Source organism: Mytilus californianus, unplaced genomic scaffold (assembly GCF_021869535.1).
Source record: "Mytilus californianus isolate M0D057914Y unplaced genomic scaffold, xbMytCali1.0.p SCAF_75, whole genome shotgun sequence".
Classification (NCBI taxonomy): domain Eukaryota; kingdom Metazoa; phylum Mollusca; class Bivalvia; order Mytilida; family Mytilidae; genus Mytilus; species Mytilus californianus.
The window spans coordinates 138,364-282,542 of record NW_026262729.1 but is presented as its reverse complement, the minus strand read 5'-3'; the positions used below and the strand labels follow the sequence as shown (position 1 = coordinate 282,542).

The following is a 144,179-nucleotide window of genomic DNA, read 5'->3' as shown; positions in this document are numbered from 1 at the left end:
TGCATTTACAAATCAATTAAGATTTCGAAATAAGGGAAAATTAGTATTTAATTGAAAAAAGATGAAGATGTCAAGAAAAAAATGAAAAATTATTAGTCGAATTAACACAGAAAACACCATGGCGAAAAAGAGACACTACGAAAAGATTGACAACAGACCACAAAACACAACACATAAAACAAAAAAATGATTAACACGTTCCCTACAAAAACAGTTAGCTAACTAAAAAGTAAGCATGAGTAGTTCCTGTTCTACTAGTGCCACCTCTCGGATAACAAACTATTTTGTGAGTAAGAAAATCGGTGATCATTTGCATTCCATGATGTCACAATCGAAGAAAAGAGGACGAGATTGTGGCTACAAGTGGAATATATCCTTGGTCATATGTCACACAGATATTCTATTACGATCAACCAACTCCTGATGATTTTCAGATAAAAAACGAAGCATCTCCATAATTCAAAAAGCAGGTATATGCTTAAAGAACTGTTTACCTGCTGTTTTAATTTTTATGTACAGGATTGCAAATGCCATTTTAAATGACTTAAAGCCGGACAATTTCGTCAGCGTTCCATTAGTAGAAAGTACGAACAAGACTGGTAAGTTTTGTAATTTGCAATAACATACCTGGATCTAACATCGTTTCACAATCTCTACCATTCAAATATTAACATTAAAATGCACCCAAAAAATGCGCATTTTGGAATGTGGCTTTTTTTATTTCTTACTACAAATTTATTGTGCTTTATAAAGAAAGAAATATATGTTTTATAGATGATATTTGAAAAAATGTTTATTTATTCATACCGTTGGCTACGTAAAGGGATTATTTTGTTTACATTTACACATCCCTTTTTTTTGTCAATGCAAAAAAAAAAAGGTGTTTATTTCAAAAAGTCCTAACTCGAATAATTCAGCACTCCACTACCGTTAATGGAGTGGTCGTACTGAGCGGAATATAACGACTTGATTATTAAGGTTAACAAAAGTCACACAAAAAAAATCAATCCGTGTTTGTTTCTGTTTATTTGAAAGACGCTTAGACTTATACACGAATTTGTTCCTACATTAGCAACACGACGGGTGCCACATGTGGAAACGGATCTGCTTACCCTTCCGGAGCATCTGAGATCACCCCCGGTTTTTGGTGGGGTTCGTGTTGCTCAGTCTTTAGATTTTCTATGTTGCGTTTTGTTTGTCTGTTGGTCCTTCTCTTTTTTTGAAATGGCGTTGTCAGGTTATTTTCGACTAATGAGTTTGAATGTCCCTTTGGTATCTCTCGCCTCTTTTTTACAATGATGTTAAAGTAAATGTTCGGACTTGAGCGTTCAAGATGAAGATAAATCCAGAAAGCTCTTTGAACGCATGCAATATTTTTATAGTGCTATTTTCATTTAGGCTGTAACATGATTACTTTGTATACTGTAGAATTCTATACAAAAGAAAACGGAAATGGAACACTTATTATTAAAAGGTAAAATTCATATTTCGATATATTAAAGTATATATGTGAATATATTATTTACTTTTCCAGTTTATCACGTTGATAAGTTTTTACAACTGCTGAGTGATTGCCACTGCTTTAGGACGTGTTAAGTGTATCATCAGACAAGTAGTCGTCTCTCCTTTGGTTTACAGTGCTCTTCAACTTCATAGTTAATTTGGCGTCCCAATGCTTTTACTTCGAGCTTACTGGTGGATCTACAGATCTACAGAGGACGAAACGCTCGTCTAGCGTATTAAACTATTAATTTGGTATATTTCATATTTTACACTCCATGAATGGATGCATGTACTAATGGATGCTACGTTCAAAAAGTCTTCCCTAGCCTAGTAATCAGCACCTCTGTGTTCACTTTGAATACTATTGATGCAGTCAATTTGAAGAATTGAGACTTTCTATATGAAAAGTTACACTACTAGTGCTTATTTAATTTAGATTGTGTGAATTTATTTGTACATAAATATCGTAGTTCTGCCTAAAGACCTAAGCATGTTATTTTATGCAATGAAATTATTTCTAGGCAAAATGATATTGTTGCTGCAGAAATCATTGCGGGAATAAACGATTCTAGCACCAATTCGTCTGTGGAGAATGCAAGGGGTAAGATAATGAATCATAACTGTGTGTATTTTATATCGCTTAAAATTTATCAAGAATATTTGCTTACAAAAGGGGACATACTCAACATCAAATTATTATTTTTTATTATTATTATTTTTCGGCTTTCTACACCAACGCCTTAAGAGGTTCATTTAATTTCCAAAGGACTAACAAACCTTCAATAAGACCTTTTTTTTTGTATTACAGCTCTTCTATAAAAGCATGCAAAGCAAACCTTTGATCAACTTGCTTGCTATGTTTGTTTGGATGTTTGTACACAAAAGGTAGGTAGTCTGTTTCAGTCTGTTTACTATATACTGGAATTTGATTGGACAATAAACATTAACTTCATTGCATGTCAATTTTTATTGTCTAATCAAATTCCAGTATATACAAAACAGACTGAAACTCCGCCTACCTATTGTTTGCAAACATCCAAGCAAACATAGCAAGCAAGTTGATCAAAGGTTTGCTTTGCATGCTTTTATAGAAGAGCTGTAATTGTTTATTTTGAAAGAAAAATCCACAGGATAGAAATGTTCCCTTTACTGGAATCTTCAGAAATATGTATTGGTCCCATCATGAATTTTTTTTATAAATCTATGTCAAAAACTAATAAAAAATGAAAACAACACATTATAAATTTCATGCGTCCGAAGCGCTTTTCTGGATTTACTTTCATCAGGAACGCGCAAAGTCAAATATTTGAAAGCCACGGATGTATAAGAACCGAAACATTTGAAGAGCTATATGACAAAAAAGAACCTAAAAAATAGTCAAATCCATGATGCATCTAAGGTCAACTTTGTCTGAGGGAGTTGAAACCTTAGTTTCTTTATAATTTAAACATTTGTAAACGGACAATTTTAGAAAGGATTGTTATAAATCATTTCAGTACCGAAGTACTGACTACTGAGTTGATGATACCCTCGGGGCTGATAGTCAACCAGCAGAGGGGCCGACCCAGTGCTGTAAAAATTGAAAACAACACGTTATAAATTTCATGCGTCCCAAGCGCTTTTCTCGGATGTCAAGTTGGTTCAGTATTCAACATTCAACATTCTATTTCTTTTTTTTTTGTTAATCATTTTTGTTTTTTTTTAATTTTTTAATTTTTTTTGTTTTTTTTGTTTTTTTTTATTTTTTTATTTTTTTTGTTTTTTTGGGTTTTTTTTTTAATTCTTTTTCAACATTCAACATTCGTTTTTCAACTTCGTACTTTATTTGGCCTTTTCAACTTTTTTTGATTCGAGCGTCAAGTATGAGTCTTTTGTAGAAGAAACGCGCGTCTGGCGAAAATATAAAATTTCAATCCTGGTATCTATGATGAGTTTATTTTAACATTCAACTTTCGATTTCAACTTTCAGCATTCCAAACAAATTTTCATTTTTTTTTTTTTTTTTTTTTTTCAACATTCGAATGAAAACGAATGCTGAATGTTGAAATCGAATGTTGAAAAAAAATTAGAAAATTAAATAATTAAAAAAATTAAAAACATTTTTTGACTGTTGAATGTTGAAATCGAATGTTGAAAACGAATGTTGAATGTGGAAAACGAATGTTGAATGTTGAAAACGAATTAAAAAAAAAAAAATTGAAAAAAAATGTTTAACAAACATCAATAGTCCAATGTCACGTGGGATGGTTTCAACCAATCAGATGTTTTTAATGTACAGTGGAATAAAATAGATGAGTACACTTACATTCATAGAATAGCATAAACTTTTGAATCATAAAGAAAAGATAAAATCAACACGAAGTTACCAAGACGTTGATCGCTTACAATGTACATTTAATACCTTTAAAATATTTACATGAATGAATATTATATTGTAGAAACAGAAATAACTTTCGAATATGGAAGCTTTAAAATTGGAAGGTAAAGTACATGTAATGTTCAATTCGTAGATAAACCACATTTTTTTTATTAAATCAAAATGCTTACAATTTTTAGGATTTGAGAAAAAAAACAATTTTGTTGGTAAAGATTTGATTTATTTAGTCTCATAATAATCGGTCATATATTACTTTTTCGCGTTTCTTTTTATATGTTTTGTGTGTGCGTTGTTGATGTTGCTTCATATGCAACGACGCGCCTTTCCTTTAACAATAAACTGCAATAAAGATACTTTGCAATGTAAAATCATTACCGATATTTTACAAATAGGCGTAGAACAATTTAATTCTTTCTACGAATACGACGAAAAAGTGGTGTCCTTCGTTAAATTAACGCAATTCAAACTTTGAATGGAACCTAAATATACATATCACAGAGTACAGAGGAGAGGACAAAGATTTACTAAGCAAATACCAAATTTCTTAGCATAATATAGGCAAGGAAGACGATATTTACAGTTATCCCATGAATCACTAGGAGATTCAACCAATACATGAATATACAGGAGGAAGGGTGTTTTGCCTATACCAAGTCAGGAATATGGCGTCACAGTTGTTATTCACTCGTTCCGTTGTTTGATAAAGTTTGATTTTGTCAATTTTTAAGGACTTCCACTTTTAAATTTGACTTTGAGTTCGGTATATTTGTTTTACTGTTGAGTGTTCAAGCACTTGTGTTTCAAGGTTTAGTCTACACGCCTTTGAACACTTCAAGAATTTAAGCTCCAAGCCATGGATTTTAGCGTAATTCCAAGGAGCCTTATTGGCCTGAAAATAGATGAATACCTTATATCAGTTATTACCGCTAACTTATGGATAAATTATAATAAATTCTTCACTTTTACAGGATTATTATCACTTGTGTTGCAACACCAGTGTCTATGGTGGTGTTAATAGTCATCATAGTCTTTACCGTTGCATATATAAGAAGGAAATATAGAGGTAGATATAAACAGCTTATTTCCATAATTACAATACGAACAATTGCTGATTACAAATTTCGTCTTTAAGAATACACTTCTACGAAAATGATATTTGAAATGTTGAATGGTTTATTATGATTATACGGAGATGTGAATTATACGTCAATAAGACAGCATCACAACCATCAATGAATTAAAATCAGATACCCGGAGGCCTATCGTCTTCAACAATAGACGAGAGTCTATACTGTATGTAATATTCTAAATAGCCTTGATTTCTACACAATATGAACGGCATATGTGTGGTTCAATGTACATCTACAGACATCGAGCAACTGGTATGAAAGGCAGTCTCAATCTTACAAAGAGGCTTCTTGCTAAAAGACCAATAACAATTCAAATGCGTATTAAAATTCCTTCCTTTCCATAGCTGACATCAACCAACCATGCAAAACCCAACTCATGTAAAAACTTAAGAAAATATTTACACTCCAGAAAAAGTAAATATCACTACAAAAACTATGATGAGTATACAGTTTTCAAATAAAAAAATCCACGAATGGGATTAGTATAGTGATATTTCTCTAGTACAAAGTTATGCTTTCCTTATTTCAGATAATCCTGGCAACCCTGCTCCGATTCCTGACGAAGAAATGACTCTAGTCAAATTTCCAGACAGATTAAGAAATGATTCCGGGATATCAATGTCGGCCAACCCTGCTCCGATTCCTGACGAAAAAATGACTAGAGTCAAGTTTCCAGACAGATTAAGCAATGATTCCGGGATATCCATATCATCTAATTTAGAGAATAATATTCTGATGAATGAGCAAGAACAAGACCAATTTTCTTCTCGAGTAAAACAATTTGCATTTGTTTCACCTATCCCACGAGATCAAGGTAAATCATATATTTATGTTTGATTTCTTCATTAATAAGAGTATTATAAAAAAAATTCAAGAGATATATAAAAAGGTTGTTCCTTTAATATGTGTTCCTGTCATAGTGCATTTGCGCTAAGACTGCGTAAAAATTCATCAAAGATAATAGGGTTACAATTTGTTACGCCAGACTACTGCAATCTAGTCTTTTAAACCCGCTGCATTTGTTTTCACCTGTCCTAAGTCAGGAACCTGTTTCAGTGGTTGTCGTTTGTTGATATGGTTCTTAAGTGTTTCTCGTTTCTCGTTTTATATATAGATTAGACCGTTGGTTTACCTGTTTGAATTGTTTTACACTTGTCATGTTGGGGCCCTTTATAGCTTGCTGTTCGGTGTGAGCCAAGGCTCTGTGTTGAAGGCCGTACTTTGACCTATAATTGTTTACTTTTTACACATTGTGATTTGGATGGAGAGTTGTCTCATTGGCACTCATACCACATCTTCTTATTTCCATTTCCTCTTTTTGCATTCCTATCTCTTTGGTTGTTGCAAGGATTTGAATAGTGAGAGACTATACAAATCCTTGATTGTTGGAATATACAATGCCATGTGGTAGCCTATCATTAGAGGGTCCGTATCAAAGACATAGATCAATTCCTGTATAAATGATCGAAAATTTGCGAGACCTTCTGAGAATCTTGTTTTCAAGGATATCTGAATGGCCCATAGAAGCTACCAAAGCGCACCAGTATATAGGTGTTAACCCTTCAGTTCACAAAAAAAGTTGTATAATGTGCGATATCGTAATGATCAATGACAAACAATATGTATCCCTATAGTACAATACATGTACATACTAATTAAACTTTTAATAATCAATTTGGGACTAATAACACCAGCAAAAACTTTTTCTGTTTTTTACAATTCTTTTATTATAGCTGGCCAAGAAGGAAGTGCGATTGAACCATCTACAGTAGAAACATGTTCTAATGGAACTCGTCGCCTTGCAATATCAGCTTCCTCTCGGGAGTACAGCATGGATTTAACTTAACAAGTAGTTAATATTTAGATAAAAATTTGAACTATTCACCCATTCACCTTCCTCGTTAATATCAGGCAAAATATTTGTAAAATAAAAAAACAGCATACTTTGACATCACAATTAGAGCCCTCAGTTTCAGTCTTGTGGAATTTATATTAAAATAAAACAGCAATGACAACATTAAGCAATTAGTATTTGTAAACCGCATAATGATTTACTAAAGAGCAAAGAACTATTTTGTTGTGATGATATCTTTCCATTATTTTCATTTGGATTTTCGTTTTTTTTTCGAATTGAATATTTTGACTGATTCCTATAAACCAGTGTATGTGTAGATGTGTAAATGGTCACGTCTTTTTTCCTGTTAAATTAGTTACAGTAGCATTCAAACTCCATCTTTAATGTCATACTTTTTTCTTTATAAATGTTTTTCTTTTACATTTGCAGCTTTTTGTATATTTCTTCAAAATTATTAAATATAGTGAATTACAGAAATGAATAACGGAAAAGACTACACTGGGGCATTTTAAAGGAAGAAAAACTGATGAGATATTGCAGATATCTTATCCAAACATTTCTAAGAAAAACTCTTCAAAAGTGATTTGAAAGAAAACCTTTTTTTAAATTCGTGTTCACAAATACGAAAAAATAGAAAGTTAATTAACAAACCCAAAAAAGAAGGAACAAACTGGTTTAAGGTTTTTAATCATTCGTTATAAATTTTGTATACCTTTTTTGTACTATATAAGATGAGATGATTTTTAATGATAGAAAGGGTATGTGTGTGTGTGTTCTTTTTGTGAATAACAATCATTAACAAATATAACACGAACTGTTGATCTACTGTCAAACTGCTTGACCATATCTTTGCATATTTTGCGACTTTTTCATCTGTTTTACATATTTTGTTAATACTATTGTCTCAGATTCTTAATTTATAATATTCATTTTTACACCAAGATGTCGTTAAATGAAATTGGATACCCTCTATTTATCATGCTTTTCAATAACATATGATCAAATCGCTGAAAGACCCCTCCTTAATGATTGAAAACTATCATTCTGAATTGCCAATAATATCTTGGTGTAAAGTAGATACACTTATTCGGGCTGACGCCCTAAAGGTGTATCTAAAACTTACATAGAAGTGTTATCATTTATCAGCAAAAAGTGTAGGTATGGCTAAAAGATGTCGAATCTGTATCTAAGGTGGTACATATACTGTATTCCTGAAAGATGTCGAATCTGTATCTAAGGTGGTACATACGCTGTATGGAAAAAAGATGTCGAATCTGTATTTAAGGTGGTACATATGCTGTATTCCTAAAAGATGTCGAATCTGTATCTAAGTAGGTACATACGCTGTATTCCTTAAAGATGTCGAATCTGTATTAAAGGTGGTACATACCGTGTATTCCTAAAAGATGTCGAATCTGTATTTAAGGTGGTACATACGCTGTATTCCTAAAAGATGTCGAATCTGTATCTAAGTAGGTACATACGCTGTATTCCTAAAAGATGTCGAATCTGTATTTAAGGTGGTACATATGCTGTATTCCTAAAAGATGTCGAATCTGTATTTAAGGTGGTACATACGCTGTATTCCTAAAAGATGTCGAATCTGTATTTAAGGTGGTACATATGCTGTATTCCTAAAAGATGTCGAATCTGTATTAAAGGTGGTACATACGCTGTATTCCTAAAAGATGTCGAATCTGTATTTAAGGTGGTACATATGCTGTATTCCTAAAAGATATCGAATCTGTATCTAAGTAGGTACATACGCTGTATTCCTAAAAGATGTCGAATCTGTATTCAAGGTGGTACATACGCTGTATTCCTAAAAGATATCGAATCTGTATCTAAGTAGGTACATACGCTGTATTCCTAAAAGATGTCGAATCTGTATTCAAGGTGGTACATATGCTGTATTCCTAAAAGATGTCGAATCTGTATTTAAGGTGGTACATATCGTGTATTCCTAAAAGATGTCAAATCTGTATTAAAGGTGGTACATACGCTGTATTCCTAAAAGATGTCGAATCTGTATTAAAGGTGGTACATACGCTGTATTCCTAAAAGATGTCGAATCTGTATCTAAGTAGGTACATATGCTGTATTCCTAAAAGATGTCGAATCTGTATTTAAGGTGGGACATACCGTGTATTCGTAAAAGATGTCGAATCTGTATTAAAGGTGGTACATACGCTGTATTCCTAAAAGATATCGAATCTGTATCTAAGTAGGTACATACGCTGTATTCCTAAAAGATGTCGAATCTGTATCCAAGTAGGTACATACGCTGTATTCCTAAAAGATGTCGAATCTGTATTTAAGGTGGTACATACGCTGTATTCCTAAAAGATGTCGAATCTGTATTTAAGGTGGTACATACCGTGTATTCCTAAAAGATGTCGAATCTGTATTAAAGGTGGTACATACGCTGTATTCCTAAAAGATGTCGAATCTGTATTAAAGGTGGTATATACGCTGTATTCCTAAAAGATGTCGAATCTGTATCTAAGTAGGTACATATGCTGTATTCCTAAAAGATGTCGAATCTGTATTTAAGGTGGTACATAAACTGTATTCCTAAAAGATATCGAATCTGTATCTAAGTAGGTACATACGCTGTATTCCTAAAAGATGTCGAATCTGTATTTAAGGTGGTACATAAACTGTATTCCTAAAAGATATCGAATCTGTATTAAGGGTGGTACATACGCTGTATTCCTAAAAGATGTCGAATCTGTATCTAAGTAGGTACATACGCTGTATTCCTTAAAGATGTCGAATCTGTATCTAAGTAGGTACATATGCTGTATTCCTAAAAGATGTCGAATCTGTATTTAAGGTGGTACATAAACTGTATTCCTAAAAGATATCGAATCTGTATCTAAGTAGGTACATACGCTGTATTCCTAAAAGATGTCGAATCTGTATTTAAGGTGGTACATAAACTGTATTCCTAAAAGATATCGAATCTGTATTAAGGGTGGTACATACGCTGTATTCCTAAAAGATGTCGAATCTGTATCTAAGTAGGTACATACGCTGTATTCCTTAAAGATGTCGAATCTGTATCTAAGGTGGTACATACGCTGTTTTCCTAAAACATGTCGAATCTGTATTAAAGGTGGTACATACGCTGTATTACTTAAATATGTCGAATCTGTATCTAAGGTGGTACATACGCTGTATTCCTAAAAGATGTCGAATCTGTATTAAAGGTGGTACATACGCTGTATTCCTAAAAGATGTCGAATCTGTATCTAAGTAGGTACATACGCTGTATTCCTAAAAGATGTCGAATCTGTATTAAAGGTGGTACATACGCTGTATTCCTAAAAGATGTCGAATCTGTATTTAAGGTGGTACATATGATGTATTCCTAAAAGATGTCGAATCTGTATTTAAGGTGGTACATACGCTGTATTCCTACAAGATGTCGAATCTGTATCTAAGTAGGTACATACGCTGTATTCCTTAAAGATGTCGAATCTGTATTCAAGGTGGTACATATGCTGTATTCCTAAAAGATGTCGAATCTGTATTTAAGGTGGTACATACCGTGTATTCGTAAAAGATGTCGAATCTGTATTAAAGGTGGTACATACGCTGTATTCCTAAAAGATATCGAATCTGTATTAAAGGTGGTACATACGCTGTATTCCTAAAAGATGTCGAATCTGTATCTAAGTAGGTACATACGCTGTATTCCTTAAAGATGTCGAATCTGTATTTAAGGTGGTACATACGCTGTATTACTAAAAGATGTCGAATCTGTATTTAAGGTGGTAGATACCGTGTATTCCTAAAAGATGTCGAATCTGTATTAAAGGTGGTACATACGCTTTATTCCTTAAAGATGTCGAATCTGTATTAAAGGTGGTACATACGCTGTATTCATAAAAGATGTCGAATCTGTATTCAAGGTGGTACATATGCTGTATTCCTAAAAGATGTCGAATCTGTATTTAAGGTGGTTCATACCGTGTATTCCTAAAAGATGTCGAATCTGTATTAAAGGTGGTACATACGCTGTATTCCTAAAAGATGTCGAATCTGTATTAAAGGTGGTACATACGCTGTATTCCTAAAAGATGTCGAATCTGTATTAAAGGTGGTACATACGCTGTATTCCTAAAAGATGTCGAATCTGTATCTAAGTAGGTACATATGCTGTATTCCTAAAAGATGTCGAATCTGTATTTAAGGTGGTACATACCGTGTATTCGTAAAAGATGTCGAATCTGTATTAAAGGTGGTACATACGCTGTATTCCTAAAAGATATCGAATCTGTATTAAAGGTGGTACATACGCTGTATTCCTAAAAGATGTCGAATCTGTATCTAAGTAGGTACATACGCTGTATTCCTTAAAGATGTCGAATCTGTATTTAAGGTGGTACATACGCTGTATTCCTAAAAGATGTCGAATCTGTATCTAAGTAGGTACATACGCTGTATTCCTAAAAGATGTCGAATCTGTATTTAAGGTGGTACATATGCTGTATTCCTAAAGATGTCGAATCTGTATTAAAGGTGGTACATACGCTGTATTCCTAAAAGATGTCGAATCTGTATTCAAGGTGGTACATATGCTGTATTCCTAAAAGATGTCGAATCTGTATTTAAGGTGGTACATACCGTGTATTCCTAAAAGATGTCGAATCTGTTTTAAAGGTGTTACATACGCTGTATTCCTAAAAGATGTCGAATCTGTATTAAAGATGGTACATACGCTGTATTCCTAAAATATGTCGAATCTGTATCTAAGTAGGTACATACGCTGTATTCCTAAAAGATGTCGAATCTGTATTTAAGGTGGTACATACGCTGTATTCCTAAAAGATGTCGAATCTGTATTAAAGGTGGTACATACGCTGTATTACTAAAATATGTCGAATCTGTATTTAAGGTGGTACATACGCTGTATTCCTAAAAGATATCGAATCTGTATTAAAGGTGGTACATACGCTGTATTCCTAAAAGATATCGAATCTGTATCTAAGTAGGTACATACGCTGTATTCCTAAAAGATGTCGAATCTGTATTTAAGGTGGTACATACGCTGTATTCCTAAAAGATCTCGAACCTGTATTAAAGGTGGTACATATGATGTATTCATAAAAGATGTCGAATCTGTATTTAAGATGGTACATACGCTGTATTGCTGAAAGATGTCGAATCTGTATTAAAGGTGGTACATACGCTGTATTTCTAAAAGATGTCGAATCTGTATTTAAGTAGGTACATATGCTGTATTCCTAAAAGATGTCGAATCTGTATTAAAGGTGGTACATATGCTGTATTCCTAAAAGATGTCGAATCTGTATTCAAGGTGGTACATACGCTGTATTTCTAAAAGATGTCGAATCTGTATTTAAGTAGGTACATATGCTGTATTCCTAAAAGATGTCGAATCTGTATTAAAGGTGGTACATATGCTGTATTCCTAAAAGATGTCGAATCTGTATTTAAGGTGGTACATACGCTGTATTCCTAAAAGATCTCGAACCTGTATTAAAGGTGGTACATATGATGTATTCATAAAAGATGTCGAATCTGTATTTAAGATGGTACATACGCTGTATTGCTGAAAGATGTCGAATCTGTATTAAAGGTGGTACATACGCTGTATTTCTAAAAGATGTCGAATCTGTATTTAAGTAGGTACATATGCTGTATTCCTAAAAGATGTCGAATCTGTATTAAAGGTGGTACATATGCTGTATTCCTAAAAGATGTCGAATCTGTATTCAAGGTGGTACATACGCTGTATTTCTAAAAGATGTCGAATCTGTATTTAAGTAGGTACATATGCTGTATTCCTTAAAGATGTCGAATCTGTATTCAAGGTGGTACATACGCTGTATTTCTAAAAGATGTCGAATCTGTATTTAAGTAGGTACATATGCTGTATTCCTAAAAGATGTCGAATCTGTATTAAAGGTGGTACATATGCTGTATTCCTAAAAGATGTCGAATCTGTATTCAAGGTGGTACATACGCTGTATTTCTAAAAGATGTCGAATCTGTATTCAAGGTGGTACATACGCTGTATTCCTAAAAGATGTCGAATCTGTATTCAAGGTGGTACATACGCTGTATTTCTAAAAGATGTCGAATCTGTATTTAAGTAGGTACATATGCTGTATTCCTTAAAGATGTCGAATCTGTATTCAAGGTGGTACATACGCTGTATTTCTAAAAGATGTCGAATCTGTATCTAAGTAGGTACATACGCTGTATTCCTTAAAGATGTCGAATCTGTATTTAAGTAGGTACATATGCTGTATTCCTAAAAGATGTCGAATCTGTATTAAAGGTGGTACATATGCTGTATTCCTAAAAGATGTCGAATCTGTATTCAAGGTGGTACATACGCTGTATTTCTAAAAGATGTCGAATCTGTATTTAAGTAGGTACATATGCTGTATTCCTAAAAGATGTCGAATCTGTATTTAAGTAGGTACATACGCTGTATTCCTAAAAGATGTCGAATCTGTATTTAAGGTGGTACATATGCTGTATTCCTAAAAGATGTCGAATCTGTATTAAAGGTGGTACATATGCTGTATTCCTAAAAGATGTCGAATCTGTATTAAAGGTGGTACATATGCTGTATTCCTAAAAGATCTCGAACCTGTATTAAAGGTGGTACATATGATGTATTCATAAAAGATGTCGAATCTGTATTTAAGATGGTACATACGCTGTATTGCTGAAAGATGTCGAATCTGTATTAAAGGTGGTACATACGCTGTATTTCTAAAAGATGTCGAATCTGTATTTAAGTAGGTACATATGCTGTATTCCTAAAAGATGTCGAATCTGTATTAAAGGTGGTACATACGCTGTATTCCTACAAGATGTCGAATCTGTATCTAAGTAGGTACATATGCTGTATTCCTAAAAGATGTCGAATCTGTATTAAAGGTGGTACATATGCTGTATTCCTAAAAGATGTCGAATCTGTATTCAAGGTGGTATATACGCTGTATTCCTAAAAGATGTCGAATCTGTATTTAAATAGGTACATACGCTCCTCAGATATGAGAGGATTACAGCTGATTTACATAGACGTAATAAATAGATAATTTATCTGTTCTCTTGTTAAATAAAATTTACAGTTTTGATAAAACAGGAAAAGTGTCATTATCTGAAATTTTCCAGATGCAGTTACACTTTTAGAAGATGTTTTGTAGTTATTGTTTTGCAATGAAGTTTTAATTGCGTCTATTTTTCTGTCATCAAATTGAAACCTTTATATCATTGCTTTTGTATGACAATATGAATCTCTGTACTATCTTGTCTTTTCCTGGTTTATTTGCCAAAATCTGAACTTTCTGCTGATAAATGATATCACTTCTATGTAAATGGTGAATGATTCCCAAAAGATGTAATAATGTATTTAAATATGTACAATAAGATTTTGATTTTCAGTCCCCTACCGACGAAGTCGAAGGGGACTTTAGGTTTGCACTCTGTCCGTCTGTCCGTCCGTCCGTCTGTCCATCCGTCAGTCCGGCAAATCAGTTTTCCACACTTTTTTTCTTCGTTCTTGAAGATATTGATTTGATATTTGGTATATAGTTTTGCCATGACAAGTTATAGATCAAGTTCGAATTTTGTTCCGGTCGGATGATTTAGTCCAGAGTTATGGACCATAACTGTATTATGTTAAACCATATTTCTGTACAAAGGAAGATAACTCATTTTTTATAAGACATTCTTTGGTAAATTATTTGAAGAATTTTTTGGCAGGTTTGTTTGTTATTTTGTATAAACTAATTTTCTGAATGCTATATATATAGAAAAAAAATTATGAAGTGAAATCCTTTAATTAGATGATAATCTATTTTTATTAATGTATATATTACATTATATTGTGTAGATAAAAATTGTTGACATTTTATAGATAAGTTACAAATCTATATTAGTTTGTGACAAATAAAAGAAAAAATATTTGGAACTATTAATTATATTTGATTATAATTTGAAAATAGATATACACTGTATTACATCATATCTAATTTTAGAGAACTATTAATCATATCTAATGTTAAAGTGTTTTCCACACTTTTTTTCATCATGCTTGAAGATATTGATTGATAATTGGTATATAGTTTTATCATGACAAGTTATACAGATCAAGTTCGAAATTTTGTTTCGGTCTGATAATTTTGTGCAGAGTTATGGTCCTTGGACTTGAAACATTCACTCATTTAATCAGTTTTCCACACTGTTTTTGGTCATGCTTGAAGATATTGACTTGATATTTTCTTTTTGTTTACACCATGACAACTTATAGAACAAGTTAGCTTTTTGTTCCAGTATAACGAATTTTTATACGGTAGGGGACTATGTATTGCCGTGCAATACTCTCAGAATGCTTGTTATTAATGTATCTCTTATTTATTGAGTTGTTTCACATATGTAGTAACTTAGTTCAACTGCTTTCGATATATTTTTTAACGGATTAAGATGTTTTGTTTTAATATTTTTTAGATTCTGATAATTTGAACTATTTTATAGCTAAAAAAACTGTTATGTTAGAAAATTGCTTTAATTTTGAGGATGTATACTTGTAATTATTTTGAATATTTTAATTCTTTATTATCTGTATCTGTTTAGTCAACTAACATAACAATAAAATTGTAAATCTAAAATTTCAGACATTTTATCATTGTTTGCCTAATACATGTGATGGTTGACTGGTAAAGGGCCTAGGCCTGCTACGTGATTACGTGCTGTCTTGTTTAAATGAGATTGTTTTTGTCCTTTATATAATATTCGTTAATCAATTAATTCATGATGGTCTGGCGGGGGTCCTTCATTTCTTTACTCTTTATATTTTTATTCCATTTTTATCCTTTAAAACCCCATTATTCTCTATTCTTTATATTTTTTGGCCTATTTTTCTCTATTCTTTATTGTTTTCGCCCTTCATTCTGCAGGCAATCTAGAGTTCAGATACTTAAAATTGTATAGACACATTTTATATTGCTCTGAAACCCTATGGAAGTCTTTTGTTTCCTTTTGTTTTGTTTCGTTCGGTTGTTATGTCATTGGCATATACTCCTTATATTTGAATGTATGAATTGGAAACAAGAATTTATTTATTAGGCTGTTGAAGCCATAGACAGGTAAGCAAATCTTATTTTTACCACAGATAAAAAAAAGAGGAAAAGACAGTTCCCAAAACGTATAAAGGACAGAAAAAATAAAACCTTCACAACTACGAATAATGAATAAAAGAAGGAATAGGGCATATGTCAATGGGACAGAAACCCAAGGACACAAAATTTCCCAAAAGTCATACATGATATTTTGTTTCACAGAACAATTTGTTTCAAATTTTCATTGCTTCATAAAAATGATGTTATAAGAGATATTATGAAAATTCATTCTCCCACTATACTTCATTAGTTTTCCGCACAGTTATATAACGTCTTCAAACATAGACAATTACATGAAATATATTGAGGTATCGGCTGGATAATTTTGCAATGTAATTCATCGTATTTTGGAAAACCAAACAAAATTTATTGCAAAAGCAACGTTGAAATCGCAATCTAACGTATATGCACAATTTCTTATATATATACAAACTACTTTAAGACGAGTAACAATGAGTGTGCATTATAAAACATGTAGACACCGGCAGAATAATTGCCACTGTCTGAATAAATTGCAAAATAAGTGATAGGGAGTGGATGTACATGGTACAACATTCTCAAGCAACACTGTACAGTTAAATACTAGTAACCATGATGTCCTTTTGTTGTATCTCAATGTTTTTGGACAATCTAATTAAAATTTATATCTATATTAACTCGCGTGCTCGTACATAACTCAAATGAGTAAAACGAAATCAGAGAACTATATTTAAATTAGAATGTGTTTTTAGTAAAATTGAGAATGGAAAATGGGAATGTGTCAAAGAGACAACAACCCGACCAAAGAGCAGAAAACAGCCGAAGGCCACCAATGGGTCTTCAACACAGCGAGACAATCCCGCACCCGGAGGCGGGCTTCAGCTGGCCCCTAAACCAAAATGTGTACTAGTTCAGTTAAAATGGACGTCACACTAAACTCCGAAACATATAAATGAACTAAAATAAAAAAAAACATACAAGACTAACAAAGGACAGAGGCTCCTGACTTGGGACTGGCGTAAAAATGCGGCGGGATAAACATGTTTTGTGAGATCTCAACCCTCCCCCTATACCTCTAATCAATGTAGCATAAACAAACACACAGCAATACGCACATTAAAACTCATTTTAAAAGAAGTCCGAGTCCGATGTCAGAATAAGTAACAGAAGAAACAACGCAATTTAAGGAATTCAATTTTCAATAGTCTCTGTGCATTTGAGGAACTCTGTGTATTAGAAGAATTCCATTTTAGATAGACTCTGTGCACTTGAAGAATTCCATTTTAGATAGACTCTGTGAATTTGAATTTTCGAAAATCTCTGTGAATTTAAGGAATTCCATTTTTGATAGTCTGTGTGAATTTGAGGAATTCAATTTTCGAAAGTCGAGCTTGTTCTAAAGACAAATTTATATTGTTGAAGATCATATGCTGAACTCGAGATGTCTTTGTTTTTTTTGTGTTACTGGGTTTCTGTCTAATTGACGTATACCCTATTTCTCTTGTAACTTATATTAACATATAATTTTATATATACGTATATTAAAAGGTCAGAAATAGATTTTGATTTTCATTGTATGTAAAATATCAGTTAAATGCCTTTTAGACGCATTTATACTTTTATCATCTTTGAGATTTGATTAAAATGTTTAAGGGGGGTTTTCATGGAGTAAATTATTATTCCGTAACACAATTTATTTATGGTTTAATACATGAAAAACAAAATTTTGTTTTCAACAATAGCTTTATTATACGCCTTTGCTTATAATTGGCAGCAATCAGTTACCAACCACATAAAAAGGTGTAGTTTAAATTCAAATGTAACGGAAGTTACACGTGGAGCACAACGCTAACCCTTCCTGCTCACCTGATATCACCCCAGTTTTTAATAGGGCTCGTGTTGTTTAGTCTTTTGTTTTCTATGTTGTGTTTTGTATACTGTTGCTTGTATGTGGGTCGTTTTTCGTTTTTCACCAAGGCATTGCCAGTTGGACTATCCTTTTGGTATCTTTCGCTTCTCTTTTACTCTTTTACATAGCATAAATCTTATCACTTAACAATATATGAAACGGCAAGTGGTAATCAGAATTTTTAAGCAAAAACTTAAAGACGGCACGTGGTAATCAGAATTCTTTAACGAAAACTTATAGACGGCACGTGGTAATCAGATTCTGAAAAGTGATAATCAGAATTTTTGAACAGCGGTATACTACTTTTGCCTTTATTTGAACGATAAATTAAAAGACGGCAATTGATAATCAGAATTCTTAAAACGATAAATTAGAAGAGGGTAACTAACTGATAATCAGAATTCTTAAGTCTTCAAAGAGTAAGAAGGGGCAACACCTTGACAAAAAGAAATAAAATAAAACAGTAGAAAAGATACAAAACCACAAAACACCATACCACAAGCAAGGGTTCCGACTTTTCTGTTGTGTTTCTAGTTTATTTTCGGGCTAGTTTTAAGGTGGTACCTAACACTACAGGGAGATAACTCTGTAAAAATCAGCTAAACGTTTTAATTACGTTGTATTGTTAAGGAAATATTAAGCTTCTCAATGATCAAAATTAGTGTTTGTCAAACTGCTATATAACCAACGAAATTTTTCTGATAAAGTGGTTGGTTCAAATTTTTTGAAATTTTTATATTTTTGTCAAAGGGTCAAAGTAGACATTTTGTCAAAATTTTATGAAAATTAAACGAGCCAAATTAATATTAGTCAAGGTGTTGGGTACCACCTTAAATTTTTTTCAAATTTCAAAACCTTCTCAATTGATAAGAAAGAACAAGACCTAAAACTAGTAACTTTTACACTAACTATCCGAAATGAAGAACTTCGACATGCATAGACGAAGAGTAAAGGAAAATTTAATTGTCATTAATTGTCTGTCAAATAAATACATTCTATTTAAAAAAAGGTAAGATAATTATGAAGATTTGATAATAATACGTGTGTCTAGTTTTTTTTTAGTGGATAGCAATCAAAACGGATTTTTATGAATTATTATGAACCCATAACGACGAAAGTTTTTCAGAGGCAAACCTGTATGATAAATGATAAATGATAAGAATAAAGGAGAGGCGAATGATACCAAAGGGACATTCAAACTCATAAGACGAAAACAAACTGACGAAGTCATTACAAAAAACTAAAATCGAAAAAAAGACAAACAGCAGTATACAAAACACAACATACATAACATAACATATACCGAGAAATACGAACCCCACTAAAAATAGGGGTGATCGCAGGTGATCCGGAAGGGTAAGCAGATCCTGCTCTACGCTGTGGCTCTAGTCGCGTTGCTCATGTAAGTACAAACCAGGTGTAAAGTTTAATTTGGTAGGTAATTCAAAATGGAAAGGGGGCGGGATTGTGGTTACGGCAATTGGAACATACCCATCGTGATCTGTGAAACAGATGTTCTATAACGGTCAACCAACTCGTAAAAGTAATAAAAGTAGTGTTAACCTTTCAGATGAAGTTCCTTGAATGCGATGGATATTTTAAATCAAAGCACATGTCGTACTAGTCGATGTTGTCATGGCCATCGTCTTCTAACTGCAAAATGTATATGTATATAGGACGTCTCGCTCTGCTCTTTATTTATATTGACTGACATTTTAGTCTTGAATTCCTGGGTGTATCTATAGGTTGACATAGGGCTTTGAACTATCTTTAATAATTGCAAGTAGGTTGACATAGAGATTTGAACTATCTTTTATAATTGCTTATACTCTTGGATCGGTGCTTTGTGTCTTTTATCATTTTCTTAATTATTGTTTTAATACTTAGTGCTAAACATGATAAGTGTACTTTAACTCCTATGTCTACGGTTTGGACAGGGTTTAGCACTTACAAACATATTTTACCCCGCCCATTCTTTATGGATATAAAATAAGGAGATGTGATATGATTGCAATGGGAAAACTATCCACCAGAGACCAAATGTCGTAGATGTTAGCAACTATAGGTCACCATAAAGGCTTCAAAAATGAACAAACACATTACTGCATAGAAAGCTATAAAAGGCCCCGGCATAACAAAATGTAAAACAATTCAAACTAGAAAACCATCGGCTTGAATTTATTCATGTTCAAAACAAACAAAAAACCATATATGATATACAGCAACCACTGAATTACAGGCTCCTGACTTCGGACAAGCACTTAGCGGGCGCACATCTACCTCCTTACCCGAGACAGTGTTGTAACAGCAGAACATATAAAAACAAATCATAAAAATCGGTTGAAAGGCTTGATTCATCAGATCGACAACTTGTTATTCTCGGTACAACAATGGCGTGCAGGGCAGTAAGTAAGTAAGTAAGTAAGTAAGTACAACAATGTATTTATATTAAGAAGGGTCCTAATCGATGACAAAATCCTGATTCCCTCTAAAATGTATTCTACAGATTCGGTGATATAAGGATTTAAGATCTTCTAGCATGTCTTGTACCATAATACGTTTATGGCATTTTGAATGGATGAATTATAACTGGATGAACTATAGGAATAAAAGAACAGGTCGGTGGAAACAGGACTGGAGAACTGTTGAATCCCATTGGAATGCAGACTTTTTGTCGAAAACCATGTCCAAAAACGTTACAAATGTGTGATAATAAAATAAATCACGCATCATGTAGTTTCATAGTTCTAACCTCTTGTTTCAGTAGTTTTTAGCTCACCTGGCCCAAAGGGACAATTGAGATTTTCTCATCACTTGGCGTCCGTCGTCCGTCGTCCGTCGTCTGTCAATTTTGACAAAAATCTTCTCCTCTGAAACTACTTGGCAAAATTTAACCAAACTTGGCCACAATCATCATTGAGATATCTAGTTTAAAAAATGTGTCCGATGACCCCGCCTTCCAACCAAGATGGCCAACATGGCTTAAATTAGAACATAGGGGTAAAATGCAAGTTTTGTCTATTATTTTGAAAACGGGTTGAAATAGAGAAAATCTGACTATGACAAAAATGTTCAGAATGTTGAGCTCTACCAATTGTTTATGTACGTCAAAACTGTCAGACGACTTCTTATAGGAGTTATTGCCCTTAAATGACAAAGTTTACCATTTTTAATATTTCCCTTTTATCTTGAAAACTATAATAGATAGAGAGAAACTTTAAAACGCAAAAATGATCAGCAAGACAAGTTCTACAAATAAGTCAAATGATCGAAATCGTCAGTCGATTCCTTATTAGAGGAGTTATTACCCTTTTGTGACGATTTTTACAATTTTTTAGGGTTATTGCCTTGCGTCTTAAAAATCATAATGAATAGATAGAAACTTAAATTAACAAAAATGATCAGCAAGACAAGATCTACAATTAAGACAATTGCCCTTTAATAGCGATGTTTACCTCTTTTTTTTCCGTGTTTCCTTAAATGATAAAAACCATAATGGATAAATAGACACTTTAAATCACAAAAATGATCAACAAGGCAAGATCTACTAACAAGTCAAATGTTGCCAATATAGTTAATAGACTGTCACTCTTTATAGAAGTGACTGCCATTAAATGAGGATTTTTTTACCCTGTTTTGTGTTTTGAGCAAAAACTAAAGAAGATAGAGAGAAACTAAACAGACTAAATGATTTGAAACAATATAAGATCAACAAAACAGATTTTTGTCATGAATTCTATTCTCGTCCACAATGTTGGAGTGTGTCCTTTGTTGAATATGCAAAAAGACCAAGGTGAGCGACACAGGCTCTTTAGAGCCTCTAGTTATACAAAGTATAATGTGTCCGTTCCTGAAACAAGACATTTGTATCTACGTCGGTCATAATTATGAAACAAAGTTGGACCAATCCTTTTATTCTATCTTTTAGTCAATAATGAGGAATACACATGTAAAGGGTAGAAAAATTAAATGTTTGGAACCAGCTTCACTCTATATTGTTGATTACATTTTATCTCTCTTTAATCATCCATCTCCTTTTTTTCGTGATACAAACTGTGGTCAGGCAGTTGCCTCTTCGAGGTTGCCTCACTGCCTTAATGGAAGCTACGCCACTGATGCCACACAGTTAAACATTTCTTAACAGTTCATTAAAATAATGGTCATGGTAAATTCTAATTTATTTAACGCATGATGCCTTGACCTGACATGACCTGTCATGACCTGATTGAACTTTAGATTACATGTATACATATGGTAGCCTGCATGTGTAGATGTTTGTGAAACTTAAATTGTTACGGCCAAAAATCACCTTTAAATTGTAGCCAACAAAAGACACAAATCAATAATAAAATTTAACAAGATTTATTATACAATTTTACAAGAAATATTATACAAACTGAAATGTCAACTTAACTGTTAAAGTATATGTCCGATCCTTAGTCTTTTCATATATCCGGAACTATTCTCTTAAGGTCCATGTGGACCCTATGGCTAAAATGGCTGCGTTTTCACCTCAAAATTTACTCTGAGTACAGACAAACATGTGCATCTGAAAAAGTTTTAAGGCATAGCATGCCCTAGATAAATAAAATTCAAATGCACTGTTTGTTTTAGAAAATTTAAAACCTAACTGGATTTTGCAGTGCACTTTTTTTCTTCCCTGCAGAAGGTGATAAAATTAACAAACAGTTCAGTTTCACTTGGTATGGTCCACTCAGGTACACGGTTTAAATCACCAAGGGGGGGGGGGTGAAATTACACTGTAAATAAATTAAAAATTTGGGTCTTGAATTTGAAAGTTAAGTAGTGATTTGGTCCAGCTAAAAAAAGGTTAAACATTAGTAATTCGGAAGCTGTCAAAAGAATTCAAGACCCCCTTAACATACAATTGTCCATATTTTGAGTTAGAGCTGATGAAGTTTTCTATAATTTTGTTATAATTTGTCCCAAAAGTAGTACACCATACTGTATAAATATTTGCGAGAAAGCACAGGTAGATGAAGTATCCAGAACACATAGCTGATCAGATTTCCAGCTCTTCATTACCCATTCTGAAGTTTTCCCAAGAAAAACACAAGGTATTAATAGTTCAAGTCTGTAAAAGGTCTATTATTGCACAGAATTTTTCATTTCAAGGGACAAACCTGTTATCGTGGATTTATTTTCTGATGTTCTTGTGTTCTTGATTTATGATATTCCTTATATATTTAAATTTATGCGAGAGGACATTTTAATGATTAATATTTATCTGATAATCTTATTGATTTTTTCTTTTTTTATTGTTGAATTGTGAAACTTGTATGACTTAATAAGAAATTGAAAAACAAAATTATACCAAAACTTACAATAAATGCTTTTTGACAATTCATTTCCTCCGAGGAAGACATTGACAGTGCCTTTAAAAACATGCCTAAATATTTTATCTGAATGTATTGTAAGGCAGCAGTTTTTTTATTTGTTGGTTATTTATATGATCCACCTGAATTGATTTTACAAACTCAGAAAGAAAAAAATTGAATGCAATCAAAGGGAAATAATTTATCAAATCATGACAGAAAAATTCCAGTAAACAATTGCAAAAAGCTTAAAAGTAACAACATTGGCTGTAAGCTTACATCTTACTGCTTGTTATAGATCATGGCCATAACTACCAATTTGAAGGAATTCTTTGCTAGATGAGAATCTTGTTACAACCATCCATTGAAAAACACTGATGTTGAATAACAACATAGACAATATAAAAAAAAAGAAGAAACATATCAACAAATATCATCATAATTATGAAAATAAGTAGATGTGGTAAGGTTGCCAATTGTTACAGCTAACCAGCAGTGACCAAATGACATCAATTAGTCACATTGGTGCTCTCATAAATTTTAAAAAAATTAAATAAATCTGAATTGAACAATTTTGATTAAAGGTTATTTCAAGCCAAGTATTAAAACATATTCATAAAAGTGAAATATTTTTATTCCAGATTTCCTTATTCAACATGAAAGGAGAAATTCTTTAAATTTATACTGGTGTAGATCTCAAAGCGAGGATCCTTTACAGACCTGAGGATTTCAGATTTTCTGTTGTCGACATTCTTGTCCTTGAGTATATCCTCGCTCGGACTTTGGAGCAAAAGATTGAGTAATTCTAGGTAATAACATATTGATTAAAACACTATTGATTTAGAAATAAAAGCTATTCATCAATGTTAAAAGGGGAGACAAAATAAATTCAATATTATTTCATGCAGAAAAAAAGGATTGCCAAACAAACGATTTTTTCAAAGCAACTTTTTGTTGGTAGTTTAACATTTTTATATTTTAAATCAACCATAAGTTTGTTGCAGGGGGCTCAGTGGTAGATGATTGGTCTCAGTAGTTCATCTAAAGAGGACTAATTGATCAATTCAGGATTTGCGGTCATAAACATATCGAGAATGATTTTCGTACTCAGACTCAGAAATCAACCAATCAAAATACTAGATTTGGTGTTTCGAGCACAAGTTTTGTACTCCCGAGTACTGAGTAAAGTTTTATGACCGAGATTCCTGAGGTTGTTTGCAAACCGAGCGGGTAGCACCTTGCCTAACTCTGATCTTAATTGGTAAGGATTGTCAGTTTTCCTGCTGATGTTTTCTGGTTTTCTGGCTTCCTCCACAAAGAAAAATGTGTCATGATATAGCTAAGGTAGCTGAATGTGGCATTAAACACCAATAAGTAATCTTTTCCGACTCGGTGTGATATTAAAGGGGGATAATGAATCTTTTCCGACTCGATGTAATATTAAAGGGGGGTTATGAATCTTTTTCCAATAGTGATCACTTTAACCAGATGTTATTTATTATTTTTTTCAGATTGATGCAATATTGTCTTTTTCAAGATATTAAACTTATGGAGAATATTCTGAATAAATTAATGGTAAGTGTTCACTTTAGTAAATTCCGTGGGTAGATTGTGGTACATTATGCATACATGACACCTGAATGAGGCAGACAACTGGATCACTATGATAGAAGCCACCATATGCTTTTTAATATTCAAATGAAACTGAGTCTATTCCAAAATACCTAGTAATTTCTTGCGATTCTGACAAGTTTGATCAGATTGATAAAAGAAAACTAATTGTATTGGACCTTTCTTGATGTATCAGAAAATAACCAATTTATGAAAGGAATATAATCTTTTATTGGTGTTCTTCATCATAACTGTTGCTGTAAGGTCTTCAGCAATACACTGAAATGCACATACTTAACACCAATGTAACACCAATGTCAAGACGACCCCTATGGTTAACTGGAGCAATATGTGATGTTTGATAATTGCCAATAAGGTGACCCTACTATTGGAGGAATCCAACTGTACTTAGTACTGTGATTACATAGATGTAGAAGGATACTTTAATGAGAAAGTAACGAGAAATTTAATTGTCCAAATTTGTTATTTTCCTTTGAAATTTTCATAATTCAATTAAATTGACTTGTAGATTTTAATTTTTAACATTTTGTATATTGTAGTGAGGAGGAACAATTGACTTGAAAGACATACTTTACATGAGAAAAAGAGAACTCATGGAACATGAAATCAGATAGATGAACTCATAGAAACTAATGGTCAGATGAAACAAGCAAAAGTCTGAAATGAACACGAGAAACTATTTCAATCTACATAACAGCTGCTTTATCACCAATTTTATGAAGTAAGGTCACCTACTGACACAACTGATGAACATAGTAAAACAATGGACATGTCAATTACAAATATTCTTGGCAATTTATATGACTTATATTTCCAAATTGTATAAATTGTATGTGGTAAAAATGGGAGAGAGAGGGGTATATGATGGTCAGAGTAAGAGAGAGAGAAAAGTATACGATGGTCAGAGTGTATTCAATATAATTATGAAATTGAATACATCTGATATTTTTATTATCTAGAGCTCTATTAAAAAAAATGTAAAAAAATAAATACAAAAAAATAGTATGAAAACAAAATTGTAAACAGAGTTCTAAATATTAACATTAAGGATGGTGTAAAAAAAAAATTTGCGTACGAAAATGGCTTTAAAGTCGCGAAAGTTGGAATGTTTAATTGGGAGTACAATTCTTTTAATTTTAGATATTTGGAGACAAAACCTTTCTTCTCCGTATATTACACTCTAACAGTGTCTTAAATTTTGCAATATTCTGATTTGGAATATCCTTGCTTATACCTCTAAGCTATCTAGAGCTCTGTAAAAAAAAAAAATATGAAAACAAAATTGTAAACAGAGTTCTACATAATAAACCTGAAAAGTTTTAAATTTTCCTTTTTCCCCCCAATATATTTATGAAATTAAATATATCTGAAATTTTATTATCTAGAGCTCTGTAATAAAAAAAAATACAAAAAAATAATATGAAAACAAAATTGTAAACAGTTTTAGATAATAAACATTAAGGGTGGTGTAAAAAGGGGGCATATTTTAAATTTTATGCCCTCGTGGAATTGGGGTCATTAAGTGTAACCATTGTATGTCCCAAAATTAGTTTCCTTTCTCTAACTTTAGTTTGCCTCAACCAAAATGTATGAAACTTGTACACAATGCTTATTACCAAAAGCACAGATCAAGTTCGAATTTGGGTTGCGTCACTTTAACCGTTCTTGAGTTGTGTCCCTTTATGCAAGCATGGGCATCATCTGTGTCCCATGGACACATTGTGCAATTATTTTCAATATATTTATGAAATTTAATACATTTGATATTTTTATTATCTAGAGCTCTGTAAAAAAAAAATAATATGAAAACAAAATTGTAAACAGAGTTCTAGATAATAAACATTAAGGGTGGTGTAAAAAAGTTGGCATATTTAGTAATTTCCTTCTGGTCAATGTAATTATATAATATTACAAAACACTTTTGATATTTTATGGTGAATGATTGGTGTTCTCAAAACGGCAAAAACCCAATTTTGATAATTTTATAAATTTGGCACCTAATTCCCATTTTCTACCTAGAAAACTTAAAAAAGTACCTTGTAAATAAAGTTCTGTAATATGTTGATATTGTCTTTGTTTTTCAGATATTTTTTTTTTGTGTAACTATTGTATTAGAATTGTATTTTTTTCCTGTGAAATATTCAATTTTTTTTTTTCTAAATAAAACAATTTTTTTTCAATATCATGTTTATATTTCTTGATTTAGTTGAATAGAAACTTTTTAGATGGTGAGATGTTGGTATGGTTGTCAGTGAGACGACATTCCATAAATACCAAAGGAAAAAGTTGTGAACAATTACTGGTTACTGTACATTCTTCATCATTAACTAAGCAAATCCCATACATGACAAAATGTGAAACAATCCAAAAGAGAAAACCAATGGCAAGATTTGTACTACAACAACAATCGAAACACAAGAGTGACAGAAAGCAACCAACTGAACAACCACTAGATTACAGGTTCCTGGCTCAGGACAGACAAATAAAATGGCATTGTTAAACATGTATGTCAACCGATCAAAGTCATATCTTTCACTTTTTCTACATTATATTTGTTTGTCGCACTTGTAAGGCCACAAAGGGTCATGTTTTGATGACTGAAAGCAGATTTTTGTCAAGCCTGCAACATGGCGATCCAAGATTCTGTTGGCATCGTCTCATTTAGATTGTCTGTAGTTAAAAGTTTTTTTGAACATCAATAGCTTTGTCGAACCATGATGGTATTTTATGAAATTTGGACAGAAGCTTTTTTATGACAAAAAGACAGTATCCACAGCAAACCTTGACCTTATCAATTGATCATTTTACTCTCGAAATTACAAAAGCGAGATATCTCAAGTTTATTTAAAAAGGGGATATGATACCAAAGGAGGAAATCAAAAACCATAAGTATTGTCAAAACAGCAATCCAATAAAATTACACAGAAAACAAAGGATTGAGCAACAAAAACCCATAAAAAACACGTGTGAACTCATTTGGTAAGAAATTCATGCTCCACCAGGATATCTGTTGTGTTAATCATGGTAAATAAAAATTATTCTGTAGTGCATTTCTTTTAAACAAAATAGGCAGGTTAAAAAAATCATAACAGTTTTTTTGTCTCGCCTGCAACAAAAGTCGAAGTATGCGAGACATAGGTATTACAATCCGGTGGCGGGGGCGTAAACTATTTGTATGAAGCTTTATATTTGAGAAGGTAGAAGACCTGGATGCTTCATACCTAGTATGCAGATACCTTATGTTTCGAAGTTTCCGTCTGTCATATGCCCATTGTCCTTGACCTCTTTTTCATGGTTCAGTGACTGCTTGAAAAAAGATATTTTGTCATGTGAATTTCTCACTTACGAGTAATAGGATGGTATATGGGTTCCTTGCAACGTCTACATGTCCATAAGACAGGGTTCACCTGACCGCGACCTCAATTCATGGATCAGTGATCAAGGTTAAAGTTACGTGCGTAAGTCCGTTTCTCAGATACTACAAGCAGCAGGTCAACTATATGTGGTGTATGGAATGATTGTAAGGGGTACATGTCAGACTGGCAGGTTTCATCTGACCTTGACCTCATTTTCATGGATCATTGGTCAATGTTAAGTTTTTGTGTTTTGGTCTGTTTTTCAAGTACTATAAGCAATAGAACAACTATATTTGGTTTATTGAATGATTGTAAGGTGTACATGTCTGTCTAGATGGTGTCATTTGACCTTGACCTCATTTTCATGGTTCATTGGTCAATGTTAAGTTTTTGTGTTTTGGTCTGTTTTTCAAATACTAATAGCAATAGGTTAACTATAATTGGTTAATGGAATGATTGTAAGGTGTACATGTCTGTCTAGACGGAGTCATCTGACCTTGACCTCATTTTTATGGTTCATTGGTCACAATGTTAAATTTTTGTGTTTTGGTCTGTTTTTCAATTAACATAAGCAATGGGTCAACTATATTTGGTGTATGGAATAATTGTAAGGTGTACATGTTTGTGTGACAGTTTTTTATCTGACCTTGATATCATTGTCATGGATCTTTATAAATGTTAGGTTTTTGTGATACTTTAAGACTTTCAACATAAAATCAATGGTCAGTAAAACAGGCGAGACATTTCAGCGTGTGCACTCTTGTTTACAGTGTAATTGCATCCCCCTACTTGCTAAGTATTTATGCACAAAACACAGAAATAAATTCAAAAGTAATACACTGTCCAAACTAGGAACCATATTTGTAGACCACCATAATCATAGGATGATAACTGTGTTCCTGGGGCCAGTTCCAATCAGTGAATTCACAATAAAAAAAGAGGACTGGATTATGGCTACACCAAGTGGAATATATCTTGTCATCTGTGACAGAAAACAGTGGACAAATTCCAAATGATGGCAATAGTCAGGAATGAATACAGAAATTATGAAAGGATGGTTGAAAAAGCATATACTGCTATATATATATTGGCTAGCGGAATGAAACCAACAAAAATTTTAGACAATTTTATGCTAAAAAAATGTATATTTTTCAATAAAAGGGGAAGGGATATGCCCTCTAGGGCCCTTCCCTGAATCCACCCAAGTTGCTCATGTCTCATTAGGTCAGGTGAGCTAAAACAAATAAGCCTAAACAAAATGGTAAAACTGTCTTGTGACAACCTAAACTACAAATTTCCTCCCTTGTGAAAAACATAAAAAATCCAAAATATATTACCCCAAAGGATACTTTTTTGTTGTTCCATAACAAAAATAAATAATAATGAGATATGGTATGATTGCTAATGAACAGAGTACAAATGACTACTTTGCCTGCTTATCGGCAGAAAAAACATAACATGATTATCTTAGCTGTCTAAAAAGCATTTTATTACAAGTAAATATAACCTTTAACAACTTGCAATATTGAAAATGTTCATTCTGATTTGGCACAAACTATTTATTCATTAGTATATAGCCAGAAAGGCATTGACAAAACTCAAAATTTATCAGTCTGAGAATTATAGTATTTGCATGCAATTACATCAAAATTAAAACGAACAATATATTACCAAATGAACAAATTTAAAAATGAAATAGCAATTACATGTACAATTATTTCTAAAAATCATGCAAAAAGTAATTTATTGTATTGAAATGAGAGTATACAAAATTCTAATATCAATAATATTTAAGATGAGTATATTTTGAAAATAATTTAAAATACTGCAACATGGACTCCTCTCACCCATTGCTAGATTGAGAAGGTAATTTGGTATAACTCATTTTCCTAACTTGCTGTACAAAAAAACAAACAAAATCAGTAAAAGACTCTTGGCAGTGGCCAAATTCATAATAATACTTATTTAAGCATCACTTTACAAAAAAAATAATTTATGGGTGTCACAAATTTTGGGGCAGGGGTAGGACTTGTCATTGACTAACTGAAATCAGGAAATTTTAATATACAGTTGACTGCATATCACATCAATTATAAATGTACATATATTTTGGCTGCATGTTAATGACAAAGTGTAGAAATTAATAAACATTGTCAAAAAAGGAGATAATTCATGAATACAACAACAATGTTTAAAAGATAAATAATAATTTTATGACTGCTTGTATGGGTTTTCTGACTGTAGAAGGCCGTATGCTAACCTATCATTCCTTTACCTTTGTTTTTTTTTTTATCTCTGATGGATAGTTGTCTCATTGGCAATCATAAAATATTTTTATAATCATTTCATTAAAATTCAATGTTTTTTTCATTGATTGCATTAAAAATTCAGTTGAGTTCTGTAACCCATCCAGACCCTCATATGTTGAAGACATAAATCAGGGTCAAAAGAAAAAAAAGACAATTGGCAATTGTATGGAACCCATATACAACAAACAACATCAACCAACTAGAAAGGATCCAGCGTAGAGCAGCGCGTTTCATCACAGGGGATCAGCAGTTTCTGCTCCACTAGAGGCACCTGTCATGGTACTTCTGTTAGAATCCATTGAAGTGTCATACTTAAGAAATAACTTAATCTTTCATCATGTAAATTTTATTGAGAAAAATGAACAAGTGCTAAACTGCTTATGAAAGAAAGGAGCTTACTTTTTTGCTGTCAATTTTGTTTATTCTGTTACAAAAAAAACCCAGGTGATTCCCTTAGTACAGAATTGATTTATTGTATAAATGTGCAAAAATACAATTTTTTGCATAAATTAAGTCAATAAAAATGATGGAAAACAAAATGGAAAATTGTTAATTTTTTTAGGATATGCACAATTCTTAGAAAATATAAATACAATGCATCATTTCATTTGATAACATGTAGAACAATCCATTGCTGTAATTTTATGCAGTTGAAATCAATAACAATTCAAAACTAAATAAGAAATAACTTAATAAAAAACATTATACAGACATGTAATAAGGCCTGTTTTCTCAGCATATGATTAACAAACAAACTAATGACTAAGATACTCTAAAATCAGCTAGCATTATGTCATGAATATGCATCATGCTTTATTTCATGAATTGATAAGTTTTGATTGAATAAAATGTTTTTGCAAGTCAAACTGAAGAAAATAAAAATGTATGCAGGTTATCTCCCTTATCATATGAAAGAAAAGTTGTATCAATTTCATAGGTTCTATAAAAAAATACAATATTATTTATATAATTCCAATCTTTTGCTGTGTTTTAAAATACTATGCTTCTTAAGTTTGAAGAAAATAAATATTAGCTCAGTAATAATTCAAACTTGATCAATGGCATTTGTCAATGAAGTTTGAATTATAATTTCTTACTGACAAAGTTATCTCAAACAAATTAAAAACCTTAAATGAGCTTTTCACTGGTTATATAAAAATATATACAGTAACAAATAAACAAAAATTCAAGCATGCAAATAAATAATAAACAAACAGTACACACAAGTCTGACACTTAAAACACAAATATAAAGCACTTTGACAGTCAATAAAATAAAAAAGATAAAATTTAAAAATTTGCTGATAAATCATGTCAGTACTGATATATACTAAAACTATCTATAATTTGTTTTTGCAATAACTAACAAGAATGTGTCCATAGTACACCGACACCCCACTTGCACTTTCATTTTCTATGTTCAGTGGACCATGAAATTGGGGTCAAAACTCTAATTTGGCATTAAAATTAGAAAGATCATATCATAGGGAACATGTGTACTAAGTTCAAGTTGATTGGACTACAACTTCATCAAAAACTACCTTGACCAAAAACCATAACCTGAAACGGGACAGACAGACTGGTTGACAGACAAACAGATACAGACCGAAAAACATAATGCCCATAAATGGGGCATAAGAAGTAACATTAGAATTATATGTACTAATGAGCTCTTTATCTGGCTTTTACATAGAAATCCAGAGGCATCCTGCATATCAAATAAAACAGGCATGAATTTTCTTCATATATTTTCTTCAAACTAAAGCAATTTTTTTAAAACAGTATTACCAGTGGCTGATCCAGGAGGAGAGCCCCCACCTTTTGATCGTCTGAAAAAATAATTATATCAGTTTATTTCAATTTATATGATTTTTTTTAGCTTTTACAGTAAACTCGTCCCAAAAAATATATTGAGTTTCATGAGGGTCTGAATGGGGTGTCCTTCATTTCTGTATTCTTTAATTTTTTAGGCCATTTTTCTCTATTCTTTATAATTTTGCCCATTATTCTCTATTCTTTATATTCTAACACCTCATTATTCTGTATTCATTATTTTTTTGGTCCTATATTTTTGGCCAATCCACACCCTCTTTTATTGAATAACGCTCCCCCTTTTCCAAAATCCTGGACCAGCCCCTGATTACTTACAAAAATACTAAAGTAGAATTAAATTGTAGTAGAAGTCATTAAAAAGAAATATTTTTTTTTTGGGGGGGAAAGGGGGGGGGGGGGGGGGTGTGGGGGTCAGATATAGTAAAACCATGATCTTGATACATTATGCCTGCAGAAAAATAAGTTAAGTCAAGGTTTCCTTTCAAACCTTACCGACCGTTACTATTTATGATGCTTTAGTGAATTTCATATTCCTAAATGTTAGCATTTGAATAAGTCACTATTAAGTGCAAACTGCTTATTTTAGAATGTTATGATAAATTAATATTTTTTTCTAGAAGGTAATATTTTGACAGTTAGTTGGTCAATTAGGTTACAAGAGTACAATTATTTGTAATGCATTTTCCATAGGGTACCAGTGGTGTTCCATATTTTATTTCTCAATGGCTTCACACACTAGATAAAAAAATGGGTAGCAATTCCTGTTACTAGAAATGTCAGCCTTGCCTAACAGTAAAAAAATATAGATGACCACACGACAGAATTTGACTTAAAATGCAGTTTTTTTCGATTAATGAAAAATGCAAATATTTAATGGCTCTGACGTCCAGAAAATGAATATATTTTCTATACTTTGTAAAAGATGAATTTGATTTTCTGGATTTTTTAAATCTAATTGGAAAAGCTTTCAATTAAAAGTAATTCCAATCCTGTATCATCCAATTAGAAGCTGAACAATATCTATTCTGAGTAAAAAACTTGACAGTAAAAGGTAAACAAATAATTGCGCTCTTGTAACCCTTATTTGTCATAGGTGAATAAAAGGGAAACAATCAAGCTTTATCTAAATGTTCATCAGATAGCCCTCTCTTCCCCCTCCCCTCCAAAAAAAACAAATAAAAAAACAAAAAACAAAAACACAAATTACAGCATTCAATTTCTTAATATTTTATACGGCTGTAAAAAAGTCTAAACATAGTTTGCATTTTTTAACACTTCTTTTTCTCTTCCATTACTTTTCTATCACCTTCCCTCTGGAAAAAGTAGAAAGCCTCTCCTAGCAAAACTGGTACAGGACGATTATCCAGATAATAGGAATGGAACTTCTCAGCGCCATCACCTCCAGATCTATATTTATCCAACTGATGATTTAATGCTTTCCAATCAACCTGTATAGCAGGGTAAAAATCCTTCAGGAATTGCATATACTTAGGGGTAGGAAATGGTATCTTGACCCTGATGACATCCATTAGATATGGATCATCCATGACACAGTTATCCATAGGAAGAGATACAGCTTTAGATATCTCTGTAATATACTCATTCTCCATCAATAAGTAGTCAATATATTTACATATTAGACCTCTATGACTGATTGATCTTACATGAGTTGGATCAACATCCACTTTTGACCCACGATCCTTTGACATAAATTTTGGATGAATCAAGACGGTCTTTGTTGGAGGTGCTGGAACAAACAGATTTTTCACAATTTCATCATAGTTTGCTACAGAATCTTGTGGTATTTGTTGTTGTCTTGAGCGTTTTCTTCTTTTTGTAGGACTGCTACCATCATCTTCAAAATTACGTTTGCCATGTTTCTGATCTAACAGAATAATATTTCTGACTTGTCTTCTACAGTCTATTGGAACATTACCTACTTCTTGAAATGGAATATTCTGACCTGACATACCTACTCCTGATACAGAATAATCAAGTGGTACACCCATAGGAAGTGGGTGAAAATTTCTATAATCTGGTGGCATTCTAGCATCATCATCAAATTCGTACGACATTCTATGCTGACTTGTATTACTCCCTGACATCCTTACTGGCATTCCTACATTTCCATATGGTGCGTTTTCTGGGCTTTGATATGACGGGTGACCTTGGTTGATTATGTTATTATTACTATCATACATAGCTATATTTTGAAAATTTCCCTCCCACTGTCCATAGGGATCATGTGATGGTTGTCTGAACATGTTTGGTTGCCATGCAGTTGATGGACTTTGTCCATACATTGCCTGAAGAGGATAGTTTCCATGGTAATTGGGTCTAGTGTACACTTCGCCTTGGTCTACAGAACTACAATAACCATATCGTGAATTAGTGACATGAGTTTCAGCACCGTTTGAATGTGGTGCATAGGATATGTTTCTGAAAGAAGCAATGTCTGTCATCAGTCTGGCAGCTGCTATAGCATCTTCATCGTGACTATCAACTGGTTGTGGAAAACCCTGATACTGCCTTGATACATGTTCTTGGTGTTTATGTAGAACTGGATCTGACTGAATACTAGGTATGATATTGTCTATAGAATGATCATCATCCTCATCAAGATTACTTTCTTCAGATTGATTTCTACATGTATTTTTTTTTGCTGAATTTGTTTTCATACATTCTTGTGATAGATTATCATCAGAAAGAGTGATCAACTGTACATCCCTATCTTTTTTCCATTTTTTACTCTCAACATTTTCAGCCTTCTCATCAGATTTAAACTCAATATTTCCTATTTTCTTACGAAGTTCAATGATTTCTTTAAAACTTCTTTTACTTCTCTGAACCTGTTCATTACAATTTTGTTTTTGTTTCCCAGCATCCTCCTCATCAGATTCTTCATCTTCGATACAAATTGTAATTGCTTTATCAAACACATCCATTACTGTATCATTGGAGGTAGTTGTTATCTTTCTATGTTTCCTTTTTAGATTTTTCGATACAGGTGTCTCTGCTTTATTTGACACATCTGATGACATATTAGACACAGGTGTCTTTGCTTTATTTGACACATCTGATGACATATTAGACATAGGTTTCTTTGCTTTATTTGACACATCTGATGACATATTAGACACAGGTGTCTTTGCTTTATTTGACACTACTGATGACATATTAGACTCAGGTGTCTTTGCTTTATTGGATGGTTCTGAAGTTTTTTTAGATTCCTGTATTTCTGGTTTTGACAAATTTTCAGATTCAGGTGTCCCTGCCTTAGTGGAAACATCTAATGACTTTTTAGATTTGAGTGCCTTTTGCAGTAGCAGTATATGTTCTGTAGTAGACACATCCAATGACTTTTCTAGTGGCAGTGTATCTTCTTTAGTGGACACATCTGATAACATTTCCGATAGCAGTATATCTTTTTTGGATATCCATGATGACTTTTCAGGTGGTATCTCTGGTGGAATAGATACATCTATTGACTTCTCTGCTGCCAGTATCTCCGTCTTTGTTATAATTTCCAAAGATTTCTTTGTGTGACTTATTGATTCCTTATTTGGCTCTACTGAAGGCTTCTGTGTCAGTAGTTGTTCTCCCTCCTTTAACACACTTAAAGACTTTTCAGTCAGAAGTACCTCTTCTTTGTCTAATTCCTCTGGCACGTTAACCTGCAAGTAAAAAGTAAAAAGTAAAAAGTAACTAAATATACAGGTGCTTTTCTATATATAAACCTAACTCTATAAAAAAAAAATGTCATACTTGAAAAAAGTCTATAAGGCTCCATCTCATATCAGATAATAATTGTAATTTCAACAGTAATAGTCCTACTTGACCTCAACTTCATGGTACCATTTGTTTTTTTGTTTTTGTTTGACTTTCTCCTTGTATTAAATAAGGAAAAAAGTTGGCAATGGCTAGAAGAGCTCCGTGAAGAGCATACTGGAGAGGAACAAAAAATATTTAAATATTAAAAGCCTATAAGGCACCATCTCATATCAGATGGAAACTACCTTTTTTACCATTTTGAGGAAAAAACTAAAAAACAGTTATAATCCTACTTGACCTTCAGTTCATGGTACTATTTGATAACTTGAAAGTTTGGAAAGTTATTCAGGTCTAATCCAAAGTAATGTTAAGTTATTATAAGGAAAAAAGATGCTTTGGATAGATACACAAAGTTTTTTTTCCATATAGGTTTTTAATTAAAGTGAGCTTAGTACGGTGACCTATAGTTGTTAATTTATGTGTCATTTGGTCTCTTGAGGAGAGTTGTCTCATTGGCAACCATATCACATCTTCTTATTTTTATATCAATAATGGTGGAGAATTGTCTCGTTGGCAATAATACCACATCTTCTTATTTTCATAATTAATAATGGTGACATAGACATAAAAGCATTCTTTTCTTTGTCATTTTTTCATGTCTTTACACTAAAACATTGGAGGTGTACTGATTGATATTTCAGTCTTGTTTAGCATGGTTTATTTATTATTGGAAATTGGGCTTCAAACTAGCTTTCAGTAACTGTGAGTACTCTTAGATTGGTACTTGCTGTCTTTTGTGTTTTTTTGCTAAGTAATTATCTGATGAGTTAAGCCCTTTTCAACTGATTTTTACAGTTTGTTCTTACATTGTGCTGTTAGCCTTTTACACTACTAATCAAGGTTTTTTGTGTGTGTGTTGTTTTTTTTTGGGGGGGGGGGGGGGTGGTTGAGGCATAACACACTAGTTTTATCCCACCACAATCTTTTAGTACCTGTCCCAAACCAGGAGCCTGTTATGAACGGTAGCTGTTTGGCATAATAGTTTTACCTTACTGGCTTACATTTAATATTTTAGCATAAATCAGGGCCGTTGGTTTCCTCTTTTGAATTGTTTCATATTTTGTCATTATGGGCCTTTAATAGCTTACTATACAGTATGGGTGTTCCTTGTTTGTTCTAATGTGTGCTGTGATAGATGTATTTTTGCCTAATAATATTTATGCTTATTGAGGAGATAAAGAATACCACCATGTTATTGTTACAATATATTTCCATAAGGACTAACTGTGCCCCTCTTATTGCAGCTTTATTCCTGACTTCTGTTATGAATCACAGTTTATGGCTTAAAATAGCCTCTATTTCTAGCTAAAACTTCAATTTCAAATGCCTATTATCACTATAGGGGCCTCATAGCAGAGTGGTCTAAGGAGTTCATCTACAGTGACCACTAGCCTGGTAACACTGAGTGAGAGTGAGTTTCAACTCCGCTTGTGACAAGGTGGGTCTTACTTTAATTTTGATTGACTATGATTGCCAGTTTTCCTCCATCTATTATAACCAACTGTGCAAGACCCTTATCATTTTAGTCATTTAAGGACAATTACTCCTTTAGGATTTTTAAATTTTACATTTTTATAGTTCTCATGAAGTGGAATTCAAGTCTTCATGACTTATAGGACTGTAAGTATGCTTTATTTTATCACTTTCCACTTTGATGACTTGACTTTGCAGTTGGTTAAAATTTCTGACCAGTTGAACAGTTTGAATTGACAAAACAAATTGCAATAGTGTCTGAATTTTTAATGAACTGCAAGCTGGAGAGAAACACTTATCATTAAGTCACATAAATTGTATATATCTGAAAAAAAAGGATCTATATGCTGAAAATATGATATTATGGCTTCCACGACAATGGAGAAGAACAATAAATGACAATCAAAAGAGGTCTCAAGACAACAAATATCAGACATTTCAATCCCTCATTTAAAAGATATTGTCTGATGTTAACAGAGAATAAGTATCAATCTCTAAAAAAAATTACAACACAACAAAATATAGCTGGCAATAAAAACTTGAGTCTGGGCCATCCACCTGCATCTTCAACAACTGCCACTTTTTTTTTGTAAAAATCATCATTAAAGGGGAATAACAGTTAACTGTCAATTTCAGTCATGTTGATGTGTTTGAAGATTTTATCCTGCTGATCATTTTTCATTTTTAAAGTTTCTATTTATCTATAATAGTTTTCTAGATAATAGACAAAAAACGCAAAAAAAAAGAAAAAATGGTAAAAATTATCATTAAAGAGCAATAACTCCAATAAAAGAGATTTCCACCCATGATGGCTTATTTGTAGATCTTGTCTTGCTGATCATTTTTGCTTTTAAAGTTTTTATCTATATATCTGTTATATTTTTCAAGATAATTGGCAAAACTGATTGATTTTGGAAATATCGTCACTAAAGGGCAATAACTTCAATAAGTAGTCAAACAACAACTTCGGTCAAACTGACTTATTTGTAGATCTTGTCTTGCTGTTCATCTTTGCTATTCAAAATTTCTATCCATCTATTATAGTTTTCAAAATAACAGACAAAAACACCAAAAATAGGGAAAATCATCGTTAAAGGGCAATAACTTTAATAAGGTGTTGTTATTTGTAGATCTTGTCTTGCTGATCACTTTTGTTACTGAATGTTTCTTGCGATCTATTATAATTTTCAAGATAATGGGCAAAAATGAAAAAATTGGTAAAATTTGTCGTTTAAGGACAATAACTCCTATAAGAAGTTGTCCGACAGTTTTGATGTCATTACACCTTAGGTAGATCTCATTATTCTGAAAATATTTGCCCTGTCAGATTTTCTCTATCTTTAAGGGTTTTCAAGATAATAGCCAAACAAAGCATTTTACCCCTAGGTTTTATTTTTAGCCATGTTGGCCATGTTGGTCTGCAGCCAGGATCATCGGACACACTTTTTAAACTAGATACCTCAATGATGATTGTGGACATGTTTGGTTCCAATCGGCCAAGTAGTGTCAGAGGAAAAGATTTTGTAAAAGTTAACAGACGCTGATGAAGGACGATGGATGCCAAGTGATGAGAAAAGGGCCAGGTGAGCTAAAAATAAGTAGAGGAAAGACAGAGCACCCCAAGGCTCCAATGAAAAATGTGAAATGACAAACAATAGTCCACATCACATAGAAAAATAAAAATTGATTAGCTAAACCAGATTCTGTAATAAGTTATCCCATGAGGCTGGAGGGTGATCTTACGCTGACACACCAAGTCCGAGTGGGATAACTATTTTACATCCCAGCACTTCTAGACTATATGAAAAAACATTTATGTTTCATAACATCTAGTTTAGAATGCCATACAATAACTATAATATACTTTCTATATTACTATATAGTATATACCCTTTATGAGCCCCGGATATAATGTTTAAATATGTTAAATTAACAGTGAGTTTGTATCCAGTTGTGCTGGAGTAGGGGTATGAATTGTGGCTTTATATGCTAAAGGTCTTGAGTTCGATTCCCCCCATAGACACTGGAAATTTAGTGGATTTTTTCTACATAATTTTGAAAGTAAGTCTTTATTCCGCTTAAATATTTCTAAGTTTTATTGTGTGTTCGACATTCCCGAAAAAAAAAGAAAGCATGCAGAACAAAGAAACTCAAGGTAGGGTGATCTGGTAGGGGTGATCTGGCTCAGATTACCCCTGTTAGAACAAAGGAGTTGGGATGTAATGATAATTAATGTACTGTAAATTCAGAAATATTTGGGTCCATTTATTACTGCAATTGTTGAGCAAAAGACACAAATGTGAGATTAATTATTGTCATTTCAGGAAACGCTGCATTCATATAATGTTATCAAAATTTAAATTTTACATACCTAGTCGAAATTATTTGTTATATAGAAATATTGCATAATTTTCTGAATTTAAAGTACATAAAATAAATTACACTGTCATATAATAATTTAATATCCAGAGTTGTCTCCCATGAATTTTTCAGTTTGTTTGTGAATTACAATACTATACATGTATATTATTTGTTTATCCCAGACCTGTTGTATGATCACCTGTCTGTTATCTTCTATAGTAAATAATGTTCTACAGTCACTCAAATTGATTTTTTTCATTCTTTTTCTACAAAATTCTTTTGAAATTATGTAGACATTAATACATGTATAAGGATATTGCATGAAAATATGGTGAATATTGTCCTGAGTAGATTTTTATATTGCACAAGCTTACAAGTGCAATATATATTCTCTATGTGAAACAATATTTACAATTATCCATGCAATAACCTTTTTATTGTATAGCAAAGCTTAAAACACTTAAAAACTCTTTGTCACTGATGACATCACTTATTTTAAGCTTTATTTGCACTGGTGCCATGAGATATATTATTGCACACTGACTTTTGGTTACAGTAAATTCAGAAATTATTGCAAGGTTATTGTTTAGGTGAAAAATGCAACAGTTTCAGGTTTGAAATAATAAAAAATTCAGTGGCGGATCCAGAAATTTTCATAAGTGGGGGCCCGCTCCAGTCATGCTTCAGTGATTCCCTATATAATCAACCAAATTTTCCCCACAAAAGGGGGACCCGGGCCCCCTGCCCACCCCCCTTAAATCTGCCTCTGAACTTGCATTTATAATTTCAGAAGTGATTTTCCTTCACAAAATGATTGCAATTGCATTAATAAGATCTCACTTTTTTTACCAGTAATTAGTGATATGCATCAAATTCTGAATTTACAGTATGTTCTGACTGAAATATGTCACTGATGTACAATAAAACTGTTTCTTCCACCACTTTTTGAGGGAAAGAGAAAACATATTTTATTTATTTGTTTTACCTCCGATTGTTCTGTCTGTGTGTCAGTTATTGGACGGATTGTTTGATCTGAATCATTGGCACCATTATCAGAAATCTGAGATGAATTCTCTTCATCTTCTGTTCCTTGTTCCTTCATTTCTGTGTTCCTGCTGTTCCGTTTTCTTAATGTTCTTGGTGTTACCTGAATAAAATTTGAAATCAGAGATGGCATTTTAATTCATATCTTATACCAGTAGTCCCATTAAATATTTCATATAAATAAAAAACTATAATTGAGCAGAGAATTAAAAAAACTAAAGTGTCAATCGTCTGTCATCAAACCATAATAGATATTGCATCAAAATAAAAAAAAAGAGGGCATAGAAAGATAAACATTTATTCAATCCTTGCAATTTTTTTTTTACTTTATTTACATTAAAAGTCAATGTTATAAAAAAGAAAGTAATGTTCCAATGTCCACAGATGCATATATTTTATATGTCCGAGAGTAATAACTGCAATATATATTTTCTTCATTCTTTATAAATTTTACAGAAATATCCTTTAAGAAATAAAGATTTAAGATAGCTTACAATGCAATTTTTACACATTAATTATCAAAAATTGCATTGTTAGATATTTCCAAGGGCCATAACACCTGTAAAAAAAAGTTTTAACAGCTCTGATTATCGAATTTTGTTTAAGACTAAACTGATACAGACTTTTGATTAAAATTTGATAAAAAACTGACATGAAACATTGCTTTTTATTTGTGCTTTGTACCAGTTTATTGAGTTAAGCCATTTGCAACTGATTTTTACAGTTTGTTCTTATGTTGTGCTGTTATACCACTGTCCAAAGTAAGGGGAGGGTTGAGCACTCACAAACATGTTTAAACAAACCATTCATTATGTGCCTATCCCAAGTCAGGAGCCTGTCTTTCAGAGGTTGTGTAGGTTCATGTCTGTCATATTTGTTGTTTCGTAAATTGCATTGTATAAATTAGGCCGTTAGTTTTCTCCTTTGAATTGTTTCACATTTTTCATGTCAGGGCCTTATTTAGTTGACTATAGGATATGGGTTTTTCTCATTGTTGAAGGCCATATGGCTGCCTATAATTGCTTTTATCTTCATCATTTGAACTGTGGTGGATAGTTTACTCATTGGCAATCATACTACAACTCCTTAGTTTTAAATCATAAAGCAGTTTTTTTATATAATTTACATTTTACAAAGGGATACAATTCTTGCAAAAATAGTTATTCAGCACTGATTTTCCAATTTACCAAACATTGCTGATATCAATCTTCGATAAATTTCCTATAAATATCACAAGGAATGTAGGCTTGAGAGCACTTAAAATGCAATTTTCTATAGAATAACATTTCCAACGTACAGACCTCCTGTAAAAAAATCATTCAGCACTGATTTTCTAACTCATTTAAGACATTGCTGTTTTAAATCTTTTATAAAAATTAAACATTGATATGATATAAAGCTTTGATATAAATTTCATAAAAGTCCTACAAGAAAAGTAGGCTTGAAAGCTCATACAATGCAACTTTGCATAATTCATTTAAAAAAGTTGATCGGCATTGATTTTCAAATTTGTCTGAGACATTGTTGATATAAACATTTGAGAAAAATTTCATAAAAATCTGACAAGAATTGTATGTGTGAAAGCCCTTACAAGACCCTATGGAGACATGGATATACAGGCGGAGCAAAAACATAAATTTTTTTTTTGGTTTGTTTTGTTGGATTACTGTTGTATAATATTATCAGCGACCTTTACTTTACATTTTTTCATTTACTGTGGGATCATTTATTTTGTGGATACCAATTTTCGTGGTTTGAGGAAATATTGTATGTTCGTGGATATTTGATTTCATGGTTTTGCCAAAATCTGCATACAAGCCTATGAAAAAATTGTGATTCGTTAAACATTTAAATTCGTAATTCAACTTTACACACGAAATCCACAAAAATTGGTATCCCACAAATAGTAATGAATCCACAAATAATAATGAATCCACAAATAATAATGAATCCACAGTAATCTGACATATATCAGCATTTGCATGTGCACAGGGCCACCAAAATGTATCATTGGTTCTGATGCCCTGACAGTGATTCAAACGTTTGAGATATATTTACCACGGGTTCATCCTCTTTCTTATTTCTGTTACTACTGTCATGTTCTGCTCTGGAGGAAGAACTATCTGTAGACTTGTGTCTTTTTCTGTTCTGTTTTACCATATTTGAAATCTTCAAAAAGTGGAAAACAGGTATAATAGTGTATGGTATTACAGATCTAAAAACAGGTATAATAGTGTATGGTATTACAGATCTAAAAACAGGTATAATAGTGTATGGTATACAGATCTAAAAACAGGTATAATAGTGTATGGTATTACAGATCTAAAAACAGGTATAATAGTATATGATATTACAGATCTAAAACATGTCAAATTAATATGAGTCTTGATGGTACATGTACTTATGTTTCAGTAAAACACAAAAAAATATAAACTAAACCTATCCTTATTTTCAAACTGTTTAATTGTTATTGGACTTTGACACACACAATGAAAAAGGTTTACTCTCAATATTACTTTCATAAAGGAATTTTTTTCAAAATTATATGGCACTGTAAATATTAAACAGAAAATTGACTTCAATAATATTTTTAATTTTCAAACTCCTGAACAAAGGCTTTATAATGATTTTTTTTATTATCTGTGTCTTGAAGACACATTAAACTGTAATTTATCTTTGAAGTAACACCATAATAGATATATTTGGAAGATTTAAATATATCAAATAGCTTTTCTACTTTTGGTTTTGCACAAAATATTTTTTGCAAGTGAGAAGATAATCACAAAAAAACTTTCTAATATTCTGTCTTTTTCTTGTGGTGTATATCATTTTTCAATGCTCCAGCACTGAGAGAAAAAGTCAGATTTTGCATAAAAGACATTTCTTCCTGACACAACAACAAAAACTTTAAAGGGTAAAATTTTAGAATTATGAAAAAAATATTCAAATACACACAGTCATGACACAAGAAGGACTAAGTAGGGTGGTAATTACCCTTAATGAATTGGATGGGTTTTTTTTCCATGTGGATAAATGTCCTTTTGCCATCATCACTATTTTCATGAAATTCAAAAAGATTGAAGTCCTATTGCTTCATACAAATTTCATGACGCGTTGTGAAACTGTAAAAGTTATGGAATTTTCATATAAAATTAAAACCCTTTTAGTTAAATTACAATAAAGATTAGATTTCTCCTATTGATCTTTACATTGTGTTAAAATTTCATAACAATTGGTCAAGACAAAGTTTGACTTTAAGCAGAGGCATGTATATATATGTCTCTGTTTTAAGTATGACGTGCAAAATCCTTTTTATGTATTTGAAACTAAATACCCTAACTTCAAAACAAATTTTATATTTCATCAAACAAAAGGAATCTTTCTGCCACCAATCTCCTTAAATTGTGTTAAATTTCAAAAGATCAGTAAATACAAATTTACTCTTTGTATGAAGAACGAGTTGATTTTGCCATTTCAATTACTTAACAAGGGAAATATCATATTTTAAGTCTATTCTACAAGAAATGATGGATTATATAGTATTCAAATAAAAAAAAAAATATTAAAAAAACAGAATTGACTAGTTGAAGCAATGATTGAAGTCACATTTACATTACACAGTGCCACCACTCTGACTGTCATATCTGCACACCTTAGAAGTATGTCATGTCAAGGTTATATATTTTTTGAATATCATGGTATGTCATTTTGGTATATTATATAAAACTTGACAGACAACTTAAACAAGCAACACGACAGGTGCCACATTACATGTGGAGCAGGATCTGCTTACTCTTCCTGAGCACATCTTAAGATTAACCATCAGTTTTTGGTGGGGTTCATGTTGCGCAGTCCAGATTTTTTGTGTTGCATTCTGTTGTTTGTGTTTTGTATGCTATTGTTTTTCTTTGGTGTATTTTTTGGGTTTTTTGCCATGGCATTGCCAGATCGTTTTCGAAATGTGTTTCAAATGTTTGAAAATCACTTTTATACCTTTGGTCTCTCTTTTACAAAACTTGACTATACAGTATGGCTGAAAATCATTTAAACTATTTGAATAAAACTACATTTCATTTCACCTATGATTTAGTGCACATTTGTTATCTTTTAACTTTAAACCTATTGTGATTTTCATTAAATTGATGTATATTTCTTAGAGGCGTCTGCAACAACAAACAACGTTGAATTGTGGGAAATATATGTTTTACTCGGTTACCTCCCATGTATTTTGCGATGCCGTCATCGACTATTTCCGTACATCAACTTTGAAGCGTTTGAGTCTTCATCTTTGTTCTCGAACATAGAAAAACAGAAAATCAACTTATTTCAGTTTCTATTGTTTTCAATTTGATAATTTGATCTTAATTTCAACTACTGTCAGGAGTATTTGAATAATCGAAATCCCACAAAAAATATTGCAGACGGACACAGACAAATTATTGCTCTAAAAAATAATACAAATAACACATACACATACTTTTGGAACTTGAATATACTAAATTTTTCGAGGTTTTTGTCTGTAAGGTGGCGAATATTTGATAATTGGGAGGGCCGGTGAACAAGACGATTTTTGCCGAAGACTGATGTAAATTTTCACATGTTTGCTACCAGTTAGTTTATTTATTTAACACTCATGATATTCAAACTCGTCCACACTCATTGAACCTGCATTTTAGGGAGTAGAATATAGAATTTCCATTCTGTCTTAGGCAAGTTTTTTTTATGTCCTGACCAGGCCAGAATGCACGGTTAATTAAGAAAAATTATCCGCAACCTATTAGAAAACCAAACCGTCGTCCCAAAGTCCGGCATGAAACGACTATAATCCTGTATTTATCACTCGCCTACTGAGGAACCACTGATACTGCGGGTGATACTATAGTGTTATTAACAAGTTTAATATCGACCGAGTAATGTATTCGCCATACTATCAACATATCACAATGTTGACTAAAATAAAGACTGTCGTACATCTAATATTCACTCTATATATCAAGGTCGGGATTAGGGGACTTCATTTCTGTATTTCTATTTTTTATGACACTTGTCTCTATTCATTCTCGTGAAAAGCTAAGAGTTAATGTTTTGGACTTATCACGAATAAAAATACAAATGTTGAAGAACTGAACTCGGATAATTATAAACCATTATAAAAGATTATCATAATTTAAAGATTTTATAAACCAAAGATTTTATAGACCATTCCAAGCTTTCAGCGCAGTTCATCTACAGGAAACTTTAAAAAAAGATCTCAAAAGAAAAGGAACGTCATCAACAGGCATTTTTGACCGCTATCCAATATACCATCATCAAGTTTCTCAGTGGCAGTCCCAATTTCCCAGACCTACATCCCGTACGGCTTTTTATTACAGGACCTGTCTATTGTATTTGTTGTTAATGTGTTTTCGTCCTGAATATCCATGAAATATTTGCAACTTGACGTTAAGCAACCAACAATCAGTCAATCAGTCATGTTCAGGACGAGAACAAATTAACAAAAGATACAATAAGTAGGTCCTGTAATAGGGGTCGACCAGGATGAAGGTCGAGAAATTTGGACTGCCACTGGAATATGAGGGTTAATTGGATAGGGACAGAAATGTAGCCTTGCAACAGGCAACCTACGGACCTCTCAAAGAGTTGTTGCAAGGGTTCTAAACGTCCAGACTCGGAGCGTGGCACTCTCTCTACACTAGGCACCGGATTAAACGTCCCCATTCTGATCGAAAATGGCTGAGAGTTCACACATCCCGCACAAACAAAACGGACGCCCCACTTTGGCAAGCGTTTTACTTTCGGTCGGAAAAAGACCAACAGTGACCATATTTCTATTCCTCAGTCACCCTTGAGGTGGCGGGAATTTGAACACTTAGGTAGTATTTGAAATAGGAATGTAATGAAACTGTGAAAAAACCGTGCATATTTTGTGAAGTGCAGTTTCAGACAGTTTCTTTATTTTCCGTGACAAGACAAATATCAATTTTCCTTCATGTACTTTTTAATGAATCCAATTGAATATACAAAGGTTTTTTCTGCTCAACTTTAGTTTTCTGTGTACTAGCTGTTTGTGAGTTATTATTAGTCTCTTTGTGTTGGTCTTTTTGACTTGGCGTTTCAACAGTGCCTTTCCGAATCGACATAAGGCTATTTTGATGGCCCCTTATATTTTTTGTATTTTATTTGATTGTTACGAGTCTAATTACAACAAATAATAAATAGCTACTTATAGTTTCATCTGATATTTATTGCTGTTAAAATGCATTATTTTCAAATTCGCGAGATAAGTAGCTTAGATAGTTATCCTCTTCTTAAAGATATATCACATTAAAATAAAATGTCTCATGGAAAGTTTACGTGGGGTAGGGGACCAATAAATTCTTTCTACAGCTTTCAGTTTTTTTTCAATGGATTATCGTATTTTATGATTGGGGAGGGATAAGTAATAAGATATTTTAACTTTGGTGCAGGAATTGATCATATGTAATTATTTGTAATAATAATTACGACCCCATTGTGACCAGTAGTAAATTGCATGTGATATTTTCCTAGATGACACTTATCTTCTAGACAATCGAAGAATTAGATATTTTTTTTAATTCTGACTTTTAAAGATGTCCCACAACGCTACAATTACTAAGCCGTAATTAATTCAGAAATAACAAACTGCGAATCAGCGTCATATATTTTTCTAATAATATTAGACAGGGGAAGAATTAAATACCATTACTTAACATGTGACAAAATTAGTGTATCGTCTAAGAAAATATTGTGCCATATCATTATAATTCAAAAGATTTAAAGATTGAAAATGATCCGATTTAGAGGCGGATCCCATCTTAATCTGCCCTCGTTCTAGACTCGGCAGGGATCCGCGGTTATAACTAAATGCCGCTCATTAGTACAGCACAAAGATTACAAAGCTCCATTCGTTTATAACAATCAAAATTTAGCGGATAATGTTAACTTGTAACATGTCTAATCGTTAAAATATAATTAGGATCTCATAAACATTTTCAGATTAGTTAAAACTGAACTGCGTAGCATGGACGAAATTTCATCTAGAAATGTGTAAATTTTGTGGATACTTTATTTTCAATTAGAAGAATCCGTAAAAATATTATATTTACAAAAAAACGTACAGTTTAGTTTTATTTGATATCCTAATTGAAGAAAAATTGGAAATATATTTTAATTATGTGCGAAAACGAACTGTCTTTGTTGAAAAACGAAATGAAACCTCAGCGTCCGAAAAGTTTAAATCTATCACCAGTCGGACAAACATGCTCAGACGATGAAGAAATTGATGTTGTTGATGGGTCTGATTCTGAAGATGACACTGCAGGTAATTTCATATTTTAAAATTTAATTTTATATCTTATTTTTAACTTTCTCCTCCTAAAAGACGACCATAGTTTTATTCTATTATTCTTCTACTTGCTGTTAAATCAATTAACAGACCCCACAACATTCAGATTGTATTGCTAAAATTTTTTTAGTAAATTTATAATATACTTGTTAAATTTTATTTTCTGGTCGGAATGCATTTATTGTTTCTTAAATATTCACTTTACTAAACATATCCAGTATATATTGCTTAAAAAGATATGTTATTCTTTGAAACACTCTTTTAAATAAAAAAAGCATTAAAACTGGTTTCTCTCTTTGAATTAAAGATATGCACTACAAATTAAATATGGAAATTTTATGTTTTTTTTACTTCAAATTTACCACATTCAGATTGAAATATCTGGAAAAATAAGTCATTTGTTTATTTCTAATATTCAAAAGTTTATATATATCCAAATTTTACGGTGAAATCTTGACTGTAAATTTTTAATATGTATACTTTTGTATGCTCAAATAAACAAATGACTTATTTTTACAAATATTTCAGTCTGATTATGGTACTTGAAGTAAACTAACATAAAATTAGTATGAGACAAGTTACTATTTAGAGATTATATGTTCTCAAACGCTTTTTTTTTGTCTTTGGCTTCAAAACTGTTGGTTCCGAGCGTACCTGATGAGTTATTCCAGAAGCAAGCACGTGCGCGCTGATATCGTTATTACATACAAATGCTTTTTAAAAACACGTGGCGTGCGTGCGGATATAAGTAAGATGCAAAAAATACAAAAATGCTTTACAGAAAAAACTTCATTTACCAAATCTAGTTTAGGAGGAGGTTTGGGTCTCTGAAGGATAATCTAACATCATGACATTTCGTGCCACCATACGTTATAATGTAATGTTTACCCTTACATTAAACAATTTGATAAAAGTTAAATGCTTATTATTTTTTTTTCTTTTATTGCTGAAATATATTTTATATCGTTAAATTCTAATATCATAAATATCATAATTTAAAGGTGACTAATATATAAGTTAGATTAAATATAAAAATAATTTACTAGTATATTACTCATTCATGTTAATCTTCAGGGTCATCTTGCAGTTAGTTTGTCCTTTATTTAGGGAAATGGGCTACCTTTGCAATTCCAAATCGCCAATTTCCATGTAACCAGTCTCTGTTATTCTGACGAAAAAACAAAATTGAATAAATATTTATTGTGTTCAATGATTTAAAAAGATTTTAAAAATGACTTTAAAGTGTGCGGACTTCTCTTGTTAAAAAAATGTGCATTTCGTTTTTTTTCTTTTTTGTGATGCACTTCTTAAAACAGATTTTTTCTTTCTTAAATTTTCTACGTATGATTTGTTCTTTAAAAACGAAGAAAAATAAACATTACTAACAATTAAGACTTAAGATATATTACAGCAAGTATGTATTTTTTGCATAACATTAAAATAACTTTAGCTAGCAGACCCAGTTTGTTTCAAAAAGATAGTATATATGAATAAAAGGAGATGTTGGATATAACAGAATTCATGAGACAGCAACACAACGACAAAAATAACCAAAAGACATCTAGAGGGTCACATACAGTTTCAACAATAGACAGGTTCCCGTATACAAATCAGAATATGCCAAGCATTAAATCGTCAAGAGTCTATAAAATGTTTTAAATAAATAAAACAGAAACAATCGAAGATCTGTCATTAGCAATTATTTGTCCAGACAGCAATAAACATTAAGATATGATATAAGACAACCCTTGACTTGTGACAGGCACATGAATGGGCTTAACTAGGGTTTTTTCCTCGATCATTGGACTGATAAAACTTACATGAAAGTTTTACAATCAAAATCAGTACAGGAAAAATCACTTAAATCTAAAATAACGGTATAATAGATAAAAATAAAACACAAAATAATAAAGAATAATGTACGGTATTGAAAATGAAAAATGCTTGTAGTTACTGAAAGCAAGCTCAAAGAAATCAACCTGATGATATGAAGTTTTTTTTACTAGTTGTTGTGATGTGCATGCTGAAACAGAAGCTTTTTCGTTACTTTTGATCTTTTATTATACATACATGTATAGAAATATAAAATGTGAAAAAGTTGTTTTTTTCTGCAGACTCTCCTGGTTTTGAATACGGGCCTGACGGTGTTTCATCTCCAAAAAAACAGAGAAGAAATAGAACCACATTCACAGCTGACCAACTCCGAGAACTTGAAGCCATCTTCCAACATACCCACTACCCAGATTGTACGCTTAGAGAGCAGATAGCTGATAAAGTTGACCTAACAGAAGCCAGAGTTCAGGTATGTCAGAGACCGCTTTTACTTTATCATGCAAGTTCAAAAGGATGAGGTAAGGTCTATCGGATGCCTTGTACTCAACACATATAAATGTAAATCGAGTGCGAAGGCAGAGTTTGGTACATGTATGTAACATCGTCAGATACAACATATGAATGTTCTCAGAGGGTACTCACAATCAGAGTACAGATATGCCACACGTATCGTACTCACAACACACAAATTTACTCTGTGAGCACAATGAAAAATTATTAGGTATTTATATATTCACAACACATGACTGTACTCCCCCGGCAAAGAGAGTTAAGAGTACAGATCTGTCAAATGCATTTTATGTTATTCGGGATCTTCACAGGGGATATGGGCTCATATTCCCTGTCTGTGTTTTATATCACCCGAGCCGTCAGGTGACTGGAATATAGAGCACTGACAGGAAATATTATCCCATATCACCTCTGCAGCCCGAATACCAATTATATTATATTGGTGTGTCCTGAACATTATTTACTATTTTTTATCTTCGTTTTTGTTCACAGGGTATATGGTTTCATATACACTGTAAGGTAACCAATCAAATTGCAGGATTCATGCAGTAGCCGGGATATTTCACTCCAGTATAATACATGTGTATATATATATATATATTAGCAGGGTTTAAGAACATCCGTTGTTCGACCTGCTAGTCAAATGCGTTTTGTTAAAATATACTTTTCACATTTTTTGTCTTTTGGAAAATGTTGTTTGTGCTGTATTTAGACCCCTCTTCCAAGAAATTTGTTTTGCATACACACGTATAAAAATTGCGGTTTTTATCCAACGCAATCATAGGTTTAAACGTTGTTTTCAATTTAGACTTGTATATATATATATATATATATAGATTCGCATACACTGCACATATAACTTTGATGTTATATAAGATCTCCTTATTACCAGGTTCTCAAATGTTACTTGACTTTTAAAAAAAGGTTATGACTTATGACTTGTTATCAAGTTGCAGTTGAAGATCCAGCTTCAGCATTGCTGCACAAAAAAATAAAATAAACTAGATGTGTCGGAACGACACGAATGGCCCCACTCGCAAAAAAGGCTTGAAGCCATTTTTAGGAGTGGAAATTTGAGAATGAAAGTCCGTATATAACTGTTATTTTCACGAAATTTTCAAAGTCCAAAGCCCGTAATTTTGGCACAAATCAGCGGAGTGGAACCAAACGTAAACTGGATCTGTGGATCATAGTAGACTCACATACTAAAACTCATATCAATATGTGAAGGCGTTTAGAAAAAAAATCCGTATAACTGTTATTTTCAAAACCAAAGCCCGTAATTTTTGCGAAAATGATCGGAGCGAAACCAAAACGTAAACTCGATCTGTAACTCATCACAGTAGACTCACATACTAAAAATCAGCTCAATATGTGAAAGTCTGTATAACTGTTCATTGCAAAATGACGGAATGACGGATAAGGGTAAAACTATATGGCCCCGACCACTTTGTGGCGGGGTCATCATAAGTAAAAATACCCGTTCTCATCGTATATGTTATTTTTGGACAAATACTCTAAAATATGTATTGTATGGGAAATGAAAGACGAAAAAATCAATCTGACGGATCTTATGGTTCTGAACATAAGTGAAATATTTGTCACTGGACGTAAAACAAGCAACAGTAAATCAATAAATTATTTTTGAATATTAAATTGAAAACTATAATAGAGGGACACAACCTGTAAATAGCAAAATGAATCGATTATAAAAGTTCTAAAATCAATGGCTTATGCAGGAAAGTGCTGCATTTACCATAGAAAGCAATGGAGCCATGATTAAGATGTTTTAAATCGTATAGGTATTTTGTTAAGTGTAAAGCAATACATATTAGTTCTGTTTTTAATTCATTAATAAGAAAATCAATGTTAATACCTATGTATAAAAAACATGAAAAATATTATTATAGTGTTTGAATGATAACTTTTTAGAATATTTTTATTCAAAGGATCGATAAGCTTACATGGATCGCATGTACGTAAATTTACGGGCTTTAAAACAACATCATGTGGAATTTTTTCATTCACCTTACAATCACTTCAGCGTTAATAACAAGTTTTTTTTTATTTGTGGTAGCCACTGAACAGTTTTTTTTATTTGTGGTAGCCACTAAACAGTTTTTTTATTTGTGGTAGCCACTAAACAGTTTTTTTATTTGTGGTAGCCACTAAACAGTTTTTTTTTTTATTTGTGGTAGCCACTAAACAGGTTTTTTATTTGTGGTAGCCACTAAACAGTTTTTTTATTTATGGTAGCCACTAAACAGTTTTTTTTATTTGTGGTAGCCACTAAACAGTTTTTTTTATTTGTGGTAGCCACTAAACAGTTTTTGTTTTGTTTTATTGGCTAGTTGATTGCTTTCTCATTAATGTATACTAAAAAATTTCTTTCTTTCACATCAAAAATTCAGTTTTATTTTTAAATCGTTAAGAAAAAGAAGCAGGTGACCAATATATGAAACCAAATAATTTTCTGGACATTTTGGACAAACGACCATTCAATTATATCTAATTAGTTGTAATTGAGACGAACTAATAAGCTATAATTGTAGGGAATATTCACGGTATCAACATCTGTAGGAAGAAAATTCTAGGAGACATTCAGTATGGTTAATTGATTAAAGAGGCTTAATTTCACTAAGGATACAAATAGCCAAGGGGATGGTAGATCATTTATTTGTACTTTTTACGATTTTGCAGAAGAAATAACTATGACAGGCAAAGCAATTGATTTGTAATAATATGTACCGGTAGTATGAGTTAGACGATTAAGAGAGATATACCAGTTTTTTAAAGATATACCAATGAAATTTATTTAGTGACACTTCAATATGAGAATTTCCAAAAGTATTTGAATAAACGGAGAAGCGAAATATACTCCAGTGAGAGACAGCAACCAAACATTAAATTTTACATACCAATAAAACAGAAAAGACATTCAGATGTCTACATGCGGTCTTCAAAAATACATTACATATAATTTTTACGGTAATATTGTTTAAAAAGCACGTACATTTAAACACCATCTAATGGTCAACATATATACAGTCTTCAACAATAGATAGGTGTCTATAAAATATGTCAAGCTCTAAGTCGTTCCGAGTCTAAAATAGTTAAGGAATGACTGTAATATTTTTTCTGTTTATGAAGAAATAACATCAAAAATGTGGTGCACACTGAATAACTCGCGTAGCGGGTTATTTAAAAGTGTGCACCACATTTTTTATGTTATTTCGAATAGACAGAAAAAAAATTAAAGTCATTCCTTATAATTTAATTCTAAAAAGGAGTAAATCATGATAAAAAAGTTGATGACGTCGCGGTCACATGACAAAATTATGTCTTTGAGCTGATAGACAAAACACTTTCAGCCAATCAGAAGACGTGTTACATCCAAAATTAAATTATTTGTGAGTAAATAAAACAGAATCTATCAAAGATGTACCATCAACACCAAATTCAACGAATAAAATAAACATGTAAGGTTTGACATAAGACCGCCTTTCACAAGGTTTATGGCCTGGGACAGACACGTGAATATTAGCAAGATTTTTGAATTCACACAAGAAACTACAATAAAAATTAGTATAATGCAGGAAAAGCACTTAACTTTAAAATAATGGTGTAATAAACAAACCTAAACGAAAGAAAACAACGCTGTTTCTGATACTGTTCGCAGCTATCAAAAGCAAGCTCAAATCATTTAACCTGCTAATAAGAAATCATGTCGTCCTGCACTCTCATATCGGTGACTGTACAAGATTTCATACATCAACATCAATAGATATACAGTACAGGAAGACATGTTCTTGTTTAATATTATACCAAAAACAAACGATACCGATTTCGATGCAGAACAAGAAAAGAAACATTGCATCCCAAAAATACTAAAGCAAAAAAAATAAAATAAAAGATTTGATAGACGAGTCCTAAACTTGTCAACTTTATAAAAGATATAACCGAAAAGAGCAGACTGCGAAATATATTTTGTTTAAATCCCTGCAAGTGGAATCATACTTCCACAATAAATCTCTATATTTGTGTTAGCATTTAGTAACTTTAAGTCATTGAAGCTTGTTCTTAGTTTTTTTCAATCGATATATTTTTGCCGGATGAATTTATATATTAATCATATTAATACAATAAAATGTGTGAATGTGTTATGGGTATTCACTGATTTGCATAAGTAACTCTAAGATGGTTAGCAACTGATACTAGTTTATTCAGAAATCATTATTCAAATTTTGTATTCAGCATTGTTTTATATACTAAATAAATGTGCAAAATAGTAAAATAATATATAACCATTCGCCGCGTGAATATAATGATTTTAGTTTTTGATTGTTTGTATACACGATGGTTATGTATTTTGTAAAATGTACAGTTTTACAAAAGGGCTATGTTAGCACCGGTGTTGATGTGGATACCTGTTTTAACTATTTAGGTTGATCACTGACGTTTACCAACCATCATCTCCTTTATCTCATACATGACGTACAAGTTCTTGGCAATACAATGGTGTATCTTTTTTTGCGAATTTTTCACGGTTTCAATAAAACCTTATTAAAGTTGGAAAATTTAATTTGATGGCACATATATATTTCAAAATGTCATTTCTCTAATGTAGTTAATTTGAAAGAAACGTTAAATGTTACTTAAACCGATTTAATCAGCTTAAACCATCGAAAACATAAAACCCAATAAACTCGTTTTTAGAAATTTTCTTCAAATTTCAGAATTTTATTATTGTCGTTTTTAAGCGGATTAGTTACAATTCCCATTGTCATCGCATCTTGTTTGTTATATTTCAATCAGAGGAAATAATTGCTACAAATGATCACAACTGTTGACAAATAATAAAAGCTGTCGGATTCTAAACATGTTTTGTCCGCAATTGGTTTCCCGCTGTGTCGGTAGTCCGATGATGAAAATGCAAGCTGTCTTTCCCGAAGCCATTGCTATGATCAACTAATTAGTGGCCGATTATCGCGTCAAGTGGCCATGATCTAATAGACCAGTACTATTAAAATTTAATGCTATTCTTCTCCTTAAGTCCACGCAACTATCTATCAATGTTCATAGGATTTTTTTTCAATAAATAATTTAATCCTGGTACAATGTTAACAAGACTGATATAAACATTCCTTTTATCAAGGAATTTTAAGAAACTGGGCAAATTAATCTGTTTTGAATACAAAACCATCCGGTACATTAAGTGTTAAATCTTATTCGGTGCCTCTTTCGCTCCCTTATGTGGTGAATGTTTAAATGTTAAAATATGACGAGATAGCGTCACATGAGTGACTGGTGTTAACAATTCACTTCTTCTGAAAATCATTTCAAAACGAACAAATAGACTTAAACACTATGCAAATGAAACGAGTCATATCCCTTCTGGGCAAGACGAACTGGTCCATTTCTAAGAATATAACTGTTTAAAAGTGCACCCTCTATCGATAATGTTCTCGAGGAGTAGAGCGTATAGTCAGTAGAATAAAACGACTGGACTAGATAATTCGGGTTACCAAGAGCGTTTATGGTAATTGTTTATTGCTTTATATACAAATGTTTTAAGATTAAAAACTGTTTTTGTTAAAATGTTTTGAAGAATATGGCCATCAACTACATAAAAATAATCAGAAAATATTTGGCTGTTTTACAATCCCGTACTTTGCAGCCGGAACCAAGTATCTACTTCATAAAATCTGGAAAAACTTGAATTGCATTATAATGTTAGTCAAACTGATGCTTTCGGAATTGACAATTGATCATACGGTATCTAAAAAATGTTTATGTTTACTCTTTGTTTTATAACCAAAATCTAAATTTTATGTTTCTATCGATGAAGTTATAATGTGCTCTAAAAGGCAAGATTCTGATACGATTCCATTCATGTTGTTCTTGATGATAAGTAAAACAGTAGATTGGATACTGCACTATAAACATGCATAAATATAGCAGGCTGTTTTGACTCTTTTCAATAACAATAAAAAGTTAAAAAAAAATATAAATTATTTTTGTTACGGAAGTATGAGTTTAAAAGCCAATAAAGATCTTAAAAATAGCCGTAGCAAAACCTAAATCAAACAATCCCAAGCAGCGTAGCATTTGAGGAAAATGGTCATGGATATCGATAAAAACACTTGTGCTTTGTATTCATTTAAAATACCAGGAACTTATCTTCTTGGGTAGTGCAAATACATGTCAATACCTCAGCAGACGGTATGGCACGTGCACTATTGAAGTATTTGATTTTATATTAGTTTTCAGTTTCTGACACACGCTATTGGATCTCTATGATAGATTAAGAACAATTAATCAGGTACTATAATGTTAATCGCGAAAAAAATAAGAACCGTAGTATAATAAGATTATGTTTCACACATTCATAATAGTAACGAGCTTAATAAAATGCTAATTAGCCAAATCTATTGGATTAAAGAAATAAGACAGTATATTTGAATTGTTGCCATAAACATATATATCTGTATAACATATAACATGAACTGCTGCATTAAAGCAATTACCAAATCTTGATCATTTCTGCAATGAAAGAGGATTGGATCAGACACAAAAAATCAACTAAATTTCGACAAACTTTGGTGGATAGTTGTCTCATTGGCAATCATACCTCATCTCCTTATTTTTATATTACTAATTTTTATCCAAGACTATAATTCGTAATTTTTTATTATGTCGCTCAGAGAATATGCACAAGACTCACCTAACCTGAAACTATAGTAGAATGTCGCGATAGTGTTTGTCAATTGACACCAAAATATAAAAAAAAATAAACACGAATCGCCAAAAACTAAAACAAAAAACAAAAAACAAACAAACAAACCAAAACAGCAAAGCAAAGCAATTTTTTAATTGCAAATTACAATTCTTTCATTAAACAAACCCGTTAGTGACCTTTTGACTGACAATAACATCACTACAAAGTACAGTTCTATTTCAGATTCTACATGTCTCGACATTTACTTAAACTTGTGGAAGATAATGAGTATTATCGGATTTTATTTTTAATACTCTAATCTTATACATACGTTTTATAAGGGTTAAGATTTGTAACATTTAAAATATATGGACTTAGGAACTGGACGGCTATTTCCCTATAGTAATAAGATTTACAAAATAGTGCAATGTATTAATTCAAAAATTACTTTATGAATTAAATTTTAATTCTACATAATTTATAAATTTAATCTGTAATTTTGAAAAGTAATTCACCAATTATTATAGGATCAGAACGTTAAAAGGATAATTAGCCTTTCTAAAAAGCTTACATTAGAATTCACGTAATCACATGTTTTGGTATTTCTAGCTCTAGGGTCAACTCGATTCTCAATCAGTCGATGTCTGGCTGTGGTATTGAGGAAAATTCCGAAAAATCTACATCATTCAAAATGTGTAATTATAGTGAGTACAGAACAAGGTCACAGTTAAAAGATATTGGGCATATCATAATCTTGATTATTCATAAAAAAAAATACATAAAAAGTAACCAAGTTCACCGTTCTCTTGATTTCTCTGAAACAGGACCGGTAAGATATCCATGAATAATTTATTACTGCTTGATTAACGTCCAGTGGCAGTTATTTTCTGCGTATTCTAGAAAAAATATCTGAGACATGCATGAATTTGTCAACGGCAACCGTATTTCGAAGATGAAAATTTAAATGTAAAATTGGAGAGGAAAGTGTGGTACATTTTTACCCTGTCTTTACACCATGTTTTCTCCATAACATTTTCTGTAAAGATTAGGAAGATAATTTTAGCATGGTATAAATCTATGATTATAACTACATTGTAAATGTACATCTTTTTACAGGTGTGGTTTCAAAACAGAAGAGCAAAATGGAGAAAACAGGAAAAGAACATAGTACGCATGTTCGACGTCTGGCGTCATAGACTTGATCATTACCCAATGGTTCCTCATCCTTTTGGTCTTGGACCATCAGCTTTTTCAACGGTGCGATCTACAATGTTCCCATGGGCACCCCGACTTCCGATGGCCTTTCCTCCAGTCCTTCCATTTGCAGGAATGATCAACCCATACAAAGGTGTGTAAAACATTGATCTGATGTATGCAACGTATACGGCAAAATTTTACCGAACTACCTTTTCTTTTGTTGATTTATGTGCCAACAAATATGTCGCTGGCATCCAACGTTTATTTTTCTTTTGATTCAAACGAGAAATCAACGAATATTCAATGGGAAATTTTATAAAAGTTTTGCAAATAAAAAGACTCCATATAATTGATTATTTGAATTTTCAAAGCAAGTTGCCATTCTGTAGCAGTTGATAAGTTTAACAAAGACTTATGAAAGATTCTTATATAGATTTCATAGATATTTGTAGAAATATTGTTGTATTATCAAAATCTGTATTTAGGGTTTCGTCAATTGATACAACAGAATAATAAAACTTGTAGAGAGACCATACACCATAAAAATAATTGTTCTGAAAGTATAACTTAAGCAGTATTTATGCCGAATTATTATTTTTCTCTCCCAAAGTATCAAACTCCTCCTGCAACCCCACCAAAATAATGATACTAAAAATAGCCAGGGCTTCTCCCTAAATCAAATCCTGATCTAGCATTTAATCATATCTAAAAATGTAAATTGAAAAATTCTGTTTCAAAGCAATAATGTCAGACAGGAAATCGAATTGTGACACCCGCATACCAACATTTCAATTATTCAAGAACGGGAGGAGGTGTGGAATTGATAACACATACTCGCCCAAAATTTGTCAACCTTTTTATACCTGAATTTAACTCAGCCTGCTAGAAATTAATCTAAAGAATTTCACTTTTTCAGCTGTTGATATTCCACCTCTGCCACCAAAGTTAGGAACTGACCAGTCTCCAATGAGTCATTATGGTACCTATGCCAGAGACTATTTGCAACGAATTACAAGAGAGGCAAATGAAAAATATGAAAAAGAATTAGCAGGTCGTCGAAATAACTCACCTTTACCCCTTGTAAGATATCATTCGACTTCATCGAAGTCGTCGACAATATCATCTTCGCCATCGTCAGAATCAACTACAGTAAGGCGTTCGTCTTCACGATGAAAACATTTTTGTTTTTGTTTTTTTTAACTGAAAACGCGAAAACGATTGCTTCAGTTTCCGTCCCTTTGAAAATATTCTAATTATGTTAAATATTGCACAGAAAACAAGTTTTACAATCTATTCAACAGCTAAATATTGGTAAAATAGTTTAGCGTGTTGAGTTCAGGATGAAACCACCATAGCAATATAAAGCAACACATTTATAGGGGCGGAAACTATCAACATTACATATCAAACTAGCAATACATCAACCACGTTTAGTGTTCAAATGCTTAAAGCTACAGCAAAAACATTTTAACGTAAAATCATTAATCAATGCATTCCGCGGTCAACAGTTACCCTTTCCGTGAAACCATGACATTTAAGGATGTATTCTTCTGACGTTTTAGTCTCGTTGAAATCTCGTTCCGGGATTTTTTCCAAAACATGTGATACAAGTGGAAAATATCAATGTACTTAAAAAAGATTTTAATTAAACTTAACTCTGGGAAAAAATTGTGCATTTAAAATAAGTAGTTTTTGAGTAATAAAATTTGAAAATTTTATTACCAATCAAGTCAGTCTCATTAGCCAAAATTTGAGAAAATGGGTGAGGGGTACAAGAAATGATTTTACCAAACACATGTACATCCCATATCAATTTTTCCTATCAAATTTCTTAGATATGTATTTTTTCAATCATTTATAACAAAGAAGTTGAAATTATATGCTTTTTGTTCTAAAAATAGAGAAACAACCCAAATTTACAAAATTGTTAGCATGGTAAATTTGACTCGAAAAAGCAACCAAATTTTATAAAACTTTCTTATATTAACACCTACCTACAGTCTTTTTTAAGTTAAATTTATTCAGATTGGTCTACTTCATCTTTATTGAAAGTATGAAAAAAAGTTTAATTGTGAAACTGTTAACTTTTTCATGATAATAGCCCCAAAATGGGTAAAAATTTATGAAAAATGGGAAAATCATCAGAATTGGGTACTTTCAAATGGCCGAAGCAAGAAAAGAAGTGCACCACCATATGAGTTTTTCTTCACCAATTATTCTTTTTCAGTCAAATAAACCAAAAAATCAGGTTTAGAAAAAAAGTTTAATTCTAGAAATTTTTGGATCCTCAGAGGTGTACATCCCTAATCGTTCTTTTTCCGTAGCTACTTATATCATTCCGATATTGCACTTTTTATCGAATTGCATCTTTGTACTTTTCATTCAAGTAAGTTTAGTAGTCTCTGTAATCTTCAATATAAATTTACAAATGTAGGCTCACTTCTTCTGAGTATTTCAGGATTCATTACATGAATAAAATATGACTTCCACAACTATCACTGTACAACCTTTACATGGGATTATTGTTAATAGAAATAAGCTTTAAGTAAAAAACCACACATGCACTTCTGATATAAAATCTAAAAATATATCCCTTTATGGATATCCGTTTCGTAGTAGACAATCATAAATCACTTAATGAGATATACAGTCAACATCTACATGATTTCTTCTTTTTCCTTGTAGTTTGTTTTTTTCAATAGTTTATACATGTACCCTTACCAATGAACATTGTAGCACAAACGCCTACATTTGGGTTCTATACAATTCTGTAGCTCTATACACGCCTTTGCATTTGCGAATACTTAAAAAAAAGCAATTAGATCTGTCATAAGTTGTAGAATGTCAAATTGTTCATCTTTCATTAAGTGAGATTGTGAACTTTTAGGGATATTTTCAAACGAAGTTTTAATCATTACGACGACAATCTGATATTAACAGGTGTAGACAATCTGATATTAACAGGTGTAGACAATCTTATATTAACAGGTGTATATAGTTTACGAGTACCAATGATTTTATAAAATTGTAACATTCTGTTTTATCTATTGTAAAATGCCAAGTGTAGTGAATGTACTACTTTATATATATCATATATTGCACATAAAATGTTAAACATTTTGGAACTAATTAACTTGTTGCCATTAATGTTGAAAATTAGAACAAGAACAGACAAAATGCAAAAAGTAGTATTTCTTGTATTCATTTATTATTTTATGGGGTTACAAAGCTCATATGATTTTTTGTTATCTTTTTTACTGACATTTATTATGTACTATGAGTGCTTCATATTCAGTGTTTTATTGTAAATATAGATGTTAACTATATATACATGTAATTGTTTGATGTTGATTAATAAATAAGTTTAAAACAAAGATGGTCGATCTGATTTTTTTTCCAATTACATTCACCATCTTGTAACTTGCAACGTCATGTTTGCACCACGTGACTTGATATTATGATGTATCATTTGGACAAACAAATTGGTAGGATCCATTCATTAAGTAATTAGAACCTTGACCGTTATGGAATACCTGTTTCACAGAAACGTTCCAATTATCGCAACCACAATCCCATCCTCCTTTTCCCAAATGTGACCTACCGAATTAGACCAGGTTTACAATGAGGGTCGGTTGTGAACAAAACTTAACGACAAAAGATATTATTTCAGCTTCTCAATGATGAACTTTCCATTTGTATGTAGCAACATTCCAGTAGCCCCTGAATATGGAGTATACATCTCTCTGCTGATACGATATTCCTGGGCTTGCGTTTCCTATCATGAATTTTTTGATAGAGGGTTGCTGCTCACAAGGTTCAGCTATCAAACCAAGAGTTCCAAGTGTTGAAGTTGAAATCATCCATTCAAAAATTTTACGGACGCCATCACGAGTTGGTTAATGTTATTGAATCATCTGTTTCACAGATGAAGACGAGTATGTTCCAATCGTCATAACTACAATCCGGTCCTCTTTCCCCCGAATGTGACCTACCAAATTAGACTTATCATCGGATTTGTACTTTCATGAGCAACACGACGGGGCCACATGTGGACAAGATCTGCTTACTCTTCCGAAGCACTTGAGATCACTCCCGGTTTTTGTTGGGGTTCGTGTTGCTCAGTATTTAGTTTTCTATGTTGTGTTTTGTATACTGTTGTTTGTCTGTTGGTCTTTTTCGTTTTTTTTGCCACGACATTGTCAGTTTGTTTTCGACACGAGTTTGAATATCCCTTTGGTATCTTTCGCCTCTGTTTTATATATTGATGACCAAGTAACAATATACTTCTGTAAACTGAATATTAGCGTTATGGTTTTCAAGCAAATAGACTTTCTGCATATTTACAATGAAAACGCGTTTCAAACAAAGGTAAATGGGACCTTCCCCCCTGAATTGTAATTTTTAGTGGTAGATAGTACTGTCGAAATAAAATTGAGAATGGAAATGGGGAATGTGTCAAAGAGACAACAACCCGACCATAGAACAGACAACAGCAGAAGGTCACCAACAGGTCTTCAATGCAGCGATAAATTCCCGCACCCGGAGGCGTCCTTCAGCTGGCCCCTAAACAAATATATATACTAGTTCAGTGATAATGAACGCCATACTAAACTCCCAATTGTACACAAGAAACTAAAATCAAAAATAATACAAGACTAACAAAGGCTAGAGGCTCCTGACTTGGGACAGGCGCAAAAATGCGGCGGGGTTAAACATGTTTATGAGATCTCAACCCTCCCCCTATACCTCTAGCAAAATCTATCGATTCGAACATACATTTTCCTTTGAGAAGGTGGTACATATGCTAATAGTTCTAAAATAAACTTATATTGGTATATTAAGGTGGTACCTAACACTACAGGGAGATAACTCTGTAAAAATCAACTTAACGTTTTAATCACGTTGTATTGTTAAGGAAATATTAAGCTTCTCAATGATCAAAATTAGTGTTTGTCAAACTGCTATATAACCAGTGAAATTTTTCTGATAAAGTGATTGGTTCAAATTATTTGATTTTTTTTTATTTTTGTCAAAGGGTCAAAGTAAACATTTTGTCAAAATTTTAGGAAAATTAAACGAGCCAAATTAATATTAGTCAAGGTGTTGGGTACCACCTTAAGAACATGGAATACAATGAAAAACATGGACAGAATTATAAGGAACTTTATCACGGTGACTTATAGATGCAGATCCAGTATTTTGAAAAGGAGGGGGGGGGGACTAAGCAGCGTTTGGAGTGGAACATGTATGATGTCATTGCATTAACCATATAGGTAGCACCACAAAAAGGGGGGGACTTAGGTTGTCTTATGAAATGTTTTGTGCTGGTGGGTTGTTTACAGTGTATCAGAACGGCAATTGAAACCATTATGTTGAAATTCTTTTTCACCAATACCTTATACAGGTCAAGACCACTACCATTTACGAAAAAGACAAATATCGCATAAATGTCAGGACGATAACATGTTAATATGATCTATTCTCTTTTGTACAAGACCAACACGATGAGCTAGATTTTCAACGTGCTAGTTCACAAGGTAACTGTCCGCAGGGAGACACGCCATCCTACCTGGACAAACTATTAAGACCCCAAACAGATAATTCTTGGATAATACTCATCAAAGTTGTGTGCTTAAAGGAGAAGCAGCAAATGCATTTTTTTTTTAAATATTTGGTTTAACCCAATCAGGGGTTGAGCTATAACGACTTGGGACAGGCATATTAACATAACTAGTGACACTAATTTTTAGGAAAGTTAGATATCTTGAAAAATTCGGGAATCTAAATCGCTCATCTGGTTTTTAATTGCCTATAGTATCCGGATGCCCAAGAAATCCTAAGTAGCCATGTTTTATGTGCCTTCGTGGACATAATCAACAGTTCTTAAAGCAATGATGAGTCTTCATTAAAATGTCTCTGAAGTTTGGTTGCAATTGGGTCATCACATTATTTTTCAGAAATTTTTATTTCAAAGTCCAGTGACATTTTCTTTTTCAGTATAGGTAGTGGCTTAGTCATAGTAATGACAGTCATGTAGGTCAACATGACATGCAAGCATATCTAAAATATTTTTTACATAAGGTTATCCGAGGAAGATGTTTTTGCAAGACTGTTCAGATTGACACAGCGGTTTCAGAGATTTTTACAGGTTGGTTCGCACAAAGTCCATTATAGTGGAGATTTTTATAGTTTGGTTCGCACAAGATCCATTACGGGGGCCATATTGAGTGAGCAGCAGGATCACATGATTTATTACTGATAGAAAAGATTTATTACTCATAGAAAAAAACAACTTGAAAACTGTTTTTCTAAAAAGTTATGACATATCGGATTATGTTTTGAAAATTACATACATTTGATATGTGTTAAAGTTATAGTAATCTTAATCTAAGGATGGTTGTCAACTTTCCTCCAAATTCGAATTAAAGTTCCAGAGAAGATTTTTGAAAACGCCGCACCATTCCCAAAGCTAAGTATATAAACAAACATATTCGGTGATGGACATATTTGACGAGTTGGGGCATTGGGCGTATCTCTGCATGACAAACATTTAAAGACCAATTTTACCTAAAACGTATTCAAATTAGATCTTATTGATCATTCAGATGTTTATTTTTTCAGATTTTTTAAAATAAAACTTCTATTTTTTAGCAGCAGCAGGAGTATCGACTGTTATTCTGAATAGGCTTTATTCGGGACCATTTATCAAAAACTGCATTACTTCAAGTAAATTTTTAATTGTTTGCATTTGCCAAACATTTTCTATGAATAAATAACACCGAGCTTTATATGTATATATAGCAGGTGCTAACCCAACAACTAGAAATATTGTGTCAACGTTAAGTGTAAACCAAGTGGTTTCAGAGATTTTTCCAACTATCTGTGTTTTTTCCAACTATATATGATTTTCCAACTATATATGTTTTTTCCTGATATATCTGAACGTAAACCAAAGATCCCCGTTGGCGACCATATTGTTCAAGTGAACTCATCAGCTACTTTTAAAATGAAATTCACATCATAACTATTTCAGCAAAAAATATCCCTTAGTCTTTTGTTTGTCTTATGGAGTATGATGTCCCTTTTTTTTTTTTATCACAAAGCTACATTTTATGTTTGTAATGAAGGCCATCTGTAAATTAAGTCTCGTGACCAGTTTCCGGAAAATATCGTCTAACGAGTATTTCACAATATCTCGTTTATCTTTTCTAATAAATCGAGTACACCTTGTCAGTTTTGTGAATGATAGAACAAGTCTCGAATACATACCGTAGAGGTGAGACTCGAGTTAGCTTTTCATATAAATGTCAACCAACTACAATTACGTCCAAACCATTCTGATACCCACTGATATATTTATGACACTATCACCGGATGTTGACTTGCATGAACAGCACGACTTGTTTTACCGGTGGAGCAGAATCTGCTTACGCTTTTATAGCACCTGACTCGGTTCGCCCCAATTTTTATGGGGTTGGGTGTTGCTTAAACCATGGAAGTAATATTACTTCCATGCTTAAACTATGGTTTTCTATGTAATGTTCGTTATTGTCCTTTCGTCGTTTTTCGTTTTGGTCGTAGTTGTGTACGTCTTATTGTACTTTTTGATTCCGCCTTTTGTATACGTATCTTCCCTCTCGTTTTCAAATAGATAGAATCGTGTTAATTTTATGTGAGATTCGTACTTTTTTCCTTTTATTTTTGACAGATGAAAATATCAAAACTGAAATTAAATAAAAACATCAAGCAAATCTGTTTTGTCAAATATTTTACCATGCTGTTTTGTTTATTTAAATACGTTAAGTACACATCAACTCACCGACAAATCACTGAAAATTATAATTTACAAAACTTAACTAACGGTTAACAAATGAAACAAAGGTAAGATAAGTCTACTGTTATTTAATCTTTAGTACCAAAAATCTGCGTTATTATGCAAATATCTCTCGTAATGAAATGATAACTGAAATAAAGAGAGCATGCGCAGTTGGGGTAATTTGTATTGATGAATTCAAGTTCAACAGGCGACGTTTCATCTCCGTAGATTTTGATTTTTCAGAATTTCGTTCAACATCAACAACGTTCAGTGCTGATGTTTTGTGAACAAGTGGATTAGCCGAAATCTGTGCTGGTTTTCCATTACTTTTGTCCTTATTAGCAGATAATAAAATTTTGGTTTCTGGTGCCTCTTTTTGATCTGACGATGTAATTGACTCTCTTGAATTAATGCCTTTTGCGTCTTGGTGTAGTGTACCCGTTTCTGTAGATGGCATCCGGTTTTTCGGGACTAAGTTGTCTTTGTTCATATTGTTGTCTGTGTTCGATTTTATTTTTGATTCAGTAGGAATTCCTGTAATTACGTCGTCTGCTACAATTGGAGGTACGGAATTTTCAGACGATTCAGAAACAGTTACTATTTGTGTAGATACAGATTCAATAACTCGATTAATTTTAGACATTTCTCCAAGAGGTATTTCAAAATCCTCATCACCCTCAACCTGGAAAACATCAGACGTTCCTACATAAGAGTTTGACGTATCATCCTTTAATTTCCCTACATCTGTTTCTTTTCCATTTCCTGTAATTAGAGATATAAAACAATGTTAAAGTATCACAGACAACTAAACATAATAGAAAGACTTTTACAAATTGCATGGAACTAATTTACAGTTCTAAGCTACGTTTTTTGTTAGAATTGTATTTTACCTAAGAGTTTAGTAATTAAATATCTCTGATTTATACCTAGATATATAGACATTAATGTCATTTTGATTCAAAGTTCGTAAAATTATTTTGCACTTCTATTAACATTAAATCAAGAAATGAAATGACATAATTTGCACTATAATGGTTGTAAATGTATTTGAATGTTTACTTTTACTTAGATTGTCATAACTTCCAAAATAAAATATTTATTAACGAAGAAAGATTGTAATTCTAGTGCCACAGTAATAACAAAAATGTAAGGTACTGTATAAAAGGATAAAAATTGAAAAATCATTGGTATGCAATAAATTCTTAAAAAAACGTACAAAATAAAAATAAGAAGATGAGATATGATTGCCAATGAGACAACTATCCACCAAAGTTCAAATAAAGTGGATGTAAGCAATTATATTCAACCGTACGACCTTCAACAATGAGAAACTAGAGGATCTCAAGAGCCTGTACGTGTAGCTCACCTGTATCTACTGTGGTTTTGGAAATCATGTAAAATAAGGTGAAAATCATAATAAATACTAGTAGTATTAGATACCCCAATAATGATTGAGACCAAGTTTGGTTTAATTTGTCCCAGTAGTTAAATTAAAAGCAGGTCATCCCATTGTAGTCTTACAAAAGTTACTGAAGACCCTATGTTATATTTTTAGCCATGGCGGCCATCTTGGTTGATGAGCGGGATTATCGGATATATTTTTTAAACTAGATAGATACCCTAAGGATGATTTAGGCCAAGTTTGGTTTAATTTGGCGCAGTAGTTTCAGAGGAGAAGATTTTTGTAAAAGATTACAAAAATTTAAGAAAAATTGTGAAAAAATTGACTTTAAAGGGCAATAACTCCTTATGGGGCCAATTGACAATTTTAGTCATGCTGACTTATTTTTTTATCTTACTTTGCTGAACAATTTTGCTGTTTACAGTTTATCTCTATCTATTATAATATCCAAGATAATAAACAAAAGCTGCAAAATTTCCTTAAAATTACCAATTCAAGGGCAGCACTCAAACAAGAGGCTGTCTGATGCATCTGAAAATTTCAGAGCAGATAGATCTTGACCTGATGAACATTTTTACCAGCGTCAAATTTGCTATATTTGCTTTAGTTTCAGAGATATAAGCCAAAAACTGCATTTTACCCCCATGCTTTATTTTTAGCCATGGCGGCCATCTTGGTTGATGGGTAGGGTCATCGGATACATTTTTTAAACTAGATACCATAAGGATGATTTAGGCTAAGTTTGGTTTAATTTGGCCCAGTATTTTTAGAGGAGAAGATTTTTGTAAAAGTTTACGGACGTCGACGGACGCCAAGTGATGAGAAAAGCTCACTTGGCCCTTTTGGGCTAGGTGAGCTAAAAAAAAAACCATACCGTATAGTCGGCTATAACACTTGATATGAATTGTAGGTCATGGTGACTCAAATATAATTAAAACATGTTTTACTGTACAAGGGTGTATTAAAGTTGTTTTAAAACTAACATCAATGTACAGACATGATTTTATAACATAATTTTCTTAAATTACCCATTGATAAATTAAAAAAATTACCATGATACAAAAAATCCGACTTTCTCAGGGGAAGTTGCCTTTAGATAATTTGTTTATTATTCTTTTTTCCCTTTTGGTCATTAAAAGTTTCACGTGTTTTGGTATTTGCATATTTCTGGATTTCAAAAGTTGGTCTTGAACTAATTGTTACGTGTTTGTGCCCACAAATTCATGGTAAACTAACTACCTTAACCAGAAACTTTAATTTGATTTAGGCAGACTAACAGACGGACACTATCGTAGACGATGGACACATTTTGGTTAAAGAATTGAATGTTTCTTTTTCTTAAAATTATTGGGGGTGTAAACGCGTTGACCGAAGCACAGTTGTATGAGGTGAGTTAGATCTTTATACACAAATGTGGACCCGAACGTTTGGGATGCCTTCGCTATTCAAAATTACGGAATCATGTGAAGCTTCTATGTATTGTAATTATTGGTATATGAACTAAAGATGTGGTGGATCATATCATATAGACATTTAATAACGAATATTTAACGACCGCTTGTGACTACATGAAATCGTCAATAACCTCATAATTATTGAAACGTGCAAAGAAATTTTCATAATAATAATAACATGGGTAAAATAACACAGAAATCAATATGTGTGCACTTGTTAAACTATGGCCAAACGAGTTTAGTGAAAATTATTTTGATATATTTTCTACCAAAAGTCTATAAAAGATATGTTCGATAGTAGCAAATACATAAAACATTGCTGCAAAAACTGTAATGTTACAAACTGGACAAACATTGGAGTCATTTGAGAGAGTACATTAGAAAAAAATCACTTAATTTATTCCCATGTTTTAAATGTTAAACTTACTGGATGGTACATTTATAATAAGTCCTCCACGTATTAGCTGTACGTCCTCTACTTTAGCTCCTAAACGGCCTTCAAGAAGAACTGGTAATAATTTATCAATATCTAGCTTTCCTATATGGAGTCTCGATTGGTTTTCCGAAATTTCATTGAAATTCTGAGACTTACGGTGTTGGCCTGTATTAGAATGTATATTTTGCAAGTTTTTACTGTCAGATTGTTTATCCTCTAAACTGAACTTCAATTCGCCGTCAGCCTCACGTTTGCGTCGTCTGTTGTCGTCTTTTGCTTGACATGAATTCTACAACGAAAACGTACAGACTAAAGATCGTCTGAATGAGATTACAGAATAAAGAATAATAGCAAAAAAGTGCAGAATAAAGGGCAAAAAATATAAAGAATAGAGAAAGAAAGGAAAAAAATAAAGAATAGAGAAAGAAAGGAAAAAAATAAAGAAAAGAGAATGATGGGGTGCTAAAATATAAAGTATAGAGAATAATAGGGTGATAAAATAGAAAGAATAGAGAATGATGGGCAAAATATATGAAGAATAGAGAAAAACGGTCTGAAAAATAAAGAAACGAAGGACATAATTATCCAGAGAACATCAGTTAATGATAAATTTAAATTCTATTCAAAAGAAATCCGGCGAATAATGATACCGTGCTAAATGACGGCAAATGATAATAACACAGGATCACATTGGAGTTTCCGAAGCGCTCTTTTTTATTTCCCTTCTTCGTTTTTCTTCCCCCAAAAAATGCTAACAGCTGCTCCAAGCTAGATAGATTTACTCTACAAGGAATTATAAAATCACTCATTGAAATTAATACTGCTTGATGTACCATTCGAATTTAACTGCTACATCCTAAACATTCAGGGAAAAAAATGCGACCTTTTTTAATTCACAAAGCAAAATTTGCTTCAAGTACATAAATATACAAAATGCACAGCTGTATCTCAGTGGCCAAAGCTCGTCGTGTGCATACTAAATTTGTTGTAAGAATAAAAAGGATTTCGTAGAATGCATTTAATCAGGGCTATTACTTGTGTTTCTATAACATCGTAGGAAAAATAACATGTTCGTTAATTTAAACAAAACAACAAAAACAACAAAAAAAAACCCCAAAAAACATGAAGGATATCTCATGGTGTATAGAAATTGCCTTAAAATTTACCATTAAAGTTCAATATCTCTTTAAAAAATTATAAGGATGTTTACTAAATACTAATCCTAACAGTAATATAAAGTTTAAATTTAATTGATCCACGCATACAAGAGTTAGCAAAAACACATGCTATTTTGGTAAATTGTTTTGTTATAAATTAGGCCGTTAGTTTTCTCGTTTGAATTGTTTTATATTTTTCATGTCGGGGCATTTTAAAGCCGACTATACGGTATGAGTTTTTCTCATAGTCGAAGGTCGTACGTTGACCTATAATTGCTTACTATATTACATCATCTTAACTCTGGTGGATAGTTGTCTCATTGGCAATTATGCCACATCTCCTCATTTTTATACATGAAAACCCGCCTTTAATCAGATAAAAGTCCCATACAGCTAGAATGACAAATTGGAATACTATAAAAAAAATTAAGTTTTCGTACTTTATATCGCCACAACAATAGTGTAAAGTTTCAAGTAAATCGATCTGCGCATACTAGAGTAAGTACGCGACAAGATCAGTTATATAACATTCGGTTGAGGCAAACTAAGGTTACAGAACGGAAACCAATTGTATGACGTACGTACGGATAAGGGCAAGTCTTAATGCCCTCCGCTCCGGCGGGGGCATGAACATACTTGATTATGATGGAATAAATCTGGATAGAGAAACCTAAAAAAATTTAAAATTGAAAAGGAGTTTACTTTTACGAAAGCCTATTGGGGTTACAAAAAAAAAATATTTATCTCGTAATTACGAGATAAATATCTCGTAATTACGAGAAAACTATCGCGTAATTACAAGATAATCATTTTTTATCTCGTAATTACGAGATAATGATCGCGTAATTACGAGATAACTATCGCGTAATTACGAGAAAATTATCTCGTTATTACGAGAAGTTATAAAATTACATATATATATAAATATAGATATACAGATCATGATTACCCTTCCGGGGCACCTGATAAAACGCCCGTTTTTATTAGCTCAACTGACCCAAAGGGTCAAGTGATCTTTTCCCATCACATGGCGTCCGTCGTCCGTCGTCGTCCGTTAATTTTTACAAAAATCTTCTCCTCTGAAACCATTTGGCCAAATTGAACCAAACTTGGACTTAATCATTCTTAGGGTTTCTAGTTTTAAAAAATGTATCCAAAGACCCCACCCACCAACCAAGATAGCCACCATGGCTAAAAATCGAACATGGGAGGGGGGGGGGTAAAATGTAGTTTATGGTTTATATCTCTGAAACTAAAGCATTTAGAGCAAATATGACAGGGTAAAATTTTTCAGACGAATCAGACTTCCCGTTGTTCGGATGCTGCCCCTGAATTGGTAATTTTGATGATTATTTTTCAGTTTATTGGTTATTATCTTGAATATTATAATAGAAAGATATAAACTGTAGGAGCAAAAATGTTTAGCCAAGTAAGATCTACAAATAAGTCAAATGACCAAAATTGTCAATTGTTTTCTCGTAATAACGCGATAGTTATCTCGTAATTACGAGATAAAAAACTTCTTTTCTCGTAATTACGCGATAGTTTTCTCGTAAATACGCGATAATTATCTCGTAATTACGCGATAGTTATCTCATAATTACGAGATAAAAAACTTCTTATCTCGTAATTACGCGATAATTATCTCGTAATTACGAAATAAAACAGCTTCTTATCTCTTAATTACGCAATAGTTTTCTCGTAATTACGCGATAATTATCTCGTAATTACGAGATAAAACAATGATTATCTCGTAATTACGAGATAATTATCGCGTAAATACGCGATAGTTTTCTCGTAATTACGAAATAAAAAAAAAAAAATTTGGGACCCTAATAGGCTTTCGTATACTTTTGACAACAAGAAAGTAAAGTTTCAGGGAAATCAATACAAGCATACCGAATGAGTGCGCGATATGTGTAAAAGTGCCACAAATCATGACAGTTAGATATTAATCAACATTTACGGTACCAATTTTACTGCACCAGGTGCGTATTTCAACAATTCATATCTCTTCATTGATGTTCGAGGCAAAAATATTTCAAATCAGAAACCTAATACAAACTTTGAAGTGTCTTGTAGCTCTTGGAGGACAACAAGATCGACAGGGCGCTTTACACGACCGATTCAAATAATTCATACATGTTTGATGAATTTGACCAGATAATTCTATAGCTACTATACGAGTGGGGATGGATGCACAGACGGACAACGGCATACCATTATTCGTCCCGTTTATGACAGGCGTATAATATATAACACTTGTGTTTTTCAAACTGAAGAAAAAAATCGAAAAAAAATCTGACATTACCCTAATCGAAATACACGATTAAAAGATTTAACTCATGATACCCCATGATAAACACGAAGTTGATGAGTGATGTATGTTTAAACGCATCACATGGTATAGCGTGCTCATGAAGGATGATTCTTACTTCACCCCTACCAGATCCACCTAGAACCTAGCTGGGCTTTTCTTTGTTCTGCATGCTTTCCTTTGTTTTGTCAAATCCACAATAAAACTTAGAAATATTCATACGGAAAAGATTAACTATCAAAATTTGTGTAGAAAAAATCCAGTGTCTTATGATGCTGGGAATCGAACTCCAAGACCTTTAGCATATAGACCCACGAGTCAAACCCCTACACCAGGACGACTGGATCCAAACTCTCTGTTAATTCAACATATCTAAACACTGTGTTCGGGCTCATGTAGGGTATATACTATATAGTAATATATAAAGTATATTATAATGATTGTTTGGCATTCGAAACTAGATTTTATGAAGCGTTTATGGTTTATTATCTGATCTAGAACAGCTGGGATGTAAAATAGTTATCCCATTCGTACTTAGTGTGTCAGTGTAAGATCACCCTCTGGCCTTCGGCCATCGGGGTGAACTTACACTGACATACCGCGTTCTCATGGGATAACTATTACAGAAAGCCATGATTTGTAGATCCTAAGAAAAATACGACGACAATGTCATGGTTCATAAAATGCAGGTCAATCTTGACTTTGCTGGTTTTGGAGTATACTGTTGAAGTTATGCCCCTTAGTTACTTATATATGCTTACACATAATGGCAATAAATAAAACTAAAACTTTTCGTAGCTCATAACCCATGGATGACATTGTTTTAGATTTAGTTAAGTAGTGCTAAATTTTCATCTAGGAATTAAATAAAAAAATCAAATTTTTAAGGTAAATTAAATGTCAAAACAATCAAAATCGAACTTGACCTGTATTTTATGGTCATGCCAATGTGTTTTAGATAAAAAAGATTTTGTAAAGCGGTATTATTATTATCAACAGGAAACTGAAAAACAATTCAACATTGGAGGCCAGTAAGTGGCATAATTCTTATACCGTTCATGTCAAAACCATCAATTCAAACTTGACTTGTGATTTATAGTCCATAACATTGTTAAAATGTCAAAAGATTTGGTTACGCGGTATTCTAATTATGATCCGGAAACTAAACTTGTGACTGACGGACATGTGCATCACTATATACCCACCTCTAATGTGCTTCAAAAGCAAAATTATAGATTGCTGGACTAATGCACTGCTTAGGAAATCAAAGTACTGAAGTACTGAACATCGGATGACCACAAGTTCTTGAGGATGGTCAAAAGCACTTGTCTCAGAAAAAAACAACATATCTCTTTACCTGAAACTGAGGTTAATGTGCAGAGATATATTTTTTTCTGAGACAAGTTCGTGCGTGGATGATGAATAAATGACAGGAAATTCAACTTCACCGTAATAACTATTATATTGTAGTGATACAAATCAGTATACATGGTGGACACTTTTCTGTAAAAATTCGATTTTTCTAAGATTGGATACGAGTAGGCATTCATATTTTCCCGCAAAAACAATTACAGAGTTACCGGTCCTCGCAAAAAGTTCTCTGAGATATTCTTCCGCATGCTTTAACACAATTTTTCGGTACGTCTGCATTGATATTATCAATGATTTTTTACTTTTATATATATATATCTAACTACAAAACATTTTCATACTATTAATTTATGTTGTAAACAAAAATATTTTTATCAGTATTCATTGAAGAGATGTATTTATATCAAACGATAAGGAATGTTATTTTGCATTCGTTTATGTGCGCATATTTATCATGTTTATAGATCGGTTACAAACCCAAAACTAATTTACATAATGGAAATCTAGGCGATAGCAATACATCTACATGACCCCAAGGTCATCGCGATGTAAAAATGAAAATGGAGCAATTATTCGGCTAAACATATTGTGTATATTCAGAATGGGATCAAGTACACATTTCTTCAGTTCGCAGAATTTGAAATGCTGATGGACCAGAAGGTGAATAATTGAAACTTGAACTGGAACACGGTGATATATTGGTATTACGACAGGTAACCTTAGGGGAAATCCATAGAGTGAATGCTCTCGTTATTTCACGCACAAAAGCTGAATGCTCTCGTTATTTCACGCACAAGAGCCGAAACATTCCAAAAGATGTGCCTTGGTAGAAAAATCTTTTAACTAACTAAAAATGCATACCTCTGGACATTCATCGTTACATATCACGAAGCTGCATTTAAATGTAATTCCTTGTGATCTTTTTATTCTAAACATCTTGAAACTAGGACTTATGGCAGACAAACCTCGTAATGTAAAACCTTCCTTTAAACTAAACGGAAATCCTGTTCCACATCTAAAAATCAAGCAGTCATTATAACTAAAGATAAAGACATATGATACTTCAAATTTAATAAAAAAAAAAGAAAATGTTTTTACACTCGGATGGCCTAGTTTTACTATAAATAACGTGTACATAGACTATCTTATGAAAGAAAATCCTTTATTTTATCAAAATCTACAGAAAATGTACTGCAATTGTATTATTGCCTTCCCGGACTCTTATTCGCCGACAGCTTTTCGGTATGAAGTGAACTTAACCATGATACGTTTCGTAAGAGCTTCGACAATCGCACATGTATCCAAGAGCAAGGGAAAACCTTGACGAAAGAAAAGGTAAAAAAAAACCGTGAAAAGTAGACAGTATTAACCGATTCTGAAATAATAATAAAAAAATAATACACCAAATCATTTAACAGCTGTTAAAACAAAGTTTAATTAACAAAAGGTTACGCATTGAAACCATTAAAAAATAAATATACATCCGCGCTCTATCGTCTCATTTATTTTCCACGTGTACCATGATTCTGTGTTGTTTATCAATAGGTTACGTCATTATCGGTAAACTTCGTCACCAAATCCCCGAAAGTTAATTTGTTCTATAGATTAGACCGTTGGTTTTCCTGTTTGAATGGTTTTACACTAGTCATTTTTTTGGGGCCCTTTATAGCTTGCTGTTCGGTGTGAACCAAGGCTCCGTGTTGAAGGCCGTACTTTGACCTATAATGGTTTACTTTTACATATTGTAACTTGGATGGAGAGTTGTCTCATTGGCACTCATACCACATCTTCTTATATCTATTATGTCCCTTCGCGGTCGTCAAAACCAGTTTAATATGTTAATACTTTTCCATTACGGTTTGTTTATATGTAGTATTGCTATCATCTATGTGTTTCTAGCATTTAACGGTTGACAGTATTATGAAATATGTAATTAAAAACTTACCCATCAATGAGTACAACTGAAGACGAATTTAAATCTGTTGAGAAGGCGTTACAGTTTGTTACATGGAATTTTGTTTCATTTACAGTTCCTAAAACATTAGAAGAGGAGAAGACAGTCATGTTAAAATTGAAGTATCGTGAGTTTTGTCAATTACCGATTTGATTTTACACTTTTAACACAAGTTATTTCCCTTTGTCAATTGTAGCCTCGTTTTATACCAGACAAAACGGGCCGCTGTCCATGCAAATAATGATAAGTTATAAGTGATATTTAGGCGTTTTAACCAATTTTTAATGAGAAATAACTATTGATATCAAAATGCTAAGCTTCACTACAGATTAACTGTAATTAAAAGATCTGAAACATTACTCACAGATTAATTTGCTCTTTCCGCTAACTCTTCATGTCCCTCCCCAGAAAAAACAACTCGTACAAACGATTCTCTATTTATTGGGACAAAAAGACTATTACCATAATAACTATATCATAGATAAACATACAGTTTGTTCTTATGTCGTGCTGTTACACCACTATCTCAGGTTAAGGAAAGAGTTGAGCGCTCACAAACATGTTTATCAACCTTTAACCCCGTCCAATTCTATATGTGCCTGTCCATAATCAGGAGCCTGTAATTCTTTGGTTGTCCTTTGTTGCTGTATATCATATTTGGTTTTAGGTTATTATTTTGTCATACATCTGATCGTTGGATTTTTTGGTTGAATTGTTTTACATTTGTCATGTCGAGGCCTTTTATAGTTTGCTATGTGGTATTTGTTTTGTTTATTGTTGAAGGCCTTACGGTGACACGTTACGGTGACCTGAAGTTGCTAATGTTTACCTCATTTTGCCTCAGGTGGAGAGTTGTCTCATTTGCAATCATACCACTTCTTCTAATTTTTATATCATTCATTAGTTTAAATTTGATTTAAAGCACTCTTAGATCGGCCCTTATGTCTTGTCTCTTTGTTAGCCGTCCTTTGTCCTTCGTGTCTATAAGAGATAGGCGAAAGATATCAAAGGGACTTTCATACTCACAAGTCGAAAATAAACTGACAACGGAATGGCAAAAATAGAAAAATGACCAACAGACAAACAGACAAACAAACAACAGTACACAAAACACAACATAGAAAACAATCTATCTGATGAGTCGAGCCCTTTTCAACTGATTTTTACAGTTTGGTCTTATGTCTAAGGTTAGGGGACATGTTGTGCGCTCACAAACTAGTTTAACCCCGCCACATTCTCTATTTGCCCTTCCCAAATCAGGAGCATATAATCAGTGGTTGGCGTTGATTTGTGTCTTCCATATTTGTTTTTCGTTTGTAATTTTTATCATAAATCAACCTAGGCCGTTGGTTTTTCTTTTCAATAATGTTTCAAATGTTGATATGCCGGGGTTTTTTATAGCGGACTATATTTTAGGTCTTTTGCTCATTGTTGAAGGCCATACGGTAGTTGGTTACATCCTTGTTATCTTGTTTCTGTTGGATAGTTGTCTCAATAGCAATTATACCTTTTCTCCTTTGAACATTTCATAATGGTCGTAAAAATGCTCCGCGACCACCAAATAACCCTGACACAGGCTCAAAGACAGCAAAAACAAAGTCATCAGATGGGCAATTAATTAAACGGAAGTAGGCGGAAAATCTAGAAAATCTTCGGTTTGTCAAACTTATCACAAAAAAGGCCTGCGAAAGAAGAAGCTGTCAGGGTAAAAATTTCATTTCCCGAAAAAAAACTAGCTAGAAAAAGAAGGCGGATATGAACAAGGAAATATCCCAAGAAAAGCATAGATTGAGTAAGAGGATTGTATGAAGAAAGGCTCAGCTAGAACAGGAGATTGCATGAGCGGGGAAAACAAGTTAACTGTGTGCTACTTTGATCTCGGCTGTCGTACCAGAAGTGACTGACCTGCCTGAAACAAACATTCTCAAACCGTTATGGTAGCTGATCGAAATCATAATTGGACCGATTTTGCACCACCTTTTGACTTGCACTTGCAATCGCAAGCACCTACTGTCTAACCAGCAGATGCCACGCTATATGAAGTTATTATTTTCCCAGAATTTGGATCTGTTACTACCAAACAAAAACAGGGCGTTTCAGCAGAAATACTTGTCGCCCACCAGTCAAAACCGGTAACCCAATCTTCCAGGACAACTGACAATTACAACCAGAATATTAAGACGACATCGGAGACAAGCATATTTCACCTGCGAGAGGATTTGTTGTTTTCCAGATTGACCAGATTTGACCGTGTATTCACGTGTGCGTCATCGACGAACTACAACCAAGTGTTCGTCTCTTCGGAAATTTTACGGACACCATCACGAGTTGGTTGACCGTTTTGAAATATCTGTTTCACAGGTGACGAAGGATATTTTACATATGTCGTACCACAATACCGTCCTCTTTTCCTCGAATGTGACATCACCACATGGGTCTTATTACCGAGTTTGTACAACATGAGCAACACGATGGGTACCACATGTGGAGCAGGATCTGTTTATCCTTCCGAAGCATCTGAGATCGTCCACGGTTTTTGGTGGGGTTCGTGTTTCTATGTTGTGTTTTGTAAACTATTGTTCGTCTTTTAGTCATTTTTTTCATTTTTTGCCCTGGCGTTGTTAGTTTGCCCTCGAATTTCCCTTTTAAATCTTTTGCCACTCTTTTACAATTGTCAGATTCTCAATAAATATATTGACTTATTAAATGGCTAGGCTGAGTCATCAAAACACGCTATTAGTATAAGAGCACCAAACGACGACAAAAAGGCATCCTCCTAGCAGATGCATACAAGGTTGTGTCAAAAACTCGATGAACAGTATTGTGCCCAGGAAATGTTGGAGGCATCTCTCATTAACACGAAAATTTCATACACGACCATTAAGTGTGTGAATATGATGTTGTACACGACCATTAAGTTTGTGAATAATTATGATGTTGTACACGATCATTAAGTGTGTGAATATGATGTTGTACACGACCATTAAGTATGTGAATATGATGTTGTACACGACCATTAAGTTTGTGAATAATTATGATGTTGTACACGATCATTAAGTGTGTGAATATGATGTTGTACACGACCATTAAGTATGTGAATATGATGTTGTACACGACCATTAAGTTTGTGAATATGATGTTGTACACGACCATTAAGTATGTGAATATGATGTTGTACACGAACATTAAGTGTGTGAATATGATTTTGTACACGACCATTAAGTGTGTGAATATGATGTTGTACACGATCATTACGTGTGTGAATATGATGTTGTACACGAACATTAAGTGTGTGAATATGATTTTGTGCACGATCATTAAGTGTGTGAATATGATGTTGTACACGATCATTAAGTATGTGAATATGATGTTGTACACGACCATTAAGTATGTGAATATGATTTTGTGCACGACCATTAAGTGTGTGAATATGATGTTGTACACGATCATTAAGTGTGTGAATATGATGTTGTACACGACCATTAAGTGTGTGAATATGATGTTGTACACGACCATTAAGTATGTGAATATGATGTTGTACACGACCATTAAGTATGTGAATATGATGTTGTACACGAACATTAAGTGTGTGAATATGATGTTGTACACGATCATTAAGTGTGTGAATATGATGTTGTACACGACCATTAAGTGTGTGAATATGATGTTGTACACGACCATTAAGTGTGTGAATATGATGTTGTACACGACCATTAAGTATGTGAATATGATGTTGTACACGACCATTAAGTATGTGAATATGATGTTGTACACGACCATTAAGTGTGTGAATATGATGTTGTACACGACCATTAAGTATGTGAATATGATGTTGTACACGACCATTAAGTGTGTGAATATGATGTTGTACACGACCATTAAGTGTGTGAATATGATGTTGTACACGACCATTAAGTATGTGAATATGATGTTGTACACGACCATTAAGTATGTGAATATGATGTTGTACACGACCATTAAGTATGTGAATATGATGTTGTACACGACCATTAAGTATGTGAATATGATGTTGTACACGACCATTAAGTGTGTGAATATGATGTTGTACACGACCATTAAGTGTGTGAATATGATGTTGTACACGACCATTAAGTATGTGAATATGATGTTGTACACGACCATTAAGTGTGTGAATATGATGTTGTACACGAACATTAAGTGTGTGAATATGATGTTGTACACGATCATTAAGTATGTGAATATGATGTTGTACACGACCATTAAGTGTGTGAATATGATGTTGTACACGACCATTAAGTGTGTGAATATGATGTTGTACACGATCATTAAGTATGTGAATATGATGTTGTACACGACCATTAAGTATGTGAATATGTTGTTGTACACGAACATTAAGTGTGTGAATATGATGTTGTACACGAACATTAAGTGTGTGAATATAGTGTTGTACACGACCATTAAGTGTGTGAATATGATGTTGTACACGACCATTAAGTATGTGAATATGATGTTGTACACGACCATTAAGTATGTGAATATGATGTTGTACACGACCATTAAGTATGTGAATATGATGTTGTACACGACCATTAAGTGTGTGAATATGATGTTGTACACGACCATTAAGTATGTGAATATGATGTTGTACACGACCATTAAGTGTGTGAATATGATTTTGTACACGACCATTAAGTATGTGAATATGATGTTGTACACGACCATTAAGTTTGTGAATATGATGTTGTACACGACCATTAAGTGTGTGAATATGATGTTGTACACGACCATTAAGTATGTGAATATGATGTTGTACACGACCATTAAGTGTGTGAATATAGTGTTGTACACGACCATTAAGTATGTGAATATGATTTTGTACACGACCATTAAGTATGTGAATATGATGTTGTACACGACCATTAAGTGTGTGAATATGATGTTGTACACGACCATTAAGTGTGTGAATATGATGTTGTACACGACCATTAAGTGTGTGAATATAGTGTTGTACACGACCATTAAGTATGTGAATATGATGTTGTACACGACCATTAAGTATGTGAATATGATGTTGTACACGAACATTAAGTGTGTGAATATGATTTTGTACACGACCATTAAGTGTGTGAATATGATGTTGTACACGACCATTAAGTATGTGAATATGATGTTGTACACGACCATTAAGTATGTGAATATGATGTTGTACACGACCATTAAGTGTGTGAATATGATTTTGTACACGACCATTAAGTGTGTGAATATGATGTTGTACACGACCATTAAGTATGTGAATATGATGTTGTACACGACCATTAAGTATGTGAATATGATGTTGTACACGACCATTAAGTATGTGAATATGATTTTGTACACGACCATTAAGTGTGTGAATATGATTTTGTACACGACCATTAACAGTGTGAATATGATGTTGTACACGACCATTAAGTATGTGAATATGATGTTGTACACGAACATTAAGTGTGTGAATATGATTTTGTACACGACCATTAAGTGTGTGAATATAGTGTTGTACACGACCATTAAGTGTGTGAATATGATGTTGTATAATCATTCAATTAACAGGAAATTGAGGAGCGGGGAATCTGAAAAAGCATAACAAAATACATGTATAACATTCTCACAAAAATCATGATAACAAATTTCAGTAAGCTCTTATTTGTAGTTCCTGAAAAAAAAATCGACACAAATTTCCGCATTGAACGGACAGACAGGGGTAAAGCAATATTCCATTTCTCATTCGGAGATACGGTATAATTACATAAGGCATTAGAAGTGATGCAGATATAACAAGTTCTATAGTAGATTTTGATTTTTCGTCTGATATTCTTTTGCATTGCAAACATTCTTAATGTTTCCATATAAAGTGCACGTGGCTGTTGGTTCGAATATCGACAGGATCAAACCTTAAGTCTTTACAATTAGTATGTGTTGCTACTCCGCTTAGCTAACTGGGTTTAGGAGTAAGAGCAAGACTTTGGTATTGAGTCACGGTAATGCGTCTGAATAGGGTCAACTATTTTACTTTTTTACTATTACCTTGTGAACTAGTACCTTCAATTGTTTCAATTGGAGGCTCTGAACCTTCACTGAGGGTCTGGATGGGGGTTTTCAGAATAGAGAATAAAATGGCCAAATCGACAGAAAAGTAGACCCCCCAAAAAAAATAATGAAAAGAGCAAAATAGGGCCAAACATAAAGAACAGATAATAAAAGGATTCTAAAATATAAAGAATAAAGAATGATGGGCAAAAATATAAAGAATTATAGAGAAAACTAACCTAAAGAATTTAAGAATACAGAAATGAAGGACCCTCTCGTTCAGACTTCACTAACATGGTACATTAGACATACAGACCTGTCATTGTAGCTAACAGTTTCACAATACGTCCCATGCGAATTTTACTGGTAAATGGCTGTTCATTAATTTTTACAATAGAAATAGTAAAATTAGACTCGGCTACGCTTCCAGTATTATTAGTGATAATCACAGGACTCTGTATCCTGGAGAAAATTAAAAAGAAAACAAAATACTAGTAGTATGCATTGAGGACGGTAATTAAAACAAAAGAGTGTTATTTTAATACAATTTATGTAAGTCAGTACATTTTAAGCAGTGCCTGTACACGTCATGGTGTGTCTGCTGAACTTCTTATGTAGTGTAACCTCTAGTCTAACATGTCTTACTACAAATCATTTGTTCATCTTTACAAACACGTTAAAAATCCGGCTTAGCGTGTATGTCTAGTAAAAGGCAGGGTTCATATTTATATCGAATTTACACGTCCTGGAAATACATTTAATTTGCCACTGGACGATAAACAGCCGTTCATTATCATCTTTTTTAAAAAGTTTTAAGGTTTCTCCCGATGGGAATACATTAAACATGTAGATTACCAGAGCTTACCAAACACATAATTAAAAACTTTGCAGTGACTTTTGTGATCTTGAACAACGTTTTGTTGCTGCTCATTAAAAAGGAGTTTTGGCCAATTTCTCCGTTATTTCTCACAGGGTCAACATCTAAAAGTAAAAAAAAATCCTACTGGAAATTGAATATTAGAGAGTCTAATTTATATTCTTTAAAAAGGGTTTTACATAATTCCATAAAACCAAAATATTATTCACCTCTATATTTTGCTGTTGAATGCATTTTCCTTTAAAATTGCAAATTTTACATATTTTTTCTCAAATTTTGAATCGAAGGACATCGCTATACCACAATGAATTAATATGTACATGTATCCGAAAAGTAATGCACAGCTTTACTACCAACACAATTTTGGTTTTGGTCAACGATGTCCTTCTTGTACAATTTAGAGATAAATACTCAAAATTTGCCAAAATTTCTCGAAATTGTTTTTTTTGTTTGTTTTGTGGCATTCTTCATCCTTTTTAAAATTTCCTAACAGAAACTGAAAGAATCCTTCCTCTTATTTTGATTGATCGTTGTTTGCTTAATATCTAGTCTTACTAATAATATGTAATATTATTATTGTGTATATTCTAACTAATTTCATTCGTTTAGAAAGAGTCACAAGTTCATTTATATTTTCAAAGGTAGACTGAAAACAGCAGATAGAAAAGTGATATTGCACGATTATTTTTAGAAAAGTGATACTGCACGGTTATTTTTAGAATATCTGACCCAATCGAAACAACCAGTCAAATGAATTTGTGCCCTACTTCTGATTTATTGAAAATGATAATACTAGTATAACAATTGTAACCTTTGTTTGAGGTCTATACGAGGATATATCGACCTAAAGAAGTAACCTCGGACTTCGGCCCTCCGTCTATATACTTCTTTCAGGACGATATATCCTCGTATCGACCTCATGCAAAGGCTATAATTGTATAATATACACTGTGCGTAAAATAATGAAAAATTTTCAAAACAATCTTGCCTTATCGTGCGACATAGAAGTGCTGACGGACCAAAAACAAATGTTTCTCAAAATTGTAAATTTTACACAAAAACTAAGTTTTAACACTGAGAATCAATTTTTGAATCGCATACCATAACCTATTATCAATTTTGGTTTTAATTCTAGCACAAATTATGTCTTTCAAAATTTGTGATTTTTTAACAAAAGATAAGTTGACTGTTTACATGGTTTATAACCACAATTGTGTCTTAATTTCATAAAAGTCGAAAGGGACCTTCCATGTTATGAAATGCTATGTCGATCAATAAAGGAAACTTATCATTGACCGACAATCCATGAAAATTTCTTCTTGGGTAATTGTACCCTGTCAGTCGGACATTAACACCTGACAATCAACCAATACACCAAATATAGTTGGCATTTTGCTAATGATAATCCAGTAACTGCAGAATTGAAATTAATCAACGGACCGTGAAAATGAGGTCAAGGTCTGATGGACGAAAAAATGAGGTCAAGGCCTAATGGATGAAAAAACTGAGGTCGAGGTCATGCAAACCTTGTCAAACAGACATACAGTTTTTATATTTGTTTTTTATTTATTGTTTTGTACATAAATCAGTCCGTTAGCTTTCTCTTTTTAATTGTTTTACATTTGTCATTTCGATGCCTTTTATTGCTTACTATGCGGTATGGGTTTTGCTCATTGTTGAAGGCCGTAGGGTGACCTATAGTTGTTAACTTCTATATCATTTTGTCTCTAGTTGATTGTTGTCTCATTGGCAATTATACCACATCTTATTTTTTTATATGCTGTAACACCTTACATTATTTTCCATAGACCATATGTAATTGACCTTTTATCTTATACATTGTTGTAACAGAGAATCATCAGTAGAAAGCTGGAATAGCCAACCTGTCTTCCCCGAACCGCACATTGTTAGATGGTTCCCGACATACCCAAAAATACTCCTGGAAAAACTCAAAGTAAAAATATATAAACCAAAACTGATCAATACAATTTCTACAAAGTCCAAATATACAGGAAAACCTTCGGAGCACCTATTCATTAACTCTTGACACAGAGATGTGTCTTGCCTTTATCTAATTTCGACGTGTAAACTACTTGTTACGCATGCGCAAGATGGACAGACGTTATTGTTTTCCTCTCTTGTAAAATGGAATAAAATTGCAATAAAAGACTGTTCCAGCAACTCCGGAGATGAGCTAAGAAGTTTTCTGTCAAGGAAAATGAATCATACATAATATGTGGTATGCAGCACTCTCAAATTTACATCGGTCTTGACATTTTGACTTGTGTGTAAATGTTTCGATACGGTGACCCATTATTCATGATTGTTGTCATACCTAAATACCAATTGGTCAGTCAACGATAACAACGCATACATAATACACAGAATACACTGATATACAGAAATATAAACAATAATATCCTTATGATGTGTATGCAATAAATGTCAAAAACTATCTCTAGTCAAAAACGCAGAAGACACTCGAAGGAACCATCGCCGGGAAAAAGTCAAAGCTTCAGCGTAAAACCTTCCAGCAAAAAAACTTATCACTGATAACGAACTTAAAACTGTAACTATGGCTAATCAAAGTCAACCTCCAGTTTCAAACCCATCTACACAAAGTAACCAGTCAATTTTTACAGATAACGATGTTAAGAGACTAGCACAAGCGGTTAAGGCCAAAATGTTCGACGACCTGCCCAATGAATTAAAATCAAACTTACAGATGTATTGCAATAGCTTAACCGTTCCTCTTATTACTGAGATTGAAAAACTTAAAACAGAAAATATTGAACTGAAAAAATCCATAAACGAAGTTAGCAAACTGAGTTTAAAAGTGGACGACTTAGAACAGCACAGCAGAAAGAGTTGTATTAGAATAAGCGGGGTTCCTTATACCCAGAGTGAAGACACAACAAAAATTCTGTGCGATATAGCATCTAAACTTGAAGTTGACTTAAAAAGTAACGATATTAGCGTATCCCATCGTTTACCAACTAAAGAAGGCCGCAAGCAAATCATTGCCCGCTTCACGCACACCAAGAAACGTGCTGAGTTTTTGAAGGCAACGAGAAATATTCGAAATATCCCAGAGTTACATGGTGTCGGAATAAGTCAGGACTTGACCAAGGCACGTAGTAGAGTTGCTTTCCTAGCTCGCGAAGCAGTGAGAAAGGGTAAACTAAAATCTACCTCAGTATGGGACGGAAAAATCTTCTTAACTGCCGTAAATGACGATAAACGCATTTTATCTACCGAATCGGAACGGAAAGACTTCATAAACGGAAAACCAGGTCCAAGACGAAAAAATATAGAACACAATGTTGTTGACATGCCTATCATACGTTCCCCTGTAACTCCTCTTCATCTACCAAACAACATTATATTTCCTCCACAAATGATGCAATACCAAAGCGGGACCCAAGCGATGTATCCTCAAATGTTTGGAATAATGCCTTGATGTACTAGGAAAGTACATACTTCTATTATGCACTTACAAAACTCAATGTATAGCATCAAGTTTAGTGACTTAAACGTAATTTTATATTTTGTACGTGACTAAAATGTATATTTCTGTTATTTGCACCCCGCCAAATTTAACGTATCACGTCTAAAGATAGAAAAAGAATAAATTCAACATTTCATAATATGTAAATTCACATATCCAAAGGGTCAATACTTCTTTAGGCTGTCAAAAGAAATTTTTTTCTAATTTAATTTAATTTTTTTTTCTCTTTCTTTTGTTCACAAGAAAAGTTTTTGAGCTAGTCAAATAGACGGATTAAATCCTGGCCGTATCAATTCAAAATGTTACCTAATTATAGTAGGTTATTGTCTCTTTGATTACTCTTTGTAAGATGGCAAAGCGCTGACCACTACTTAGATTTCTTTTTTATGTTTTAGTTTGCCGTTCTATAACCTGGTCATCTGACCAAATAAAAATCACACGGTTCAATAACTTAAGTTGTCTTGACAATTTTAATACAAATCGTAAAATTTTTATTCTAAAAATGCATAATTAAAATTCAATTATCTTTTATTTGTTTTCTATAACTATTAGCATTTATTTTTCCTTAGTGCTGGTTCCGCATGCACGATTAGAATGATACATTCTTCTCATTGGTTCAGTAAATTTTATATTTTACCTGGCTTGTCCAGGTAATTTCTACTCAGTAAAGTTTTCCTTTCAAATCACTATATTCGTACATGTCATTATTCTAATCAGTTTTCTCTGAACAGGTCATAATTTTTATTTAGAATATAGCAAAGTGCTCTCGACCAATGAATTTGTAAGATTTGATGTCTCTTAATTGTGAAGAATGAATGTAAATCATGTTCTTAGTAAGGGATTATCCTATTATTTGGGTCTATTTACAGTTCAAAACAAAGAGTTTCTATAAATGAGTTACAACTGCCCCGAAGCACATTATCAGATTAAAAGGATTTATCAAAGTTATTGAAACTGACTAAAAGTTGAATTGTGAAACAAACAAAAAAATAAAAATATGTTGAAGTTTACTGGTGCAGTGAAACTTGTACCTTTAATGTTATTATGAAAATATAAATAATTTAAATTACTAAAAAAAACAATATCAAAGCAATGCAAAATAAAGAAAGGAAAAGTTTTAAAATAAAAAATAACCTAAATCTTTAGCTTTCCAAAACTCTGATTACTGAACCAGCGGTTGGGAAGAATAGTTATTTCCAATATACCGATAAAGTTAAATAAAAAGCAGGAATTTGATTTAAGTTTTGAATATATTTTAAAAAACTTTTAAAGGCATTTTATTAGAACATTTCCCCGACATAATGAAATAGTATTTGATTTAAAAAGCCGGACCAAAATATTGGCTGTGAAATAAAATGAGTTGTAACTCAAATATATTTATTGATTTAAACTGTAAGTAAAACTAGAGGCTCTCAAGAGCCTCTGTCGCTCACCTGTATTTACTGATGCTTTGGAAATCATGTAAAATAAGGCTAAAATCATAATTAATAGTTATGAGTATTAGATATTAGATATTATAATGATATCAAGATAATAACAAAAAACTGCAAAATTTCTGTAAAATTACTAACTCAGGGGCAGCAACCCAACAACGGGTTGTCGGATTCGTCTGAAAATTTCAGGGCAGATAAATCTTAATCTGATGAACAGATTTGCTCTTAATGCTTTAGTTTCAGAGATATAAACCAAAAACTGCATTTTACCCCTATGTTCTATTTTAACCATGTCGGCCATGATGGTTGGAAGGCGGGGTCATCGGACATTTTTTTTAAACTAGATACCCTAATAAAGATTATGGCCAGGTATGGTTAAATTTGTCTCAGTAATTTCAGACAAGAAGATTTTTGTAAAAGATTACAAAAATTTACGAAAAATTGTTAAAAATTTACTATAAAGGGCAATAACTCCTAAAGGGGTTGACTGACAATTTTGGTCATGCGACTTATTTGTAGATCTTTACTTTGCTGAACATTATTGCTGTTTACAGTTTATCTCTATCTATAATAATATTCAAGATAATAACCAAAAACTGCAAAATTTCCTTAAAATTACCAATTCATGGGCAGCAACCCAACAACGGGTTGTCAGATTTGTCTGAAAATTTCAGGGCAAATAGATCTTGACCTGATAATCAGTTTTACCCTTGTCAGATTTACTCTAAATGCTTTGGTTTCAGAGATATAAGCCAAAATCTATATTTTACCACTATGTTCTATTTTTAGCCATGGCGGTCATCTTGGTTGGTTGGCGGGGTCATCGGACACATTTTAAACTAGATACCCTAATGGTGATTGTGGCCAAGTTTGGTTAAATTTGGCCCAGTGGTTTCAGAGGAGAAGATTTTTGTAAAAGCTAACGACGACGGACGACGACGACGACGAAGACGACGGACGCCAAGTGATGAGAAAAGCTCACCTTCGGGCCAGGTGAGCTAAAAAGGATAATTCCTCACTAAAATATTACATGATTTACATTCATACTCATAATCAGGAAACATATACAATTCCTACCTTTTCTTTGTACTGTTATGTCTATAACGCATTTTTTAATATTTCCCAAATTATAAGAAAGTCCTTAGATCACTAAAACTAACCCATACATGAAATGCTGAAAAATGAAGTCGTGCATCAATTATAAAACATTTAATTTACACTGACAATGAAACTAATTCTTGAATACAACCAATCAAGAGATCATTTGAGCCTTGAGCATTTTACAATATTCTAAGTTTGTAAGAGAATGATAATCCTTTACTTCATGATAAGTACTCGCTAACGCTCGTACTTAATCATGAAGAAAGGGATTATCATTCTCTTACATATACTAAGTTGACGCGTCGATCGACTTAAATTTATAAATCTTGAAATACTCGCCCACCCAGCCCTATTTTAAAAAAAATAATTTTATTCAGATTTTTTTCTCCCGTGTGTTTAGCGGGTTTTTTGAAAGATAGGTTTTTGTACCTTCTGTTTGAGTAAGTTACATGTACTTGTATTGCGACTGTCATTTGTTTTTGTGTTGTGTGTATAGTTTATGTTGTGTAGACCTGTAAGTTTTTGAGATGCTGATCCAAGCCTAATAAATGTTTTTACATACTTTTCTTTTGTTTGAAATTTGCCAGATAGAGTTAAAAGATTGAAGAGTAATTTCTCTCTGGAGATGTGTATTCGAACTCACTAAACTAAAATTAAGTGTGTAAAAATGTTTGTTATTGTTTGTTGTTATTTTGTTATAGTTTATGGAAATGTTAATAGCACGGGTGACAAATTTTTATATATATATTAAGACTGAAAGTTTTTAATGTAGAAGAAACGAACACTCTGACTCACTGCTACGAATACCAAAGTTACCTGATGGGTATTTCCAGCGCACTTTACAAAGTCAGAGTGGGACAGTCCGACTCTTTTACAGTCGAGCCACAAGAGTTAGGAAAAAAAAGTTGTTTATTAACTAAGATGATATTGTTTTTGTAAACTTATTTATGCAGCATAGTTTGGGAGCCATACCTGTAATGTTATTGTTAATCGTATGTAAATCTGAATTAAAAATAAGACTTAATCTCACTGGAAATTCAACAGTTAATAGTGAGATATTTTGTCAAAAGGAAGCCACGGTCATGTTTGGATACTAAATGTATTACCAAAGTGCTGTATCATACATTGTGTATTAATGAACATTGTATTATTTATCATGCTAGTTATATTGATATCAGTCTTCCTTTTGTCTGGGAACATAGAAAAAAATCCTGGTCCATCATCGCAATTTTCTTCCGATAAATCCGCATTGTCATCCGTATCAGAGCTCTTCCTTGATGAATTTAAGTTTTGTCTATCCAAATTTATATCATTTGTGCATTTAAATGTTCAGAGTTTAGAACCTAAACTAGATTTAATAAATGTCGAACTTCAGCACCTGGATATACTCTGCTTTAAGGAAACTTGGTTTAAGTCAGATGTTAACGAAAATGATGTTCTGTTAGACAATTTTGTAAAGCCGTTTCGGCATGACAGAGTAGATCGTATCGGTGGCGGAGTGGCTGTTTATGTGAAAAGTTATCTTTCTGCAAATCGGAGATGTGACTTAGAAGTAAGTGGGGTAGAAAGTGTTTGGATTGAATTAAAGTTAAAACAAAATCGATCCTTTCTGCTTGGTACTTTCTATAGGCCTCCCAACTCACCACAACATTTATTGAATCTTATAAAGCATTCTTTTGAGCTAGCTTCAGATAGTGGCATTGAGACCATCTTAAGGTGGTACCCAACACCTTGACTAATATTAATTTGGCTCGTTTAATTTTCATAAAATTTTGACAAAATGTTTACTTTGACCCTTTGACAAAAATATAAAAATTTCAAAAAATTTGAACCAACCACTTTATCAGAAAAATTTCGTTGGTTATATAGCAGTTTGACAAACACAAATTTTGATCATTGAGAAGCTTAATATTTCATTAACAATACAACGTTATTAAAACGTTAAGCTGATTTTTAAAGAGTTATCTCCCTGTAGTGTTAGGTACCACCTTAATTGTAGGCGATGACGACCAAATGAATACACGGCAATCTAAGATGAAGGTCACAAGATATGGCATGTCCCAATTTGTAGAGGAACCTACCAATTTTTGTGAAAATTCAGCATCTATTACTAGTATCGATTTAGTTTTAAGTAACAACTCGAACGCAGTCGACTTGGTCCATGTAGGCGAACCCTTTCTTTCCGCCAATATCAGATTTCACTTCCCCGTTTATGGTATGTTAAAATTTCACAAACCGTCTAGTACATGTTTCAAACGCAAGATATGGTTGTATGACAGAGGCGACTACGACCTTTTTCGTAGAATGCTTTCAGATGTTAACTGGGACGATTCCATTGAATCTAGCACCAATGTCGATTCGCTTGTCGAGAGATTTTCCGAATTATTAATAGATTTTGCTTCAAAAGCTATTCCAAATAAAACTATTACAGTCAGGAAAAACGATCCTCCATGGATGAATAATTTCATACGCAGGTCAATTAGAAAACGAAACCGTATTTATAAAAAGGCGAAGAAGGCAAATCGTCCCGAAAACTGGATACAATTTCGCAGAATTCGAAACAAAACGGTAAATGTAATACGTAATGAGAAAAAAAAAATTCTACGACAAACTGATCGGAAAGCTTAGAACGACCATGTCTTCAACCAAAGTTTGGTGGAATTTAGCTTACCAAATAACCGACTTAAAATCTCGAGACATGAATATTCCGCCTATCAATTTTAACAGCTCCTTAATTGATGACGATACACAAAAGGCCGAGGCATTCAATGACTATTTTGCGTCACAGTCTAATATCGACGATAGCAACAAATTACTGCATGAAGACGACATCCCTCCAGATAGACGATTAAGTCATATTGTTTTTGAAACGTACGAAGTCAAAGACATTCTACAAACTCTATTAAATGTTAACAAGGCCTCGGGCTCTGATGCTATAAGCGGTCGTATTCTCAAGCCTGTTGCCGATATTATAGCAAAACCATTACGCGCTATTTTCAACTTAAGTCTTAGAACAAAAGTGTTCCCGTCCGCTTGGAAGCTAGCGAATGTAATTCCTCGTTTCAAGAATGATGATAAAAGCATACTTAGTAATTATCGTCCAATATCTCTTCTCTCAGTGATGAGTAAAGTTTTCGAGCGTTGTGTATATAAGCACTTAACTTCATACGAGTTTTGATTACTGAGCACCAGTCTGGTTTCATGCTTAACGATTCGACAAGAAATCAACTTTTATATATTTGTAACGTACTAAGCAAAGCCCTAGACGAAGACAAAGATATTAGATTCATATTTTTCGATATTAGTAAAGCCTTCGACCGTTTTTGGCATAAGGGATTGCTCTATAAGTTGCAAAAGATGGGCATTGTTGGTAACCTTCTCCTCTGGCTTAATGATTACTTATCGAACAGAAAACAGAGGGTTGTAATAAACGGAGTAGAATCTTCCTGGGCTGATTTAAATGCTGGAGTACCACAGGGCTCAATTCTTGGTCCCTTGTTGTTCCTCATTTACATCAACGACATTATAAACGAAGTAATCTGTAATATTAAAATATTCGCGGATGATACATGCATTGATTCTGTTGTAGATAATCCACTAGTTTCGTCGATTTCTTTAAACAACAACTTGCGTAAAATAAAAATCTGGGCGGATAAATGGTTAGTAAACTTTAAAATGTCTAAGACTGAATCCATTGTATTCTCACGGAAAAGCGAACCAGATTATCATCCACCATTGAATATGAATGGCGTCATAATAAAAAAGAGTTCAGACACATAAGCACTTAGGATTAACTTTCTCGAGTGATGGTACATGAAATCATCACATAGAAAAAATTACATCAAAGACATTACCTCGACTTAAACTACTGCGGCGCCTAAAATTTAGGCTTGACAGATCTCTTGAAAATATGTATTTTAACTGCATACGCCCATTACTTGAATATATTGATGTTTTCTGGGATAACTGTTCCGAATACTTAAAAACCCAGCTTGAACACATAAATTATGATGCCGCACGCATCGTTACTGTTGCAACAAAACTCACCAGTCTACGCTTACTTTTGGCAGAATGCGGGTGGGAGACTCTTCAACAGCGAAGAGATAATCATAAACTTCTACTTTTTTATAATATGGTGAATGGAAAGACCCCATGTTATCTAAATGATATTCTACCAGATCAGTTTAGAAATATACACAAGTATATAACTCGTTACGCTAATAATTTTCCATCAGTACCCTGTCGAACTACTTATTATATGAATAGTTTTCTTCCATCAACAGTTCGACTTTGGAATAGCCTTCCCTCGGATATAAAGAATGCTGGTTCTATCGCTCCCCTTAAAGCCTTTCTTAAGCCAAATCATTCTATACCAAATTATTATTATGTAGGCAGTAGACTAGGTCAGATATATCATGCCTGAATCTGTACCGAGAGCAGTAGTCTTAGAGATCACTTGTATCAGAAAAATTTGGAATCAGACCCTTTTTGTAAATGTAAACAGATAGAAACCTCTGAACACTTTTTACATCGGATGACCGTGATGGCATTCCGGTGTATTGCTGTCGCCTAGATTTCCATTACGTAACTTTCGTGTTGGGATTGTAACCGATCTATAAACATGATAAATACGCGGACATTATCGAGTGCAAAATAACATTCTTTACCGCATTTTATAAATTCATTTTTTCAATTGATACTCCTAAAAATATTTTTTTAAGAACATAAATTAATAATATGAAAATGTTTTGTCGTTAGAAATATATATATAAGTAAAAAATCTTTAAAATCTATGCACACGTGCAGAAAATGTGTGTTAACGCATGCGGAAGAATATCACAAGAACGTTTGCAATCTTCCATGCAGAGTTATCGGTCATCGCTCTCTCTCAAGGACCGATAACTCGGTATGGGAGATTGAAAGTTTGGCGGGAAAATATGAATGCCTACTCAAATCCAATCTATTAGAAAAATCGAATTATTACAGAAGAGTGTCCACCATGCACTTGCACTGCACTATTATTAATATAGTAGAATAGAATGATATACAAATGGATGAAAATTATCTATACATGTAACTGTAATATACAAATAATAATATAATATATAACAACAAACCAGAGTAGATCAGAGTATACTGATTTGTATCACTTTAATATCATATTTATTACGGTGAGGTTGAATTCCCTGTCATTTATTTATCATCCACGCACGAACTTGTCTAAGAATTTTTTTTTATATCTGTACATTAACCTCATTTTCAGGTATAGAGATGCGATTTTTTTTCTGAGACAAGTGCTTGTGACCATCCACAAGAACTTGCAGTCATCCGATGTTCAGTACTTCAGTACTTTGACTGTTAAACAAGCTGGTGCACTTAACATAGATACGTTACTTTATGGTGATCCGAACATTACAGATAAAGACAATAAAAACAACTTTCTTATTGTAAAAGACAATATATTGAAAACTAAGAGATTCACAAAATAATTCTTGAAGGCTCAACAACATGTCACCCAATGTTAAAAACTACTACTAGTATCTGCATTAGATGTTAATTTCCTATACTTTTGTTTTCTTTTCCTTTGTAATATATATAAACACATGTATGTTATATGATTGTATATTTTCTGTCCATTGTAATTAATTTTACCATTCAAAAGGAGAGGAATTTGTATAAGTGACTTGTCACTTGTTTTCCAATCCATGTATTGCATTGATTTATTGATGTACGTATTTATTTATTTGTTTCTAAATAAAATATTGTTTACACTAACTACGCAAAGCATTTAAAGTAAATCAAAAATGACTGGATAGCAGTGTCAAATATTACCTCCGTGGAAATCAAGAATGCAAATGATAATACAATCGCATACCAAATACGATCATTGACCTACCACTAGTGGTTCCTCTTAAACTGATCTAATAGCAAATTTCAAAATATAAACTAAGCAAAATTCAAAGTCATTAAACCATGATTGAGGGGGCAGGGTCAAACAATCTCCATGGAAATAAGATGTGCCAATGCTTATATAACTGCATACCAAATATCATTGACTTACCACTAGAGGTCTCCCTTAAACTAACCTAATTACAAACGAATATATTGTTGTCGCCATCGCTTGTTCGAGCTCGTCGCGGTGAGACAAAACATAGATTTTGAAAAATTCACAATATGAACATTTATTTAGCAACATTACTGTGACCTTGTCCTTCAAACTCCATTCCTATAATCAACCACATGTTAAAGCTTAATTAAATTATAACATGAACACCTCAAGAAATCACTAAGAAACAGCAACATCACCATTCAGAAAGCCACATGCGTTGGCTATACATGTATGACACGGGGTTGCGGCTCCGAAGTTGTAAATTCAGATACTATTGCTATGTTTTTTTTTTTATCAACACGAAAAATGTTTCAAGTTCCCAATAATAAAAACTCGCATTCATAATTTTAGAAGTGATTTTTTTTTTTAAATCGCATTAAACGGATTTCGCATTAAACAGATTTCGTTTAAACATGTTTCGCACTAAACACATTTCGTATTAAACAGTATTCGCATTTTTAGAGAAGACAATGATTTACAATAATTAATACATACAATAACTTCTGTATTTCAGAATTGTTAGTCTGTATAGTATTGTACATAGGTGCTTGAGGACAGGACTCTGTGTTGAGCCCCAATAGTCCCTCCCCTTCATTATCATAAATCCCCGATTTAACAATATATGTTAGTTATTTGTAACATATGAATACCAATAAATGATGATCATCTGGGGACAGCAAGAACTCGTTGTTTAAACCGGTAAGAGATATTTAATTACATTTTAAAACAATTCTTCCCGATCGGTGCAACAATTCCTTGGAACGAAGTTAGTAACCTTTCGCTTCGCTCTCACAGGCACTTGTCTCAGAATTTTTTTTCCCTATATACCTTAATATAACACAAGGTACTTAGTAACATAAACGGTAACAATTTTGCTGCACCAGATGCGCATTTCGACAATCAACGTCTCTTCTTTAACTCGCATTTTTGAAAAATGTCACCCGGTCGCGAAATTCCGTTATATTTCGATTTCTCGGTTGTCAACCCCACAAAACTTATAAGGCCGTACATTTAAATGGATTTATCTACACAATAGTGTATGACACGCCTACTTTTGTTGTCGCAATCATTCGTAGCAGGCCTCCCCAAGTATGTCAACCGTAATTATTTCGTCTACCAACACCCGATTGGAAATATAACTCGCAATAAATAATTAATTATAAAAAGAATTTCCAAAAACTTGTTAGATTATATAGTCCATAGATTATAACGAAGCAATGTGTCCATAGAACATATAAGAGAAGGTTGAAACTGCGGAACGTAATGGGGAACGTAATTTATCGGGCATAATCAAAATTTTAAAATGGTTTCATTTCTTATATTTTTCTTTTCAGCTATTGGAACCATACATCAAGGACACAACAATCTCCAGGACTGCAACTTTTGATGGAAGTTGTGACACATTGTTTTTGTGCTAAATTTTATATTCAATACTATCTAATAATGTTGATTTCTAGTACAGTTTATTAACGTGTACATTTCGTGTACATGTGCACCAGGCATATTTGATTTATTTCATGAATGATCTCGAAATTCACAATGTAATAAAAATGTCCGAAATACTGTTTACACCTGAAACATGTTAGATTTGTTAATACTTATGGTCAAGATTGAACTCAAATCTTACGGTTATTCAATATTTCTACTTGATCAATTATCTTTATGTTCAATACAGACGCGTGTAAATAGTTCTCTTTGAAAACCGGAATCAATCCGATATCTAATTTCTGTTGACAAAATGACCATTACTAACTTTGTTTTTATTTGGTATTTAAAGAAAGTTAAATTATTATTCGGGGACTCCGTTTGGATATGCCAACGAGAGCACATGAACTGCGTTAGGATTTTCCAACGCAAGCAGATGTATTTTCCTTTGGTTTAAAATTACTGATTTGTAAATACTTTTATTTTATATTTGTATTCTATTAAAAGAATTTGGAAATTACCAATTCGTTTATGTTTACTGAATTGGACTGCCGACTTAGATGTGAATGAACTGTGATCCAGATTCGCATCCATTAATGCAAACCCAATATCTCATATATTGGTACCGAAACATCTAACCTGATGTAACAATTTCACATCTTGTAGTACAATAACAGCCGACTACAGTTACAAAAGCTAGTTTCCCCAGCTTCAACACCATCCCACAAACGGGATCCCACTCAAAGCCATTTCGGCAATGTTTATCAAAATTCTTTCTTAATAAATTGGTGGAGGCAAGAAAGGGTTCCACAGCTTTCATCTATAATTCAAATATTATGTAAATTTTAGAATACTTACTGTTCTGTCAATTCGGAACCTCCAGATACATCATCAGCATACGTCATATAGCTACATTCTATCAAAACTTCATGATCCCCCTCTGATTGAACCATTTCAACTTTTATCCTTGCCTGGATTAATATTTGGTATACGTCCATGCCGAGTGCTTTCTGTTTATACAAGAAAAGAATTTCAAGGAAATCCACGCACCAATAATAAAGGAAATCAAATTGCTATTATTAATAGAAACCATTTTCCCCCCAGAAATATATAGCTCTATAAGTGTTTGCTTTGATCTCATATGCACTTGTCTCGGTAAAAAAACTTTTTTGCTTTGACTTGTGAATTAATCAGACAGCATACTTTTTAGATAAACGTGTTACTATATACCATTGTGTCGATAAATTAATGTAAGTTTACGACATGATAAGTTTTATTGGGATAGTCGACCACGGAAAAGATTGCTTGATTGATTGGTGTTTAACGTCACGTGTTTAACGCCACTTTCAGCACTATTGTGCTATTTCGTGGCGGTCAGATTTTATTAGTGGCGGAATCCGGAGTGCACGTAGAGAACCACCGACCACCTGTAAGACAACTGACAATCCTAGTCAATTTAAAAGGTAGCACTCCACAGTTAGGTGTGTAGTTTCGCATTTGGCCTCGGTGGATTTTTGAAATAGGAAAACTAGTGTACAATAAAATTAATTTGGGATAGCTGAAGATGAAGCATTAAAAGTGGGTTTATATGAACATCAAGATTGTGAAATGTATGTATTAGGGGTCGTTTTCTGTATGACAGTCCGTATTTTCATATCCATACCAGACATTGGTCCAGAAATTATTGTGATGTTTATTTTCCAACCTTTTTGTCGCACGAACTTTGTGATTTAATTCTATGGAAAAATGAGGTAAAACGCCCAACTCAACGGGCTTGAATTCTAGTTTTAACCATTTTTTAGGGAAATTTGTGACATTTTCATGCCCCTTTTCGCAATATTTTATGGTAAATGATTTCAGAATGTTGCCATGGATAAACAAAAAAGGAATTATATTTCATCATTTTAATTGTTGAAAATCAAATCTATGGAAGATACAGATTACATACATATGCACATGTATGACACAAACCGTTGGCTCAATGTATTAGAAAACTAGGAATAGGAGATGATTAAACATTTTGTGGAGTGCTACCTAAAGGGGCATTAGCTACAAGATATAAAAACAAATTAAAATATGATTTTTTTTTTGTTCAATCATTAAAGAAAGTGAAATAATGAAATTAATGATAATTTCGATTTAAGCAGCCAGTTTGGTTCAATTTTGTCAAAATAAGTAAAAAACGGTATTTCACATCCTAAATTTTACGGTAATATTGCACTGAAAGCGCGAAAATCACTAAGTGATCCGTGTAAACTCATAGAACCTTTAAACAAACTTTATTAGTAAAGGTTATCTTATGAATGTTGTAATAAGATCTTTTACTATTGTTTACATAGGCACTAATTGTCTACAACAAATTAAAACATAACTAAATTTGTATTCTTTTTTTAACTGTTTTTTGGGATGTATAAATACACTTATCTATATAACATGATACATATTTATTATAAGGTTAAGTCCTAACTATCCTACTGCCTGTCGATACTTTTATTTTGGCATTGCACAAGTCATGTCTTCTTTGACTGTCCATGGCGTTAAAACACTATATCCCTGGGATGTGTTATAATCGATTTTAGCCTCTGATGCATGATTTTATATTATTAATTGTTTTTGGCTTTTAGCTAGCTTTCAGTAACTGCGACTACTCTCAAATCGTACTTTCGTGTTAATTTAACCTGTTGACACAATTTGTAATGCATTTCTGTTATTCAATGTTTACTTATTTTGTGTTATATCTCGTCTCACTATTTTTAATATGCACCACATTTGATAAGTATTTAGTATGACGATAAATTTTCACTTCTGTACTCGTACTGTGAACAACAAATTTATTTATTTTGTAAAAAATGTTTCCGTACTCCTAACAACAAAATTATTATATTATATTTACATGTGTTCGTTACTTTATTTAACACCATTTATTCCCAGGTTAAAGTTTTCTTTTTGACATTGTTCTACATCTTTTTTAGTAAATAAATATTATATTTATATTGTTTCATATATAAAATTTATTCGTTTTGTGTATGTTTACTTGTTTTTGTTTATATGTCTTTTTGATCGACTTAAGCCATTTCGATTGATATTTTATAGTGTGTCTTTTTATGTTGTAATGTTACACTACTGTTTCAGGTTAGGGTGAAGGTTGGCGACTGCTAAAACGTTTAAACCCGCTGCATTTGTATGCACCTGTCCAAGTCGGGAGCCAGTTGTTCAGTGGTTGTCGTTTGTTTGTGTGGTTCATACGTGTTTCTAGTTTTATATATATATTAGACTGTTGGTTTTCCTGTTTGAATTGTTTCACACTAGTCATTTTAGGGCCCTTTGTAGCTTGCTGTTCGGTGTGAGCCAAGGCTCCTAGTTGAAGGCCGTACTTTGACCTATAATTGTTTACTACACATTGTGACTTGGATGGAGCGTTGGCACTCATACCACATCTTCATATTTATAGGAAACATCGCTGATGAATTATTCACTTGCAAGTGAATAATTTGACCTCATTGAATCCGTATTCGTGTGACCTTCAATTTAACCCCTTAGCTAGAGATGGGTTACGCAAGTACTAGGCGTGTGCAGCTATTAAAAGGAAAACAATGTCAACATTGAAAGGGAAACAAGGGTAAACTCTTTAAGATGAGAGTGAAAGTAATTTAGCAAAAACTATCGAAAATAACATTGATATTGAATAGAAAAAAGTTTGGACAAACTGTTGTATATACGTATTTGGTAAACAGTAAGTTGATGAACGACGATGAAACTGAAACCGCATCACACGGTAAAACATGTTCAAATAAAGCCTGATACTAATTTTCAGGAAAGTATTTTTTGCAGTTCCTGAATAAAATTGTAGGAAATAACAGTCTCTTACTAAAAAATACAGTTGTAAAATGTTTTTTTTTTGTAAAAAAAAAATACATGTACATATTGCCATGTATAAAAGGACATTTATTTCTGTCAATTCAATATTTTAATAACACAACAAAAATATCACTGAACAGTAAACACCTATTGACTGGTTATGAGGGTAAAAGCAAGTTTGTTGTCCCTGAGAAACCAAAGGGACAACAAACTTGCTATTACACTCATAACCAGTCGTTCAGTGTGTTTTATTATACCGAACAAAACAACTTTCTAAAAAGACTATATACACCACTTGGAAAAAAACCAAATAGTCACATAAAAATGCACAAGATGAACTATCAGGTTTTGTTTTGCCCGTGTGGTATTTGCCGATATTTTATTTACTGTAATCAAGACCAGGAATCCTTGTGTAAAAATTCCCGTGCTTGTAATAATTTTATATAATAAATAAATATTTTCATATTTTACCGTACACCAAAGCAATCCCAGATTATGAAGACGACGACAGATCAATATCATACATCTGTTATGTTTTAGTTCTTAAAAATGTCACATAGATCTTTTCTTTTTTAATTGCTTCTGGTAAGTAATGTGTTAATTTGAAATTACGTCAACAGACACATACAGATACGATATATCAGAGTTGAACGTTGCCAAGCAAACTAATTCAAGCAGAAAAGTCCATGCCTCCATTGTTGTCCAATGAAAAATTAGTATGAAAAAGTACAGGAAATATGTTTATAAAACTATTGACCGGGGTAATAGTCTTTGAAACTGTTGACTGGCAAATAGTCCGTGGAATGAAAAAGCACAAATATTTCATTCTTATTAGGGTAGTTTAATTGAGTCTTCTGCAAAGATTACGCGTGATCATTTAATTGGTTTTCACACAATCTTTGAACGTTGTAAAGTCTTGGTTAAAAAATTTCCGCTGTTTATTAAATACTGACTGTTAAATACTAACAGTACTAAGAGGTGCTAGTATATAATTGTAATTCAAAATGTACAAGTATTTTTCCGGCAAAAAGAAACAGAAAATGTAAACGAAATAATCGATAGTTTGTATAATTCATATGGGGTTAGTAGTGGTGTTACGTCCCTTAATAAATAACAACACGCACGGCGTTGAAGAAAAATCTGAAACGTTTCGCCCGGACCACAGATGAAGAAATTGGTGATGAAGGATTGAAATAAATGCAGAAAACACATTAAAAGCTAACAAGTTATTGTTGGTATTTTTTTTTGTATAGACCAATGGAAGTATGTTCTTTATATTGAAGACTTAATCACTTTGATAGGCTACTAGTCTAAATGCCACATGTTAAGATAGTCAATATATGTACAAACAGCCAGCAAAGTGAAAACTTCCTAGCATTCAAACTGTATGAGTAGTTATCTGGAAACGCTATGCACCTCTTATGCAAGCAAATATTCCAAAAAATGACAAAGTCCAACTATCAAAACCCTGACCACATGCACACCTTCAATATATGTACAAACTATAGGAGGATTTATCTGGAAACGCTATGCACCTCTTTTGCAAGTAAATACTAAAAAAAAATGAACAAAGTTCAACTATCTCCAAAAAGAGTAAATATCAATAAAAAAATCAAAACCGGTACCACATGCACACCTCCAATATATGTACAAACAGCCAGCAAAGTGAAAACTTCCTAGCATTCAAACTGTATGAGTAGTTATCCGGAAACGCTATGCACCTCTTATGCAAGCAAATATTCCAAAAAATGACAAAGTTCAACTATCAAAACCCTGACCACATGCACACCTTCAATATATGTACAAACTATAGGATGATTTATCTGGAAACGCTATGCACCTCTTTTGCAAGTAAATACTAAAAAATGACAAAGTTCAACTATCTCCAAAAAGAGTAAATATCAATAAAAAAATCAAAACCGGTACCACATGCACACCTTCAATATATGTACAAACAGCCAGCATAGTGAAAACTTCCTAGCATTCAAACTGTAGGAGGAGTTAACTTTAATAGCTATATGCCCATAATGGGACGGACGGAAAGAGGGACGGAAGGAGGGACGGACGGACGGACAGGGGTAAAACAATATGCCCCCAACTTTCAGTTGCGGAGGCATAAAAAGAGAATTCAGCAAGCAATCTTTCTTATCGCCATGTTAATAGTTTCTTTAGAAATCTTTGAAACATTTCAAAAGAATAAAATAAAGGAAAACAAATATGACAGACATCAACCTACGACAACCAGTAAGTTACAAGACATCTCTTACCAAAACAAATTAATGTTTATTCGAAGGGCAATATTTAGCTTTACTTCTTATAGATTTTATTATTTTGGTTAGGGATGTCTCTTTTATATATTTGTTTTCATATATTCACAAAACGCGACAAGTTTGAGTTATCTTTAGGCATTTATAGCTTAGCCACATGTTCGAAAATACAACACAACTTTGTTAAGCCTTATAATACACATTCTAATCTAGGATACTGTTGATTATTCTACGATAGATTGAATCACTTCTCAAAATTAATCCTGTTATGAAATATATTCAGAGGGACATACCTGTTAACCCCCGCCCCCGTATGATATCATGTCATATAACTTAAACCCAGTTTCCAAAATGTTTTCGTCTAGTAAATCATCTCTCGCCAAACTTAATTCTGCTTGTTAGAAACTTGATCATGAAATTGAGACTAAAAGGCAGTAAACCACTGTTATTTTTCGACATCTTGATATGGCTCTCCATTATTTATATTTGAGAAATGTAATAAAATTGATTGATATCATTACCAAAATTGTATAACTTACATCAAACACGGGATCAAATTCGACCGGCGTTTTTAATTTTATATACAATGTCCATGAAACAGTCTCATCCAGACTTTCTTCAAATTCAAATTCGTCTTCTTTATTGACAGCAAGAACGGCCAAATATTCACCAAAGACTGTCACTTTGACCAGGTTCTCGGCATAAGTACAGTCTGTTGTAACTACGTAAATAAAATTATACAATAATAAGCTTTTGAAAAAGCTTGTCTAACATCGGCATTTTTGTGCCATATCCTTTCTTTTCTGTTGTGTTAATTGTTGTTGTTAACCTTTGTTTGTATATTTTAAGTGAGTGTTGGTTGTTTGTGTGGTCTTTTGTACCTTTCTGTATATTTTTTGAGATCCCTGATAAAGTTGAGAGTAAACGTTCGCTCCTTGTACCGTTTTCACAAGTTTGCAAAGAGCAAGGGCTAAATAGGACTTTGAGTGTTTCAAATCAGACAGAGCATGCGCATGATTGTGTATCACTTACAGATACGATTATAGATCTTTCCTATCATTGAACTCATGATTAAACAAGAGGCTCTCAAGAGCCTGAATCGCTCACCTGTAATTTTTTGCTTAAATCTTTCATCAATGATTATTTTTGCTTTTCAATATATATTAACGAGTGGCTTAAAAATTCCATTTAAATGTTCTTTGTATCTGTCATATTTTCTTCAAAGGCAAAAAAATGCATTTTACCCCTATGTTTCATTTTAGCCATAGTAGCTATATTTCTTGACGTACAAGGGAATAAAATACAAAATTTATACTAGATACTCTGAAACTCATTCAGTCCAAGTTTGGCTGAAATTGATTCAGCAGATTCAAAGGAGAAGATTTTTTAAGTAAGCAAACTGGATGAACAAATTTTGAGAAATTGTCTTTAAAAGGACAATAACTCCTTAAGGGGTCAATTGACAATTTTTGTCATATAAAACTTATTTGTAGATCTTACTTTGCTGAACATTTTTGATGTTTACAGTTTATCTTTATCTATAATAATATTCAAGACAAGAGTGCACACGCTGAAATGTCTCGCCTTCTTTACTAATCATTGATATTATGTTGATAGTCCTAAATATAAAGCTTTATTACAACTGTCACATAAACTTAACATTAACCAAGTAAACTAAACATTGACCAATGAACCATGAAAATGAGGTCAAGGTCAGATGAACCATGCTAGGCAGGCATGTACAGCTAACAATTCTTCCATACAACAAATATAGTTGACCTATTGCTTATAGTTTAAGAAAAACAGACGAAAACACAAAAACTTAACACTGAGCAATGAACCTTGAAAATGAGGTCAAGGTCAAATAAAACCTGCGTGACTGACATATAGATCATAAAATATTTCCATACACCAAATATAGTTGAACTATTGCATATAGTATTAGAAAAAAAGACCAAAACTCAAAAACTTAACTTTGACCACTGAACCATGAAAATGAGGTCAAGGTAAGATGACACCTGCCAGCTAGACATGTACACCTTACAATCATTCCATACACCAAATATAGCTGACCTATTGCATGCAGTATTAGAAAGAAAGACCAAAACTCAAAAACTTAACTTTGACCACTGAACCATGAAAATGAGGTCAAGGTCAGATGACACCTGCCAGCTAGACATGTACACCTTACAATCATTCCATACACCAAATATAGTAGACCTATTGCATACAGTATAAGAAAAACAGACCAAAACACAAAAACTTAACTATAACCACTGAACCATGAAAATGAGGTCAAGGTCAGATGACACCTGCCAGTTGGACATGTACACCTTACAGTCCTTCCATACACCGAATATACTAGACCTATTGCTTATAGTATCTGAGATATGGACTTGACCACGAAAACTTAACCTTGTTCACTGATCCATGAAATGAGGTCGAGGTCAAGTGAAAACTGTCTGACGGGCATGAGGACCTTGCAAGGTACGCATATACCAAATATAGTTATCCTATTACTTATAATAAGAGAGAATTTAACATTACAAAAAATCTGAACTTTTTTTTCAAGTAGTCACTGAACCATGAAAATGAGGTCAAGGACATTGGACATGTGACTGACGGAAACTTCGTAACATGAGGCATCCATATACAAAGTATGAAGCATCCAGGTCTTCCATCTTCTAAAATATAAAGCTTTTAAGAAGTTAGCTAACGCCGCCGCCGCCGCCGCCGTAGCCGCCGCCGCCGCCGGATCGCTATCCCTATGTCGAGCTTTCTGCGACAAAAGTCGCAGGCTCGACAATAATAATCGAAAACTGCAAAATTTCCTGAAAATCATCAATTCAGGGGCAATAACCTAAAAATCCGATACCCGATTTGGATGATGATTTCAAGGCAGGTAGACATTGACGTAATGAATACTTTAACTTCTTGTCTGCTTTGCTCTAAATGCTTTAGTTTTTGAGATATAAGTCAAAAACTGCATTTTACCCTATGTTCTATTTTTAGGCCACACCAATTTGATTTTTAGTTCTTCGGACAAAAGCTCCAAATAATATGGGGCATGCGAGCGAAATTTTTTTGATTGTATTTATTTCTTGAAAATGAGTTTTGTTGAGGCGGGTGCTCTACAAGTGGAGCGAGCGGTATAATTTTTTTTTTAAATTGTGCGATTTAGAATATTTGTACATGTGAAAACTGGGTTACTTCAAAGAAAAATGAGGATAAACATGCTCTTATGCATATAAGTTGATGTATTTGTGCCTGTAGTACAGTCTGTACCATACCCAACTTTTTGGTTCGCTTTGGTATAGTATAATTTTGATTATTTTCGTCAAATAAGCTTTGACTGCGTGAATTTTCATTTAAATTCATACATGTGTATATATTAAGGAAGCATATCAGATGCAGTTTAGCATGAGGAATTAGGTTAGTTAGGTAAATGAAATGTGTTGAATACAATTAAAGTATGTGTATATAAAATGCCCATGAAAAAATATTAAATATCTTTTGATATAGTTGTTTTCATTATATGGTAATGATTGTTTATTGGCTGCTTGACATCCAGTTGGAACTACTTATCCACAATAGGATCAACATAATGAGTGAGGTGAATATTTCAACAACATCCTGAGTAAGATAATTATATTGCTATGCATGCAGATCTCAATGTATTAAAACATTTAATCCCGCTGCAAATGTTTGCACCTGTCCTAAGTCAGGAATCTGATGTACAGTAGTTGTCGTCTGTTTATGAAGTTCATACGTGTTTCTCGTTTCTCGTTTTTATATAGATTAGACCGCTGGTTTTCCCGTTTGAATGGTTTTACACTAGTAATTTTTGGGGCCCTTTATAGCTTGCTGTTCGGTGTGAGCCAAGGCTCCGTGTTGAAGGCCGTACTTGACCTATATTGGTTTACTTTTATAAATTGTTACTTAGGTGGAGAGTTGTCTCATTGGCACTCATACCACATCTTCCTATATCTATTCCCTTAAAATACATTTAACCACATTCACATGCATTATTCTGACTTAGCAAAATACTTTTTTCTTTTGCCCCTGAAACCTGCAATGTATTTCAAACTGGAAGTGGTTGCACCAATAACACATCCCTAATTATTATTTGCATGCCAATCCCAATACCACCACTTTGGTCTCGAATGTTGGAACTCTTAAATTTTCCCTTACAAAAGAGTTCTGATTGCATGTCAATAGACTAACAAGGGGATATGGAGTTTTCATTAAAATAAGATAAATCTGTCATTTTTCAAAAATTCATGTGAATTTAATATTAATTTCATCCAAGACAGATAGCTCTAGATATCTATGTTTGTTGTAGTCCGAGATTACTCTGACGTCCAACGGCTGTTTTACCAGACAAGCTGGGGCCGTGGGACAACAGCCCCCCATCTTGTCTGGCAAACAGCTGTTGGACGTCGGAGTAATCTCGGACTATGTCTGTTGAAACAATGATCGGGGATGACAATGGTTCTAACAAGTACTGATATGATCGTGGTCATCTAACGAAAGAGTTTTTATTTTTGTCTCCTAGAACAGGTAAAACGAAATGCATTTCAAATAACTGTGTGTTTAATAACTACGTGTCCTCGGCAATGATCTGACACAACTCCCGATTTTTGACCTTTTATTTACAAATCGATTTATCACACGTGCGTTTGAATCGCTCGGAGCAATATATACACGAGAAAAACGTCTAAGAGAAAAAAAAATGTCAAGGATAAACTAATTTTGGAGCGGCATGCGGCCCAAAAATTGGCGGAAGCGGTAATTATTTTTTTTTATCTAAAAGTCAATTTCTCCAAAACTGGAGCGGGAAAATCCAAAGAACTATTAATCAAATTGGTGTGGCCTTAGCCATGGCGGCCATGTTTTCTGAGGAAACAAAAAATAAAACACAAACTTTATTTTAGATACCATAAGAATCATTCAGCTTAAGTTTGGTTTAATTTGGTTCAGTAGTTTCAGAGAAGATTTTTTAAAGTTAGAAAATATGATAAACAAATTGAGTAAAATTGTCCTTAAAGGGCAATAACTCCTTAAGTGTCAATTGACAATTTTGGTCATATAAACTTATTTGTAGATCTTACTCTGCTGAACATTTTTGCTGTTTACAGTTTATCTTTATATATAATAATATTCAAGATAACCAAAAATTGCAAAATTTCCTTAAAATTGCCAATTTCGTGGCAGCAACTCAATAATGGGTTGTTAGATTTATCTGAAAATTTCAGGGCTGATGGAACTTGACCTAATGAACATTTTTACCCCGTCATATTTGCTCTAAATGCTTTAGTTTCTGAGATATAAGCAAAAAACTACATTTTACCCCCTATGTTCTATTTTTAGCCATGGCAGCCATGTTTTTTGACGAAACAGAAAATAAAACACAAACTATATTTAAGATACCCTAAGGATCATTTACCTTCAGTTTGGTTTAATTTGGTTCAGTAGTTTCAGAAAAAAAGATTTTTTTAAATTAGAAAAAATGATAAACAAATTGTGTAAAATTATCCTTAAAGGACAATAAGACTTCTCAAAGGATTTTGTGCTTTTAGTTAGTGGTGATAAAATTCTGCTACTTTAGTACTATTACATTATCCTAAATTGCATCACATGTTCCTACGAAGGACAGTGCCCTCTTCTTAATATTGAAATAACCTTTTAATTTTGCTTTCTAATATGAAAATAAATACATTTTTTTAAAAATATTTTGATGTCGGACTAATGAAATGTCTAACTATTGGGTGTCGGACTATTGAGGTGTCGGACTAATGGGTGTCGGAATATCGGGGCTTCCCCGTTATCTTTTAGTATTAAAAAATGTGAACTGACGCATTCAACGACCATTCTATGAGCGACATAGGAATCTTTGAGCTATTTGTTTGGTATAGACTTAAAGTGTTTGGAAGTTGTCATATCAGAATGGATAAATTATTGAAATGTTGTTGATAAAATTTCAATTTTAGTACGATGAAAAGATGAGCCTCCTCATAGGGTTTTTGATTATGTGATTACTTGGTAGTTTTTATAGTGATTACTTGATTACCAGACCAAATATTTCACGATTATTTGATTTTTTGATAATCTAGGATTGTATTTTTGATTATTTGATTATTTTGTTTTAAAATTCAATTAATGATTATGTGATTATATTGGCAAAACATTTGTGAGTATGTGATTACTTGGACACCCCCATGAGGGGACTCAAAGATAATACTTACTGTTAAGTTCAGGTTCGGATTCGGGATAGCATATCTGCAATGAAAAAATTGTGTATAGATGAAGATTTGGTTAGTTTTATATAATCTATCTGAGATAACTATAACACAATTGTGTGATAGTAATCTCAGAATCTATAAGTATTCTGACTAAAAAGTACAAAGGAGAAGGCAAGGTCAGGACACTATTTTTGGCCTTTAAATTCGAAAACCAATTTTAAGTATTATAAATCTACCAAATAACGGTATCATTCAGATGTTCCCATGACATAAGTCTGTAGGACATCAGGATTTATATTTTAAAATTGTGTCTTACATATAATCGATGTTCATTAAGGACATAACCAGAGGCGTTTCCAGGATATTTGAAAGAGGGGGCGTAGAATACATTCTTCCGCCGAGCGGAGCGAAGCGAAAATTTTTTTGGACCTTTTTTTGGCTAAAAAGCATAAAATAAATGTGAAATGCACTAATGTAACGATTCCTGACTTGGAGCATGTATATTTTATAGTTAAAGTGTCAGGGTTTGATATTTTTTATGCCGAATTCTCTCCATTAATTGTCTATGGTATATTAAAATGATTGGATGGATCTTAACAGCAGTAGACCAATAACGAGAAATTCCAAATTCTAGGGTATAGGGCGTTACTTTACATTTCAATAGTCCTAGGCCAGGATTTTATGAACTTGAGGCGTAATTCCGGTTGCCCTGGTATAGGGTCCATGGGGCAGGTCAGAAGCTCCTGGATTTCAACAATTTAGCATCAAATTATGAAGTATTATAACAGACTCCATGATAGACAAATTGGTGAAAATAGTCTTCCTTCGGATCATTCAAATTATGTATTGATGAACATGTGGATATCAAATCTTTGGAAGAAGTTGTAAATTCAGTTTAAAGGTTATATGAAATGGGCATGAAAAATGAAAAATAAATCTTTAACGATAGCTTTTTCTGAACTTTTGATATATATATTTATCCATACCCGACCGTTTTGTTAAAATATTCCTTTTCACTGTTTTGGTCTTTTGGAAAATGTTGTTTTTGCTGTATTTATACCCCTTTACCAAGAAATTTGTTTTGCATGCACACGTATAAAGATTGCGGTTTTTATCCAACGCAATCATAGGTTTGAACGTTGTTTTTAGTTTAGTAGATATAAAAAGATGTGGTATGAGTGCCAATGAGACAACTCGCCATCCAAGTCACAATTTATAAAAGTAAACCATTATAGGTCAAAGTACACGGAGCCTTGGCTCACACCGAACAGCAAAATATAAATGGCCCCAAAAATTACTAGTGTAAAACCATTCAAACGGGAAAACCAACGGTCTAATCTATATAAGAAACGAGAAACACTTATGAACCACATCAACAAACGACACTGAACATCAGATTCCTGACTTAGGACAGGTGCAAACAGTTGCAGCGGGTTTAAACGTTTTAATGGTACCAAACATTCACCCTTATCTGAAACAATAGTGTAACATTGTATCTATAATACCCCGTTCTAGATAGTCAAATCTGACCCCTTGCAATGCAAGGCGAAAAAAACATAACCCCATTTCAGACAATTTAGCTGAAAATGCAACTCCGTTTGTCGGAACATACCCGGTATCATATATATAGCGAGTATCCCCCGGGTAGATGTAGAATGGCCATTGGGGAAGTGTCACACAAAACAACCATTTCATGTATAGATTTACTTACCGCTTTGGTTGTTTAAAAAAGGTGTCCAAGTCACCCATCGGATCAGAGAATCAGTATAAAAAGAAATCAGAGTATGTGTTTAATTAATGAATATGATAAATTGCCATATTCAATACAATATAAGCAGATAACGATAGTGTGTATATGAAACTGTGGAATATGGTCACAATGTGCGAGTGTACTGCAATAGCGTGAGACTAGTCATTGTATCATATTCCAAACAAAATTTGTAAATTCAATAGTATGGTAGCTGCACATCCGATGACAAATAATCATATCAAGTATGATCTTTGAGCAAAGATAAAAAAATTGTAAATTCAAAATTTCTGTATAGTATAGCCAAGAGAATATGATGACAAACAATCCAATCAGCATTTTATCACGTATGAAAGAAGTTTCTAAGTGTGTGTGGATTTTTACCATGTCCACGGATTTTTACCATGTCCAAGTGTGTGTGGATTTTTACCATATCCACCGCAAGACTAAATATAACTACTGACAAGTTTCCTGGCTTATAATACTTCACATACCTGGATCAAGGCACACAACAAGACTGTGACCAATCTCGCAACTACAAATAAATAAAAATGTTAATATACCGACTACCTGAAATCAAACTGGAATATTCTGCATTAGATTATGGTACTTATATTTTACCCTTGAAGTAATTGACAAGAAGTTGAACATTCATATGCATCCAATGATTTATTATTTAATTTATTCTCGTTAAGGGCATACGATACAGTTACAGGGGAGGTAATGACGTTGCTAACTTAAAATGTTATTTTGGCGACGTCAAACTGTGACATATCGGGAAAAGATGTATTTTTCGACTGATTTTTATCATTCAAACTGATTTAACTTGAAAACGAGTTCATGGACCCCTCTTTTTTAAAATGACATTCGGTTTGATTACGTATGAAGATTATTTGTACCAATTTTCATGAAAAAGTCAATAATGCAATTTTTTTAAATTTGATAAATATACAGCAAAAAATGACGTTTCTTTCTACATTCATGAACATTTGATGAATTTGAGTTATTTCTAAACAAAAGATTTCATAAATTTATAGGATACTTATATAAAACAGAAATTACAAATAATTTAACAAAAAACAGCTTGTGTTTATCTTTAAAAACAAAAAAGTTATGCATTTCCGTCGGAAGGAAAAATACGTCCACAAATCCGAATTTTGAGCAAATATCAGAAATTTCGAACTCATTTTACTCAAAAAGTAGCACATGAAGGTACATTTTTTATTACATATTTGATTTAATCAGGTAAAAAATAGCCTATTTGCAAATTTTCATCAAATTTTCATTATGGGATCAAAACTGTATCGTATGCCCTTAAACTGCAAAGTGACAATAACCAAAGTACTGAAGTACTGAACATCGGATGACCGCAAGTTCTGGTGGATGGTCACAAGCACTTGTCTAAGAAAAAAAATCATATCTCTATATCTGAAAGTTGGGTTAAGGTACATAGATTTCTCTTGTAACAACCTTCAGTCTGTATTAAACTTCACTGCATAATACTAGTCTCATGTACGTCACCCCATGATAATGTATGCATTTGAAAAAACATTTAAAGGAAATAGCATACTGTGAAAGTATGAAGAATACAAAATCTCATAATTAAAGTGCAAAGCTACAGGACAACGCCCCTGCTATATAAGTTATCTACGTTCATATCCGTAGATAACGAATTTATCCCTGGTTTTAGTCCACATCTGGCGATTTTTAGAGAAATTCGACCAGAAAGTGTTACGTGAATTCAACGTTTTTTTCATTTTTTAAAAATCTTTTATTGAAAGGGAATTTGACATATTTTTAAAGGGGTACAGGTAGTCAAATATAAGACGTTTTTAATACAGAGACAGAGAAACGGTTATGGCTCGAATTTGGCGCTTAATGTTGTGGAAGTTACATCATAGACGGTGTGACGTCAACGTGGGTCAGTTGCATAGCTAGGTCAGTAGTCCCATTCATTGAAAATGTGGCAGCCAAGTGATGCATTTACTAAAATGAGTGCAAATGATCGACATAATAAGATAAAATCGTTAGGTGATTAAATATTTAATTACAGATACTGTATTATGGATAATCTACAGGATTCGATATTTCACTAGGAACAACCATGGAACCTAGGAAAACGCGCGTGAAGTTCCCCGGTGTAATGGGTAGCAACGTCCGGGTATATGGGTTAGTAACACCCAGGGGCTATGGGTTTTGTAACAACGTGCGTTAACCAATCAAAATTCTAGAAATATACTAAGCCAGGGATAATGTTTATTAAATATGTTACACATGAACATTCAAAAACACATATGTATATATTATACACAACTATATACTTCACACAACATAATACCAAAAAGAAAAAAAACAACCCTCCAGTCCTATCAATATTATCTTATAAATAATAAAAAAGGGGGGACTTATTGAATAAATTAAAATTTACCAAGTGATTAAATAAGAACCGCTCGCTTTGGCGCTGTCGTGTTGAATGACCGAAACCCCAGTTTCGGTGGGAAACTGACCACACGACAAGTACGACTCCTATATACATCATGAAAAGACAAGAGAAAATAATTTCACTCTAATTCACTACGTTCAACCGTATGAAATTATATATGGTTTTTTTCTGAGACAAGTTCTTGTGTGGATAATGAACAAATGACAGGGAATTCAACTTCACTGTATTATTATATTGTAGTGATATAATCATTTTTTATCAGTATACTCTGGTTTGTTGTTATATATTATATTAATATTTGTATAACAGTTATATATATATATAGCAGATCATCTTAAAAACTCTACAGGCAAACTTTCATCCATTTATATATCATTTTATTCTACTATTCTAATGATCGTGCAGTGCAAGTGCATGGTGGACACTCTTCTGTAATAATTCGTTGTTTCTAATAGATTGGATTTGAGTAGGCATTTATATTTTCCCGCTTTTGTTGCAAAACGTTCTCGAAATATTCTTCCGCATGCGTTAACACAAATTTTCGGTATTCATGATTTGTTATTGATATATATATATATTTCTCACGGAAAAACATTTTCATATCATTTATCTATGTTCTTAAAAATTATTTTCATGAATATTTATTGATGAAATTAATATATAACAAGCGATAAGGAATGTTATTTTGCACTCGATAATATCCGCGTAATTATACGAAATACGTTCGCGGTTATCAGTCAAACGGCAAGGAAATTTCTGTGGCAACATAACACCGGTATGACCTCTCAAGGTCACATCCGATGTAATTAAAGAACCTTAGTGAGCGCGCTCACATACCCCACGCTCACATACCCCACGTCCCCACATTGTCATTGGAGAAATAAAATAAGTGTAAGAAAAAAAAATTGTATCAGAAAAAAAAATTGAATCATAATTTCCTGTCAATATGCACATCTACATAGTATGTCCTTATTATCTACACAGTTTCATGAAATTCTGTTGTGTGGTTTGAGAGGAGTTGCGATGACAAAAGGTTGCAGTAGTATATTGGGCAAATAAGTTCAAAGGGGCGTAACTCCTGGAAAAAAAATTGAATCGTAATTTCCTGTCGATATGCACATCTACGTAGTATGTCCTTATTATCGGAAAAGGTTTCATGAAATTCTGTTGTGTGGTTTGAGAGGAGTTGCGATGACAAAAGGTTGCAGTAGTATATTTGGCAAATAAGTTCAAAGGGGCGTAACTCCTGGAAAAAAAATCGAATCGTAATTTCCTGTCGATATGCACATCTACGTTGTTTGTCCTTATTATCTGAAAAGGTTTTATGAAGTTCTGTTGTGTGGTTTGAGAGGAGATGCGATGACAAAAGGTTGCAGTAGTAACTTAAAGTAAATAAGTTCAAAGGGGCGTAACTCCTAGAAAAAAAATTGAATCGTAATTTCCTGTCGATATGCACAACTACATAGTATGTCCTTATTATCTAAAAAAGTTTCGTGAAATTCTGTTGTGTGGTTTGAGAGGAATTGCGATGACAAGATTTTCAAACATTTTAACACAAATACAACTCTATGACGATTTGCAAGATTTAAGTGGTAAATGTAAGAATTATCTTAAGCCATTCATTTGAATATCCCTCATTTATCTCATTTTAATAATTATACACAAGGAATCTAGTAACATACAAGATAATTGATATCAGATTATTCAGTTTGTGCCCGACACTAATAGAAACTATACATTAAGATAAAAAAAGGATTTTTTAAGAACAACATTTATTGTCAAAAAAAGATATGTCAAAATTCAAAGTTAATTTTAAAGGGTTGGCAAAGAAAGCAAACGTTGAAGGGAGCGGAGAGATTCGGTTAATGGCCTGCTCGACTTCTCCATTTATTGCTATTATATAAAATGCGTTAGTGAAAGTCATACTGGTAAACTTATGTATGAACTTTAAACTTTAGATTAAAAAAAAAAAATCATTATGTTGTATTCTATATGTCCATTTTCATCAAAAGTTGTACTTTAAAAAAACTATATTCCAAGCCAAATATGTTGCATTAACATGTTAGCCTTTTTTTTTAAATTTGTTATATACAATTGGCTGCAAATCAGACTGTTTGTACACAGGTATACTGAGTTTAATTTCTTCTATTGGTTTGCACAGGTTAAGGATATCCCGCCAAACGGGGAAACTATGATGGTGTTAAAAACGATTTTTTTTATAGCTGAATCTTTTTTCTTAAATAACACAAATTTACTACAGAACCATTGCTATCATTATTTTGGGTATTGAATAAGTAAGTAGCAGTGCAAATTAGAAGTTTTCATGACGAGGCATAGGCGGATCCAGGGGGGCCTGGGGGGCCCGGCCCCCCTTTTGTGGGAAAAATTTGGTTGATTATATAGGGAATCACTGAAGCGTGACTGGAGCGGGCCCCCCTTAGGTCAGTCAGCCCCCCCCCTTTACAAAAGGTTCTGGATCCGCCACTGCTCGGAGGTGCCATTTAAAGTATGTAATGTGGAATCAGGAGTATAAAAAAACTAAACAATCATTCGACCTGTTGAAATTTCTTTAAAATGGACCACGATTCACAAAGAGATGGCAAGAGCACAAAGTAAGAGGTGATTGTACGCATATATGTTGGACACATGCATTTGTCCCCTTTCTAAATATTAATTCCATTCCTAGTTACTGGAATAACTTTTTATAATTATTAATGAAATTAAACCTGTATAATTTATTATAATATTTTTGTCGATGAAATAACATTTCTCAGCATAAGGTTTTACCAAATTCAAAATCTAGATACGCGCTACAAATTGTGTCTGCTCCTTAAAATGTAACTAGCAAAAGTACAACAATGCAATTCAGTCATTTTTTTTCGAAAAAAAACAGCGGTCTACATATTTCAAGTATTTTGATAATGGTATAATTGTTGGTATTTACGCTAAGGCTTAAGCTATGTATAAGAGTATACACAGAATTTTTCAAAATGACCACAGTCTTGGAAAAACCATTATTCAGAATGAAATGCTCACAATGTGTGAAGGAGTATATACCCATGTGCTGATATAATGATAAACAAATGGCATATTTGCACAGCCTTTCCCTATGAACTCTTAAATGAGGGGTGGACAGGGGGTACCCTTCTTCCAACTCTCGCCCCCCTCCCGCCCCTATCTCCCACCTCCACTTTTTGAATCTTTTTTTCTCTTCCACCTATTTTTGTCTCCCCCTCCCGCCCCCCTCCCCCCTCCTTCAAAAGCTGTCCACCCCTCTTAAATGAGAAAATTGGATACAAAATCAATATAGAAGTACTATACATGCAATTAGTGCAATGATTTTCATGAGACAAGTTTATAAATGTAGATATTAAAATAAAAATAAGTACAAACATGGACCAATTCAAGAACCCATCTTAGGGTCACTCGACATTAATTTCTCAACACAAATAAAGGTAGTTTATGAATTTGTGTCACTGTGAAAAATAAACGCCAGCATATTATTATGACCAACAATTGATCATGATTTATTTATAGTCCAAATTCTTATCACGAAAATCCCATTCTTATCACGAAAATCCCTGTAATAAGTCTGTTGGTTTTCTGTAAAATTCTTGTTTGGAGTTGTCACAAAATCCCTTATCTCATAACAATCAATGAAAAAAATAAAATATGGTTGCTGTGAATTATGTCTCTTCATGCTATATATCATAGGCGGATCCAGGGGGCCCTGCCCCCCCCCCCCCCCAAAAAAAAAATTTGGTTGATTATATAGGGAATCACTGAAGCATGACTTGAGCGGGTCAGTCAGTGGGCCCCCTTTACAAAAAGTTCTGGATCCGCCACTGTATATACTAATGACATGTTTATTTTATTTATTCTTAGCTGCTTTGATATTAATATGTTTGAAAATTTCGTGTTACACAGCCGTGGTCAAATGGAAAAGGGGTCACATCGAGTCGAGTTACCAAAAATGGTTTTAGTGATAGACATTAATTAGCTCTTAGTTGCTATGAAAACTATTGTGTAATAGCCTGTACATTTAATAAAACTGCTTAATTTTCATTGAAATGATACAATTAAATAACAATATAATAACAGAATAAAATGTATTCAAAGTTAATACAAACCCATTTTGGCGGAAGTAAAAAGTCTCCTTGTCTGTATCCACGTGCTGCATGTGGTCTGCCTGAATAGTTTGCAAATTAATAGGGAAATTCCCACGAGATGACATTTGCGGGCCAATCCAGTTGTACCATTCAGAGCCAGAGGTTACCATCTTAGATCGTTGGTTGCTAAACTTGTTGAAGTATATTTTTAGGTAAGTAACATGATATTGATATTTCTTTTATGCGAAAATACAAACAATTTGGTACAGTTGATCAAAGTGAAAACAAAATGAGGCTACATGCAATTTAAAATAAAAAGTTGGTCTCGACCTGCCAAATATGGACAATTCTCAAATTGAGTAAATACTTTAAATGAGGAATACTTTGAATTTTTTAAAAATAAACATTCTTTAGCTCAATGATTTTTTGCTAAAAAAGGTAGAAATGAATATAACATTACATATATTTTTCTAAAGAAGCAAGATAGTGTTATAGTTTTAATCAAAGTACTGAAATACTGAACATCGGATGACTGCAAGTTCTAGTAGATGATCACAGGCACTTGTTTCAGAAAAAAATAATCGTATCTCTATTCCTGAAAGTTAGGTTAAGGTATATAGATATATTTTTTTCCGAGACAAGTTCCTGTGTGGATGATGAATAAATGACAGGGAATTCTACCTTACCGTAATAATAATTATATTGTAGTGATATAATCATTTGTTATCAATATAATAAAGCTGGTTTGCTGTTATATAAATTATATTAATATTTGTATAACAGCTATATATATAGCAACTCTACACGCAAATTTTCATCCTAGTCAGTGCAAAACCTCCTCGAGATATTCTTCCGCATACGTTAACACACAGTTTTCGGTATTCTGATAAATATATTTCTCACGACAAAACATGTTCACATTTAAAATATTTTCATGAGTATTCATTGAAGAAATGAATTTATAACAAGCGATAAGGAATGTTATGTTGCACTCGATAATTTCCGCGTGTTTATACGAAATACGTTCGGTTATCAGTCAAAAGCGCAAGGAATTTCTGCGGCAACATAACACCGGTATGACCTTTCAAGGTCACATCCGATGTAAAAATGAAAAAAATCCATTTTTGTGAAGATTTCATAGATTTTGTAACTGATATCAATTTGAACTATTCATCTTTTGGGGAAAAATCCATTTTCATTAATACACTGTATGTGCAATTTCAAGTATCAACTATGGAATCCAAATTTTTTTTTTATTAAACACTAGGAAAATATGACTCCTCGTTTGACAGTTTCATTGGTAGTTACACATTTAAAGAATTATTCCCAATTTGGTGTGGTGCACAACATGATAAATGTATTATTAGTAAATATTGAAAAGAGGAGGTAATTAATCAACGGGCGACAAGAGGATAAGCCAATTTGAGCATGCTGCCTTATTAAGAATTACAAGAGGTGTTACGGACAGATGGAGAAGGCATAGTTAATCTAAACAGTAGTACCGAAAGGCTTGTGCTTTTTGCAGCAGTACGTTCCATATAGTGCTGCGATTTTTAACATCCCGCACAGCCAAACGGAAACCCTACTTTGGCAAGCGTTTTACAACCGATCGGAAGAAGACCAAGGAATGACCATACATGTATTTCTATAATTCAGTCAACACTTGGGATAATACACTTGAAGAAAGATATTTTAAAAGAGCAGTTTAAAAAAGGTCGCTCTTTTAAAACAACCTCTAGAGGTAGACTTTTAAAGCCCGATTGAAGATCGAGGTCTTAGTGTTGTTCATGACCTTGAAATGTTATGAGCCTAACAAACATTTATAAAATTTGTATATTTCAGGATGTTCAACTGCGGTCTAGTGTTACTTCTTCTGTTTAAGGTAATTGATTTGTTTGTTAACGGAATCAATATAGTACAAATGTTTAAGTTATCTAATTATAGAACAAGACAATGACCATTACACACCCTGGTCATTTAGGAATAAAATGTAGCCTCAGATTTTAGTAATAGTTGGCGTTCTTATGTTTGTATAAACTAATAGTTTGTGTATCGAAATCAACCAGATATTATTGCAAGTTATGACGGTAGGCACAGCCTTGGTAACGTTACGCGGCGTCGTATTTCGTTAATTCGGCAGACTCCAAACATCTTATTACACAGATTACATTCTGAATTTAAATTATTTATATTAAAAGACTAAACTGTTAAGATGTCTGATTATATATTTTTGACACTTAAAACCTTTTTTTTTCATCAACACTTCAACTTATTTAAATTATATATCATATGTCGCATATTTTTCGCCCAAGACTGTAAACTATTGTAAGAGGCGTATCTTCTGGCATGGTCAATATTCAGTTATCACAACGGACTGTCTAAGTCTATAAATACAATCGCGTGGAAACAGTCGGTATCAAATCTGTTTTTGTGCTTCAAATGTTTAATTTTATCAACGCGCATTCAACAGATAAGATATTTGATAAATCTATCATATATGATATCTTGTTTAGCTTATTATTCTTGTTCCTCAGTCTTTTGTGAGGGGCCTGATGGGTTATTTTCGTTCTTCATGATCGGCGCAATTTCGCTATCGTGATCCGTTTTTCTACAGATTTTTTTTTTATATTTTCGTGATCCGTGATCATGGAAATTTATTTTCTGTGAATCGTGATTGACAAAAAAATCAACTCGTGAATCGTGATGAGACCCCCCCCCCATCAGGCCCCTCTTTTGTATACTGTAACTGTTGTTTTTTTTTCTTAATTTTGGTCTTTTTTTTTTTTTGGCACAGCGTTGCCAGTTCATTTTCGACTTATGAGTTTGAATGTCCCTTTATTATCTTTCGCCTTTCTTTTATAAGATATCTTATATACTTTTAAAGATAGTTTATACAGTTTAAAAGATATCTTATAAATTTAATAAGATATCTCATAAAGAATACAACATATCTTATATACTGTATAAGATATCTTATAAACTTTATAAGATATCTTGAAATTGAATAAATATAAAAAGGGATTGCCATATATTTGTATCTTGCACCTTCTTTGTAAACCTGACGGTCAGTTCATGACTGATGAAATCTCCGTTCTTGTTTTTTAGATAGCTGGTGCCGAAGACGAATATTACATCAATGGTAAGAATTTGTTTTTCTTCAACAGCTTTCAAACGACTCATTTAGGTTCACTGCTAAAATATCCATGATTCATCGATTCGTGTTTAACCCCAAAGGTTCACAAGATAAAAAAAAATATGAGTTTATAATTCGGAGTGGTTCTCGAAAGCAAAAGTTCTTCATTAACCAACTAAAGTAACTTTTTCAGTCATATGTTAAGATAGTTAATAAAATAGTTGATACAAAACTCGAAGGAAAACTGCGTTTAATTCTGCACCAATGTTACTGAAACAAAGCAGATTTTTTTGGAAGACAGGTCTGATAAAAATAAAGAACCTGTAAGATTCCTGTTTGTATGTTACATGACCCGCTAATATGGAACTTTTTCAGTTGAAGCTAAGTGTCCAGAGTCGATATTAAACCCACCTGCAGAGATAACAGTGACTGCTGATTTACCCAGCTCTAAACCATTTGCTCTATGCTCCAATGGTGAATTCTATTTTACTATGGACAACTATGGATCTTATTCATTAAAAGTTGTTTTTGACACCAACGCAACAGTAACATGCGCTTTCTATGTAAGTTTGGTTAATTGTTACATTTGACAAATGTGTTGATGGTTATCATTTCAAGTAGCCGATATCAGAGGGTTCAGGATAAGGGACCTTCATTTCTGTATAATTCTTTATTTATTTAGATAATTTTTCTCTATTCGTTATCTGTTGTGCCCATTATTCTCTATTCTTTATCTGTTGTGCCCATTATTCTCTATTCGTTAACTGTTGTGCCCATTAATCTCTATTCGTTATCTGTTATGTCTATTATTCTCTATTCGTTATCTGTAGTGCCCATTATTCTATAAATAAATTTGGTGTATTTACTGCCTTCTAATTGGTTAAAAGTATTACCTTTATTTTCAATGTTGTCAATTTTTATGGCGACACGCCCACTCTGACGTTGTGTATTCATATGCCAACATATGAGTACGTTGTTATTGTTAATATAAATAATATAAAAAGCTCTTTGAGCCTTATTTTTGATAGAAATTTATTTATAATGAATGGCTATTATTTATTTTGAATTTATTGAACCATAAAATTAATTTTTGACTCTTCACATTTTACATAATCCGCGAAAATAGCCATCCATTAACTATTCTTTATATTTAAATACCCCATTATTCTATACTCGTTATTTTTGGGCCTCTTTTTATCTATATTTTGTTTTTATTGCCCTTTATTCTTCACTTTTTACTCATTATTCTCTATTCTGTAATCTCCGTCCAGACCCTCATATCAATCATATGATACCTTATATTGATTAACGCTCTCCAGGTTCAAATGAGATTCTGCTTTGGCTGTTGTTGGTGTGTATTATGATATGCAAATGTTACAAAGAAGGCAAATACCATGGTTTTAACTATAAAAGATCCAAAATACCATTTACATTTGTGCATTAGTTATAATACCAATTATTGCAACCGTAATTTTTAGTTTCGCTAATAAAGTAATTGCTTACATCCACTTCATTTGAACTTTGGTGGATAGTTGTCTCATTGGCAATCATATCACATCTCCTTATTTTTATAGAACATTTTTGGAACTCCACTCAGAAAAAAAACATGGAATCCAACAACAGCTCTTTAAGGAGAACATTCAGCAAAATGGTTTATGGAATACTGCTTAAAACAATTATAATTTACAATTTCAATAGGTCAACTGTAGACAGTTAAACCGCTTTTAATAAGGTTACTCAAACCTAGCCCAACATGACATTAAGAGCTGTATGTAAAACCATATTGAAACATGATTGATTCTACAGAGAAGTCTATATATTGAAAGAAAATTCAGTTGTTAATCTGATAGGAGGCTAACTATAGTGCAGATAAGTTAAATTTTCATGAAATTGCGTAAGTTCAATTGTTATAGTTGCGGTAAAGTAAGAGAGTGGAGAGAGATAGATACAAAACTAGTAATAAGTCGCCCAACTATCAACGCAACAAAAGAAACTCAGTATCTGCACGGAGAACTTACAAAGCAGGATATAGTCAAATTGAACAAAACGAATTTATAAATAGTTTTCGAAAACCGAAATATATATAGCGGTCAACAACCGATCCCCAACAACAGACAATTAACTTTACATTGTCAAGATCTAATTGGCCCACTCGAGATGAGTTGTTGATAAATAAGCAGTTATCAAAGTAAAGAAATACTATCAAAGAACCATACTAGTACCATAAATGGAAAAACAAAACATTCAGGTTCCTCGGTAGCCGAGGTTGTGAGCTCGAATCAAGCCCGCGGCAGTATCGTCCGACGCCAATCTTAATTGAAAAGGATTGCCAGTTTTTACTGCAGGAGGTCGGTGGTTCTCTCTGGGCACCATGACTTTCTCCACCAATAAAAATAGATATGGCCAATATTGCTGAAAGTGACGTTAAACACCAAAAATCAATCGAAAAAAAAAAAATTCAGATTTCACAAATGAAAATCTCTGACGAGGTTCATATTTTATTTAAACCTTTTGCTATTAATATACAAATAAGGAGATATGGTATGATACTATGACTGTCAATGAGACAACTATCAACTAGAGTTCAAATGGCGTGAAATTGAACTTGTAGGTCACCGTACGACCATCTGATCAACCCGCACCGTATAGTCAGCTTTTAAAGGTCCCGACAAGAAAAATGTGAAACAATTCAAACGAGAAAAATAATGCTCTAATTTTTATCAATACAATCTATGAAAATCAAAAACCATCTCCTGACTTGGGATAGGCACATAAAGAATGTGGTAATGTTATTTGTGAGAGCTCTACTCTTTCCCTATCCTGGGACAGTGGTACTCGGTACACATCCAACGGATTTAGTGTAAAGACGCCATAAACAGTATAGGAAACACATGACAATTGTTGCAATGCCAATCTTTTTCTACCTTTATTCAATGTTTGTACTACCATATGCACGATTATATTCCATAGTTGCTAAATGTCCAGCTGCAAATTAAATATGCCAAATTAAAGACCACGGTAGGTATAGTGTCCGGCTGAGATCGTGTTTTTTCGAGTGAGTCGGTTCACTTTTTTCGAGTGTAGATCAGGTTTTTTCGAGTGATATTACATGCGATCAGATCGATTTACTGCTATTTTGCAAATACAATAGTTGTATTCGTGACTGTTCATCTTATTCTGAATGCTATACATGTTTTGAGCAAAAACGACGCACAATTTCCGTGTAGTTCACTCACAATTCAGTGTTTTGTATTGTCCGTGTTTTTTCGAGTGCAACATCTAAAACGTCCAGGTTTTTTGAAGAAAATGTGAATAAGAAAGAAGACAATCTTAAGTCACAAAAACATATTACTATGTTGATCAAATTTAATGATATCTTCCTGTTCTAAAAACATAAGTTACCATAACCTTGCAGTATTAGGATATTAAAGAAATCACTGGGTCCTCTTTAAAACGGTCTTTAGAACCGAGCAGAGGGACTCATAATCTTTTTAATTTCATTTCATGCTGCCTTTGTTTTTACCGTCGATACTATTTTGAATTGATATGTATATATTACAGTAACTAAAAAACATAGAAAGAAAAATAAGGAAAAGAAGTAAAAATCAGAAAAAATCAATAAAAACCCATATATATAGCCCCCCCCCCCCCCAAAAAAAAAATATATATATATAAGAATGATATTTAAATGGAATATCTTATAAAAAATGAAAACAACACTTTATAAAGTTCATGCGTCCGAAGCGCTTTTCTGGATTTATTTTCGTCCAGAACGCTCAAAGTCGAAAAATTTTAAAGTCAAGGATGTATAAGAACCAAAACATTTGAAGAGCTATATGACCAAGGGCATAAAAAATAGCCAAATCCATCCATGATCAACTTTGCCTGATGGAGTTTAAACCTTAGTTTGTTAATAATTTTTAAATTTATAAACGGACAATTTTAGATGATTGATTGTTGGTTGCTTAACATTCAGTGGCAAATATTTATTGCATGTTCAAGACGAGAACCAATTAACAATACATCCAATATTTAGGTCCTGTAGCAGAGGACGTTCGGGATGAAGGTCGGGAAATTTAGTCTGCCACTGAAAATTAGGGTATATTGCATATGAACAGAAATTGTGCCTTGCAACAGGCCACCTACGGACCCCTCAAAGAGCTGTAGCAATGGTTCTTGACGTACAGTGAGCGTGGCACTCTCTACACGCCCCATTCTAACCGGACGTATCTTTGTACTTGAACATCCCGCACAGCCAAACGAACGCCCCACTTTGGCAAGGGTTTTACTGCCGGTCGGAAAATGACATGTGACATTATTTTTATTCCCCAGTCCCCCTTGGAGGTAAACAATTTTAGAAAGGTTTGTTATAAATCATGTCAGTACCGAATTACTGACAATTGAGCTGATGATAAACTCGGGGATTTATCCAATATATTTTATAAACAACGAAATGATTAATCAGTAAGATTTAATACGATCCTTTTGAAATAATAAAAAAAAAGAAATATACATATAACATGTGTAAACCTCACAAATATAATTCTTTTAATTTCTGGTGGAAATGAAGCAATGATAGTGCTTTATTTCTATGTGACCAAGTATAGCATATGCTTGATCAGACTCGTCTTCACAGTAGGAGCATTTGAACATTGTTCTTGATTTCCATTTCTAAAACGATAAAAGATCATAAAATATATTATCATCAAGACAAACAGTAAATGAAACATTTAGGATATATTTTCTGTTAAAAAAACACACATTTACCCGCTTTACACACTATGAGTACGTACGTCTCAATCCAATATGTCTGAGTTCACATACAGAATGTTTACATTACGAAATATTTACTGTATGAAATCCATATCGGTACACTTACATGAAGATAATATTATCTGAATACAAATGAACGATTCCTTTTTATGAAATGTACGTGTTAATACAGCATTATCAGACTGGTTTATTGCATTGTTTCGTGCTTTGAAAAGTACTTTATTTGAAACTTTTCATTGTTATTTAAACGTAAATGCACTGACATATTACATTTTACGCCATAGGAATTTTGTTTTCTCACTCGATAAAACAAAGACGCACTCGAAAAAATACAGACTGCTCTCGAGAAAACATGGACATATAAAAATCAATTTACTCTCCAAAATGTACTTTTAGTGTCTGTATATCTAAGTATATATAGATTCCATGTAAGTATTCCTGTTGACATTTGTATTGGTATGGGTATAAAAATGGCTCTAATCTATATTTTGGAATACAGCATTGTAAGGCTAAATTAAACGCTTTTAAAACAAAATAATGTAGGGTTGATAATAAATTTTTACCTTCTATGATATTAAATGTAAGGTTCTGGCATCTTTTTTTTACGTCTTACCAGAAAAGAAGTATGTTTGTTTACATTTTTGATCATATTCACTCGAAAAAACGTGGTCACAATCGAAAAAACCCGATCAAATCACTCGAAAAAACATGATTCCAGCCGGACACTATACCTACCGTGAATGACATATGTATACCTTGTTATGTACTAGACCGACCCTCTGGTGCGATTGTTTTAAATGTTAAATCACAAAGTTACAAGGTAATAGTCCATATGTCATCACTCAAGGACCATTATTTGGACTTTGATGCGAACAGTCATATTGCTTTTACTCCAAAGTGCTATGTGCTTTTTGGGGACATTTGGGCAGCAAATATAAATTTTAAGTCTTTGTCTTGACAATGCCGGAAATTAAACACACAAATTTGTGTACTCGAGGCGCACGAGATAACCACGATGATATTTTTTTTAATATGTTGAAAAAGACATATCGTCTATCTTTATTCTAAGACTACAATACCAGTCTCAGCTCTATTATTATAGATTTCAGAAATTTCATATTTGATCTAGCTTATTATTATAAACTGAGAGTTTACTTGACCATAGTAGAGTTTCATATTAATTTCATTCGTAATTTCAGCAAAAGTCGTCCGCAGCAGACGTCTATTCTGTCAGTGTATACATACCATTATCTGAACGTGTCATAACTGTCGACATTCCCGAAAAGATAGTCACGTGTATTTATGACCCAATCGGTGACGAGAAAACAAGTGTACAAGAGCTTGAGGAAAGGTAGTGTTGTCTCTAGCTATAAACAATCATTTAAGTGAACGGACATTGTGCCATGTAAATCAAGTTGAACAATAATGTTCACCACTCGGACCTTACTGTATGTACCATTCATTACTTATATATATGAGGCGGGTACGATCATGGTCAAAGTTCAAATTTTGTCACACAGTCTGACTGTGACATAGCATACATTTATTGTCTTTCAAATACACATCAATTTATTTTGGTAAGAGAAGTCCATCGGTGCCAAATTTTACGGATTTCAAATATTTGGCTTTGAGCGTTCCTGATGAAGGTAAATCCAGAAAAGCGCTTCGGACGCATGAAATTATTAAACGTGTTGTTTTCAATTTTTTCCAAAAAATAAAACTTTGCAATTACAAAAAAATGTGTATGTTTGAATGAAAATGCCCTAAAAGCCAACATGTGGCGTTGAAAAGCATTTTGATCTAATGGAAATCTGTATAAGACCATGTGATTGAAACAAATACAGGGGAAATTGACCCTACGTCTTTACATTAAGGGAGCTATCATTTGATTTTTATGGGGGGCTAGGATGACAAATTTTGTCCTGCATTTTTTTTAGTTGTAATCTCTGTCCTGCCTTTTTATTTTTCACTCTATTCGGTCCTGCCTTTTTGGTATTAGATTATCCTGACTTTTTAGCTCACCGCGGCCCGAAGGGCCCCATGTGAGCTTATGCCATCACTTGGCGTCCGTCGTCTGTCGTCGTCGTCGTCGCCCGTCGTCGTCTGTCGTCGTAAACTATTTCAAAAATCTTCTCCTCTGAAACTACTGGGCCAAATACCTTCAAACTTTAACTAAATGTTCCTTAGGGTATCTTGTTTATGAAATGTATCCGAAGTTTTGATCCATCGACAAACATGGCCGCCATGGCTAAAAATAGAACATAGGGGTCAAATGCAGTTTTTTGCTTATATCTCAAAAACTAAAGCTTTTAGAGCAAATCTGACATGGGATAAAATTGTTCAATTGGTCTAGATCTATCAGCCCTGAAATTTTCAGACGAATCGAACAACTCATTGTTGGGTTGCTGCCACTAAATTGGTAGTTTTAAGGAAATTTTGCAGTTTTTTGTTATTATTTTGAATATTATTATAGATAGATATAAACTGTAAACAGCAATAATGTTCAGCAAAGTAAGATCTACAAAAAAGTTTTTATGACCAAAATTGTCAATCGACCCCTTAAGGAGTTATTGCCCTTTAAAGACAATTTTACACAATTTGTTCATCAAGTTTGCTAACATTTAAAAATCTTCTCCTCTGAAACTACAGGGCCAAATACCTTCAAACTTCATCTAAATGTTCCTTAGGATATCTAGTTTATAAAATGTATCCAAAGTTTTAATCCATCGACAAACATGGCTGCCATGGCTAAAAATAGAACACAGGGGTCAAATGCAGTTTTTGGCTTATATCTCCAAAACTAAAGCTTTTAGAGCAAATCTGACATGGGTTTAATTGTTCAATTGGTCAAGATCTATCAGCTCTGATATTTTCAGACAAATCGAACAACCCATTGTTGGGTTGCTGCCACTAAATTGGTAGTTTTGAGGAAATTTTGAAGTTTTTTGTTGTTATCTTGAATATTAGTATAGAAAGATATAAACTGTAAACAGCAATAATGTTCAGCAAAGTAAGATCTACAGAAAAGTCAAATGACCAAATTTGTCAATTGACCCCTTAAGGAGTTATTGCCCTTTAAAGACAATTTTACGAAATGTGTTCTTAACTTTGAATGAATGTTCCTTTAGGAATCTAGTTTATGAATTGTATCCGAAATTTTGATCCATCAACAAACATGGCCGCCATGGCTAAAAATAGAACATAGTGGTGTAATGCAGTTTTTGGCTTATATCTCAGAAACTAAAGCATTTAGAGCAAATCTCACAAGGAATTAAAATGTTCAATTGGTCAAGATCTATCAGCCCTGAAATTTTCAGACACACCGAACAACCCATTGTTGGGTTGCTGCCACTAAATTGGTTGTTTTAAGGAAATTTTGCAGTTTTTGGTTATTATCTTGAATATTATTGAAGATAAAGATAAACTGTAAAAAGCAAAAATGTTCAGCAAAGTAAGATCTTCAAAAAAGTGTAATATGACCAAAATTGTCAATTGACCCCTTAAGGAGTTATTGCCCTTTAAGGACAATTTTACACAAGTTGTTTTTATGTTTTTTAACTTTAAAAATCTTCTCAAATGAATCTAGTATAAATTTTGTATTTCATTTCCTTGTACGTCAAGAAACATAGACACTATGGCTAAAATTGAACATATGGGTAAAAAGCAAAAAATCATTGATGAAAGATTTAAGCAAAAAAAATAACAGGTGAGCGATTCAGGCTCTTGAGAGCCTCTTGTTTACATAAATTGTCATCCTGCCTTTTTTTGCCAAGTTGCTCATCCTTCCTTTTTTTTACTCAAAACTCCTGTCCTGCCTTTTTTTCAAATTTCATCACAGCCCCTCCCCCCCCCCCCCCCCCCCCCCCCCAAACCCCCCCTAAAAATCAAATGGTGGCACACACATATCAACTTCCGTTAAAAGTTACTTAACACAAAAACATTGTCGTTTTCCGTTAAAAAGCACAAAGCATAGATATGATACCCAGCTTCATGGGTATGATGGATCAATATATGTATGCAGATAATAATTGATGTAATTAATTAATGTCTTTGCATGGCTTGTCAACGTTTGACAATCAAGCAGTATTATTAAAATCACGCATTTGAAAAACTAACTTATCGTGCCAAAACAGCAGTTGTCTTTATATTAATGCTGTTTTACTTTGCACAACTCTTATTCAAGGTCTACCAATATTTCAAATTGATTGATAAAAATCTTTTGGTGGATTTTCAGTAAAACCCCGGTAAAACAGATAGAACAACATTTGGCAGAAACCAGTAAATCTACCATAAATATCTGTGTGGCTGATATCAATAATAACTGTATCACAGGGAATGTGATGATAGGAAAAAATGTCAAAATAAAAGCTGTTCTTGTAGGTAAGTATTCTGTCAACTGTATTACTGGGAATGTCATGATTGGCAAAACTGTCAAAATAAAAGCCGTTCTTGTAGGTAAGTATTCTGTCAACTGTATTATTTGGAATTTTATGATTGGCAACTCTGTCAAAATAAAAGCCGTTTTTGTAGGTAAGTATTCTGTCAACTGTATTACTGGGAATGTCATGATTAGCAAAATTGTCAAAATAAAAGCCGTTCTTGTAGGTAAGTATTCTGTCAACTGTATTATTTGGAATTTTATGATTGGCAACTCTGTCAAAATAAAAGCCGTTCTTTTAGGTAAGTATTCTGTCAACTGTATTATTTGGAATTTTATGATTGGCAACTCTGTCAAAATAAAAGCTGTTCTTGTAGGTAAGTATTCTGTCAACTGTATTACTGGGAATGTCATGATTGGCAAAACTGTCAAAATAAAAGCTGTTCTTGTAGGTAAGTATTCTGTCAACTGTATTACTGGGAATGTCATGATTGGCAAAACTGTCAAAATAAAAGCTGTTCTTGTAGGTAAGTATTCTGTCAACTGTATTACTGGGAATGTCATGATTGGCAAAACTGTCAAAATAAAAGCCGTTCTTGTAGGTAAGTATTCTGTCAACTGTATTATTTGGAATTTTATGATTGGCAACTCTGTCAAAATAAAAGCCGTTCTTGTAGGTAAGTATTCTGTCAACTGTATTACTGGGAATGTCATGATTAGCAAAATTGTCAAAATAAAAGCCGTTCTTGTAGGTAAGTATTCTGTCAACTGTATTATTTTGGAATTTTATGATTGGCAACTCTGTCAAAATAAAAGCCGTTCTTTTAGGTAAGTATTCTGTCAACTGTATTACTGGGAATGTCATGATTGGCAAAACTGTCAAAATAAAAACTGTTCTTTTATGTAAGTATTACTGGGAATGACATGATTGGCAAAACTGTCAAAATAAAGGCTGTTTTTTATGTAAGTATTACTGGGAATGACATGATTGGCAAAACTGTCAAAATAAAGGCTGTTCTTTTATGTAAGTATTACTGGGAATGACATGATTGGCAAAACTGTCAAAATAAAGGCTGTTCTTTTATGTAAGTATTACTGGGAATGACATGATTGGCAAAACTGTCAAAATAAAAGCTGTTCTTTTATGTAAGTATTCTGCCATTTTGCTTATTCTTAACTTTGAATCGGTTAATGAACAGTATTAATGGCAGTTGTTAAAATTCGTAGATGTATTTTGTAAGACTTGTTGGATTTCTGTCTTACAGGTGAAAATTCCACATCCTCTTTCATTCTTGTTGAAAAATGATGAAGGTAGAAAATTCTTGAAGGTTAATATAAATCTGCTCGAGGAGGATTTATGCTCAATAGTTTACCACAGGTGAAAACAGTTGTTTTGTTTCATTGTTGTTATGTCAATGTATATGTGTTCCGCCTTACAGAACTTCCCTTGGAAACTTTTTTATAAACAATGCCACAATATCTGTTTCTATTGGAACACAAATTCTATACCCTTTATTCCGTAAGATAAAACTTGCACTTTGTGCGACTGTGTTACACAGTACACAGTGGTGGGTACATTTCTATATAGTTCTACCCTTTTCCAATATAAAAATAAAGAGATGTGGTATGATTGCCAATGAGACAACTATCCACCAAAGTTAAAATGAAGTGGATGTAAGCAATTATAGGCAACCGTACGGCCTTCAACAATGAGAAAAACCCATAGCGTATTGTCGGCTTTAAAAGGCCTCGACATGAAAAATATGAAACAATTCAATTGCGAAAACTAACGGCCTTATTCATAACAAACCAATTTACGAAAAACCAATATGACAAACATAAACCAGCGACAACCACTGAACTGCAGGCTCCTGACTTGGGACAGGCACATAAAGAATGTGGCGGGGTTAAACATGTTTGTGAGCGCTCAACCCTCCCCTAACCTTGGACAGTGGTGTAACAGCACAACATAAGAACAAACTATAAAAATCCGTTGAAAAAGGCTTAACTCATTAGATCGATACAAAGAAAAACATCAAACAAAAACACACAGGACGTGGCAGGGTATATATTTATCCTTCATCCCTAACAACAAAAGACATTACGTACAGATCTGAGAGTACTCGCAGTTACTGAAAGCTAGTTCAAAGCCAACCACAACTAATAAAAAATCTTGTATCTAAGACTAAAATATCAATCAGTACACATCCAGCATCCAATGGATTTAGTGTAAAGACATCATTAACAGTCAGAGAAAAACATGACCTTGTGCAATGCCAAAATATAGGTATCGACAGATTGCAGTACCGTGAAAGTACATATGTGTAATATTTAGTATGGTTTTAATTTACTGATAACAAAATCAATATTTATACCAATAAAAACAATATTCAAAGATTTAATTACAGTGTTGAATATGTAACCTTTTAGAATAAGTTTATTTAAAGGATTGATAAGTTTACCCGGATCGTATCTATATTTCCGGGCTCGGTTAATGACATCAACCGGAATCTGACAAACTTGTTCTTTCTAGCAAAAGGCTTATTCTTCTTGAGGAATTGACACCACTTAATGATTCTAACAAGAATAAGAATTCTGCGGGACAAAAGTGTGTGTTGTGTTTTGCAATTTTGATCCTTTTTTATATTATAGTATATAGCTACTTTTTTAACAAGTCTTTTGGAATATATACAAATACAGGTAGAGGTAGTATTTTCTTAACACAAAATATAAAAAACAAATTTCTTGTTGCCATATGTATTTGTGAAGTGCTTTTTAAAATTTGTAATTGCAAGTTAACAGACATAATAAATATCACAATGATAGCTTTGACAAATTTGTATGGTTTTGTTAACAAGTAACCCAGTGATACTTAACTTAATTGCTTTACTTCAAAAATGAAATGTGCCTACCACAATAATTTAATAGCATTGACATATCATACAGGGAACTCTCCAGATGAACAGGGGTTTCAGACATTGTCGTGCAGTGCAACAGGAGCAGCATACAAATTGCCTATATTAACAGCAGGGTATGTACATTTGTATAATGTGTATATTAACAGCAGGGTGGGTACATGTGTATACTATGATTAACAGCAGGGTACAGCAGGGTAGATACATTTGTATACTGTGTATATTAACAGCAGTGTAGGTACATTTACATACTGTATATTAACAGGAGGGTAGGTACATTTATATACAGTGTATATTAAAACCAGGGTAGATACATTTGTATACTGTGTATATTAACAGCAGGGTGGGTACATTTGTATACTGTGTATATTAACAGCAGGGTAGGTACATTTGTATACTGTGTATATTCACAGCATAGTAGATACATTTGTATACTGTGTATATTAACAGCCCAGCTTTGGCTATACTTTTTGTCCTTTTTGGGTAATTGCTCCATGTTTTTAATAAGCTTTAGTTTTTCAAATATTTTGGCCTCGAGCATCACTGAAGAGACATTGATTGTCGAAATGCGCATCTGGTGCAGAAAAATTGGTACCGTTTATGTTATTGTTATTAACAGGAGGGTAGGAAAATTTGTATTCTGTTTATATTAACAGCAGGGGAGGTACATTTGTATCTGTGTATATTAACAGCAGGGTAGGTATATTTGTATACTGTGTTTATTAACAGCAGGGTAGGTTCATATGTATATCGTGTATATTAACAGCAGTGTATGTACATTTGTATATTGTGTATATTAACAGCAGTGTAGGTACATTTGTATACTGTGTATATTAACAGGAGGGTAGGAACATTTGTATTCTGTTTATATTAACATCAGGGTAGATACATTTGTGCACAAGGACAGAAATAGTGTGTATATTTACAGTAGAGTAAGCATACTGTGTATATTAATAGGAGGGAAGTATACTGTGTATTAAAAGGAGGGTAAGTATACAGGGTATACTGTGTTTTAAGCGGTATAGAGAAGGTACTATACTGTGTATAGTGTGTATATTAACAGATAGGTAGGTATATTGTGTGTACTTTGTTTTTTTAGCGGTATAGAGTAGGTATACTTTGTATAATGTGTATATTAGAGTTAGAATACTGTATATATTAACCGGAGGACAAGTATACAATGTATACTTTGCATTTTAGCGGTATAGAGTAGGTTAACTGTGTATAATGTGGATATTAACAAAAGGTTAGGAATACTGTGTATATTAACAGAAGGGCAGGATTACTGTGTATATTAACAGAAGGGGAGGAATACTGTGTATATTAACAGAAGGGGAGGAATACTGTGTATATTAACAAAAGGTGAGGAATACTGTGTATATTAACAGAAGGGGAGGAATACTGTGTATATGAACAGGAGGGTAAGTATTATACTGTGTATTTTAGCGGTTTAGGTACATATACTGTCTATATTAATAGTAGGGTAAGAATGCTGTATATTAATAGTAGGGCAAGAATATTGTATCTTAACAGGAGGGTAGGTATACTACGTATGCTGTGTATTTGAGCGGAAAAGAGTAGGTATACTATGTATATTAACAGTAGGGTAAGACTACTGTGTATATTAACAGTAGTGTAAGACTACTGTGTATATTAACAATAGGGTATGACAACTGTGTATATTAACAGTAGGGTAAGACTACTGTGTATATTAACAGTAGTGTAAGACTACTGTGTATATTAACAGTAGGGTAAGACTACTGTGTATATTAACAGTAGGGTAAGACTACTGTGTATATTAACAGAAGGGTAAGACTACTGTGTATATTAACAGTAGGGTAAGACTTCTGTGTATATTAACAGTAGGGTAAGACTCCTGTGTATATTAATAAGAAGGTAGGTATACTATGTAGATAACATATATAATTGATTAATACCAAATGTATTAACGTGTGTTTAAAAACCAAATGCTTAAGATTTGACATTTACGGCTTCTCATCTTAGCATGCAGCGTTAAGGAACATTGTATGAGATCTAAAGTCAAGGTAGAATGACATGTCTTCCTGTAGACTGTTGTCATGTAAGATAACATCTAAAATCTGATTTAGGGTTTTCGTCTAGTACAAAGCAGTACATATTCACACGAAATGATTAACTGCTTGACTTTTGTTTGCATATTGTTGAATCGACAACAACTATTTACCAAACAATCAGTCTCAATGTATTTATTTAAGGAATGATTGTAATATTTTTTCTGTCTATGAAGAAATAACATCAAAAATGTGGTGCACACTGAATAACCCGCGTAGCGGGTTATTTTAAAGTGTGCACCACATTTTTTATGTTATTTCGAATAGACAGAAAAAATATTACAGTCATTTCTTATAATTTAATTCTAAATTCTATTTTAAACCGGAGTAAACCATGAAAAAACGTTGATGACGTCACGGTCACATGACAAAATTATGTCTAAGAGCTGATAAACAAAACAACGTCAGCCAATCAGAAGACGCGTTACATCCAAAATTAAATTATAAAGGATAAACATACATGAAATGGTAAAATATTTTAAAACATAACCATTCAGTGAAATAGTAAATAATATCTTTGGATTTAAACCGCCTGGTAAAGTAGCCTAAAACGATGAATTTCCTTTTTACAGATGTGGACAAGGAAGTCTTTTTAAAACGGATGCAGGTTTTATAACAACTGGTAAGGTTGCTTACAGTCCTGTATTTGAAATGTTCCGTACTGCTGGTGGAACTGCAATGAAATATGATTGCTCATTTGTTGTCTGTCGGACACCATGTGATGGAGTAAGTTATTTAACATATATTTATATATTTTAACAAAAGTTAACTATAATACTTTATTGCTTTTCGTGAAGAAGGCTGCTTTTGCCTGATATAAATTAACTTTTTCTATTAAAAGATATATATTTTTTTACTGAACAAAAAGGAAATGTGTTCTCTGTGACGTAAGATCCGTTGAGTTAAATGTTATTGTTTACGGCGACATAGAAGTATTTTCACCTGGAATTCTGGTTCCTGTCCAGAGGCCCATGTTGGGGAGCGTCCGCACTGGATGTATAAATACGAAGCCGAGTCCGGTTAGGATGGGAATGTTAATCCGAAACACTGTTTTATGAGAGTATCAAACTGCACGTAAAGGAACCCTTGTATTAACCCTTTAAGGGGTCCTTAGGGGATATATTAAAGGCAACTTCCAATAGCAGCTAAGTTTAAATGAAGTGCTTTGCAGTATCATAAATTAACTCCAGCTTTTGTAAGTGTGGTTTTTGTTGTTGTGATTTTTAGAGAAAACGAATGTGTTTTTGTATTTTTAAAAGTTTTTTTCAGAAACTTTTATTTGGGTTTCAGTTCCATTATTATTAGTACTGTAATAAGATACGATAACGGGGAATAGGCTCCGTTCTTAGGGTCACGAATAACGGACTGTGAAAGGAAAATGTAACATAACATAGTTAAACTAACAAACTATTCATTAGACAAAGGAGATTCTATTCGGATATCTTTGATTAGACTGACACCGCCGGATATCAATTTTGACTGACCAAATACATATATTGGAACATATAGGCTGTCCTTCCGCTTTGCACACCAAAGCAAATCACGTTATTGTTTGATTTGTTCTTTGTTCTGAATATGTACGAAGTACTTAGTAATTGTCACCGGACAACAACCAAGCAATATATTCTCAGTCCCTAAATAAATTACCTTTACGTTCACTAACGACTTGTGCTTGTGGCTATTTTAACAAACTTTGTATTAAATGTGAGATCTGTTTGTTTTCTCTGTAAATGACCATTTTGTTTACTTCTTTAATAGTGTTTACCATTTTGTGTTTTTGTAGAGTTCATGTACAATCAAAACTAGAAAGAAAAGAGACACATATTCCGTCAGAGAGCCACATTTTTCGGAAAAAATATACATTCCAAAGGACAAGGTTTTAGATGCGAACTCCTATCCAGATGAAGATACTTTACAGGCTTTAGAAATACAGGCTTTAGAAATCCAGCAAGATGGTTATAATAAAGGTACAATATCCTGTGAAGAAAATAGAATATTGAATTTTAACATTTTCAAGTTTTAACCTGAGATTTATAAAATTTCTTAAATGAGATGTGCGTTGGAGTGAATGCGGTTTCCTGAAAGCAATGTCCAGATGCAAAAGCATTCCATAGGCAAGATTGACCCTTGACAGGTTCCTGTTCTGTTAAGGCACTTTTTTGGTATTTTGGTCCCCCAACTTTTTTTCATTCGACATCGAGCGTACCTAATCATGATGAAGGTTATGCAAGAAAAATAAGTTCTGTACACGGAAGTCAAATAATTCATTTTAATGATACCTTTCACAGGATTATTAAGAAAAGCAACAACAACAAAAATTGATACGGAAAAAAAAAGAATTAATTTATTTTGGCCTAGAGCTTGCAATACACATACTTGCTGATCAGACCATCGAAAATTACCCCTGTATTTTGTTTCAAGCATTTTTCAATAATAAAGGTGAGTATTTATGCAGTTACTTTAAATGAATACTTATTTAATATTTAGATAAACTACCGGTTAATCCACGCAAGGAACGGCTAATGAAGAAAGGTAAACAAGAACCAGGATTGAAAGAAGCAGAGAGGGTATCAGAACAGAATGATATAAGACGTTTAACCAAGACAATACAATCAGAAGAATCGATTTGGTCAAAAGAAAGCATACTTATATTAACGTTGGCTTTCATGACCATGTTGTTTATGGCAATCACTGTCAAAGTTATGTTAGCTCTTAACAGATCTATGGTTGAAGTGCAGAATGAGCTAGCACGAAAAGAAACTTTGCCACAGCTGAAATTGATTTCATAGGCAATTTTTGAAATAAAACGGAATTGGCCCAAATTGATTAAACTTGTTAACTTTAATTTTGAAGCCCACGTGAAAAGTCAGGGAAATATTTACCCCTAGCAATAAGTCCGGTCCGTCTGTCCGTCCACTTATTGGGTACTGTAAACAATCATTTTTCGCGAATATGTGATAACTTGGAACTTCCCTTATATAATAACATCAAGAAATTGTTAGAAAATTGTATCAGAAAAAAATCATTTGTTTTTCAGTATATGTGTAAGAGATAAATATGTCCTGGTAAAATATGTCCGGGCGGACACATATTACTAGTATAAAAAGTCCATGGTTACAGAATTTACTAGTATTTTTAGTCCGATGTTAGGAATTTATGTCCCCAGACTAATTTTCCTAGGGATTCAAGTCCATGTCATTATTATTCCTAGGTAAAAACGTCCTTGTCCTTTTTTTATAGGAAAAACAAAAGTTACAACTACAATCTGTACAGAAAAAGTACTCAATGGTACTTAATATAAAACATAAAGAGATGTGATATGATTGCCAATGAGACAACGTTAGACCCGAGTACAAATGACGTGGATGAAAGCAGCTTTATGTCACAGTACGGCCTTCGTCAATGCGCAAATTCAATATCGTATAGTTAGCTATAAAAAGGCTCAGACATGACAAAATGTGAAGCAACCAAGTGCCTGATCATGACAACAATAAACGGATTTAACAAATAGCAACCTTCAGCAACACTTGAATTTCAGGCTCCTGTCTCATGGCAGGCAAATAAAACTTGTTTGTGACAGCCAAATCCTTCTAGCACTTATGACAATGGTGTAACAGCGTAACCAAATAGAGACTAGAATAACTGTATAGTATATAACTAAAACACAAATTCAAACGAAACAATATAACTATATGGTACTCAAAGCAAGATCAATGTAATTAACCTGTTGATGTGAAATCATGCCTTCCTACACCTGTACTTAAAAAGATTTCTTAAAGGAACATCATTAATAGTGTTGGAGGACATGGTTTTGCGCAACGCCAAGAGCTAAGCTGTACAAAACTTAAATACAGAAGTTGAGAACACAAACGGAATATTTAATTATTAAATTTCAACTTTGGTATTGATTTTGCCTTCCAACTGTATTGATTTGAGCGCCCATCTGTATTGATTTGAGCCTTCCAGCTGTATTGATTTGAGCGCCACCCATCTGTATTGATTTGAGCGCCCATCTGTATTGATTTTAGCGCCCATCTGTATTGATTTGAGCCTTCCAGCTGTATTGATTTGAGCGCCACCCATCTGTATTGATTTGAGCGCCCATCTGTATTGATTTGAGCCTTCCAGCTGTATTGATTTGAGCGCCACTGATGAGTCTTATGTAGAAGAAACGGGTGTCTGACGTACTAAATTAAGAGCCTGGTATCTGAGTTGTACATGGATTAATGAGTCGATGCTCCTGTCGAGGTGGACGTTTCGGTCGGAGCGTCTTTTTACCACAGAACACCACAGAATACCACAGAATACCACAGAACACCACAGAATACCACAGAACACTCAAAATGTACTACAGAACTACACAAATTACAACAAAACTACTGAAATATGCCACAGAACAGTAAAATTACTTTATAAAACGCAAATCTAATAATTCCGAATTATATTACAGAGCTCCAGATAAGCTGCGTATTTGCGTGATCACGCAATACAAATAATTAAAAACCCAATGCAATTGCCCATTGCAGGGTTCAATAACCCAATTAATTCAAAGGAAAACCCAATTAGAGCTCCAGATAAGAATTCACAAATTGGGGTTTTTACCCACCATTTTTTTATGTAATTGGGTGATAAAGTTTTTTAATTGCATTATCAATTCTAATTCACCCCTCAAGCAAATATCAAATTGGGTTTTTCACCACCAAGCTCCTTAATGTATTGGGTTTTTTCATCAACACAATATTGAATATTTAGGCATGTTATAATCACTTTATATCAACCCCAGATGTGTTTCCATCTTAAATGTGTTTCTTTCTTTGTATATGTGCTTAGCTGTTTTATTTGGTTTATTCAATGACGAGCAATTGTACGTTTAATTTGTGTCCCGTTTTAAACGTTCTGTCAGTTTTGTATTTTCTCAAAACTTATGTAAACTGCAGCTGGTGTCACTAGTTGGACAGTAACTAATTGCCTTTCTAGATCCCATATGATCACCCTACAGTTTATAGTTGGGGTAGGTGTTGCTAAGTGTTTAGATTTTTATGTAATATATGTGAAATTTAGGTGCTGTAAGAAAGTTTTGCCAGTCCTTTCACCTATTTGCCAGATCTACCTTTTAATAAAAATAAAAAGTAGTTCCCAGATTTAAGATATACCCCAAAAACCTTGAGATTTATAGGGTGGTTTAATGATGGAGACCACATTCAACTTAAATTTACAAATAATTCTGCAACATCAAGTAAATAAATGACAATGTTATACTGCACTTTCCAATAAGACAACTATCTTAAGCATCCAGAACAATTAGACCAAAACAAAGAAAGTGTCAAGCTGCATAATTTGACGTAAAAAAACTGATATGTGTATTCATTCATCAACTAAAATGAAAAAAATAATATATAAACTGTTTTTGTTTAATTCAATTTACATAAATCTGTGTTAAGTTGTCCCTTATCAGAACTTTTGGTTTCCGATGCTTTCCAACTACATATCATGTCATAATTGATTTGGCCTTTCACTTTTTACAACTGATTTCGTTTTTGACAAAACCCCGTGTTTATCGTTTTATAGCAATGTTCTCGTTAAGGTACGCAAACACGCCCGTGCGTTCAGCGGAGTCTTGTTATCATCATAAGTTTCCCTCAGCTATCAAAAAGAAGCCGAAAACATGCTTCTATTCATTATTTTTATCGGACATTTACTTTCGTTTTAATTCATTGTATGTTATGATAAATCCAGAGCAATTCGAAAAAAATATGACAGCATGTCACACGCTAATTAGATAAACGCCGAGAAGATCGAAATGTTTTCATAAACACGTGTACCTTTTGAGCAACAGAAAATTCCAACAGGGACTCATTACAGCTACTTGATGCAGGGCTCTATTTTTAGAACGAAAGGACATTTCCAATTTTAAATATTATAAAAATAGATTTACGCGACGACTGTAATCAAATAAGGGTAAATAACGCAAACGATAGCGAATAAAAGCGTTAAGAACTCATGGTTGTTATTTCTTTAATTCGGGTTACACCAATGAAAATTGACTGGATGAGATAAAAATGATCATAACTTTTTTTTGCCATATTTTGTTTACATTTGGAGACCTTTGAGACACTAAACTAATGCATTGTAATAATGAAAATCTAAAATAAACATTTAAAAAAATAGTTTTTAGCAACAAAAAAATTACTGTACGGTTTTCTCAATCGCTGATCAATATACGCTTTGAATATATTGAACTGATCGATAAAAAGTGTTAATAACTCTTTTGTTTTGCAATATTTTTTCGTGAAATTAAGAAAGAGCTAATATTTCTCATATGTAACTATTTATTCTGCGAAATTGATAAACCTATAAGACAATAATTTTAATTTTCCAACTAAAATGATGGTGATCATCGGTTCACATTTTAATCTTGAATTTTTATTATCATAAAATTTTATTCTTGAAATGACTTGACAATAATTAGATCAGGAAGATCTGCTTTCAACATTCTATTTAATATAATATATATATCATTAATAATTGAATATTTACAAAATTCTTCATTGTTTGGATTCTAGCTGCCACCTGATTATATAAGATAATTCAATTAAATGTATTTGATGTCTCAGGTGTGATAATTTTAATGACATGTTAATTGGTGATTACCACAAGTGTCAAAATTGGTTAATCTAATTAAATTTCGGTACTTTAATTGTGTCGGTGAACTTGCTATGCGGGTCAACATTAATTTTGGACTAAAAAATATAGAATATATAGGTAAATGCTCAGTTCAATGATTTCTAAATGCATACAAAATTTGGTAAAAATCCGAAATATTGTTAAATGATTGGAGAAGATACACACACAACATAAGATTCCAAAAACAGTCATCGAGCTTGAACTTTTAATTGACAATTAAAAAGACACACTTAAAATATGTTATAAGTCAACTCAAATATTACTGTCCTACAACAACTTTAGATATCTTTTTGAAGTTTTATATATAACTCTATAAATGGAGAAAACTTTGATGTACACACATTAGCCAATTGTTTGAACAACTCTAGATATCAGCTTAACAAATTACTTCATTAATCACTTTAATAAAGTTTAATTATTTGTTGACAACAGCTTCAATAAAATGTTTCATTAACCATTTTGATTATTTATTGTAACAACTCTTAACATAGAATTCATAAAAAAGTGACAAAAAAAACCACCTGGTAAAACAAAATAAATTTAACAAATAATTACGTAATGTATCTAAACATTTTCAAAAATGAATTAAAATTACAAAAAAGATTAAAATGTATTTAAAATATAAATGTCACAAATATAAATATATTATGATTTTAATAGCTAGGGTTTTTCGGTATGATCCCAATTTATATTGGCCATTCAGTTGGGGGCGTAGCGTTAATGAGTCGACCCTAAATAGAAAAATTAAAATTTTATTTGAATAATGAATGTCAAATTATAAAAAGAATTAACAATAACACGATAATAATGTCTGAAGTATTATTATTTCGAAGTTCTGTGGTAAATTTTTGGTGTTCTGTGGTGTTCTGTGGTATTCTGTGGTGTTCTGTGGTAAAAAGACGCTCCCCGTTTCGGTGAAATATCTTTGATACGGCCATTTTCTGTACATGTGCTGTTTACTAAATCTTAAAATCATTCGAAACTCTTGGATTTGTTTACCTTCAGACATGGTGGTAGTAGATTTGGCACAATTTAAAGGTGATTTTGGTTTTCCATGCTCTTCAACTTCGTTATTGATTTATTCTAGTGCTACTGTACTATTATAGCAATGGTTGTGACGTTAGGTACATCTAATGCCTTACCCCAAGGATGAGCCATGAAAGCAAACAAGATTATTTCCAATTGGGTCCTTATAGTCTATGACGGGACTCTTGATAATAAGATAAATAATTCATCCTTCAATTTTACAGCAATAAATAGTATCCATACATCACAGTTTAACACATTCGTATAAAAAGTATTCTAATAAAATATAAAATCTGCATCTGACATTGACCTGAGTTTACTCATTAGGTGTTTTTTTACTTCAAACTTAAATTTTATTTTTGAATTCACATGAATACCTTTTACATAATCTGGCAAAGCATTCCTGTTTTTAATATTACTAAAAAAGAAGATTCTACACCTTTGACATTTGGAACATAAAAATTGTAAGCAATTGTTCTAATATAACTATTCGAGGCAGTTTTTGGAAAAAAAAACATTGTTTTAAGTATTCTGGACATTTGTCGTGAAAGACATTAAATACATGATTCAGACGAAGTTGTTTCACTCTGTTACAAACATTCAATAATCCCAATTTTTCAAATTCATTTACAGTGATTCGTTTTCTTTGAGTAAGATATAGTATAAACCTTATAATTTTATTTTGAATAACATGAGGCTTGTCTTTAAGTTTCTTGGATAAACCTTCATACCAACAAGCACATGCATAATTAAGATGGCATTGTATTAATGCAGTACACAGAGTTTTTCTAGATTGTAGAGACAAACATTCTTTATATCTATATAAAAATTTAAGTCGCCGATTAGCCTTCTTTATAATAGTATCAACTTGTTCACCAGATAAAAATTTGTCCAATATGATACCTAAATATTTCACATTTGATTTACTCTCAATTTTAATATTATCACATACAATGTAGTCCAGTTCCAAAAATCGTCATTCGATGATCGTGATAAATAAGTAACGGTGGCGAGTATTGCGATAGGATCATGAAGGAGTGCTTATCAAGAAGACACGTTCTAAGTCAAAAGATAATCAAATTCATTGAAAAATATAGTCAAAATTAAAAAAAAAAGACTGGACTTCCATGTCTTTTTCCAGTTCATTTTTGTTTGGGAATACAACTGTTGGTCTATGATGCTTCAACGCCATTTTATCTGGTTTTTAATAAAACCATGCCAATTGGTCCGTGGTGTTATATATAAATTCCTGTCTGTCTGTCAGTCTTTTTATGTCGTATTATAAGTCGATTTCCACCGCTACTTTTTTTGCCTCACCTGATATCAATCAATTTATGAACAGTATCTATATCTACAAAAGGAAGGAATTGACAATCCCTTTAGACTTA

General features: G+C 33.0%; 4 protein-coding genes and 1 long non-coding RNA gene across 10 annotated transcripts in view; 4 read left to right on the top strand and 1 right to left on the bottom strand.

Annotated features, from left to right (window-relative positions):
* The window catches only part of LOC127710384 (uncharacterized), a 10,166-nt gene extending 2,385 nt beyond the window's left edge, over window positions 1-7,781 (top strand). Inside the window, exons 4-10 of the mRNA XM_052216215.1 lie at window positions 520-599; window positions 1,429-1,474; window positions 2,025-2,104; window positions 3,942-3,984; window positions 4,849-4,943; window positions 5,540-5,824; window positions 6,744-7,781. Of these exons, the coding sequence (XP_052072175.1) occupies window positions 520-599; window positions 1,429-1,474; window positions 2,025-2,104; window positions 3,942-3,984; window positions 4,849-4,943; window positions 5,540-5,824; window positions 6,744-6,856 (742 nt within the window). The 3' untranslated portion in view covers window positions 6,857-7,781. The remainder of the gene's footprint in view (window positions 1-519; window positions 600-1,428; window positions 1,475-2,024; window positions 2,105-3,941; window positions 3,985-4,848; window positions 4,944-5,539; window positions 5,825-6,743) is intronic.
* Window positions 7,782-8,082: 301 nt separating this feature from the next.
* LOC127710382 (uncharacterized) lies at window positions 8,083-15,527 on the top strand. Of its 6 annotated transcripts, XR_007986159.1 has the most exons (13): window positions 8,083-8,150; window positions 8,245-8,526; window positions 8,668-8,808; window positions 8,856-8,952; window positions 9,141-9,325; window positions 10,031-10,171; window positions 10,219-10,265; window positions 10,736-11,768; window positions 12,145-12,191; window positions 12,568-12,614; window positions 12,803-12,943; window positions 13,179-13,228; window positions 13,276-15,527. It is a non-coding gene; the product is annotated as an uncharacterized LOC127710382 (long non-coding RNA). The 6 variants fall into 6 exon arrangements; XR_007986158.1 differs by lacking the exons at window positions 8,083-8,150; window positions 12,145-12,191; window positions 12,568-12,614; window positions 12,803-12,943; window positions 13,179-13,228 and having other exon boundaries at window positions 8,217-8,526; window positions 10,736-12,100; window positions 13,323-15,527; XR_007986160.1 differs by lacking the exons at window positions 8,083-8,150; window positions 8,245-8,526; window positions 12,145-12,191; ... (1 more) ...; window positions 12,803-12,943; window positions 13,179-13,228 and adding an exon at window positions 8,224-8,244 and having other exon boundaries at window positions 10,736-12,100; window positions 13,323-15,527.
* Window positions 15,528-48,242: 32,715 nt separating this feature from the next.
* On the top strand, window positions 48,243-62,094 carry LOC127710369 (retinal homeobox protein Rx1-like). The gene is made up of 5 exons (XM_052216158.1): window positions 48,243-48,436; window positions 50,575-50,762; window positions 58,638-58,869; window positions 59,635-61,658; window positions 61,707-62,094. Exons 1-4 carry the CDS (start codon window positions 48,289-48,291, stop codon window positions 59,889-59,891), a joined length of 825 nt encoding a protein of 274 aa, XP_052072118.1. The 5' UTR covers window positions 48,243-48,288; the 3' UTR covers window positions 59,892-61,658; window positions 61,707-62,094.
* Window positions 62,095-66,496: 4,402 nt separating this feature from the next.
* Window positions 66,497-117,904, bottom strand: LOC127710386 (uncharacterized). Its single transcript, XM_052216217.1, has 10 exons — window positions 117,814-117,904; window positions 111,735-111,775; window positions 109,497-109,530; window positions 103,791-103,972; window positions 97,985-98,136; window positions 82,990-83,135; window positions 76,617-76,704; window positions 75,533-75,686; window positions 69,818-70,115; window positions 66,497-67,296 (listed from the first exon to the last, which is right to left on the bottom strand). The coding sequence occupies exons 1-10, from the start codon at window positions 117,815-117,817 to the stop codon at window positions 66,650-66,652; spliced, it is 1,746 nt and encodes a 581-aa protein (XP_052072177.1). The 5' UTR covers window positions 117,818-117,904; the 3' UTR covers window positions 66,497-66,649.
* Window positions 117,905-117,933: 29 nt separating this feature from the next.
* LOC127710387 (vitelline envelope sperm lysin receptor-like) lies at window positions 117,934-137,903 on the top strand. Its single transcript, XM_052216218.1, has 10 exons — window positions 117,934-118,004; window positions 119,635-119,674; window positions 120,898-120,931; window positions 121,301-121,488; window positions 126,898-127,049; window positions 129,933-130,078; window positions 133,023-133,107; window positions 135,654-135,807; window positions 136,865-137,048; window positions 137,569-137,903. Exons 2-10 carry the CDS (start codon window positions 119,636-119,638, stop codon window positions 137,868-137,870), a joined length of 1,284 nt encoding a protein of 427 aa, XP_052072178.1. The 5' UTR covers window positions 117,934-118,004; window position 119,635; the 3' UTR covers window positions 137,871-137,903.
* The last annotated feature ends 6,276 nt before the right edge of the window (window positions 137,904-144,179 follow it).

Bases quoted from the DNA above. Each gene is read 5' to 3' on its own strand.
- LOC127710386 (XM_052216217.1), bottom strand. The intron at 103,973-109,496 runs GTAAGTATTATC...TTATTTACGTAG, and splicing joins ATCCGAACCTGAACTTAACA to TTACAACAGACTGTACTTAT. The intron at 70,116-75,532 runs GTATGCATTTTT...TTTTCGTTGTAG, and splicing joins GTAACGATGAATGTCCAGAG to AATTCATGTCAAGCAAAAGA.
- LOC127710369 (XM_052216158.1), top strand. From the start codon at position 48,289: ATGTGCGAAAACGAACTGTCTTTGTTGAAAAACGAAATGAAACCTCAG. The intron at 50,763-58,637 runs GTATGTCAGAGA...ATCTTTTTACAG, and splicing joins TAACAGAAGCCAGAGTTCAG to GTGTGGTTTCAAAACAGAAG. The intron at 58,870-59,634 runs GTGTGTAAAACA...TCACTTTTTCAG, and splicing joins AATGATCAACCCATACAAAG to CTGTTGATATTCCACCTCTG.
- LOC127710387 (XM_052216218.1), top strand. From the start codon at position 119,636: ATGTTCAACTGCGGTCTAGTGTTACTTCTTCTGTTTAAG. The intron at 120,932-121,300 runs GTAAGAATTTGT...GAACTTTTTCAG, and splicing joins AGACGAATATTACATCAATG to TTGAAGCTAAGTGTCCAGAG. The intron at 130,079-133,022 runs GTAAGTATTCTG...CATATCATACAG, and splicing joins AATAAAAGCTGTTCTTGTAG to GGAACTCTCCAGATGAACAG.